General features: G+C 50.9%; 8 protein-coding genes and 2 long non-coding RNA genes across 18 annotated transcripts; 2 read left to right on the top strand and 8 right to left on the bottom strand.

Moving 5' to 3' along the window:
- Window positions 1-1,156: 1,156 nt before the first annotated feature.
- Window positions 1,157-4,374, bottom strand: HOXB2 (homeobox B2). The gene is made up of 2 exons (XM_051774216.1): window positions 3,539-4,374; window positions 1,157-2,327 (listed from the first exon to the last, which is right to left on the bottom strand). Exons 1-2 carry the CDS (start codon window positions 3,930-3,932, stop codon window positions 1,759-1,761), a joined length of 963 nt encoding a protein of 320 aa, XP_051630176.1. The 5' UTR covers window positions 3,933-4,374; the 3' UTR covers window positions 1,157-1,758.
- A 3,462-nt stretch (window positions 4,375-7,836) lies between these two features.
- HOXB3 (homeobox B3) lies at window positions 7,837-50,688 on the bottom strand. 4 transcript variants are annotated; one of them, XM_051774212.1, is made up of 6 exons: window positions 50,559-50,688; window positions 32,854-33,119; window positions 23,616-24,041; window positions 17,800-17,862; window positions 11,409-11,947; window positions 7,837-10,261 (listed from the first exon to the last, which is right to left on the bottom strand). In XM_051774212.1, exons 5-6 carry the CDS (start codon window positions 11,827-11,829, stop codon window positions 9,498-9,500), a joined length of 1,185 nt encoding a protein of 394 aa, XP_051630172.1. In that variant the 5' UTR covers window positions 11,830-11,947; window positions 17,800-17,862; window positions 23,616-24,041; window positions 32,854-33,119; window positions 50,559-50,688; the 3' UTR covers window positions 7,837-9,497. The 4 variants fall into 4 exon arrangements, with proteins under 4 accessions (XP_051630172.1, XP_051630173.1, XP_051630175.1 ...); XM_051774213.1 differs by lacking the exons at window positions 32,854-33,119; window positions 50,559-50,688 and having other exon boundaries at window positions 23,616-24,687; XM_051774215.1 differs by lacking the exons at window positions 17,800-17,862; window positions 23,616-24,041; window positions 32,854-33,119; window positions 50,559-50,688 and adding an exon at window positions 15,128-15,173.
- Window positions 34,031-67,445, bottom strand: HOXB4 (homeobox B4). Of its 3 annotated transcripts, none has more exons than XM_051774219.1 (3): window positions 66,791-67,445; window positions 37,116-37,542; window positions 34,031-36,290 (listed from the first exon to the last, which is right to left on the bottom strand). In XM_051774219.1, the coding sequence occupies exons 2-3, from the start codon at window positions 37,534-37,536 to the stop codon at window positions 35,971-35,973; spliced, it is 741 nt and encodes a 246-aa protein (XP_051630179.1). In that variant the 5' UTR covers window positions 37,537-37,542; window positions 66,791-67,445; the 3' UTR covers window positions 34,031-35,970. The 3 variants fall into 3 exon arrangements, with proteins under 3 accessions (XP_051630179.1, XP_051630178.1, XP_051630177.1); XM_051774218.1 differs by lacking the exon at window positions 66,791-67,445 and adding an exon at window positions 50,559-50,697; XM_051774217.1 differs by lacking the exon at window positions 66,791-67,445 and adding an exon at window positions 37,652-37,856.
- On the top strand, window positions 44,893-66,190 carry LOC127464109 (uncharacterized). Of its 2 annotated transcripts, none has more exons than XR_007901152.1 (3): window positions 44,893-47,739; window positions 61,706-62,008; window positions 66,048-66,190. It is a non-coding gene; the product is annotated as an uncharacterized LOC127464109 (long non-coding RNA). The 2 variants fall into 2 exon arrangements; XR_007901153.1 differs by lacking the exon at window positions 44,893-47,739 and adding an exon at window positions 50,946-51,074.
- Window positions 52,194-54,961, bottom strand: HOXB5 (homeobox B5). The gene is made up of 2 exons (XM_051774220.1): window positions 54,042-54,961; window positions 52,194-53,036 (listed from the first exon to the last, which is right to left on the bottom strand). Exons 1-2 carry the CDS (start codon window positions 54,589-54,591, stop codon window positions 52,789-52,791), a joined length of 798 nt encoding a protein of 265 aa, XP_051630180.1. The 5' UTR covers window positions 54,592-54,961; the 3' UTR covers window positions 52,194-52,788.
- On the bottom strand, window positions 56,952-60,124 carry HOXB6 (homeobox B6). The gene is made up of 2 exons (XM_051774225.1): window positions 59,393-60,124; window positions 56,952-58,098 (listed from the first exon to the last, which is right to left on the bottom strand). Exons 1-2 carry the CDS (start codon window positions 59,799-59,801, stop codon window positions 57,839-57,841), a joined length of 669 nt encoding a protein of 222 aa, XP_051630185.1. The 5' UTR covers window positions 59,802-60,124; the 3' UTR covers window positions 56,952-57,838.
- A 1,738-nt stretch (window positions 67,446-69,183) lies between the features above and the next one.
- Window positions 69,184-75,172, bottom strand: HOXB7 (homeobox B7). 2 transcript variants are annotated; one of them, XM_051774227.1, is made up of 3 exons: window positions 74,922-75,172; window positions 73,236-73,521; window positions 69,184-70,435 (listed from the first exon to the last, which is right to left on the bottom strand). In XM_051774227.1, the coding sequence occupies exons 2-3, from the start codon at window positions 73,474-73,476 to the stop codon at window positions 70,182-70,184; spliced, it is 495 nt and encodes a 164-aa protein (XP_051630187.1). In that variant the 5' UTR covers window positions 73,477-73,521; window positions 74,922-75,172; the 3' UTR covers window positions 69,184-70,181. The 2 variants fall into 2 exon arrangements, with proteins under 2 accessions (XP_051630187.1, XP_051630186.1); XM_051774226.1 differs by lacking the exon at window positions 74,922-75,172 and having other exon boundaries at window positions 69,187-70,435; window positions 73,236-74,206.
- LOC127464110 (uncharacterized) lies at window positions 70,424-73,415 on the top strand. Its single transcript, XR_007901154.1, has 3 exons — window positions 70,424-70,978; window positions 71,695-71,795; window positions 73,319-73,415. It is a non-coding gene; the product is annotated as an uncharacterized LOC127464110 (long non-coding RNA).
- Window positions 75,173-75,269: 97 nt separating the features above from the next.
- On the bottom strand, window positions 75,270-77,794 carry HOXB8 (homeobox B8). 2 transcript variants are annotated; one of them, XM_051774223.1, is made up of 2 exons: window positions 77,315-77,794; window positions 75,270-76,526 (listed from the first exon to the last, which is right to left on the bottom strand). In XM_051774223.1, the coding sequence occupies exons 1-2, from the start codon at window positions 77,733-77,735 to the stop codon at window positions 76,219-76,221; spliced, it is 729 nt and encodes a 242-aa protein (XP_051630183.1). In that variant the 5' UTR covers window positions 77,736-77,794; the 3' UTR covers window positions 75,270-76,218. The 2 variants fall into 2 exon arrangements, with proteins under 2 accessions (XP_051630183.1, XP_051630184.1); XM_051774224.1 differs by having other exon boundaries at window positions 75,270-76,523.
- A 6,151-nt stretch (window positions 77,795-83,945) lies between these two features.
- Window positions 83,946-92,311, bottom strand: HOXB9 (homeobox B9). Its single transcript, XM_051774221.1, has 2 exons — window positions 91,577-92,311; window positions 83,946-87,205 (listed from the first exon to the last, which is right to left on the bottom strand). The coding sequence occupies exons 1-2, from the start codon at window positions 92,082-92,084 to the stop codon at window positions 86,970-86,972; spliced, it is 744 nt and encodes a 247-aa protein (XP_051630181.1). The 5' UTR covers window positions 92,085-92,311; the 3' UTR covers window positions 83,946-86,969.
- Between the last annotated feature and the right edge of the window lie 9,717 nt (window positions 92,312-102,028).

The raw sequence follows: 102,028 nt of genomic DNA, 5'->3' as shown, positions 1-102,028 counted from the left end.
TCCGGCCTCCCGCGGCTCATTTTAAGGTGTTCCCCCCCCTCTCCCCTGCGCTCCCCTTTCCGCGCTGCTTTCTCACAAACCCCTCCCGAAGGCGTCCCAAATTTCGGCCGCGGCAGAGGAAACCCCGATGACTCGGCAGAGACGTAAATGTGATTTATTTTGGGTGTCGCCGCGTTTGATTCCCCCGCGCTGAACCCTTTTCATTCACGAGCCTCCCCATCCCCCTCCCCCCCCCCCCCCGCCCCCTCCCCGATGTACGAGGTTTGTATTTAAAATTATATGTCGAGAGAAGGGTTTTTGAGGGATCCACGAGCCGGGAGAGCAGCACGAGCGGCCCTGGAAGGAGATCCCGGATTTATAAAGACCGAGGGGGTTCTGGTTTCTGCCGCTGGAAAAGAGGGGAGGAAAAAAAAAAAAGAAAGGCCTCTTTCAGGCCCGTCTCTTTCCTCTCGTTCCTCTCTAACGTTTTATTTTTTGACTAAAATGCCGGTTCTCACCACCACCCCCTCCAGCGCGGATTTTTAGCGTTTACTCAAAATCCTCCTTTTCGCCTTATTTTTATTTTTTTGTTGTTGTTGTTTTGTAATCCAGGACGTTTCAAAGCCCAGAAATTGCGATGTGGCCCGGCTGGATTCTCTGCTGCGAGAGAAAGGGGGGAGGAGGAGGAGGAGGAGGAGGAGGAGGAGGAGCGGGATGAAGGCCGGGATGTGGGAGAAAGGGAATGGCCGCGGAATGTGCGTGGGCTCCGCGCCTCTCCCAGCGCTGCCTTTGTGTCGCTTCCCATCCCTTTATCCAGAGAGTTCCTTAGGGGAGGGGATTTTTTTGTATTTTTTTTTTTTTCGATCGCAAAAATAGAAACGCGAACGTTAAAATCGGGCAGAAACGTCCTGCTTCCATTCAGTAGAAATTAAAAAGGAGATAAATAATAAAAACCAAGCTGGAGGAAAAGGCGAACAGAGCCGAAGGCAGCGAATATTTCTGACTCCCGGAGCCTCTTGCAGTGTTAGTTGGGAGCAATTTCTTTTGTTTCCTCTCAGTGCACACGAGGAGATTGTTAGAACCTCATTACTGCGAAGCAGGAAAGAGGAAGGCGAATGATTTAGGGGGAAAAAATAGCACATTTTGAAACGAAATGGGTAGCAACACACGATTCTTGGTTTTATAAAGACATTTATTTACTCTATGAAAATAATATACAATAAATAATTTGCCCTTTGCTATTAAAGGATTTGAATAAATAGTCTACGTCTAAAACTTAAAAATAGGAAGGAAAATTCCCCTGATTTTTTTTTTCATTTAAATTTAGTTCCATTAAGAAATCTAAAAGTCTCGTTCTGATTCCTGAGAAAGTCGCTTGAAGGATTTACAAATATTTCTCTCTCGAGGGTTGACATCTCCGGCTGCTTTCCTTCGAATAAATAAAGCGAAAAATAAAACTATCCTTAAATACCTGCATTTAGCAAAACTCGGGCTGTTCTTTCACGTGAGCCTTCTAGAATAAATATCGGGGAGAGGGGGGGAGGCGATTTGGGTCTCACGGAAGTGAGGAGCTTTTAAAAAAGCGAGTGTTTGGGGGCCGGGAGGGGCCGATCGAATGAGAAATGGCTTGAGGTTTATTTTGGGGGTGCCCCCCTTCTCTCAGAGGCGAGGGGGGGGGTCTGGCAGTGGCTCGGTTTGGGGTTGGTGCCCCTGGAAGGGGGAGAAACGTCCAGAAACGAGGTGTGGGGGGGAGAGAGAGAGAGAGAGAGTGGGGGCCCGCTATTGGAAATTTAAATGTTGCAGATCTATGGTACAAAGTGCGCTGGTAAAAAAGTCCAGGTCTTCCTCGGAGAAGTGGACGGGGCTCTCCAGGGAGCCGTGGGGAGCCGGGGAAAGCCCCTGGGCGAGCTGCAGGCACGGCTCTGCCGAGAAGAGGCTCAGCTCGGGCAGCGCAGGCGACTCGCGGCTCCCGGGGCAGGCGCCGGGCTCGCCCGCGGCCACCGGCTCCGACCTGCCGGGGGGCCCCCGGGGCTCCGGGAGCGGCCCCAAGCCGGGGCTCCCCTCGGCCTCCTCGGCGGGGTCGCTGCCCTCGTCCAGGCCGGGGTAGGCGAGGTCCCCGTCGGGGGGTTCTTTGTGCCGGGTCTGCCTCTTGTGCTTCATGCGCCGGTTCTGGAACCAGACCTTCACCTGGCGCTCGGTGAGGTCGAGCAGCGCCGCGATCTCCACCCGCCGGGGCCTGCAGAGGTATTTGTTGAAGTGGAACTCCTTCTCCAGCTCCAGCAGCTGCGTGTTGGTGTAGGCGGTGCGGAGCCTCCGGGACCCGCCGCCGTCTCCGAGCCCCTGCGCGTCTTAAACACACACAAAAAGCGCCCGTGGCGAGGAGCTGGGGGGGCGAGCGAGGGGCTGGAGCCGTCCCCTCCCTGCCCGGCACTACCGAGCGCGGGGTGGGTGCGGGGGAAGCCGCTACGTGAGGAAATAAATGTTTAATTAAACTCTTCCCGCCGTGGGAGAGGATTGGAAATCACACCCACACCCCCCCCATCCGCTCTCTTCGCCTCAATGAGGAGAAGGGATTTTATTACCGGGCCTCTCCCTTCTGAGACCTTCCTCCCTCGCCGACAAGTGGAATTTCGAACCATTCCTTCCTTTTTTTTTAACCATTCCTTCCTTTTTTTTAACCATTCCTTCCTTTTTTTTAACCATTCCTTCCTTTTTTTTTTTTTTTTCTGTTCCCCCCCTTTCCCGGCAGTTCGGGACGGACGCTTTGATTTCATCATTCCTGTTTTATGCGGCCAATGAGCTCCGGTGTCCGCCCTTCTCCTGCCCGAGGTTTTACCTGCACGGGGCTGTTCAAATCCCGAACCGGTGGATTGTGTCTCAAACCCTTCATCCCGAGGGAAAGAGGGTCCCGGGCCGGGGTCCCCGAGCTCCCTGGCCGAGGAGCGCCGAGGGGAGAAGCTGCTCCTTTATTGGGGAGCTCGGGGAGAATTTGGGGCTGTATTTAATTATTTAATTTCGCAGTTAACCCTGAGAGCCCGTGCCTCGCTTTTTCCCCTCCCCATCGCGCCGGTAGCAACCCCCGCGTTACCCACCCGTCTTTCTTTCCCCCCCCCTTCGCACTTCTTTAAGGTTTTGTTTCTCTTCTTTTTCCTTTTTTTTTTCCCCTTTTTTTTCCCCGTAGGTTGTAAAAAACCCGCGGGGGCAGGAGAGAAAGCCAAGCAAAAAAGGAGCTGCGGTTGGGCTGCGAAATCCCCTCTGTGGAGCGCGGCTCCCCCGGGCCCCTCTCTGTCCCTCCTGGCTTGAAGTTCCAGCAATTTTTCCTTTTATTTGCGGGGAGGAGGAGGCAGGAGAACCCCCCCGGGTCCCCCCCTCGGTGGGTTTTATTCCGTGACACCGTTTCGGGGGAGGTGCGGGGCAAAGCCCCTTTGGGGAGGGGGTCGGGGTTTTTTTTTTTTTGAGGGGGAGGGAACGGGAGGGGAGGATTTTTTTTTTATTATTATTATTATTCGAATCCTCTCGGATTTCAGCAAATCCCCCCTGACCCCCTCGTTGTACGAACCTGCGGGAGATCCTGCGGCAGGCACCGGCAGCGAGGAAGATGACGGGGGGGAAGAAGAGGAAGAAGAGGACGGAGCCTGGGTGGTTTTCTTGGCCGATTTCTTCTCCTTCATCCAAGGGAATTCCGCTGCCAAGGGGCCGGGCTGTGCCGGAGCCGCGGGCTGGGGCTGCAGCAGGCCATGAGATGCTCTTTTTTGGCTCCTCGGTCTCGCCTGGCTGCTGGAACAAGGATTCAGGCTGAGGACGGCTTGCTCAAAAGGAGGAGGAATTAATGTCGAGTCCTTGATTGATGAAGTTTGAAATGTCTCCAGGACAGCGGGGAGAGACGTCAGGCACTCTGCGAGCGAAGGCTGGCTATTTATAAACCCGATCTCCCTCTCAAATTCAAAATTCATGGCTTTTCCAGGGCCCAGGGCTTCAAAAGCGGGAGGGGGGAGGAGAGGGAGGAGGAGGAGGGGGAGAGGGAGAGAAAACGGAGGGCCCGGGTTTTTTATGGCGGTGCCGATGGTGGTCCTCGGGCTTTTTATAATTGTTATATTGCTGATAATACGGGCGGAGGGGGAACCTTCTCTGCTAAACTCGAGACTGGGGCGAAAATTGCAGGCAATTCGTGGTCACGTGGCGAGCCCCGGCCAATGGCGGGCGGGGCCCGGTGGCAAACACAGAGCGTTATTTTCTTTAATTGATTTGAAATCGGGAGAAAAAAGGCCAGAGGAGAACCCCCCGGAAAGCCACGGCCGCGCATCAGCACCCCGGCGCTGCCAGGCTGCCTTGGGCGGCCGCTGCCTGCCCTGCCTGTGCTGCCTGCCCTGCCTGGGCTGCCTTCCCTGCCTGTGCTTCCTGCCCTGCCTGTGCTTCCTGCCCTGCCTGTCCTTCCTGCCCTGCCTGTGCTGCCTACCCTGCCTGTGCTTCCTGCCCTGCCTGTGCTTCCTGCCCTGCCTGTCCTGTGTGTGCTGCCCGTCCTGTCTTTCCTGCCCTGCTTGCCCTGCCTTCCCTGCCTGTGCTTCCCACCCTGCCTGTCTTGTCTGTCCTTCCTGTCCTGCCTTCCCTGCCTGTCCTTCCTGTCCTGCTTTCCCTGCCTGTTCTTCCTGTCCTGCCTTCCCTGCCTGTTCTTCCTGTCCTGCTTTCCCTGCCTGTCCTTCCTGTCCTGCCTTCTCTGCCTGTCCTTCCCACTCTACCTTCCCTTCCTGTCCTGCCTCTCCTGCCTGTCCTTCCCGCCCTCCATTCCCTGCCTGTCCTTCCTGCCCTGCCTGGTGCTGCCCTCTCCTCCTGCTCCTCCTGCCCTGCCCGCCGCAGGTCCCTCCAGCCTCGGAGTTGCCCGCAGTTCGCAGCCCCGGGGGGGTCCCAGGCCCTGGAAAAGGGGATTTTTCCCCCCGGGAAGCCCGGCTGGGTCTGGGCTCCGGCCGCCACTGCTGGGGGTGTTCCCAGCTCATCCCGATATTGTGAAACCCGGAAAACCGAAGCCACCGGGAGGGTTTGGGCCAGAGATTTGTGTCCGAGCCGGGATATGAGCACTCGGGAAATCAAGTGAGCTTTTGAGCTCAGGATATTTAGGCCAGCCCGATTTACCGGGTTAAATGACTTTTAAAGAACAGCATAATCCTTCTGCTGCCCAAGCCACTCTTAATGGACCTTTTGCACTTTCCTTAAAGGCCAAACGTGTTTTAAGGTCACAGATATCTCGGAAATCACATTTCTTCCCTCCCATCTATTTTCCCCCCTCCTTCCCACCTCCAATAAACAGTGCCACTTCCAGAGTTTACAAAATAAATAAATAAAATGAAAAGTCATTTCCCAGGAAGATTTCCCTCCCTCCTCCCCCCCTCTCCTCCCCTTCTTTAAAGTACCCGGGAACACAACCCGAAAATAAGAGAGGAACGATCAATCTTTTCCTCCAAAGACTTTTGACAGCTCGGCCTGACTCACTCAGCAAAGAAATTCGGCTTTTGCCGAGGAGTTGCTTAACCCAGGAGAGATTTATAAAGTTTAATCCAAAAGCAGAAAGTACAAATTTCGGGAGGGGGAGGGAGATGAAGCCGTTCTGGTGCCGGACGGGAGAGGGGCTGGTTTGGGATTTGTTTGTTCCAGCTCCATTTCTCCCGTTTTTGCAGCCGGGAGGGACCGGCTGCGTTCACAGAGGGCAGAAGCCTCCTGGAAACTTTTGTCCCTTCAAGCATCCGTGTGGGTGGTGAGGGTTTGGGAGACACACAGAATAAGTCTAAAGCTGCAGCTGGAGCCGGGGCCGAAGCACAGAGTTTAGCAAAGAGGTAAAGAAAATAATAATAATAATAATAATAATAATAATAATAATAATAATTTTAAAAATTACAAACCAGCTCGATTAAGGGGAGATTTTCCTGCGATGTTCTATATTGTCAATGCACTTATCAAAATCGCCACGAATCTACTCAATTTCGGCAGATCGATGGAAAAAGAACAGTTGGGTTTCCCATCTTTTTTTTTTTTTCTCGTTGGGAATCCAGCGGAAATTTGGGCGTCTCGGGCTTTGCCACGAGGCTGAAAGTCCTTCCTTTTCCAGGGGTCACTGAGGAGCCGGGATGAAGTGCAAGAGTTTGGGATGCAAAAGGAAAATCCTTCCAGCTGCTCCCAACAGTTGTCTCCGCTCTTTGCTCGCACCGAGTCGCGAGAGAAAAAAAATAAAAAGAGGAGTGAAAAAAAAAGAAAGGAGAGAGATTAAAAAAAAAAAAAAAAAGAAAAAAGAACCTCTTGGGGAAAAAGGGAATTTTTTTCCCACGCATCACAAGGGAAGGAAAAAAAAAATCTCCCTACTCCAGGGGAAAGGCGTCACATCCCAGGAATAAATTCGCGGGGTCAGTGAACGATGGAGAAACGCAAGAATCGTGAGACAAACCCGGCCCCGCGTCTTTAATGCTGCGGCACGAATGAAACCGGGGGGGTGAGGAGTTGTGGGGGACGGAACCCGCGGAGGTGCCGCGCCCGGAGCCCCGGAATTGGGGGGTTTTTTGGTGGGTTTTTTTGGTTTTTTTCCCTTTTTTCCCGGTTGTAACTATTTCCTGGGAATCCCCGCCACCGACCCAGCAACATGGCGACGGGAAAAATACATTGCAGGGGGGGCGGGAGGGGGGAAGGCGACGCCGGCCCCTTGTTCTTTGAGGCGATTCCCCATCAGAGCCTGCACGCTTTTCTGCTTTTAAATTATACTAACCCCGGCCGGGAAATTGGTCCCTGCATGGGCGGGCAGAACCCGGGCCCGGGGAGAAAAACAAGCCCTGTCTCTCGGCGCTCCCGTTATTTATTATCGCGGGGAGGTTATAATTATTAACCTGGAACTTCATTTGTTAGGGGGGAGCAGGGAGGAACGGCGTCGTTCCTTCAGCCCTCGTGGGATCCTCTCCCCGCTGCGCCTTTTTACCCCCGGGGGTTTATCCGGACACCTCTGGCTGGGCACGCAGGTGTCTAAAACACACTCAACACGCGTTGTTTCCACAGCCCACCCCTGATTTTTGGTGCCTTTCGCAGCCTTTTCGCCCCTTTTCTCCCGGTGGGGATCAAATCCCCCTCTCCTCTCCCCTCCTCCTCCTCGGCCCCAGGAACGGAGCGTTCCGAGCCCGACAAGCGCCTCGCCCCCCTTGCAGGACCATAAAACTTTTATTGCTCCTCGCTGCTTTAATATAAGTTTTCTTAGGGCTTTGGAGCATAAAAGGCAAATTATTCACGGTCTTAGCCCATCTGCTTTCGCTGCTGGCAGAGGGTTGCTCTCCCTTTTGCTCTCATGATAGTGTAACGTTCGGAGGCGGCTTTTCCCCCCCTTTTAATCACAATTTTGGGTGCGTGTGGGGTGTGTGGGGTGTGTGTGTCTGGGGGGGATGTGTTCGCCTGTGCGCGTGTGCTCGTGTGTTCACGCGTGTGCATCGCACCCCCTCGCTTCTTTATTAATAATTAAATAGCGTGTTAATTCATTAATTCATTAAGAGATTTAATTTCTCTTCGCTTCCGAGGTCCCGCGTGGAAAGTCTGGGCGCTTTTTTTTTTTTTAATTTCTCCCCTATTTTTCACCCTTTTTTTTTTTTCCCTCTTCTTTTTTTTTTTTTCTTTTTTTTTTTTTTTCCTTTTTTTGGGATTAATCCTTTTCCTTTGTTTTCCTTCGCGGCCCAATGGAAGCCCGGCCCCGGCGCCACGTGATTCCCTCTTTGTGGCCGCGGGCGCGGGTTGGGATGCGCGGAGGGGCCCCCAATTCCCAGGATTTCCCCCCAAACATGGATCGCCGAGCCCAGTCCTGGCACCTCCACTCCTCCGCCCCTTCCTCGCCTTCCCTTGGCTATTTTTTTACCTACAAACCACCTATTTTTTTTATTTATTTTTTTTTTACCTTTCAATCCGACCGATAGGACGAGATAAAAATTGATAACAGAAAGTTTATTCAAGAATTGTTCGACAGACAACCCTTTGAGCGAGAAAATAAAATAACTACTGTAAGAACAAAGAAAGATCTCCAAAGAGGAGGGGTGAGGTGGGAGGGAGGGATCAGCTATAGTTCTTCTAATTCAGGACTATACAATTACAGTCTGGTTCTGCTCTCATGCCTCCAGTAGAACTAATTACATTATTCATAAGTACGAAGGTAACATAAAACTACTGGTCTTTCTAAATTACAATAACTAAAATAAGCTCGTTGTACAATGACAAGGAAAACACAATGTCCTTTGTAACAAGTAAATACTAAAAAAGTACAATTTGATTCTTTTTTTTTTTTCTTTCTTTCTTTCCCTCATATAAATACGTAATATCGGGGATAAATAATACAAAAAAAGGGAAAATATTTTAAACTGGCTATAACCAATAAATATATATGAATGTTCACCAGAACACACACCTATTGAAGGGCCTCTCGACTGAGGTGCACGAGAGCCCTTCAAAGTTGTTTTAATACCCATTATATGTAAACTCTAAGTGCAACAAAGATGTCCAGACAAGAAAGCATCAGCAAATCCCAGTGATCCATTCACTTCTGCTTCGATTGGAGGACATTCCATGTGTTCAAATATACCCTGTTTTCACGTAAGGTCAAAGAGAGAAGAGGAGGAAAGAAGCGTAGGACCTCTAAGCCCTAAGATTGCTTTTCTGTCAACGAACCCCTAAGAAAAAAATACACCCCCCCCCAAAAAACTACAAACTTCACGTCGTCAGAGGCAAAGGTGGGAAAATATTCAGGCCTGTCAGCTCTTCCTTCCTCTCTTTGGGCTGCTCTCTCGTTGCTGGGAGGGGGTTTAGGCATCTCAAAAACTTGTTTCCCGAACCCTTTGTGATTCTTAGACCTCTTTTACTCTAATTTTTTTGTTTGTTTGTTTGCTTTTAGTGTTATTATTGTGGTTTTTGAGAGGGGAAGCGGGGACTGGAGGGGAATGAATCCCACGTGTTGGCAGGTGTGGATATTTGTGGGGGCCGGTGGGAAGTTACTGGGTGGAAAAAGGACTCCCTTCCTCTCTGGAGAGGAAAGCACAGGTTGGTGTCGAGGAGGAGCCAGAGGGTAATTCCCCTGTGGATCTCTTCTAATGGTGGGCACATTTCTGTGGGTGCAGAGACACTTGGCTGGTTGACTCTTCTCCTTTCCAGCTGTCCAAGGACCGTCGGTGGTGATCTGTGCTCGGGGTGGAGCTCAGGGGGGTCGCTGCTCCCAATCCCCCCCATTCCCACCAAACCACCCCAAGCCCGTTTCAGAAGCATTTGTGTTGAAACACAGGAGGTATATCCCTTCAGAGAGAGGGAGAGAGAGCTGCTTTAGGCAGCGAACACCCAAAGGGCGCCTAAGAAATCCCAGAAAGAACAACGGCGAGCGCGACAGGCCGGTGGAGACATCCCCGCCCGGGAAAGCAGGAAAGGAAAACAGCTCAACACAAATGTTCCTGAAGCTGAGCCTGCCCTCTCCCCCTCTCCCCTGCCCCACGGGGGGGTCCCAGCTGCTTCCCCCCGGCTCCCTATCACAGGTGGGTGAGCTTGGGCGCCTCTTGGATTCTGCCCTGAGAAGAAGCGTGGTGGCTGGAAAGGTCTGTGTAGGTGGGGTGGCCCTCGCAGGGGCCGTGGTGCTGGCCTGGGGGCATCTGGGGGGGCCCGTTGTAGTCCATGCTGGCAGCCTGGTGGTGTGGCAGGTGGTTGAGGCCGTACAGGGAGGGGCCGGAGGCGGGCATAGAATCCACATAGTTGCCCCCCACGTAGACGGGGCTGCCCTGCATGCTGGGGGTCCCGTAGGCCACCCCGTTGCCCGGTAAGACGTGCGGGTCGTACTCGGGGGCGGTGTTGGCGTATTTCTGTTGGGAGGGGCAGCCTTTGATGGGGTTTTGGTAGTTACTGGACATGGCATAGGCATTTTGGTGGGGTTTGTTGAAGGAGGGCGGCGAGGGGGCGTCGTAGCTGCCGCCCATGGGGTGCAAGGCGTTGATGAAGCCGGCGGAGGACTGCATGGGCTGGGGCGGGCTGCCCGTGGGGGAGGGCCCTCCCGAGGAGGAGCCCACGCCTTTGGACTTCTGGTCCTTCTTGTACTTCATCCTCCTGTTCTGGAACCAGATCTTGATCTGCCTCTCGCTGAGGTTCAGCAGGTTGGCCATCTCCACGCGCCGGGGCCGGCACAGGTAGCGGTTGAAGTGGAATTCCTTCTCCAGCTCCACCAGCTGGGCGCTGGTGTAGGCCGTGCGGGCCCTCTTGGAGGCCGAGGAGCCCGGAGGGCTTTTCTCGCCGCCGCAGGTTTCTGCCGGGGCCCCCGAAATGAAATAAAAGATAATTACTGACACGCAGAAATTGAATGCATCGCTTCTTAATAAATCCTGGAACGGGCGCGAGAGCTCGACCCCCCCTCCCCCTCCATCACCCCTTCGCATTAGCCTGCACTCCATAATCATGTCATTTATTAAGAGTTCTGTTCTCCAAAGCTGCCCCTGCTTTATGAAAATTTGATCATGTCATGTAGAAAAGGATTCCAGGGCCATTTATTTAGGAGTCGATTATTTCCAGCAGATAATTTCGAGAAAATAATATTTGGCAGAGGGGGGGGGGCAGGCGCTGCAAAGCCAATTAGTGCTAACACGGGGCAGGGCTGGGAGGTGTTTGGTTTGCTGAGGTGTGAATGCGCCCTCAGACACACTCAAACACGCACACACATCCTGTGTGGCTCTTGTTTGTGCAACAGAAATATTTGTGTGTCTGGTATTTGTGCAACACAAGTATTTGTGTGCACGTTGCCCAACACCAGGTCACGTTTGTACCCCCCTTTTTGTGAGAGAAACGTGAGGTAACAGCTAAATTACACTAATGTAGGGTGAAGTGTGTGCCACTAAGTTCACACCAATGTATTTGCCAGAACAGGGATATTCCCAACAGGATTTTTTATTTTTCTTTTGGACCCTGTCAGCCTTTGGTGTGTCCCTGTGCAAGGAGGTGCAGATGTTTGTGCATCTGCTCCCCGGGTGCCCACACACCCCATGTTCGCTGCCATGTCTGAGGGCAGGGAGCTGGGAGGAGAGCAAACAGCTTTAGCAGCCCCAGGCTGAGCAGGTGGGTGCCCATCTCCACGTTCCTGTGTCTGCAGGGCAGGACATCACCTGTGGGACATCACCTGTGGGACATCACCTGTGGGACATCACCTGTGAACAACCACCTGCCCACAGGGGTCGGGTCGTGTCGGACACAAACCGAGTGTGCGGGGCCAGAGCTGCAAGATGGGCTCGTGCCCAGTGCCAGGATCCTCTCTGCATCCTCTCTGCATCCTCTCTGCATCCCTTCTGCATCCTCTCTGTCCTCCCCTCCCTCCAAACAGGCCCCCCCTGACCGGTGGCTCCCCCACCTCGTGCGGGGCAAGCGGGAGAGGGACAGACGGCCCCGAGAGCACCCCCGGGTACCTGTGCTGGGGGAGCTGTTTTTCTGCTTGGAGTTCTGCCTCGACTCCTTCATCCAGGGGAAGATCTGCTTGGTGAGACTGGCGCTGGCCCCCAGGTTGGCTTTGCCGGGGGGGTTTTTGCCGGGCTGGTTATTGCTGGTGCCGCCGGCGCCGCCGGCGGGGTTGGGGGGCGGCGACACGGGCGGGGGCGGGTGGTGCTCCTGGGGCAAGCTGGGCCTCATGCAGCTCCCGTTGAGCTCTTTACTCTTGGTGGTGTTGCCAAGAGACTGGAGGGAGCAGGCAGACCTCTGGAAGTCGCCCTCCACGTGAGAGGCCGCCGGGAAGGGCTGCTGGGCACCCTCGTAGCCGAAGCCGTTGGCGCTCCCGTAGGAGTAGCCGCCCCCGAAGAGCGTGGAGCCGTCGTAGTACGTGGTCTTCTGCATCTCTGGGGCTCCCCAAAACGATTTTTCCGGCTACCAGGGTCTTGACACCCCTATGGCAGAACATTGGCACCCCGAGGCCACGTGACAGGCCGTTTCCAGCTGTCTGGTGGAAGCTGACCTGAAAGGTTAGGAGAAAACACACAATAATAGTCCCCGGCCTAGGAATCCATCTTGGGGCCTGAAAGGCCCATGACATGAATAGGGTCCCGCAGAACAGGAGGAACAGATGCTTGGAGCAGATTTCGTCCCGTGTGCAGCCCGAGGAGGCTCCAACAAACGTTACAGTGCAAAAGTTGAGCTGATTTTTTTTTTGGGGGGGGGACACACGACAGTTTTCCTGGTTGGTTTGGGTTGGCTGTTGGTTGCACCTTTTTTTTTTTTGTTTTTTCCCCCCTGCCAGGATGTACAAGGTGCTCCAAAAGCCCACGTGGTTTCGTCTGCACACATCTATTTCCTCCTGTATTCCTCTCTATGCTGCACAATTAAATATATCTGCACACACTCCCCATTAAACACGTGGGTGCATCCACGGGGATGTGTGTCACGTGCACACACCCACACCCACGTCCACAGAACACCAAAAACAACCCAGATATTGGGGTCCAGAAGGGAGAATTGCTGGCCACAAGCATGAAAGGAATGAAATCTTGCTTTCTCAGCCCTGACCTATTCAAACCAGCCCTTCACACACACAGCAACGTTGCACCTCCCGAAATGCAAAGTCTGGTGGGTTTGTTGCAGGGCCTCTGCCTGCTCTGTTTGTTTTGAAGCTGAAACCAGCAAACAGCAATATGTTTTCTCCAGGTAACTGTGTCCTGGCACAGTTGGCTCCCTCGGCTGTTTGCACAGGAACTCACAATGTCTCTGGAATTCAGAGCAAATATTTCTCAGCAGATTTAAGCAGGGGCACGAATTCAAGAATGTGCTGCCTTTGGCCTGCTCGTGAGTGTCTCTCTCTCTCTCTCTCCCTCTCCCCCTCTGGAAGTACAGGTTGTATTTAGAAAACAGCCCCCTTCCCTGCCTGCATGGCTTTGTACTCAGCCCTCCTGAATCCGGAGCTCCCCTTGGCAAGATGCTGATTCCAAAACCAGTCCAGTTGCTGTTGCTATTTCCCCCCCCCCTTTGGAAAACAAACACGTCACCAGGCCATTTGCTCTTAACTTTCTCCCCCTTTGATTTTTCATCCTTCCTCCCTCCCTCAACCCAAGCTCTAAAAAAGTCCATAAAAACCCCCCATTCCAAAGCCTAAAATTACAAAATGAAACCTTCCTTTTCCCCCCTTCTCTCTGACCTTTTTAATGGTTCTTTTATCTCTTTCCTTCTCTTTTTTTTCTTTCCTCAAAGCATAAACTTTTTCCACCATAAAGACAGAGCAGAAATACCCTCAAAACCGGTAAAACTGAAAATAATCTGATGGGTGAGGCTCGATCCAGCAGCACACGGGTTTAAAAAAGCCAGGGAGAGTTCTCTCTGCAGCCAAGAGTTTGCGAGGAGCCACTGTGCGTTTTGTTTGGCCAGTTGATACCCACTGTATATTTAATCGTATCTCTTGTATATTTAATTTTATCTGGGCTCTTTCATTCTGGACAATAAAATAAAATAAACTCGGCGGAGATAAAGCCTGATGCGATATTTCTGAGTGCCGGGGTTTAACAGAAGCCGCGGCTCGACAATAAATAACATCTCTTTTTTTTTTTTATCCCCCCCCTTCCCTGACTGCTGCGTTCTTATGTCACGTCACATGAAACCTCCGTTTGCTTCCACCACAGCGCGTCCACGAAGGGACCGCTCGGCTTTTTTCACACCGATTAAATCCTTGCTGCATTCCCAGGTCCGCCTTGTCTCTTCCACGGAGATGCCTCATTGTCTGCGGAGGGGACGAGCTCCTCGCGGGGAGTTGTTCTCCTTCGCTTTCCTCGCCATGATAAATATGTCTTATTAAAAAAAAAAAACCAAAAAAAAAACCAAAAAAAAAAAAAGTAGATCCCACTGCCCGAGCCGAGGAGCCGCGAATTAATTAACAAACGGCAGCGCCTTTATTATGGATAGGTTTGCTGAAAATATCTGCCAGGGCAGAGGTGGGAATTTCTCCAAGGCCTTCCTGGCTGGCGAAGGTTTCTTTAAAAAAAAAAAAAAACCACAAACCTCGCAAAACAAAACGACAAAACAAACCTAAATCAGGGCTGTGAGGCTCAGCTAAAAATAACAGCGGTGATTTTTGGGGGGTTTTGTTGTGTTGTTGTTGGTTTGTTTTTTTTTAAATGTCCATAAAATAAATTTACAACCCCCTTCGTCCAAAAGCTCCCTGGCTTGTGGCTTCCACGGCTTTGCTTTGTACCTCATCTCTCAGCGCCTCACAAATGCCGCTCATTTATCTTCGCCCAGGACGGCCGCAATCCTAATTATTTACTCCAAGGAATTGCTTTAAAAAAAAAAAAAAAAATCCCAGGCAGAATAATAAATATTCGATGATCTCCCGTTCCAATTAAAGCCGGGCAGGATCCGCTCTTTCCACCGCGCTCCAAGTTTCACTTTGCGAGCGGCAACATTTAACCACAAACTCTTCGCCCGCAACTTTGGAGGGCGAGGATTTAGAGGCATTTAAAAAGAAAAATACAAAAAAAAATAATAATAAAAAAATAAAAACCAAACAGGTATCGGGGGAAGGTGCGGGAGGGAAAGGGCCGCGGGGAGGAGGATGCTCGGGGGGAGAAAAAAAATCAGGCGGTCGGGGGAAAAAGATAAAAGGGAGCTAATGCAGAGGTATTCTGCCGGAAAGCCGTCCCCTCCATGTTGGAAATCCTAAATTCACAACCTGAGTGTGCTGGTGAAGAAGAGCAGCGTCTCTCCCCTCCCCCGCCCCCTCCTAAGGTACATTTCGCAGAGCCGGAGGAGCCAGGCATCGCCCCGGCTTTTAATTTAAATTATTATTAATAATAAATATTCCAAACGCGCCCCCGTAACAATAGGTCGGCCGCTCGCAAGGAGCTCGGCTGGCAGCGACCCGCCTGGCGCTGGGGACGCCTGAAAAATAAGAGAGACATTCCTAAAATTTCCCTCTTCCCTCCCCCCACCGGCGGAGCTTCCCCCCCAGCAGAACTGCCCGGTTGTAAAGCGGGGGGGCGGCCGAGGGGGGGGAAAGGGCCCTGGATGAGGGCTGCAAAAGCGGCTCTGCGTGGAAGGAAGCCTTAAAGCTTGTGAACTCTTCTTGAACCGAGATTGGAGTCATATGGTCATAAATCATTGGGACATATACTCCGCCATTCACAAAGTGATAGCCTATTTGAGTCCGGCTTACCTTAGTCTCTGACGAGCAAAGCCCAGGCAGACATAATATATTTTCACATCCAGCATCCACGCAATCAATAAGCAAGGAATGACACCCCCCCCTTTTTTTTTTCCTTTAAAAAAAAGCCTTAAAGGAATATACGAGGGAGAGAGAGAGAGGGGGGAAAAAAAAAATCCGGCATAGGCATGGATATATGTATTAAAAAAAAAAAAAAAAAAGCCAAAACAGAGGGGGAGGGGGCTCAGCCAGTGGAGCTTTCGGTTACGGCAGCTCAAATTGTCTCTCGGTCTCCGTTTGGGGGAGAGGAGGGGAAGGGAAAAAAAAAAAAAAAAAAAAGAAATCGAGATGCTTTCCAGCTTCCAAGATGTGCAGAAAAGCTGCGGGGCTTTGAATGGACAAACCCTGAGATTTCTGGTTGCCCTATGGACTGGTACGCGCTGCTCACTGATAACAATGGCCTCTGCTTTACCACAGCAAAGGGGAAGAAGGGAAAGGAGAAGGGAGAGGGAAAAAAAAAAAAAAAAAAAAAAAAAAGAAAGAAAGAAAAGCTGAACACAACACCCCCCCCACACCACCCCCCTTTTAACTGCGCGATGCTTGGCTGGGATTAAAATAATAACGAAAAGAATCCAGGCTACGGGGGAGTCGGGGGTGGGCGAGGAGGGGGGCGGGGGGGGGTGGAATAAAGCGGAGGGGGTATTTAAAAATAAAAGCTTTGGGTCGGCTTGCCGGGCCGAGCCAGAGGAGCCTCCCGACCGGCGTCACTCGCGAAAAATGATGCTAATTGCGGCCGGGGTGGACAGAGGCCTAGGCGGAAAGGCAGCGAAGCCGGGCTTTGATTCACGTGTTTAACAATTAGGTGCCAATTTATGCAAATGCGCCGTTTCCACCGGCCCGGGGCCCCCCCGCCCCTCCGAGAGCTGCCGCTCCCCCCCCCCCGGCCCTTCCCTGCCTCCCCCCCATCCTAAACCCCCGTTTTTGGGGTGCCGGGGGGGAGGGCAGGCACAGGAGCCGCCGGCCCGGGGGTTCGCGGAGGGGCAGGGGAGGAGGGGGAGGGCAGGGAGGGGGCGGCGCAACTCCCGCGCAACTTCGGCGCAAAGTTTGCGCGTCCCGGGGGCTCCTCTGGGAGGGGGGGGAGCGGCTGCGGGGTTTGGGGGGGGGGGGAGGCGAACGGGCCTCGGGGGAGGCCGAGGCGGTGCGGGCCAATAAAGCCGATTATTATTGCGGTTATTAATGAGGCGGGATGGCCGCGCGAGGCGCTGCCGCCGCCCCCCCGCAGATTTGCGCCTCTGCCCCCTTCCCACGCGGGCCCGGGAGCACCGAGACGCTGCTTTTGGGGGGGAAAGTCCGTGTTGTGACCAGGAGGGGCCGGCGAGTGGGAGGAAGGCAGGGTGAGGAATTTAGGTGTCTGCACTTCTTCTTCTTCTTCTTCTTTTTTTTTTTAAGTGCTACTTTTGTTTCGCGCCGCGATTTTCTCCCCTCCTTCCGTTCCTTAAAGTGCTGACGCGGGGGGGAATTTGCGTTTAGCAAAGCAAGAAAAAGAGGGACCACAAAGGCTCTTTGGACTTTTGCTGGGAAGGTTCGACCCGCCCAGGGGGTTCCAGCGCCTTTTTTTCCCCTTATTTTTTTTTTTTTTTATGTGTGTGTGTGTGTTCACCTTTAGGCCGAGGACTCTTCAGAGAAAAAAGAAGGATGTCCAAGCAAACATCTGACTTTTAAGAGGACTCACTCTGGGTTGGACAGCCAAGGTTTTCTAGGTGATGGATAAAGTCTTATCCCAAGGATTACGGTGTTTCCAGCTATTGTTCTGGCTGCAGCCTTCAGACCCCAGATGGGAGGGTTTCGACCAGGGAACACCATTATTGCGATTTTATTATTTTTCTTTCCCCCCCCCGTCCCTCATCTGGCTTTTTATGAACTGCTCCAACATAAATCTTCTGCTACAAGACAGCTCCTATTTTGGAACCCCGGCGTTGAAATCCCAGGGAAGGAAAGAGGAAAAACAGTAGTGGACTATTTAAAGACTTCTCCGTGGCTGAAGTGCTCTCTAGATTTCGGAATATGGATCTCCACTGACTTATTTAGAGCACTTGGGCAACCAGAAGTACCTCGGATTCTGCAAGGAACTCCTCTGAAGTGCAAAATTTTGTTTTAACCTTAACCAGCTGAAAAAAAAATCCCCGTTCAGGAGGTCGTTGCACGTTTATATGTTGAGCTCCTGTAAGTAGTTATTTTAGGCTCCCAGCGTATTGCCTTTTTTTTTTTTTTTTTTGCTTTGGTTGCAGCTTATTTTTCTTTAAACTGTAACTCCCTCGCACTCGTCACGAAATCAGCAGCAAATGTTGCAATCTGACTGGATTTCCCTTCAAAGGGAGTACAGGAAATATCTTCCATCTAAAACACTCCCTCAAAGTTTGCGGCCATAAATCACAGAGTTTAAAGACAAGCCGGTAGCAAAAGGAAAATACTCAGCTGAAATCCGGGGCAGCTTTTGCTTATCCCGGGGTTTGGTGGAGGGGAGGGAAAAGGAAAAAAAAAAGAAAAAAAAAGAAAAAATAAGGAAAAAAAAAGGGAAAAAAAGTCACGTTGTGGGAGTTTAGAGAAGAAAAGGTTTCCAAGGCTGGTGCGGGGGGAGAGACGGGCAGAGACAGGGACCAGGTGGGAGATTCAGCAAAACTCACCAGTCCTCGGGTGGCCGGTCCAGCAAACTCGAGGCAGCGGCGGATTTGGAGGAAGGAGAAGGACTGAGGGGGGGGAAAGGGGAAAACAAACAAACAAACAAAAAGAAACAACAAAAAAAAAGTATGAAACTTCGGTCAGAAAAGCGCGAACGAGGGGAGTCATCCTCGAGAGGGACCCTGGGCTGGAAGTGGGGACAAGACGGGCTCTCCCGAACAAAAGCCCCGGCATTTCCTCGGAGATTGTCGCCCACCCCAGCAAGCAGCGCATTCCCAGGGACTGGGGGGCTCTCCATCCCCCGATAGCATTCCCAGGGATTGGGGGGCATCTCCATCCCCCCATAACATTTCCAGGGATACCCGATAACATTTCCAGGGATTGGGGGACTCTCCATCCCCCGATAGCATTCCCAGGGGTTGGGGGGCATCTCCATCCCCCGAGAACATTTCCAGGGATTAGGGGGCTCTCCATCCCCCGATAGCATTCCCAGGGATCCCCGATAACATTTCCCGGGATTGGGGGGCTCTCCATCCCCGATAACATTTCCAGGGATCCCCGCTAGCATTTCCAGGGATTGGGGGGTTCTCCATCCCCGAGAACATTCCCAGGGATCCCCGATAACATTTCCCGGGATTGGGGGACCCTCCATCCCCGATAACCCACCGGACCCATCGCGCCCGGGGGGCACGGCGTTATTCCGGGAGATTTGGTGCCATCCCTCCCCCCCTCCGGTGTTTCCTTCCACCTTCCCTCCGTGGAACCCCCCCCGGGGACAGGGAAGCGCTTCCCCCGTCCTGGGGGTCGCGTTAGGGCTGCAAACACTTGTCCACTTTCTCCACGGCCGGAGGGGAACTCTGACCACGATTTAAAAAAACCACGAGCGTCCCGAAGGCTTTGGGTTAAATTCCGCCGGTCGTTTCGGAGTTAAAGGCGTTTAAGAGATTAAATACGCGCAGTTAATTAGTTTGAGGCTACCAACAATAAAACAGGAGGGAAAAATACGAGGCCGTTTTCCTGAAAGGCGGAAAATCCTCAAGGATTCGGAATATGTTTCTCTTTTTTTTTTTTTTTTTGAGTTTCCACAGCGCGCTCGGAGGATCTCCACGAAAGGGGGCGCGGGGGGAGGACGGGGATGCTTTATGGTGTTGGAGGACACCATCCACACAGCAGCGATTCGGCCCCACAATTAACGGGTTCGAGCCGTAAACATTTTTAAAGCCACGCCGAGATTTATCGCCGCGACTTTGGCACGGAGGAGCCGGGGAAGGGAGAAGGGGAGAGGAGGAAGAAAAAGCAATCTCATTTAAAAATATTTTCGTTCGGGGAAACATTCGGTCGCTTTAATAATCCTGTTTCCGTTCTGTATGTTGATGTTATTAATCTCAAATAAAAATGTTCCCCTCGCACCCCTGCTCCCGCTCGCGACAACATCCCCGAGTCCATAAATCACCCGCGGATGCTTCGTGACCTTCTCTAGTCGGCGGCCTGTAGCTGTATTTTTTTATTAGTATTATTATTACTCGCGCTTTAATACCCGGCTTTGGCAATATTCCACTCACGGCCCCGCCCGCCCCGCTCAGCTGGGGCTTCTCAGTCCCCTCTGCTGAGGTTTGTGAAGAGAAGGGGGGGCGAAAAAAAAGACTAAGGAAAGGAAAGAAAAGCGCCTTCTCTGCCCTGCGAGCTCAGCAAACCCAAAGCGAGCCTTGGCAAGTTCCTCCCACGCCGGGCCCGGCGAGGAAGAGGAGGAAAGTGGGCAAAGCCACGAGGAGGTGGAGAAAAGAGGGGGGAAAAGGCGTTTATTTGGAGCGGAGGAGGGGAAAAGAGAAACGAGCAAACAGCTAAAAGGAGCCGGGATAAATAACGGCTCCAGTAAAGGGGGGGGGGTTGTTTTTCTTTGTTTTTAATTTCTTCCCCCGCAGTACGGGCAGAAGGGGGATGGAGCGAGGTTTCCCCCACCCCCTCCCCGTGTTCTTTGTTTTGATTTGGGTTGGGGTTTTTTTTTCCCCTATTAATTTTTCTCTCGGGGGCGGTTCCGCTCCTCCCGTGGGTTGAAGCCCCCCCGGGCCAGGGAGCAGCACCCACCGCCCCCTCCCGCGGGGCCTCTCCCCCTCCCGCGGCCCTTTTTGCGGCTAAAGGGAAGGAGTTTGGGCTTTCCCGTTCCACAGGCACAGAGCACGAGGGAGGGGAGAGCTGCGAGGAGGAGGAGAGACTTATGGAGGGGCCGGGACCTCCTGAAACCCCAAACAGAAGCCGGCCGGGATAAGAAATCCAAATTAAACTGAGTGAGCGGTGGCTTTGCCTTGACAGATTAGACCTTTTTCTCCCCCTGACCTTTGCTTGGAAGAGCAATAACTCACCGGGTTAATGATCAATCAGCGGAAGCGCTTTGGAATTGTCTTTAAAAAAAGAAACCAAAACACCCCAAAATAAAAACAGGGGCGGAAACACCCCCTGACGCCCCCCAGGCTGGGTCCCACCGACCCCCCCTCCAGAACCCCTCTGCCGTGGGGCAGCCAAAAACCTCTCCCGGCCCCAGAGAGGGGTGAGCTGCGAATTTGGGGAGGGGGGGGACGATCGGAGGGGAGGGGGCGGCTCGGGGGCGGCAGATCGCGGGGTGAGGAGCTATTTTGGGAGCAGCTCGCGGAGAAGGGCCGGGAATCACCGTCCCCACTTCTCTTCTCCTCCCCACCCCCTCCACCCCCCCCTTCCTTCCAAACGCCAAAATAATCGCCTGAATGATGCGCTCACGTGACCGAGACACGTCAACCTTTCGCCCATTTTATAGAGAATTGGGAAATGAGCGGCTCCCCCCTCCAGTCCCACTAATTCCCCCATCAGCAAATTCCCCAAACTTCCCAGGGAGCCGGGCGGGCGGTTCCCTTCTCTCCCTCCCGCCGCAGCCCCGGCCTTTGGGACCTTCGGGGCTGCTTTATCCTTTCGTATTATTATTATTTTTCCTTCGAGTTTTCTTTTTTATCTTTTAACCCGAAGGAGACACCGAGGAGGAAAAGCGACTGCAGCGAGCGCCGCTCCCAAAGCCTCGGAGTCCGGCAAGGAGGCCGAGAAGACGGAAAACGAGGGGGAAATGAGGGGGTTTGGGGACAGGGAGAGCGGAGAGGGGCTGCTCTGCCTCCCCTGAAGACCCTGGGGACGGGCTCGGTTCCTGCGCTCACATCCAGGCTCCCGTTTCTTCCCGTTTGAACCCCCACCCTTCCTCCTCCTCCTCCTCCTCCTCCTCCAAATGAAAAAAAAAATTTAAAAAAAAAGAGAGAGAGAGAGGGAGAGAGGGAGGGAAAAAATGAGGATTCAAAGCTTTTCTCCCACCGCAATTCCTTGGCCCCCCCCGGGAGGACCAGGCACCCACGCCACCGCCGGGGCCGTTTCTGTGAGGAAAGGAAGGAATTCGGTTATTTATTTATTTTTTTTTGGTGATACTCGCCTGAATCCGGGAGCCGGCTGGCGCTGGAGAACGAGCTGGGCATGGGGGAGAAGGGACCTGGGAGAAGAAATGAGTTCCATTTTACCTGCCTCCTCCCCATAAGTCAGAAAGGCCAACAGTGTCAGGGCTGGGAGCCTCGGGAGGGGGAGAAAGGAGTGCCAAGGAACGGTATTTCTCTGCTTTGGGCTGTTTACACCGAATATTTCTCGCCTGCAGAGACCTGCGCGGACACCCCCGAGAGCTGCATCCTCCCTGCCCGGGGCATCGCTGCAAACAGCCCCCCAAAACACCCACGCGAGCCGCTGCCCTCGGCTGAAAACCCTCCCCGAGTCCGAGGGGGTTCGCTCGGACCCCCAATCACCACTTCAAAGCGCTCCCACCCACCCCGTTAATTTTTAATTAGGCGGGAAAGGTTGGGGATGGAGGCGGGAGGATTTCAATCCTATTTCTATTTTTAACACCAGGCCGTGGTCGCGTCGGGACACGCGTGGGTTTGACACAAACATCCCAAAAATACGCCCGCGGAACCCCTGGAGAGAGGGACAACCTACCTGGGGGAACAACCCGGAGAAACTCATCTATTCGGGGCTCATTTACCCCCCGTCCCCCCTGAAATAAGTCTCACTTATTGGAGACTTATTATATTGGAGCTGAGCTTTCAAATCCCCACCTCCACACTGGGAATCGGATTCCCCAGGCTGGAAATAAAAGTCGTTTTTTTTTTTTTAGGGAGGGTGGGAGAAACGCGAAGTGGAAGGGTGAAAAAAAAAACCCAAACCCACTAACTCCCCCCTTAAATTCTCCTGTCCCGAAAGAGCAGAAGCGGCAGCGCCGCCGCCACCACATAGATCTGCACGGTTAAAGATCAGAAAGTGTCCATTAATATCAATTTACTTCAATGAAAACTTTGGTTCTTCATGAAGTTGGTGATTTATGATAAAATCAATTAAATTACGGCCACTTAGGGCCTGCGGTTTCTTCTCGGGTTTCATTCGCCGACAGATCAAGCGCTTGGTTAAAAGAAAAAAAAAGAAAAAAAATCTCAACTTTAGCTGGAGGGGAGCGAAGATAATTCTAAAGCCGAGGAAATGTAATGCAAAGCAATTTTCGGACGAAAAAACCGAACACAAAGAAGGGAAAAAAAAAAAAAAAAAAAAAAAACCATATAAAAAGGAGAGAAAACCCAACCAGACGCTCGTGTATCCGAGCTCCTGCTCTCTCTGCCAAGGCACCGCTTGGCCTCGGGAAATATCAGACACTGAGTCCAAACTTTTCCACTTTCACAATGTCTGAGGACGTTTTTAGATCTGGCAGCTCGTCCCGGGGCCTGAGTTATTATCTCGCTCGAAAGGGAAAGGAGCCAGAGGAGAACAGAGAGCACGAATATACATATTTATATATGTGCGTAGAGAAACTTTCCCGGGTTAATTCGATTTTTCCGACCTCTCCACCCCCCTCCCTACAAAAGATTTTCCCGTCTCGCTTTTAAAACGCGCGTCGGGCCTTCACGGCGGAGGGCGGAGGGGGTTCGAGGGTTTTTTTTTCCCGGAGCCAGAAATTATTAACACAAATCCACAGAATAAAACGCATCCCATATTCCCACGCGAAATCGTTTCCGTCCCCGCGGCGGCGTTTGAGCGAAACGACCCATTTTCCAGGACATCCCCCTCCATCCAAAACAAACACTGAGCCCTTCGCAAAGCCGGATCTTTCCAGGCCGGGATTTCCCCCCGGCAGCCGCCGCTTTTACGGTGAATTTCGCAGCGCCTCGATCTTTCCCCGTTTCGGTCAAACGCTAAAAGGAAAAGCAGCTCGAGGAACCAGATGTTTGTGAATCACATCTGGCCACTGCACCCGGACCTGGGGAGGGAAAAACCCGCTCGGGACATACCCAGGGCTTGGGAAACCTCAACCTCTCCCTCTCCCTCTCCCTCTCTCTTTTTTTTGGAAGCCCTTGTAATTAGGGTCTGCTCCGAGTAAACAAAAAACTTGGTGGGGCCATAAATCACCCTCGCATACATTCTTCACTTTAACACCCCGCTTTTCCAACGGGCTTTTGTAGTTCCTTTTTCAAACGGGCCAGAGGTGCTAAACCTTTAACAAATGTGGCCCGGGCGAAGTTTGCTCGGGAAGAAGCCGTTCTGCGGCCGGTCTCGGTTATGGACCCCAGCGAGATCATTTTTTTGCTCCTCTTCAGCTTCCCCGAGGCATCACTCTTAATTTGCGAGCGGGAGAAAGTCAGCTCCGGCCCGCGGTGGCCGCTGAAGGCTGTCAAAGCTTTTCGGAGCAATTAATTACATCGCAGAGCCCCGGAGCTGCGAAGGTGGGAAAGGCAGAGCCGCGCCGTCCTTTTATTTATTTATTTTTCGAACTTCTTACCTGCGAAGTCTGTCCGACCCGGGACTTCAAGGAGAAGGAGCGAAGGCGGATCGGGGCGGTGCGACTTGGCAACTGGAGCAGGCAAATTAAGGAGAAGAAACTACTTTATTGCACCCCGCTGGATCTCGCCGGCAGCTTTCTCGGACGGTTTGGAATTTTTATTTTTTTTTTCCCCGAAAGATGTTTCTGTTCTTTTTCTTTTTTTCTTTTTTTTTCTTTTTTCTTTCTTTTTTTTTCTTTTTTTTTTTTTTTTTTTTGGACTCGTTCGATTCGAACGGAACTGAACCCGACGTGGAGAAAAACAGAAAGTCTTCCAAAAAGAGCTTATAAAGCACCGGCAAGGATGATGAGGAGCCCTTTGCGGAGAGACACCGAGCCGAGGGGGCTGAGATGGGGGTGTCGGGAGGGGGGGGCGCGCTCCTTCCCCTTTAAAAAAAAAAAAAAGAAAAAGAAAAAAAAAAAGGAAAAAGCCCCCGAAAAAACCTCCCCCACTGCCGAATCCTCGGTATCTATCCGGAAAGCTGTTTCTCTTTATAAAGACTTAAAAATGTTGCAAGAGGGTTATAATACTGAGTGACAAGGGGTGCTGGAGAGAAGGGAACCAAATGGATTCTGGTTTTTAGAGCCAGTAGGAATTGGCCAGCCTTCAATGTCAGGATTCAAAATTGATTCCATATGTCTCGGCCGGGGAAAGGCGAAAAAACGAAGGAAAGAAAGAAAGAAGGGAAGAAAGAGAGAGAAAGGGGGGCAATAAAAGTTGTGCAAAGCCCACCGGGTTTCTTACTTTCTTTCACCCCCCCCCCCCCCCTTCCCAGTAGCCCCGGGGAAGAGCCCTGCCGTTAAATCTCGCCCCTTTTTGGGGGAATATTTTGGATTCTGGCGTTGGAAGCACAGGGAGGGAGAGGTACCGGCAGGACAGAGCAGATCCCGGAGGTTATTTTTAGCCGGAGCTGAGCCGAGCTCAGCGCGGGCAGAGCGAACACCGAGATGGGGGCTGGGGCGCGGCCTCGGCTCCCCAAAACCTGCAGGGAAGGGGGGGAAAAACCCTCCCCATCCATAAAAAAACCCCACCCCGAGCTGGCCGGAGGCGGAGGCCGCAGCCCCGAGCCCGCAGGCAGGTGAGGGGCTCGCAGGCTCCGCTCCCGGGAGGAGGGCTCTGGGACGGGGGGGACACACGGCGGGTCCCTCTCCCCCCATCCCGGAGGTCGAGGATCGCCGTCCCCTATGGATTTCAGCGGGACACGCTCGGGGACAATCTGACCCGACGTTTTTCGGGCTTCTCCCCTGACCCCTCGATAGGGCTGCCAATAAAGCAGCGCCGATATATTTTCGCACTGAGTCGGACATCAAAAGGAGAGGAAAGAGCAACGAGTGGGGATTTCTCCTTAACCCCTCCCCTCGTATCTACGCTAAAAAACAAAGAAGAAGAAGAGAAAAAAAAAATAAAAAAAGGGGGAGTCAAATCTCCACCATCGCCTCTGATTTATAGCCCTCCTTTTCAGCTTGGGATGGTTACGCGCGGGGAAGTGTTGAAACGTGGTAGTTGCCTTTTATTTCTTTCGTGTCTCCCTCCTCTCCTCCTCCCCGCCAAAAAAAAAAAAAAAAAGAGAGAGAAAACACTTCAAAGCAACCCGTCCCTGCTTCCAAACTTCTGCCTATTTAACCGAAAAGCCACCGAGCCCTTCCCTTTTGTCTTCAGTGCCCGGGAGTTGTGTTCGCCTCCCTTTTTAAATATGAAAATGAAGCGGCAGCATCGCTGGCGTTGGCTCCGGGCCCTCCCCGGCGGCTCCTCGGCCTGCAGCGGGTGGGACAGCGGGGCTGTTCTGCCCCGAACCGCCTCGCTGGAGCCCGAGGGCGATGCTGGGGGTCGGGCAGGACCAACACCGCCTCAAACCCCTTTTTCCGGGGAAAAAAAAAAAAACACATTAAAAAAAAAAGGGTGAGAAACAGCCCTGCTCCGCTCCTCTCCGCTCCCGAGCCACAAGTTTTCCCGTTATCCCCCTTCCCTGCTCCTCTCCCTGCTCTCCACGCCCTCGGCGGTGCTTTGATCTTAAATAACTCTCTCCTACCGCCCGCAATAAATTCTGAATTAAGGTGCCGTTGACTCATATTTACAGCGTTAATCGCTTCCTCTTTGGGTAAAGGAATAGGGCGCGTCTGGTCGAGCGGGGAAGGGAGGGAGATTTCGGGGGGGACGCGATGTGATAAACACGGATTCGCAGCGTTGATGGACCGGGACCTTCTGACGAGGCGACGGGCAAGGAGAAAGGCCCCTTGCCCAGAAATCAATGAGATCCCTCTCTCTCGAGCCACTCGAAATGGCCAATTATCCCCTCCCGCCTCTCCACCCTTATTCCTGCCCTTCGTGGCCATAGGGCACAGTGGCCCGTTCTAGAAAAACCCGTTTTCCACGAGTTAATAAAGAAAGACAGCTTGAAATGGTAAGGAGCTCTCAGCTCGTGGTTTGTGGCGGGTCTGGGAAGGCGCCGGAGCTGCCGAGCTGGGAGAGGCGCTGCCGGGCTGCGCGGGAGATGCGCGGGAGATGCGCGGGAGATGCGCGGGGCAGGAGTTTCTGCTCCGGGCTTCTCTCCCCAGCTCTGAGCCAAAGCAAGTCCTTTCCCGCGGGTCCCCGCTGGTCCCAGAGGGTAGAAACTCGGGGGTTTTGGGAAGGCTGGAGCTGACGGGAGGAGGGAGAAGAGCGCCGAGGATCTGAGGGAGGGAGGAGGCGCTCGGGGGGTCGCGGGGCTCTCCCAGAGCAGGTCCTGCCCGGAGGGGTGTTTTGCACCATCCAAGCCCCCCTCTCTGCCCCCGTCCCCTCCCTCAGCCCCCGGCCGGGCACGAAGCAGGACAGGGAGAGCTCTGCCTTCCACCGCCCGGCCCGGAGCCCAGCCCGGGTTTGGGATCCCCCTCCCCGCTCTGATCTTATCCCGAGTGTGGAGTGCCCTCCCAAATCTGGGTCCTGGCATGGATTTGGGGTCCTGGTATGGATCTGGGGTCCTGTCATGGATCTGGAGTCCCGTCATGGATCTGGGGTCCCCTCCAAGGCTGGAGACTCTTCTCCCAGGTTTTGGGTTCCTATCCCTGTTCTGGGGTGCCCTCCTGGCTCTGTCTCTCCTCCTGGATGTGCTGAGCTGTTTTCCGGGAGCTGAGCTTCCATTCTGCCTCTGAGTCTCATAACGGGGGTCTGAGACTCGTCTCCAGGGTCATGTTTGGGGGCCGGAGCCCCCCCCGACTCCGGGCTCGGGGCAGCGTCCCCAGCACGAAGGTTCGGCCGGAGCGACCCGGCAGCCTCGGCCACCCCATCCCCTCCTGACAACTGATTATTAAAGGACGACACTCGCACAAAGGCGTCTGGAGCGGGGATAAATAAAGCCCCGGTATTGATTTAAAGGGGGCCGCCGCCCGGGGCGGGGGCTGCGGGGTGGATCCTCCGCACCGAGCCCGCAGCCGCCCCCCCGCCAAGGGCCGGTTTCTCACGCTCGACGTCCCAAACCGAGAGGGAAAAACAATAAATAATTAAAAAATCCGAAACAAAATAGAATCAGATACAACAGAAAAAAATAAAGAGGGGGGAGGGAGAGGGAAGGAGGTCTGCGTCCATTCGAAGTCGACAACTTAAATTAATACGGGGCTTGACAGAGAATGATGCCGTGTTTCTGGCTCAGTCACCGTCCCTGGATATCCCTTAATATTTAATGAAAGTCGCTGAGTTCTTCTAATTTTGCTACATAAAGGTTTACACTAGCAGACAGAGTTAAATATCCCCGCTCGGGCGGTGCGAGACTTGGCTGGCGAGCAGAGGGGAGGAAAGGGAAGGCGAGGGGGGAAAAGCGGTGAATTCTCACCCGAGAATCCGGCGCGAACATTTAATCTTTGCTCCTGTTGTCAGTTTTATTGACTCCTCGCATGTTTGGGGCTTGTAAAATATTTAAAAACGCCATCTCCCACTTCCTCCTTCCCTTTCAACACTCCCGCTCAGGACCAATTTGGTCCAGTTCGGAGGCGGGAGGGGAGGGCAGCGGCTGCCTCCCGAACTCCCGTTCCGCGGGGAGGATGCACTCCCCGCGCCGACAGCAGAGCAGGTAGCCGTGCCCCCCGTCTGGGACACAAAGCTCGCCCCCAAAGCTTCAGCCTCCCCGCCCCACCTCAGTGGCTTGGCAGAGAGTTCCCCGCTCCAGCTCAGCGATGTTTTCCAGAAGGTAACAGCTGCCCGCCAGGTTTTGTTACTATTTAAGCCTTTTTTTTTTTTTTTTTCAGTGCTATTTCTTCTCGGAGCTCTGTTTTTCGCGAGGTGAATAAAGGCCCGGGGTCCTACATAGAAAGGTGTCCCTTAGAGCACCTTCTCCAACTTTCCTCACGAGCATCATCCTCTACCTCTCCATCCACCCCCATCCCGCTCTCCTCGGGAACCGGGTGCTAAAAAGCCACTCAAAGTCATCCTCCTGCTGGAAAAGCTCAACGAACCCCCCGCAAGGAGTTTGTCCCCCTTTCCGTCGTTGCCGGCGGTTCTTGGGACAACCCGCCCGTGTTGGGGTCACTCGGCAGCGCCCCGGTCCCCGCAGACCCCCATTGTTCTGGCTCTGAGGGGCAAACGGCGCGTCCTGCCCGGGAGCAGCTCCCCGACTCTCGGAGGCAGAGTTACCTCCGAGCCCTCCCGCTGCAACCTCCAGTCTACTATTAATCCTTTTTTTTTTTTTTCCTATTTAAAGTCCGAAATCTGGTTTAAAACGAAGCACCTCCAGAAATTCGCTTTGCTAAAGCAACCTGTGCCTGCCCTCCAGCCAGGAGCGTCCCGGGGGCTGGGGAGAGGGAAGTGGGGAGAAAAGGAGTTCTCCTTGATAAAAGGATGCTCCAGCGCAGGACTCCGAGCTGTAATTTTTGTCTTAAGGTCGTGCTCTTTCCCTAGGTTTATATGCCAATGAGGCGTTCCCGGTTTACCAAATTTATACAAATCTCTCCTTAATTGGTAATCACAGATGCTGTAATTTAAGACCCCCAGCTACAGAGCTTTCATATTAGCTGCTGATCTATTACTGTAAATCGTCTGAAATAATCAACTCCAGGGAGCGGGGTAGAGAGAGATCCTCGCTCTAAAATATCATCGCTCGCACATCATTTTCACTCGAGAAATGATTTATCTTGGACAGCGCTATAAACAACACAACTCTCTCACAAACACACACACAATGGCAGCCGCACTGCTGCTGACATGTTTATTGTAATAAATCAAGAAAGGGGGAAGAGAGAAGGGGAAAAAAAAAAAAAAGGTTGCGAGGAGAGAGAGAGAGAGGGAGAGGGAGAGGAATATTCCTAAAAATATCAATGAAATGCCTCGATGGGTATAAACACACATACCACCATGTGAAGAGAAATGGGAGGAAATGAAGACGGCTATTTGTCACATTTTACGACAATAACATTAATAACAAACAATAAATTTACATGGACATATAGACACGCTAGGAATTGGGAAGCCCCTGCTACTTACAATAATCCAGCCCTCGGCGTGGCTTCGTGGTTCCTGAGAATTGTTTTATTGCGGGCTCCTCTCCCTCTCTCCTCCTCTCCCCCTCTTTCTCTCTCTCCCTCTCGCTCTTTCTCTCCTTTTTTTTTTTCCCCCCTCAGCTATAGGCTTGTTTTTTAAAGGACAGTTGAATTTCACGTCAGACACAAGGAGACCATGTCTGCGATTTTCCTGACGAATACATATCTATTCTGCAACCTCTGCATTAATTATTTAATGAATCACGTGATGGGGAAGGGGGAAGGGGGTCTCTCGGTTTCATACTCAAAGGACCACTGTGACCTTCCACCGGAACAGGGTTTTTTTAAAGAAGTTTCCAACTGAACGCAGCTTTTCTGGGCGGACAGAGACCCCCCTCCCCGGGGCGGCTCGCAGGGCCGTGCCAGCTGGGCAGGGCGAGGGGCACCCACTCCTCCATTGAAGAGCACGATTTTGGGTTTATTTCCCCACCCCGCGCGGAGTTCAGAGCGCTTAAACCCTTCTCTACACCTCTCCTGGAAGTTGGCTTTGTTGGACCTCGGTTCAGCAAAGCCTCATCACCATTTCTCCTTATTTTAGGGTTTTTTTTTTCTCTCCACACTCTTATGCTGAAAGGGCACAACAATCACAGAGCCTAAGCCAGCTAAGAATATTCACCCTCCCGGGTTTAAAAAGCTCAGCCTTCCTTTCACTTGCAGGCCTTTTCTCCCCGCCGCTGTTATTGTTTGGCCAGACTATTGCATTAGGGACAAGAAAAAAAAAATAAAAAATCAAATTTTGACTGCGAGGAAAAGCTGCCAAGTACAAGGAGGAGGGGAAAGAAAAAAAAAAAGAGGACAACAAAGGGAACCGCTGGGAAAGGCCGCGGAGCAGACGCGGAGCGGGGAGCCGGGCGTGCTGCCCTGGCACGGCACGGCCCTGGCACGGCACGGCCCTGGCACGGCCCTGCCCGCTCCCCACGCCCACGGGGGGCAAGTGTCACCCGAGAAAAGGCACCGAGCAGAGCCTGGAACCATCGGGATGGTTGCCCAGAGCCCGCGGGGGTCCCAGAGATAGCGGGAGGCAGGGACAGCCCAGCCAGGGGCATCTCCCACCCCCTCCCAGCTCCCCCCGGGAGCACAGAGCCCTCCCTGGAGGGGTAAAACCTGGAGGGAGCTTATATTAAAGGCAAAAATGAATGTAAAAAGCCTAAAAATGGGGGGTGTTCCCCTCTAAAGTCGAAGCCAAGGGGCTGGACGAGGTGGGCCGGGCCCCCCCCCGGCCGGGAAGGAGCGAGCGGGGGAAGCGCCTCGTTCTCCAAAGCCCTCGATTATTTCTGGATCGATTTTATCGAGTGCGAGGAGTTGTCGGAAGAAAGACGTTTGGTCAAGGTGTGGGAGGAAGCGAGGGGGAAAAAAAATTGCGATTAAAAGGAGTTCCCGTGGCCGGGGGGGGGGAATTTCCACGAGGGAGGAAACTTCGGGGAGGGAAGGGGGGGGATTTTATGAGGATTTCAGGTCAATTCGCTTCATAAAACAACTTCTTTTATTTTTCCCCCCTTTTTTTTTTTTTTCTGTCATAAAAAGTGCATCCCCGTGAACGGAACACGGTAAATAAATTTAAAAAAGAAGAGGGAGGAAAAAAAAAAGGACACGGGGGAAAAAAAAAAATGGAACAGAACCATCCCCAAGGCAGCAAACGGAGCAGATACTCCCCCTCCACCTCCGCTGGCATTTTGGGGTTTGTTTCATGCAAAAGAAGCACCATTTCGGGTTTGGCGATTTTCTCTCTTTTTTTTTTTTTAAAGCCCCCGGTTCAAAGGGTCGGAAACGCGGCCATAAACAGCGGCCTCGCCCTCCGAGGTGCCGTGATCAAAGCCGCTCTCTTTCTGAAGATAAAATGAACGTTTATATAGTGAGAAAGCGAGATTGATTTACAGATTTAAACACGCCGTTCTTATTGCGGATCATAAATCTGTCACCGGGGCTGAGAAACTCCCGAGCCGCTCCCAGAGCTGAGCGGCCTCTAAAGAGAGAGTCGGTGCCACACCGGGCCAGCGCCAATCCCACCCCCCCGCTTCTCCCAAGACCCCCCTTCCCAGGCAGAACCCCTCTCATATCCATGGATTCACGTATATAAATATATATATATTTATTTTTCCTTCCTCTCTACCCCCGCGGGGTTGGGCTACGCGGGTTTTCCTCACCTAAAAAATCAGATTTTAAATCAATTTTGGGGATCTGGAGGTAACAAAGGGCCCCGGCGGCTGTTTGAGGGGTTTGGGATGGGGGGGGTCGCGGCTCGGGGGGTGCCGGGAAGAGGCTTCCCGGGATTCCCCGGGCCCGGTGGGATCCTCCGCGCCCGCTCCGCGCCCTCTCCGCGCTGCTCCGCGGGCACAGAGGAGCTTTTGAGAGCGCCCTGGGCAGGGGAGAAGCGGGAGGAGGCGCGGGGGGGGACGCAGAGAAAGGCGGGGGGGGGGGGGTCGGAGAGGGGACTCTCGGAAACAAAGGAATTTCTGAAAATGAGAGGGGGGATGAGGCCACGGACGCGGCCGGGCCGCGGGTTCGCTCCTCCGCTCGCCACTCGGCCTTGGGTTTTGCTTTTTTCCCCCCGAATTATTTTTGGGAAGGCAAGAGCAGCCCGGGCTCTCCGCGAAGCGCCCACCGCCCTCTCTGCTGCCCCTTTTCCCTCTCCCAAAGCAGAGCCAGGCGCAAACACGGAGGGATTTTGCAGCCGGAGGAGAAGGGAAGCGGTTTGTGGGGCGCGGGCTCGGGTACAGGACAATGAAACAGCGAGAAAGCAGAAATAAACCCATTTCTAAGTCCTTTAGTCCCCCACGGTTTGTCTCCCGGGCCTGTTTCCCCCATTCCACGGCTCCAACCCTGGGTTTTTTTGGGGCCGGGACCCCGCACACGCAAAGTTTTGCTGGGCTGGGGGCTGAGCTGTCGCCCAGCACAATGTCCAGCCTCGGAGAGGTCAAGGGGTTTGCGAGGTCAGTCCCCGGCTATAATACCCAGCTAATCGCCTAGAAAACGTGTCCTCTGCGTGAACTCTCTCCCCCGAGCCGGGGTTTGCCAGCGCTGGGGTTTGTCTCCCCAATTTTCCCCCCTTCCCATCGTGTCCCCGCCGCGCTCCCGGGATTCGGGGCGGCCAAACCCCGGGAGCGGCAGCAGCGCTTCCAGGATATCCCGGGACAAAGGCACGGCCTTAACCCGGGATATTCGCGGCCTCTGGGGCGTCCTGAACCCGGGACACCCGCACCCCTCGGGGACGCTCTGCCCTAAACACCCCGGGCGAGATTTTCCTCGGGAAATAAAAAAAAAAAAGGAAAATAAAAGACTTAAAACAATGAACAAAGGAGAGAGAGAAACCCCCCCAAACCAACCCGCACCAGCCCGGCCCGGGGTCCCGCAGCAAAGCCCAGTAGGGCCGAGCCCCAAACGCTCCCAAACCCCAAATCCAGGAGGGGAAAGAACAAAACAACCCAAAAACTATCAGCACAAGTAACCCGCCTGCAAACTTCCCCTGCCCGCTCCCCCTCGCTCGCATCGGTCAAAATAAAACCAGGAGACAGAAGGAAAACCCCGCACGAGAATTCCCTTTTTTTTTCCTTTTTCTGCGCCCCCCTCCCCCCCTTATTTTTTTTTCTTTTTTAGCTCCTTTTTTTTTTTCCCCCTTTCTCTTTCTCCCCAGATTTCTGGTGAAAGGAGGCAATAAACCGATCCGAAATGCATGCCAAGAGAGCAGCTCCGTTACCTGGTTCGCTCCCACATCCTTTCTCCAACGCCCCAGAGACGGCCCTCATGGTTTGGGTGCTTTTCTTCCAAAAAGTGAGAGGTCTGGGGGGAGGGGGTGGCTCGTGGGGGGGGGACCCGTTTGATTTTTGGGTTTTTTTTTCTCCCCCAAAAATAAAGCTTTCACCTTTACGATCCAGATTTTATTATTAATATTATTATTTCCCCCTGAAGATTCTTGGAGGGCTCCGGGTGCTTTTTTCCCAACAGACGGTCTGCGGAGATTTGCTGTTGAATAACAATGGGAAAAGGATAAGTATTTAAAGAAAAGAAGTGATTAATGATTTTCTGTATAATTCTCGCATTTTTCTTGGCTTCTGTCTGCTTATAATGGCTGTGAACTTTTAGGTCCTATAGAAATCTTCTTTTCTCCCCCTTCTATTCTATTCATACTTTCCAGCTTTGATTTGCTTCTATAGACCCCGCATTCCTGGAAGCATATGCCTTTTTTTTTTTTTAAACAACCATTTTTTGCCATCCTTAGAAGGCCCATCCTGAAAATAACACCCCCTTTACAACCCCTCAGCAGATCAAAGAGAGAAACAGCAAAATAAAATGCAACAACAACAACAAAACGCCCCAACCTTCAGGCACCGCAATAAAATACAGCCCTCGCCGCCCTCCCCGGAAAAAGGAAAAAAAAAACAAAATAAATTAAAAAAAAAAAAGCAACTTTAAAGGTTTGCAGTCGCTGCCTCTGAAAACGCGAGAGTTCACAAAAATCCGGCCATAAATCCATTTTCTTTTATATCAGCGGGTGTCACGCGCGCCGCGCGATTGCATTAATATTATTTTTAAGCGCTAAAACGTCAACACAAAGGAAAATCCGGCGGGCCTTTGTTCGGAGGGGACTTTTGGGGACACTTTATTTGCGAGGTGACTCGGCTGCAGCCAGAGGGACAACACACGAACGCGCACTCTTAGCTTAAATATTCCAAGCCCTGCCTTTGTTTCCGAATAATGCGGGGGAATATTTCGGTCCTGATGGGGGGTCTCGGAGAATTCCTCCGACATTGAGCAAATAAGCAAAGCTCTTTTTTTTAATTATTTTCTTATTTTTTTAATAAGAGGCAAGTAGAAGAAAATGATTCTTTTCTTCAGCCGGTGCCGAGGCTTCCACCCCCCTGAGCACAACGGCCTTTTCTTTATATATATATATATATATATATATATATATTTCTAACTTAGCACTAGAACGTTATTCCGTCCCGAACAGCATTTTCGATACTTTTCTATGAGAAAGAAAATGAAAATTAATACAAGAGCTGCGGCTCACAAAAGAAGCCATTTGTCTTCTTGATTATCTATTTGCTTGTCAGGCCATGAGCTATCGCAGGAGCCAGCTCCTTTGTGATATAAAAACACACCGAAAACCTGCAAACACCCAGAAACATCTGGGCAAAAATTAGACTCATTAATGCATTAACTACCTTGGAGAAGGAGATTTTTTTTTTATTTTTTTTTTTTTTTGGTTTTGAGATGCAGAAGAGCTCTCTGGAGAAAAGCAACGCTCCCTCCGTTCCTCCCAGCAAAGCAAAGCGCTAATGACGCCTCGGTTTTTTTTTTTTTTTTTGTCTGAGCCCGGTTTGGGAAGAGCATATTAATACAGGCTTTGAACAAATAAATCATAATATGTGCGGCTTAGCAGTACTTAAAGCTGATATACCCTAGTCAAACATCTTTTGTTTTCATTAGGGACTCGAGGCTGTGCCACTGACAACAGAAACCCCTGTAAAAAAAAAGAAACGTGCTGTTTAATTAATCGCCTTAAAATATGTATTTTTATTTTTTTTTTCCCCCCTCAGCGGAACAAAAAGACAAAAAACCCCCCACACACATCCCCTCCCCCTCTCCGGACCAAAAAAAACCCCAAAAATAACCAAAAACCACACGGGGGCAGGTTCAACAATGAGAAAATTTATTTTGAATCGCGCTTTTTGTTGTCGTTGGTGGTGGTGGTGGTGTTGCTGTTCCTTTTCTCTGCTATTTACAGGTAATCCCGGACAGCCCGAAGGACAAAGGGAGGGATGGAGGCGGCCGGGGGGGGTCGAGCCGAGCCCCCGCTCACCCCGGGAGGGGCAAACCCTCGCCCCTCCGCCCCTATAATTCACATTTTCGGTCCAAACCCGGGCGAGGTAGCGGGAGAGGAGCTTTTCCCCCTCCTCTGCCCCGGGGGGTGACTCCAGGTGCCACAGTTCATCCCCCAGTTTCTAACCTGAACCCCCCCCGCTTCCCCCCCTCCCACCTCCCTTTCCCGGACTCACAATAAACCCGCCGGACTCAAAAAAAACCCCCCAAAAAAACAACCAACAAAGGAAAAAACCCCAAAGGAGCGGGGTTTAGATCGCTCTCCATCCTCTTCCTTTCTTTCTCCACCACCTACTTGACCCAATTTCGCTCTTTTTTTTTGTCCCACGTCCGAGAGCTCCGCGCTCCCCACGCCCGGAGGGGATTTGGGGTCGGATTTGTTGCTTTGGGGTCGGGTTTGTTGCTTTGGGGTTGGATTTGTTGCTTTGGGGTGGGTTCGCTGCTTTGGGGTGGGTTTTTTTTGTCTCTCCGCTGCTGTGGTAGAACCGCCCGGTCTTTTGGGGTGGCCGGGCCAGAGAAACTTCCCGTTTGTGGCTCGGAGGCGAGAAAAGAAAGGGATGGGGGGGGTCGGGGAGGGGGAAGAGGGGGTGTAGAAAATCCAGTTCGTCTTGAAGAAACTGAGCCTCATTTATTAAAGCGAGCGCTGGTTGTCGAGGTAATAGCAGACATAAGGTCCATCCTTTGTACGGGAGAGTAAACATGACAAATGGGGCCGAGCTTGGCGTGATTAAAGATGAAACAAGGATCCATCTTAGCCAAATCTGAAAACTACTATCTACAGCCTCCTTTTAATGGAAGAGAGGCGCAGCAGCGCGGCTCTGCTTTGTTGCAGCTGAGTCTCCCTCTGTTCCCCCTATAAATAAAGAGCACCCTCCTTCCTTCGCTTCTCGGAGCGTTCAAAAACGAACAAAAAAAGGAATATTCTCCTGTGTTCCCTACACGCACACGGCCTCGCACCCACAAACACGCACTCCAGACATCCCGGGAATAGTTATAGGCTGCTGGCTGGTCCATGGGATCGGGTTTGAGACCCTCCTTGTGGGATCTGCAGGCTGGCGGAGGAGGAGCTGGAAGGGTTGGACCTGATCTTGGTGTTTGGTAACTTGTGGTCTTTTTTCCATTTCATCCTCCTGTTCTGGAACCAGATTTTGATCTGGCGCTCGGAGAGGCACAGGGAGTGGGCGATCTCGACCCTGCGCCTCCGGGTGAGATAACGGTTATAGTGGAATTCCTTCTCCAGCTCCAGGACTTGCTGCCTGGTGTAGGCTGTGCGGGAGCGTTTCGGTTCCCCTCCTGAGTAATTGGGGTTTACTGAACAAACACAAAGGAGGAAGAAAAAAAAAAACAGAAAAAGGGGGAAAAAAAAAAAAGGAGGGGAAAAAAAAAAAAAAGAGCAGAAGAATTACCGAGCTGTTCCTTTAACGGGTCCTTTCCCCCCTCAAAAAAAGCAAAAAAAAAAAAAGGTAAAAAAAAAAAAAGCATCACACATTCTTTCGGTGGGGGGATAAAAAAAAATACACGGCAAACCTTCTAAAAATATCCCCACAACCTATCTGCAAATCTCCACCTCCATCCTCGTTGCTTGACGTGTATTCCTGTCTAAACGTTTTTATAAGGTCCCCCGGACACATTTTCCGTGCCCTCTACGTGTGTATTTACTCGTATATACACACACCTCTACCAGAGCACCGCTCGGTTATCCCCAAATCCTTTAAAGTTGCCCCTACACGCGTGCAAACAGGCGAACACAGGCACTCCTATTTATTAAATATCACCCTAAAAAAAAAAAAAAAAAAAAAAAAAAAAAGGGGAGGGGAGGGGAAAGGAAAATAGTAAAAGTTTACTCAACCCGCCACTTAAATACAAATTACAAAAACATAAAACTTAACTTATGAAGATTCAACAGCCATAAAAAAAAAGTAGCCTGCAAGAAATTGGAGGAGGATGGTAACAGAGACTTCAAAGGCACATGGCCAAGCAGAGCAATAAAAATTTATGGAGGATGTAATTATACCGCTCTGCAAACAGGCGATCGTAAATCTCCGCGAATGGTTATTTTACAACTGGTGCAATAAGATTTCTACAAGACTTTGAGGTGCTACTTACTATAAAGCAAAGCCACTTTAGTTCACTTACCCGTGCTTACATGGACTTTTTTCATCCAGGGGTAAACTACCGGCTCTTTGCAGGAGGGATTGGAAGGGCTTTGGTTCAGAGAGTTTTGGCTGCAGGAGGGTGGCGGGCTGGGGGTGACCGGCTCGCAGGGCTGGTTCGGCTCCGAGAGGTGGCTCTGCAATCCGGCCGGAGGATGGACATGACCCCGGGGGGATAACACCGCTGCTGGGGGGCCGGAGCTCTGACAGGACGAGTAGAGCTGCTCCTTGCAGGCTGACCGCGGCTGGTACATCGCTTCATGTTGGAAAGTGCTCTCTCGCCTCTGGCTGCCGTAATATTCCGGCGAGTGATTGGGAAGGTAATCGCTGTGGGAATACTCTTCACAGGGTGGGAACTTGGGGTCCACATAGTTGGAGTTGATCAAAAACGAGCTCATGGCCATTAATTTCTTAGAATTGCACACACGAAAAAAAAATATATATCTCTCTCTCTCCTAAAATTTATTCCTGTCCCCCCCCTTTCCTCGTTTTCCTGTTTCGTGGAACCCTCCTACTTACTGTCAAGTGAACAAAGTTGAGTCCATGTGACAGCGCGGGCCAATGGCGAGGGGCACGGCGAGCCCCGGATAAGGAAACCTGCCCAGCCCGGGCTCTCCCGGGGCCCCCCAGCATCCCCGGGGAGGCGGCCCGGGGGCTCCCGCTCCCCTCCGGCCTCCCCCGGCCCCGCCGGCCCCGGGCTCCGGCAGCGCCCCGTGGGCGAGCCCGACACCCCCCCTGGGCCCACACCCCTCGGGGGTGTGTCCTGGCTCGGGGAGCCGAAGGGAAGGGGAGGGTGGGAAAATAAAAATCCTTTTCCCTTCCCCCCCCCCCCGCCAAAAAAAAAAAAAAAAATAATTAGAATATAAGGTAAAAATGATTTTTCGGGGGGGTCGGGGCCGCTCCCCAGCGCTGCCCCGGCACATGATCCATGGAGCCCCCCCGGGCGGGGGCTGCATCTCATTCCCCGCTAAGGTGATACGGGAAGGGCCACTGCGCCCCGAGCCTGGCAGAGATGAATAGGGCTGCTTTGGGATCGATAAGAAATTCATCAGCTAATTCGGGGTACCCGGGCTCCTAAATCACATTTAGCCGGGCGCCGAGATTGACTGTTTTCCCACGCACCGATGGAAAAAAGGAGCCCGTCCTCCGAGCGAGAAATCAGGGACTTGATGAACAATTACAAAAGCGAATTAGCCCAAGTCCTAATGCATCTTCTCGTAATAAAGACGCTTTAAAAGCCGGAGCGAACCAGCAGCCTTTCAAAAGCCACCCCCAATTCCTCAAATTCGCCTTTAGACCCGAAACGCGCGATGAGCTCCTCGCAAGCGGCAGCGAAGAAAGCCATAATATATACATATACATTTTAGTTTCTCGGTGTCGGTGCTGAGATGACACAAATTAAAGCGATGGGGGGATCCCGGCTTTCAAATCGCAGCAATAACGCCCGCGCTCACCCCCCCCCCCCTCCCCCATCCCCTCCGCGGCTCAGATTTTATCTCCAAGCGATGATAAAGTTTATCGCGGGAGCGCCGGAGTTGAGCTAAGGTCAAATCCAAAGTATTTCTTTTTAGTTACAAATCGGTTTTCTGGTTAAGACCTTGTTTTCACCCCCCGTATTTCGGGTTCTGGGGATGTGGGTGGCTTTTTTTTTGGGGGGGTGGTGGGGGGATAATTCCTTCTGGGTTTGTGACCTGTAGTGTTTGTGTCAACTACATATTCCCCTAGATACGAATTTGTGACCCAACTTCCTCTACACAAATTCGGATCTACAGGGTACATATAGAAGACAGATGCGTCCTCCTCGGTCAGAGATCTTCTCCTACCGCCATAATTCTCTTCTGGGGCAGGGAGGGGGGAAAGTTTTGTGGCTCGAGAGCTCGAGAATTAATCTATAGGTGAAGCCGGTTAAAATATTCGCTCTTGAGAGGAAAGGCGATTAATTAAAGCACCCACTCAGCACGCGAATAGCCGATGCCAGGAGAGAAAAACTGGGAGTTTTCCACCCTCTCCTCCGTATCTTGTACGTTAATTTGTCTCTGATCTTAAAAAATCAGCTTCTGGACTGAATATTTGGGTGTAGACGCACAACGAGACTCGAATCCAAATGACGGCCTTTTAAAAGTAAAATGTCACAGCTCTGTCCCCACCTCACCCTGAAACCCTCGCGATTATTTTCTGATGCGCAGCGCAAAGATTTAATCCATTTTTCGTTCTTAGAGGTCAACCAAGGTTTGGGTTTCTGGGCGCGAGTGCAGATAAATCGTATTTAAAAAAAAAAGGGGGGGGGAGAAAAAAAAAAAGAAATAAACAGATGAAAAGAAATACAGAATGTAAAGGCAGATGGGACGACAGGTTTTTTTTTTAATGACAGGCAATTCTTTTTACAACCCGAGAAAAAGATCAAAGGCGTTTCATTTCCGAAAAAGGGATATAAAGCAATAAAATATTCATACTGTCTAGGTAATGAACCTTCATTCGGAACTAATGAGGGTAGCATCATGTTGAGATTTCGTTTAAAATTACAGTTGCCCAAGAGATTAAAAGTACAGCACCCCCCTTTTCTCTTCCTTTTTTTTTTTTTTTCCCTTCCCTTTGTATTTCAAAAGGCAGAACATTTTTTTGGTCAAAGCATCTCCCGAATTAATTGCATTTAAATGCCGCAGCGGAGAGACTGTATCAGAGAAAACCTGCCTTTCCCCTGCGCCAAAATTCCTGTGAATATCTTCCGTAGATTCCAGGAACTCCTCCATTTTTTCCCAACAAAAGACAGTTATGGCCAGGAATGAAACCCCCGCCGCTCTCCCCGCTCGTGATGACGCGGAATTTTTCAGGTACTTTAAGGTGAACAGTCGGATTTGCTGCTAAAACGTGGAATTCCCACAGAAACAGGAAAACCTAAGCAGTGCTTTAAGAAACGCGTCCAAACGCAACACGGACACCCCCAAAATCATTTTATGCGCGTAAATAACCCCCGAATTTGCAGCCAGAGCAGCGAAGCGGAGGCTCTTTTCGCTCAGGGAGGAGTTTCCCACCTCCCAAAGCTGCTCCTCCGCCGTGCCGGGAGCCGACAGCAACCGTCAAATTTACCTTCCCCTCTAAAACCCGCCATAAAAGTGAGAAGCCAAATCTAATCTGCCTGTACAACGTGGAGAGGGATGCCATAAAATAACGCTACAGAACCAATCCCATTAGAGCTCCTTTTATTTATTTTTTTTTCCCCTCTCCTCTTGGATTTTATTCCTCCTTTCCAATCGCCTCGCTGATTTATTTTATTGTATTTTCTCGCAGCCGGCACCGTAACTATCTCCTACCCGAGGAGACGAGCCTGAGCAGAAATAACTAGGCCTATTCTGCCTTTTTACCCCCCTCCCACATCCCTTTAAAAAAAAAAAAAAAAGGGTTTTAATTTCCCTTCCCGCTGACACGGGGCCGGCGTTTGCGAACCAGCACCCCTAGCGTCTACCAGAATCCTTTCCCCCCCGCGCACCTCCAAGAAATCTCCCCCTCGGCCGCCTCAGATCCCGAATTAAAGGCGCACCCCCCCCGCTCCGCGCACCTTTCTGGCCGGGAACCCGCGCATGTTTCTCTCCCGGAGAGTTTTTCCCCCCCCCCGGGTTCTTCTCCAGTTTGAAGCGGCCTCGGCCGGGAGGGGATGGCGGGGGGGGGTTCCCCTGGACCCCCCGGCCTGTTCTACCCTGCGGAGCCCCCCCGGCCCTGCCCAAAATCCGGGCCGAGGCACCTGCCGGGGCAGGGGGGGACCCCCCGCTCCTGCTCTGAGGTCCCCCCAAAAGAAGGGGCACCAAGCGGGGGGTGCCCTCCCCCCCGGCCCAGGTGTGACCCCCCCGGGGGTACCTACCTTGGCAAACCGCGGCTCCTCTCCTCGGAGTGATCCCCGAGGGGGTTTGGGGCGCTCCCTCAAAACTTGGGAAGGCTCTGCAGGCGGAATCCCACAGGAACCCCCCAAAGCCCCCCTGCCGCCCCCTCCCCGCTCCAGCCCGGCTTGTCCCGCTCTCTGTCTCTCCGTGTTGCCTTTTCAGTGGCATTAATTCTCCATAAGAGCGCTAATTTCTCTCTCTGCTTCTCCCGTTCTATTTTCCTGGGGCCGTGTCCCTGTTTTGGTGGGCTCCGCCGGTGCCCCCTCCCCTCGCCGCCCCACCAGAACCCGACTATTGTCCTCCGAGGCGAGCGGAACTGCCGCTGGCAGCGCCAGGAGGCCCTCTGAGCATTTTGGGGTGGGAAACCCGCAAGTTTTGGTATTAATCTCATAGTTTGTCAGTCTTTGTTAAACAGCGAGGCGTGTCCGCAGCGCGGCGGCCGCCGAGAGCCGCTCTGACCCGCGGTTCACCCCGCGCCGCGCTCCCTCCGCGCCGCTCCGCAACTTTTAGGGCTCTTTTCTCTTTTTTTTTCCTCCCTCCTCATCCCCCCGGGTTTATTCCCCCCTCCCAGAGCTCTCCCTCTCCAATCTGGCAGCGACGAGGATGGAGATTTATTTTTTTAATTTAATTTTTTTTTTTCCCCTTCCCCCCCTTTCCCTTTCGGGAGCACGAAACCTTTCGGGTTTGGGGGAATTAAACTGGGATTTCCCCCTCGCCAAGCGAACGGGGAGCGCGGGAGGTCTGAGGTGTTTCCTTAGGGCAGAACTTTTAATAAAAGAGCAACCGGCGCCTCGCCGGCGTTTGGAGATGTAATAAATGCGGGGAGGGAAGGTGGAAATCAGACCACACCTGTTTTGCAACAGGGAAACCAAGATTTAAGTCTTACGTGGTTTCCCAGCCAGCCTCGTGCGTCCTTTTAATTTATAATAACGATCAAAAATGGAATATTTCCCTCGGAGCTCGGGGAGCCCCGGCAGGGTCGGGGTGCCCAGGGAGAGGAACATCCCCGCGGGAATTCCGCGTTCACACCGCCGGCTCCAACACCGCCAGAGAGAGGTTATTTGGGGAGGAAATCGGGGTTAAAAAGTGTGTTCAATAGATTGTTCGGTTGGGAAAAAAAAAAAGGAATAACAGAAAGAAGCGCAGCCTGAGACGCGATTGCAGCGCCTGCCCCGGACTCAGAGACCCCCGGGCCGAGCCGGGGAGATAAATTAGAAATACCCTTGAAAATGATACCTTTAATTTCCTCCCTCTCCCCTCCCTTCCCTCCCTCCCTCCCTCCTTCCTCCCGTCTCTCCAAACGAACCCACTTCAAATGGACGCGCCCCTAAATTGAAAGTTAAACGCCGTGATGGAGGAGGGAAAATTACGGGGGAAAGTTGGGAGGTGGGTGTTGGATTTTTTTTTAATTCTTTCTTCTTTTTTTTTTTTTTTATTGCCGTGAAATTATACCTGCTTGTTTTAATCCCCCGAAAACAAATGGCCTTTATTATCCATTACCTGTTCTATAAACCTGGAGTAGAAATGACTGTTCTAGAGAGATAAGTGTAGTAATTACAAGGGCGAGGAGATGGATCACCCGAGTTACAGCTAAACGGTAGCCCTTATATAGTGATATTTTATAAATACCAAGCAAATTCATGGCAATTAATTAAAGCCGAGCCTTATCAGGCGAAACAAAACGCTTTACGTTCTCTTGAATTTCACCTACTCCATGAATATATCCGCATCGGGAAAGCAAATGGATTTTCCAGAGTGCCTTTCCCAGGGCTCTAATATTCGCTCCCTTTCTCCTCCAAGAAAAATGACCCTTGTTATAAGTATTTAGCCGCTGAAAATATTTAAAAGCCGGGGGAGGGAGGCAAATTTGCAAGGGTTTTTTTGGTTTTTTTTTTTTTACCCTCCTTTTTCCGGGAGAGTTTGCCTCGCTCCCACTGTTTGCTTAAGGAGCGATTGAAAAGATCTTCCCCGGTCCCAGTGCAAATAATATTTAGAGTTTGGAGGCTTCGAAGTCTGGCGGCGCAGAAATAACTTCGAAAGGCCAAGGGAAATATTTATTATATCAGTTCATTAAACTGCTGCGGTGACCAGAGTGGAGTCACATTTCAGGCAAGAAATAGAAAATATTTCATTCGAATTCCGACGGAAACCGTGCTGCAAAATAAAAATCGGCCACTTCAACCGGGCCGAGCGAAACGGGCACTTAAAGAGGCCTTTAAATACATATATTGAAATTTCTAAAGCCATCGGCCCACTGATTTTGCCTATATATCATTATTCCAGATTTCCCACCATTAAGGTAGAAAGGCAAATAAATCGCCGGCGTTATTTCGTGTAATCCTTTTATTTTTGGGGGGGGTTTGGATTTGCACTCACACGGCGGACTTATTAAAAACGGAGGCTCCGGCACCTCTCCAGGGGCTTTGGAAGCGTTTCCAAGTAAAGATGTTAGAGCAGATTTTCACCAACCGTGTCAGACCTCTTTTTTTTTTTTTTTTCGGTATAATTTAAACCCTCTCCAAACAAAATCCACGCCGGAATGAAAATTATTTTTTAACTGCTCGCGTTAATATCCTAGAGGGACCTCGGCGTAATTGGATTTAATAAATGCATTTCCCCTCATATTCTGTTAATTCGACTCCAAATAGCGTTTCAGGGCTTATCTTAAACAAAAAAAAAATATACTAAGAAGTTGCTCGGCGTTTCCTCGCGGGAGACCCAAATCAATCCGCCTTATTTTCTACCCACATCCCACCCGAAATCCTGAAGCCCCTTTTTTTACTATTATTATTATAATTATTTTATTTTTTTTCATTCCTGCCTCTCCTCTGGCGGCCGAAAGTCGCTCCCACCTCGCCCTCATCTTCTCCCATCTCTGCCCAGACTCTTCCTCCCACCTCGCCCCCCTCCCCTCTTTCTTTTGCTCTCCCTCTTTTTTTTTTTTCACACTGCCATGGGTCTATCAGGGTTATACACAAGACTGAGTCACGCACGGCGTAAACTTTTGACCCTCAACTTTTTGACCCCTCGAGCTATAACGCTGTACTAACAAGCCCCCCAAGACCACAGTTACCGTCTACGGCTCCAGAAACCAACGCGGCGCTGACTCTCCTATTTTACTTATTTTAATTTAAAAAGAACGGGGGGGGGGGTGGGGGGGGAGGAAAAAAAATGGACGTTTCTCGGTGATTTTTTACCCCGAGGGAGAACAGCAAAACTCGGAGTTTTGCAGACGTTCGATGTTTATCTCCGCATCACCCACCGCTCTCTTAGACCCATGCATTATTTTTTTCCCTTCTTTTGCTCCCCATCGCTTTTATATTTTTAAAGATCGAGAGGAAAAAAAAAAAAACAACAAACATTTCCTCGAAGCGCGGTTGAACGGCGTCATTTCTCTTTTATTCGAGATTTTATCAGCCCGCTCTGATATTTTTATGGGGGTTATTTTTGGAGGGGGGATAAGGAGGCATGGCGGGGTTTGGAGGGGTTTGGCAGGACCGGAGGGCTCGGCGAGGCCATCCTGGGGGGACCCGGAGCTTCCACTCGGGGGGATTCGGAGCTTCCACCCGGGGGGACTCGGAGCTTCAAGCCGGGGGGATTTGGAGCTTCCACCCGGGGGATTTGGAGCTTCCACCCGGGGGATTCAGAGCTTCCACCCGGGGGGATTCAGAGCTTCCACCCGGGGGGACCCGGAGCCTCCAACCGGGGGGATTCAGAACCTCCACCCGGGAGGACCTGGAGTTTCCACCCGGGGGGATCCGGAGCCTCCACCCGGGGGGATTCGCAGTTTCCACTCGGGGGGATTCAGAGCTCCCACCCGGGGGGATTCGCAGTTTCCACTCGGGGGGATTCAGAGCTCCCACCCGGGGGGACCCGGAGCTCCCCCCGGGGGTCTCGGGGGCTGCGTGGCGAGCGGTCCCGCTCCATGCCCAGCCCGGCCCGGCCCGGCCCGGCCCTGCTGGCAGTGAACTTGGTCTGAAGCGAGCTCTGCTGGCTGCTCGGGGACGTTACAAGCGCCGCGCCGGCCCCGAGAACCCCCTGCCCGAGGTCGCTCCAGCCCCCAAACCCCTCCAGCAACGCTCCCGCCCCGCTTTCGCCAAATCCCCCTGCATAAACAACCCCGGGTCGCCACCAAACAAACGTCCTTTGCACAAAATCCCGGCGCTGTAATTTGTTTTGACTTGAAGGGTGTGTATATATGCGTGTGTATATATCCGCGGACATACATACACATGTTAAAAAGAGATAAATCAAAAGGGAGGGGAAAAAAAAAAAAACCCTCGCGCTAGTCCTGTTCTTTCAACGCTCGCTGTCAAAATAGTTTCTTTTCAAAGCTATTTAGGGTAACAGAACACGGGAAAACTGCGCCGGGTGGACACCTCTCGAGTTAAGTTATCAACCTCCCTCCAAATATAATTTATTTAACGTTAGGAGAGGAAAGAATGGGGGGGAAATCAGCTCAGACACCGAAATAGCCACGCTCTGAAAGAAAATTTCGCTCTTAAATCCATTCTAGGATTGGAAAGAGACCCCAGAGGAGGAGCCAAACCCCATAAAAGTCCCTCCTCGGGTTCCCTAATTGAGAGACCTTTATCAAGAGGATTTTAAATAATCCCGTCAGCTCGCTCCCTTCAGGTCGGACGTGTAATAATAAAAAAAAAAGAAAGGCCGAGGTTGGGGCTGGGGGAAGGAAAGGGCGATTTCTCAGCCTGAAATTCAGCTGTGGGGGAGGGCAGAGCGGTGCGGGGAGCGGAGCTGGAGGGAAGGGGCCGGTTCCTTTGGAAAGCTCTCCCTGCTCGGGGAGGTCACGGCGGGGGTGTGCGGGCCGGACTAATTTACGGCGCTATTGCAAATAAATAGGGGAATAATCGCGGTTTTCCTCCAAATAGAACGAAACACGAGCCCGAGCAGCGCAAATCCTCGTCCCTGCCTCCAGCCCATCCCTTCCGAGGCAGAGGAGGACCCGCAGCCTCCCGACCTTCTTTTTCTTTTTTTTTTTGTGTGGTCAGGAAGAAAAAAAAAAAAAAAAGAGGAGGGGGGGTGTGGAAATGGAGATGGAGATGGAGATCCCTTTGGCTTCTCCAAAGCATAATTACCACATTGTTGGTGTGTGTCTGTACCGGAGCAATATGAACCACGTCCAGCCCCTTCTCCAGCCCTCCCCCCTCCCTCGCTGCCAAGACGGGACTTGGGAAATTAAAATAAATAAATAAATAAATAAAAAAGGGGGAAAAGAAAGAAAGAAAGAAAGAAAAAAAAAACCAACAACACCAAAAAAAACCCCCAACAAAACCCTGGATGTTTTCCTTAAAAAGGTGACCCGGCAGCCCCGGGGTCCGTGTCGTGTTGTGATCCGCTGCTCACCCTTCTCCTCCGAGAGAGGAGCCGGGGCTGTCCAAGTCTGCTGACCTCGCAATGATCCCTCTTGCCTATGAATTATTGATGAGATATGAGCTCTGATTTCTCTTTTCAGTATGCAAACCCCATTATACTGTTAAAATGGCGATTTAATCGTTTAGAATAGCTCCGCTTTTTTTTTTTTTTCCAACTCATTTGTGCCCCTTCCTTTTCATTTAATTCTCTTAATTAAATCCTTTAACAGATTTTAATCACTTTTTGTTGAATAAAATAAGACATCACGCGCATCTGTAACTAGGTTACCTTGGCGAAGTTTGTTTTTGGTGGGGGTTTCTTTGTTTTGGGGTGGTTTTTAGCTCGGCCTCTGCCTTTCTCGGTTGGGTTTTTGGGTGGGAGGGCGTTTGAATTTTGTCTCGACGCTGCACCCAGCGAGCAGGGAAGGTGTAAAAGGCGCAAACGTTAAGAAAAAAAAAACACCTCTAAAATAAAAATAAATAAAGGCACGACATTCGAAATGGCCTGAGAACGGCACTGCAGCGTCCAGCTGCCTCTTGCAGCTCCCCAAACCTCCCTGTACCGCTCCCAAACAGATTCTTCCCTCCAGCCACCCCCCGAATCGTTCAGTGCTGAACGAACCTGGAGCCAAAGGGGGGTTTTAGGGGCGAAATTCCGCCTTTTGTCACCCTCCAGCAGCAGCCTGGCCAGGAGGGTCCCTTCCTGCCCTGCCCCGGGGCGATGCCCCCCCAAAAGGGGTTGGAATTAATAAAGATGCTCAGCTCGGCTTTGGCGGGCTGGGGAACCTGAACTGGGTTCTTGGGGGAGGAAGAACCGCTCTGGGGGTGGTTTTGTTCCCCCTTCAGAGCACCGGCGAGGTTTATACACCGCTTACTGAACAAAAAAACCCTCAGGGGAGGGGAGAGGTTAAAGACAGAGGACGGGGGGGGGTAAAAAAAGGGGGAAATTGGGGATAGTGGCACCTATTTCTGAAGGAGAGACACCCCGAGCCAGGTGAACGCACGGGGAGGGGCCTCATTTCGCGTTTTTGGGGCAAACAACCCCCACCTACCCAGGCCATCCCCGTTCCTAGGTCTGAGAGCCCTTAAATCAGAGGTTTTCTCACCTAACCCCAAAGGCACTGCAGAAATATCTGCACAACCACACGGGTAAAACAAGAAATATTTCCCCCCCCCCCTTCCCCAGCAGGAATCGCGTCCCAGAGATTCTCCATATTCTCAGGCTCGGTATTAAAGCGCTTTGTGTTTATTCTGTGTCTTCTACAGCTCCAGAAGAACTAATTGTCCCGCGTCTGATGCGTGGCATTAAAGTGAGAGGAGCGATGAAAAATGCCAAGGAAAATCCCCGCCTACCTGCACGGTCAGAGCTTCGCTTTCCTGTTTACTCTCCTTATACTTCCTTTTTCACCAGAAACAGGCAGTTTTTTTTTTTTTTTTTGCTTTTTGCTTTAGAGGATGGAGGGGGGGGGGAAGCCTGTGCTAAGCCCGTGACCCTTTCCAGGCTGTAAAACGCCAGACAATGATACCTCACAGGAAGCTCGAGGTTTCACCACGTAGGGGGGGAAAAAAAAAAGAAAAAAAAGCCCAAGTAAAGAAAAAAAAAATCCAGTTTGTTAAAACAAAACCAGATTAAAAAAAAACCCCAACCAACCCCCAAAAATGCTGAAGGTAGAAATCAGATCTGATGGCCAGAGAGGACAGGGTTTCTCGTGATCGATTGGAAGGAGGATGTTATTATGGCAGTAACAAAACCCAGCCCTTGTTCCCGGTGCCCGGGATGCTCCAGACGAGGGGGCGGCCCAGGGTCGGTACCTGTTGTCCCCCCTACAGGCGTCTGAACTGCATCGCAAACCCCCCTGGCTCTGGGGGTCTGCATCTGCTTTTTTTTTTCTCCTTTTAAATAACGCGTTTTCTGCACCGACCGGTTAGAAATGATGGTATTTGAAAGAAAAAAAAAAAGAAAAACCACAAAAACCTGTGATCTGTGATCAGAGTGGGGTTGGGAGGGAAGTTTGCCCGGGGCTGTATAAAAACTGAACGCCTCGGGGTGGGGATGGGACAGCGATGCAGATGATGGGGAGGGAGCGGGTGGATGAAGGGATAATCCGGGGACACATGGGTGGGTGGATGGATGCAGTTTGGAAACACGGTGTTTGGGGTACACAAATCCATGGTTATATCCCAAATATACATTAAAGGGAGGGGAAGTCACTTTTCTCGCCTAAATATTCGACTCAGGAGAGATAATTTGAAGTCACCAGCGCGGTCGAGAAGGGCGAAGGACGAGCAGGCCCCCCCTTGGGCTGACCCCAAACCATCACCCCCCTCTCCCCGCACCCCTCTCCTCCAAACCTCTCCAAACCTCCCGCAGCCCCTCACGTTCCTGCTGCCAACCCCCCCCCTAAAGGCCGAGTCCTCCAACATCCCATAAAATATCTTTATTATCCACTGAAAAGCGGGGATTAGGAGAGGCTGCTGAGCACAGCCCCGATGTGCTGGGTGGGAAGGGCTGCCCGCAGGTCCCTTCCCTCCCTCGGCTTCCCAGCTTTGGCATCTGCCTTTCCGGGGGGGTTCAGGGGTGCAGGGGCCACCCCCCGACCGGCCCAGGGAGGGAGAAGCCAGAAGTTCAGCTGATGATGGCAAAGATAGGAGGAGACACATGGAGCAGGGCAGGAAAAACAGCCCGAGGAAGGAAAAGCAATCTCCAAAGTGTGCGAAAGGGGGACATTCTGCTTTGTGTGAGGGAGACGGACATGTGTCCACCAAATGTTGTCTCACCGGAAAAAAAAAGAGAGAGAGAGAAAGAAAGAGGGGGGGGGAAAGGCAAAAAGAAGCTCGTGGTTGCTCTAAATTCTAGAAAATCTCCATTCTCCCCCAGCACCTTCGCTTTGAACTGTTTCTTTTTAAAGATTATTTTATTTTTTAAGGAGAGAGGAGGAGGAGGGGGGTTGGTTCAGGTGTGGACGGAGTGTCCCCCCCCATGCAGATGTGACGACTGGGTTTTCAAAAGAGAAAAAAAAATAATAAGGAACCTCTCCAGGATTGGCTTGGAGGGCCGAGTTTGGGTTTTTTTCCCCCTCTATTTTGCTCTAAGTGTCTTATTTTGCGAGGACCAGAGGCTGGAACCCCTGGCCGGGACCACCTGCCCGCCCCAGCCCCTCGCCCCCGACCCACGGCCGGCTCTGCTCTCCGGCCCTTCCCCGCTCACTTGTTTATTTTCCCAGAGAAAAGCGCTGCTGCTGCCTGCCTTTCCCAGAAAGTTGTCACCCTCAGAGGGGAGAGAAGGGAATCTGGGAGGTACCGGTGGGTTCAACAAGGTTTGGAGGGTCCGTGGGCAAAGTGCAGCTTCTCTGATTATTTTTCTGTAGCACTTGGAGACAGGCTGGAGACACAGCAGTGGTCATCCAGTGTCTCCGTAGGGTAGGAACGAACTACACAAACACGAGGACACTCGTTCGTATTATTAGGGGAAAAAAAAACAACAAACAAACAAACCGAAACCCAAGAGGAAAAAAAATAAAATAAAATAAAAATTTAAAAAAGCCCTGGGTCGAAAAAAACCAACCAAACAACCAACAACAAACCCAAAACCAATCCCTCAAACAAACCAACCAACCAACCAACCCCGGTCTCTGCACAGGCCGAAAGGGGAAAAAAAACAAAACCAACTGCACACATTTCTTTGGCAAAAGCAGGTGGAAAAGGAGTAAAATGCGAAGGTGGGAACAACCTGAGGAGCACGGACAGAGCAGAGCTGGCCGAGATGCAGAGGGTGGGCCGGGTTTGGGGCCGCCCGAGAGCAGCACAAACCACCCCGAAGCACCTCCAGCAAACGAACCAGAAGAACCTTTTCCCCCCAAACTTTGGCTGAAGCGCCCGCGGCCCCCGGCGAAGGCAGGATGGAGTTTGCTTTGGCGACGATAATGAATCTTTACAGATTTATTTTTCTCTCTCTCTCTCTATTTCTCCCGCTCGCCCAAAGTTTTGCTGGCGGGCCTGGGAGCCGGGATGGGAACAACGCGATTGCGGCTCGCGGGAGGACGAGAATTCGGACCTTGTGAAAAGCGAGAAATAAAGCTCCGACAGAGAGCCAGCCCCTCTTTCCTCCCCGCTCAGCCTCCAGCCACATCCAAACCCTTTTAAAACAGTTTAAGTAGATAATATTTCAGAAGGACTTACTTTCAGGACTCCAGTCTATTGGCTCCCTGGACTGAAAACTGGACCCGCAAAACATGTTCCCTGCAATTGCAACGTTTATCTCATCTGGAAAAGTGCTCACCCATTGCTGCCCCTTACAAGCCAAACCAAGCAGTTAAAGTGTCACTTAACATTCTAGAGAATGTGAAATATATTGTACATTGTCAACTCCCCAAAACCATAAAACTAACTTTATGGACCTCACGTGACTTTTGAGAGCCAGTGAGGGGTATCTGTCTGAGGTCTGGGCGATTTTTACGATCTAACTTCTAGATAAAACCCTATCCATTTGACATCTAAATGTCATACCCACTTTTGGTATAGTTTGCTATTGGTAAAAAAAAAAAAAAAAAAAAAAAAAAAAGGAGAGAGAGAGGAAAGAAAGGAAAAAAAAAAATACCAAAGGAAGGCGAGCAAATGGTTTGGGATCTGACAGTCCACTTCACATCCCTCTCAAAATCACTTAAGAAGTACCTAAACAGTGGGAGATTAAGTTTGGTAAGTTTTAAGCTCCAACTTTACTTGCTACGAACAGAGAAAGCCTGAGCCGTGTGGTAGAGATGTCAGTGGCGCTTTGCCAAACCGAGCGACTTTAAAGCGAAGTATCTCGCGCCTTGTTGGATTCCCTGGGTAGCGAAACGGCAACATTTGCCGTCTCTGCTGATGTTAAATTGTCTGCAGCCGAAGTGCCTCGTTGTAGCGCCAGGAGTTACAGAGCTGAGAGCTCTTCTTTGCGCGTTAAGCCAGAGCCTAGAGAGGTAAAAGCCCAATAAAGCGAGGACGAGGAGCAGCGGAGAGCTGAGCTCAGCCCCGAGATGTGCGATTGCCGGGCGCGTTCCGTGTCTCGAACCCCGCTCTCCCCTCCGCGGTTCTCTCGAGCGCAGTTTGGCGTGGCCGTGGCTGTGTCTGTGGTGCCTGTTTTCTGTCCGACAGTTCCTCGGGACGCGCGGAAATCGGCCGGGGAAGGGTTTGAGCGCGACTCGAAGGACTCGAGAGCGGTTCTGGCGGTGCGGGGTGTCGGGGAGGGGGTGAGGGGGACGCCTGTGTTGGTTTGGGGCAGCGCGAAGCCTCGTGTTTTATCCCCGCGCGCGGTGCCAGAAAGGTGGTTTGGCCGCGGATATTCGGGGGGTTCGGAGCTGCCAGGGGTGCCCAGGAGAGGCTGCAGCTCCGCCGAGCGCTCCCAGCCCCGTGCCAGGCGTCTCCCCGGCTTTAATCCCCGGGCTTGGGGGATAAAGTGCGAGCGGGAGCCTTTGTGAGTAGGAGAAACGTTTATTTGACTTCGAGTAAAGCTACAAACAAATACAAAAAGCTTATTGGCAAAGTACTAACAGGCAGCTAGACATGACAGATGCCATTTTTACACATAACATTGCATTCACTCTGCCCACTACAACCCGGCTATTAGTCACATCAGAAATATTTCTAGTATTTACAAACATCAGAACACTCCATTGTTGGTCCGATTTTATACATTTTTTGTTTTTCTCCTTTTAATAGTGAAGTTTAGCCACGTCTAAGAGTACGTCTCGGAATCAGCCTGGGATTAGAAATCCTGGCCTGAAGTTTGGACTAAAACACAGACTGGACAATTTTAAGACAGAAAGATACAAGAGTTGCTTCTTTTTTTTTTTTTTTTCTTTTTTTACCCCCATTTTTTACATTTTTGTTTGGTTTTTTTAGACTTTTTTTTTTTTTTCTGCGACTGTAGTGCAGGAACCCCCGATTTTAGCTTAGGCAGAGAAGAACTCACCCAAAAGCAGTAAACTCAGAAAAGAGGGGGGAAAAAAAAATCCCAACAAATAAACAAACAACCGTATCTGTTCTCAATTTATAAATAAGTTATAACATTTAAAGGGCTCACAGAACACATGCTGGCTTTCCAGAAAGCATCAAGAGAGCACGGACACATAACATTTATAAGAACAACAAGAGCATGAGGAGCATCTGGAAATAAAATTTAATTAAGGAAAAAAAAAAAAAAAAGATTTTTTTTTTAAAAAAACAAAACCCCCAAAAACGGAACAAGACATGAACTCAGTCCTGGGACAACGGTACCATACGAGTCGTTTTAGAATATCAACAACATGCCGAAAAGAAGGTGCCTCACTGTACAGTACTCGGGAACTAAGATCTGCGGCGCTTTATTTATTTATTTTCGTGATTTCTTTTCTCGCCTCCTCTTCTTTCTCCTCGAGAATTCCTCCTCGAGAATTTATGGCTGAAAGGCGCTGCCCGCCGAGGCCAAGCTCATGCTTTTCAGTTTATTATCCTTCTTCCATTTCATCCTCCTGTTCTGGAACCAGATTTTGATCTGGCGCTCGGAGAGGCAGAGAGCGTGAGCGATCTCTATTCTCCTCCTGCGGGTGAGATATCTATTGAAGTGGAATTCCTTTTCCAACTCCAGGGTCTGGTAGCGAGTGTACGCTGTCCTCGCCCTCTTCCCGTCTGGTCCAGTCATGTCTGAATAACACGGACAACAGCGGGGTTTGGGTTTTTGGCTTTCTGCTAGAATTTTATTTTATTTTTTTTAAAGGCTATTTTTCTTTTTTTCTTTTTTTTTTTTTATAACCGAGGTAAAATATTCGCCTTGCTCCTGCAGCTTGGAAAGCTGCTTATTCCCCAAATAACAGGGCCCCCCCCCTCGCCTCCTCTTTCTCCCACACCCCCAGACACGTGTAAAACCCCCCCACCCTTGGCCCCTCCAGAACCCACATTCCCGACTCAATATTCATAATTTAACCGGAGGAGCGAGAGCCTGAAATCTCCCTTTTTCGCCTCTGCCTGGGGGTTTGTGGGTCTGTTTGCAGGGAACGTCAGGTTTGGTGCTGCTTTCTTGTCTCCAGGAGAAAAACCGGGAAGGGAAGGGAAGGGGAAGGGAAGGGAAAGGGGGGGGGGGTCGCTATTCCCCGTGTATCCCCTCGCAATTTGGGTTTTGTCAAGAGCAGATTGTCAAGAATCCACCCGGCAAAATAAGAGTAGGAAAGGGCCGAGAGACCCATCTGTGCATATAATGCCATTTTAATGGTCAATTCTTTCCTTCCCCCCCCACCCCCGAGGAACACCCCCTCGCCTCAATTTTTAAATTGCCTTCTCCCACCATCCCCACAGTGCTACGAGCTCAAAATAAGCGCCCCTTTCTAGGCGAGAATAACGAAACTAAAATAAAATCCAGGGCCCCCCCCAGCCCCCCCTTCCAGGCGCCAGAGGCAGCTTTAAAGCAGCGATCAGAGCAAGAAATACAAAAGCAATAAATAGCTGCGTTTCTCATCAAAGCGCCTCCACCGAATAAAAGGAAGGAGAGGAAAAAAAGGGAGCCGGGTGGGGGGGGGTGGGGAGGGAAAAAAAAAAAGGGGGGGAAAGGGAAAGGAAAAAAAAAACCCACCAAGAAACACGAGAGAAAAAGAGAGGGGGGTGTGCGAAAATAAACAACGACAAGGACAACGACGGAAAAAGAAGTAGCTGTACCATGGCTAATGTGAAGTTTCCTCATCCAAGGGAATATCTGAGGTGCCTGCCCTTCTGTCGCTGCCGTGGAGGTCGCGATGGGCTCTGCCTGCGCTCGGGGGATGCTGCTGCTTATTGGAGTGCCCTCGTCGGCTCCCGAGGACGCGCTGGTCTCGTCTAGTTCTGTGAAATTTGTGTTGGTGGTGCTGGCAGAAGTAGCTTGGTCGGAGGGGGACGGGGCGGGTTTGCCTCCATGGCTCTCGCTGTTGGAGCAGGGAAGGGAGTCGGGAGAAGATAAGGAGCAGCTTGACGCCTGCCTAAACCTGCTCTCCTGAGCTGGAGAAGGGAAACCGCGGGAGCTCTCCCCCACAGCCCCAAAGTGACTAGAGGAGGCTGAGCGGTTGATGCTAAGGTCCATCCCATTGTAGTTGTAGCCATAAGAGCTGGAATGCATGGTGCTTGAATCTCTGTAAGAACCGTTCATGGAACTGCCGGTCCCATAATTTAGTAACTGATAGTCGGGGCCATTTGGGTAGCGCCCTGAGAACGAGTTTACAAAGTAAGAGCTCATTTGGGTTATTTTGGAGGGCTTGATTTGTGGCTCGTGGTCGTTATAACCCTGTGCTTGACGATTTATGATGTATTAATGAATTATAGCGATGCACTGTACTTCGTTTTTGCTATGTATGCGGCCAAATATGGGGGGAGGGTGGGGGGTGCGTTTGGGAATCACGTGCTTTTGTTGACCAGTCGTAAATTCTCACTGATGACCTCAAGAGGTAATTCATGCTCTATGGTTACAAATAATGACGAGCGCGGAGCCGTTTAGGCCCGAAGTCGGTGCGCGGGCGCCCCAAATCCCCGGGCGCGCCATCGCCCCCCACCTTGGCGGACCGCGCCACCTGCCGGCAACCGGGGGGACCTGCACCCCCTCCGGGGGGGCCCCCCGAGACCCCCCAAACCTCCCCCGGCCTTCCCTCTTTTCCCCCCCCTCCGCCCCCTCTTTTTTTTTTTTTTTTTTATTTTTTTTTTTCCCCTTAAAAAAAAAAAAATTAAAAAAAAAAAATCGGCACAAAAATCGGCGTGTGGTGGTGGCGGCGGTGAAGGAGGTCGGGGTGGTGTTCTGGTCGCTGCGTGGGTCTTCTGGGCTTTTTTTTTTTTTATTAAACTCTTTGATTTCTTCCTTTTTGTATTAAAAAAAAAAAGCGGAGGGGAAGTTTGGGATGAGGCGTCTTCTCCTCCCGTGGTGCTGGAGTAGGGGGGCAACGAGGAGCTGCTTGTCGAGGGAGTGTGGGGGTGCTTTGGGGGTCGTTTCGCGTGGCTGCGGCCGGAAAAAAGTCGAGGTTTCTCTCGCGCTGAGAGTGGGAGCAGCGATGAGGTGGCACCTTAATTCTGGAGGGGGAAAACAAAAATTAAAAAAAAAAAAAAAAAAAAATAAAAAGAGGGGGGAACGTGGGGGGGGGGGGAGAGAAAGGAAAAGGAGGGAAAATCCGGCCGGTGGAACTGGTCGACAACGTTGCTTTTAGGATATTCTTGTTCCTGAGCGTTTCGCCTCCTCTTCGGGCACAGCACTGTGGTTTTTTGCTTTCCATTTGTTTAACCTGCAAGGAATATCGGGGAGCAAAAGCACCCTGAAATTGGTGAAAACGTTGGGAAAGAGCTGCGCTTTGTTAAGCATTACTTCCTTTTTTTTTCCCCCTTCTTCTTCCTTTTTTCTCTCTTCTTCTTTTCTTTCTTTCTTTCTTTTTTTTTTTGTTCCGAGGCAGTTTAGGAATTTCGCGTGCTCGTCTGCAACTCATTGGAAATTATGCGCCATATTGAAAGTGACATATAATTATAATAATTACGGGCAATGAAAAGCGTGGCAATAATAGTAAATGTCCTACAGCTGTGAAGCTTCTGCATGAATTGATTTTAAAAGTGACTGACATTAAAGCAGCTTGTGGCACGGGGGAATGCATTCATACATAGGTATTTCTGCTGGGGAGCGGGGGGGGGAAAAAGGGGATGGCAGGCAGGAGATGCTCTTTCGTCGCGTTTTCCCCCCGCGAAGCTGCAGAAAACGGGATCCGAAATGGGCCGGGCTGCTCGCTGGGTCGCGGTCCTCAATCCCCGAGTGGGAAAAGCGGGTCCTTTCGTTTCATTCCCAAAAAAAAAACCCCAAAAAACCGGGAAAAGTTTGGCTGTTCCTCCTCGGCGCGGAGCAGGGACGGTGCCCGTCCCGGTCCCTGGGAATCCCGGCTCTCCCGAGGAGCCGCTGGAAACGCTTCCAAGGGAAAAGAAAAATCCACTCTTTCCAAAGAGCTCGTTGGATTTAGTTTAGATTTTTGTTTTTTCCTTTTTTTTCACACCCCACCACCGCCAGCACCTCAGATGGACGCCGGAATTCCCGGAGCTGAGAAGCTCCTCGTTTCTCGGGGCGAATTCCCTGGAAATCTGGACTTTTTTTTTTTTTTTTTTTTTTTTTTTCTTTTTGCGATACAGTTCGCTTTGATTTGGGGCTATGAAGTGAGGGACCAGATGTTTGAAAGATGCTAGGCAAATGTTAGGTATCTTTGGGAGATAAATGAGAGCATATTTTTGCCCGTTTCCTTGATTTATTATGTATATGGAGAGCGTTTCGTCATAACTCTTTGTACTGTATCGAGAAAAAAGAGCGCTACTAAAGCAGAATGTCAGCGAGGAAATACTATTGGTGAAAGGTCTTCCATTTGAGATTAGACAAAAAGAGGGAAAACCAGATTTATCTCTCCACTGTAACTTCCGTGGGCTCGGAGTTGCTTGTCCTTGCAGATTAGGAGACATTGTCATACAGAGGGGAAAAAAAAGGCTTTCTTTACAACCCTCTGCTCCTTAAGAATGGCAAGTTCCCCTGGAAAAGGGAAAGACAACAACAATAAAAGCGATAATAATGACAGGGGGGGTTGTGCGTGAGATCGAAGACTTCGCTTTTATTAGAGAATTCCATGTTCATACCTAAGACAAACTTCAAACACAACACGTACAAAAAAATTAATAAAATAGAACTTTCTGTTGTTGCTTTTGCATCCTTTTAGGTAGTACTCGTTCTTTCAGTAGATTTTTCCTTTTTTTTAAAAAAAAAAAAAAAATAGAGGCAAAAAAACCACCCCAAAACTAATTACAAAGACCCCAGGGCTTGATTAATTTACCAAAGGAGAAAAAAAATATAAAGGAAAAAAAAAAAAAACTATGTCAACCGTGCATGAAACATTTTTACAAAATTAGGACAATAAACACCCCAAATGACATATATTGCAGCACTTCCATTAAATACAAGAGTTAGCAGATTACTAACAGTGACACCAAGGGTAGAAACACGGCTAGGAGTCCTTGTTTTTTTTTTTTCTTTTTTTTTTTTGTGTCTTTTCTCTTTCCCTTTCTTTCCCTCCTTCTCTCACTCTCTCTTCGCTTTTTAATTATTATTATTATTATTTCATTTCGAGGGGGAGGAGGGGGGCGGAGTGGGAGGGAAGGGAGGTCTAGGAAGGGAAAAAAAAAATTCCAAACGCAACTAGAAGCCTGATTTCTTTTTTTTTTTTTGCTGGACACGACAGATCACCGGGAATACGAGTCCATGGCATTGGTGGCCCAAACTTTCTGGCTGTTGCCGCTGCTGCCGAGGGCTTGTCCCACCAACGTGCAGGTTTTCCCTGTCCCCGCAGCCAGCCCACACCCCCCTCATCCTCTCGGCTCTCACACTCACTCACTCACTCCCTAATTTCTCCTTCTTTTTGTTTTTTTTTTTCGTTGTTTTGTTGTTTTTTTTTTCCTGCGTGCGTTTTTTTAAATAATACTTTTCACTCCGCCGTTTTCTCCTCCTCCTCCTCGGCGCTGAGCTGCGAGGAGTTGAGCAGTTTGTTCTCTTTTTTCCACTTCATGCGGCGGTTCTGGAACCAGATTTTGATCTGCCGCTCGGTCAGGCAGAGGGAATGGGCGATCTCGATCCGCCGGCGCCGGGTCAGGTAGCGGTTGAAGTGGAATTCCTTCTCCAGCTCCAGCGTCTGGTAGCGGGTGTAGGTCTGGCGGCCTCGACGGCCGCTGGGCCCGAAGGAAGAACCTGTGACACCCGCGGGGAAAAAAAAATAGCAGACAAATAGGAGACACGTAGGAGAAAAATAGAGGGAAAAACAGGGGGAAACAGGGAGGGAAGGGGGGGGGGAGAAGGGGAATGAAGGAGAGCAAAGAGAAGGGGGAGCCCCGAGGTTTGGGGGGCCGCGGGGAGGGCGGGCGGGGGTGTGGGGCCGCTCCCCTGCCCTCCGAAGGTTTTGGCCGGCTCCGAATGGAGCCCTGCGAGGGTCCCCCGGCCGGGCCGCGGCCGCGGAGGAGCCGCGCAGGGAGGGGGGTTCGGGCTGCGCTGGCCGGGCTGGGCAGACAGGGCGAGATCTATCTTATCCCGGCATGAAAAATCGCAAGGTGTTCTCGGCATCCCCCCCCTCGCCCGCCCTCGCTATTTTCCACCCTACCGGCAACTGTAATAGAGCTGAGCATTTAAGCAATAATGAAGTGAATCGATCTGCCCAAACTCCGCATTAAAGAGGACACAACACTTTATGTCCCTGCGCTAATGGACATCAATTTGGAGCTTAAAAGGCAACAAATGCATCTAAACATGGGAAGGAGGGCAGTGAGCCTCTATTATTTTTTTCTCCCCCCCCTTCCCCAGTTGTTTTGGTTGTTGTTGTTTGGTGTTGTTTTGTTTTTTTTTAAATTCTGATTGAGGAAACAGCACTTAAAGAAGTCATATATCACCAGGGGGGGAAAAAAATAATCCTCCCCAGGCAGACTTTTCATTACGTGCGAATTTCATTAAAAATGTAACCGTCTCCCTTCACGTATTTAAACACTTTTTATATTATTGAACTCCGGGTCGGGTAGCCAGCGAGAGAGGGAGCTGCGTGGGGGCGTGGGTCCGTGTGTGTGTGTGTGTAAAGTCATCCAGATCTGATTTAGAAAAGATATCTCCCTGTGCGTGTGGGGGAAAGACAGAGACAAATCGTTGTAGCTGAGTGACACGCAAACTGGAATGTGGAAAAGAGAGGAAAAAAAAAGGGAGGGGGGGGAAAAGAAATACTGTATTGGGATTTAAATACGGGGCAAAGTTTTTAGCTCCGGGGGGGGGGGGGGGGTGTCGCTGGGAGAAAATACTTCGGCGGTGGGAAGTTTTGGTGCGTGTCAGGAGCAAGTTGGAGCCTCTCGTGTCTCCCAAGTTCCCCGCTGGAAGTTTGGGCTCTAAAGTGAACCTTATTCCTGCTTCCCTCGCTCGCTCGCTCTCTCTCTCTCTCTGGCGGTTAACAAATAAGAAAGGGGGGGAGGAGATTGATGTATTTATTTCTGTAAAAGAGTAAACTCACTATTGCAAGAGTTCATCCGCTGCATCCAGGGGTAAACCGGGGCGGAACACTTTTGCTCCTCGCTCTCTCCGAACACAGTTTTGCTCTGCGCGCAGTCCGACTTGCGCGGCTCGGGGGCGAAGGGCACCTCGTCCAGGCTGGGGGGCGCGCACGGAGGGTCCTTCTCCCTGAAAAAGCCGCCGGCCCCATAGTCACAGGCGGAGCCGCGGCTGTAGGCTCCGTTGCTCTGCTGGTAGTAAGGAGAGGAGGTGTAGCCCTTCTCCTGGACGCCCGTGGCTCCATAGGTGCTGGGGTAGTGCCTCAAAGGATCCGCATAGCCCGAGGGATAGAGCGGGATCTGTCCCAGGAAGGGCTCCTGCCCCGCCGCCAGACTCACCGGGAAGGTCGAGTTGACAAAATAAGAACTCATTGGAAGGAGCCTCGCCGTCCTTTCCCGGCTTTATGATTTGTTGTGTTTTATAGTCCAAGTGGTTTAGCTATTAGTAGTATATCGGAGATTGGGTTTTAGCTGAAGGGAGATGGCGTGGTGCCAGCGAGGGACACAAGGAAATACAACCATCTGATCATGGGCTGACCAATAGCAGGCGCCTGAGGTTGCAAAATAGCACCCATGAGGAGCTGAGATTGCACCAGGGACCCTAAGAACAAACCATCCACCCCCTTTTCCCTCCCTTTTAAACAACAGAAATGCACCCCCTTAACCAAATATATAATATCTGCCGAAAGAAACATTCCCGGCGCGCTCGGAGCTTCATAAATAAATAAACGCGTGTTTTCCACCCCCTCCCTTCCCCTCCCTCCCTCCCTCCCTCCCCCGGAGCTCGGCGTGGGGGTGTGCGAGCGCCCGTCTGCGCGGCCGGCGATGTGCGCGCCTGTATATATATATATTTACACGGATAGAACGCGGACAAACACCCGCTGCAAGGGGGGGCAACGGGGGGGAGGTTAATTATTTGCATTCGGAAAACTTCAGCCCCTCGTGCTCGCAGACCGTCCTAAAATGTCCGGGTGCTTCGCCGGAGTCAAATAAAACGGGAGATGGGGGGCGGGGGGGAAGGAAAACACGAAATAAAAAGTTTTTTGTGCGAACTTTGCGAGGAGGGGATCCCGCCGGGCCGATCGAGTTAGGTTTGCTGTACGGGAAGAAATCGGTTTTGACAACTTATTTCGGTTCGTGCTTGTCTAATTACCATAGATTAGCGCTCCCTGCTCAGGAAAGCTGCACTCGATTGAACCCAACCTTCCCTCTGCATCCATCGCATCTTTCCCCGCTCTTGTTTCTGCCAAAGCTCCGGACTCGGAAGATAAATGGAAAATCGAAGTATTTCCTTTATCCTTTGCTAAATCCCGCTCTCCTCCGGTGTCCGGCACCGCATTGTGCCCTCTTGCGTTTTTTTGCTAATACCAAATCTATGCCCCGACCTTTCATGGCTAAAAAAGAGCCTTGGTTTGCGGTCCAAAGCTGAGTTTATTGATTGTTACCGATCGAGATGTCGCTGGAGGTTTTTTACCGAGGGGAAAGCTGCGCCGTGCCGGTGCCTCGGAGGTGCGCGGGGTTTGCATCCCCCCCTTCCGAGCCCGCCCGCCCCACAAAACACCTATTTTTGCAAAGTTCAAAGGCTGGAAAGGACAGCAGCGAAAGTCTCGAGCGGTTCCCGGCCACCCACCCCCCGAAAAGCTCCACTTTGCTCCGGGTTTTGCCGGGTTCGCTGGCCGGAGATGGGCTTTGCTCTACCTGCGCATCCCCCCCTCCAGCTCCTCGTTTGCCCAAGGTGGAGCCGGAGCTCTGCTCGCCGCCTGCTTTACATTTTCCAGGGGGAAAATCAAAAGTCGTCGCGCGGGAGAACAAAACCGAACCAAAAAAATCCACCCAAATTGACCCCCGGACCGTCCCCCGCGCGTTGGCGTTTTCTCGAGGGTTTGTTTCCTGTCCGAATTTGTGGCCGTCTGTCCGTCGGGTCTGACACGCGGGGAAATGACGCCTTAGAACACACATTCCCCACTGCTCGGATCTGTGACCGTGTGCGCTCCAAATCTAGAATTACACATCTTCCATGGTGGCTGCAGAGCTGCCAGTGCGGCTCCCTCTGACCGAGCTTTAAGTGTCTACGAAACCGGGATCTTATTACGAGCTAATTTATTTTAAACATCGTGTTTACAGCAGCAAAGCCAAGATTGTTTCATGCCACGGCTGCAATGAACATTTCGACTGAAACGTAATCCTTATAATTCAAGGAAATAACATGCAGAGGAAGTAGTTTTCCACCCTCCACCCCCCTCTCTGACTGATATCTTTTATACTTGTTCTTGCAGAGTTTCCCTTTGTGCATGGAACGGACCCAAACTTACGTAGATCTGCTTTATTGGCATGCGAGGAAAAAAAAAAAAGTGAGATTGAAAGGGAACGATGACTAGAGAAGAAGGAAAAAAAAAAAAAAGAGAAAAGCTCGGATGAGAGCCCGAAGTTTCCTGCTTTGCAGGAGCCGAACAGCTCCCACATCTGATTAGAGAGTTACGCAATATTTGTAGCCCTGCAAACCCAGCGATTATCTGGCAGGAGCAGCCCCGCATGCAAATTTTTGGGCAAAGAAATGGGATGTCCCGATAACTCGACGCGTGAGTACATCCGCTGAAAATGTTCGCTCTCGTATTTTCTCCCACTTCTCGTGGTTGCTCTGCAAATACACCCCTCCGAATAGTTTGGGGGAGGGGAGGGGGGAGTCTCGTACCCCCCGACCCCAAAACTGCTCATTGCGGTAATTTGTGGTCGAAAGAGGCGCTTCACGTGGTTCGACGGTCAGTGTTTTAAAAGAAAATAAAAACGCTCTAATCGAAGGTGGCCGCTTTGCTAATCGCTTATTGCTGACATCTCAGATGCGCTATAGAAAAAAAAAAACTATTCCTCTTAGAAGGACGCCCCTGTAAGTGGTTATTTGGGGGAGTTTAAAAAGAAAACTTGGTTCCCAAGGTGGGAAAAAAAAACCCCAAAACAACCAAACAACAAACCCAAAGCCTGTCACAGTTTTCATCTTCCGGAGGGTCAGGCCCGCGGTCTAATTGATTTGCCACCTATGATACATGTAAATACGAGCAGAGGTCTTAAACCGCACTAAATCTCCGAGAATTGAATGTTTGAGCGGTTTCCACTCCCGGCTCGGCAGCTTTTAAAAGCGAAATTTCAGATCTAACCCCCCCGGGTTGTCGGCGTGGCTGTTTAACAGGCGCCCTCCCGCCCGAGGTCCGAAGTGAATCCCAGCCCGATTTTGCGAGTGTATTTTCTTTGGACGCCTCTCAGGCCGGCTCAGCCGGGAGGGAGACAGACAGGAGCAGGAACGGCTGCGGCCAGCTCACACAGTAGCCCTTAAGTTCCACTGCCCTTTGAGGGCACCGACGGGCGCATCTTTCCTCGGTTTTTGGCCTCGTCTCCCCAAAAAAACAGGCGCGAGGTTTGCTAAGGAGGAGCCATAAAGTGGGGAGCCCAGAAGGTGGGCTAACACAGCGAACGGCACTGGGAAAGGCGGCTTTCCCCTCCTGACAGACATCACTCAGCTGCCAGGGTGTAAATAAAGATAAAGAGAAGTATTTACGATATGTGCAGCCCCAGTTCTCCCCTCGGGAAGGTCCCACTTTTTGTCGCCTGGCTTTTCTGGCAGGCGGAGATCGAGCCCACCGAGCAGAGCCAGGCAGATAGATGAGGGGATTAAAACAACACCCAAATATTTCGAAATGCAAACAGAACAGAGCGCTGCTTGTCTGGGAGCTAAAGCCGCTGAGAACTTGGTAAAAAGTTCAGTGCAGTTGGTTCCAATAAAAAATGAAACTCTCCTTTTTTTCATGGGGAGCTGGAATTCCCGATCCTTCTGAAGTGAGAACACAGCGGGGGTTTCCCTACCGAGGGACTTATTGCAGCCATAAAGTCAAGCCAACACCACGAAAACACTTGAAAAAACCCCTTGTTCTTGGAACTCAGACACAGAGAGACATTGGCAGCAGTGAAGCCTCCCCTGTAATGCTCATGCACGCCCAAAATCACATCGGAAAATAAACCCGACGGAGCCGTGAGCTGCAGGGCTGGAGTATTTAAAACAATGACCCCCGAAGGTGTAAAAAAATCCGCGCGAAACCCCCTGAAACTTAATTTCCAGCAATGCAAGTTTAATTTACCTGACTTCCCGTGCAGCGCATAATAACCTTGTTAATGGGATCTTTGAAAAGAAGCAATAATAATCTACCATTGTTCCATTAAAGAGTGCGGCTAATTATTAACAAAAAGGGGAAAAAAAGGGGGGAGGAGGTGGAGGAGAGGAGGGGGAGGCCAGAGGGACACTGAGGGAGTCAAAATGCGCCCAGACCCAAATATTTCCGCCAAAGCAGCTCCCGGGAAGGGGAAAGGGGGGCTGCTGGTCAAATAATGTGGGGAAAGCAGGGGGAAGGAGAGGAAAAGGCGAGACGGATCATGTAATGCTGGAAGCGAGTGCTGGGGGGTGTTGGGAATTACAGCATGGAACAAGTTAATCATGGCTGTTGCTGGTCAAAAGAGAGAAACTTTTTTTCTTTTTCCTTTTTTTTTTTCACATAGTCCCTGGACATCTCACTTTCTTCGAGAAAATGTCTCTAGTCTAGACGTAAACAGTTGCCAGGAAACTGTGTGGCAGAAGGAGAAAACGAGATGGGAGAAAAGCGAGAGGGAGGGAGAGGGAGAGGGAGAGAAACCTTTTAAAATAACAGACGCGCATTGTCCCTTCAAAGCCTACAGTAACTTAAAAGTGATCCGTCGTCTGCCTCTGCTCGCAGCGCCTTCCCCGGCAACCACCCCAACCCCGCGGACATATCTTTTCCAGACCCCGGCGAAGTGACCACCGCGAGCAATAAAGAAATAAAAGCTCCTCTGCCTTTTCTGAGGAGCCGCGAATCGCCCCCGCCACCTCCGCACGCACCGACAAAAATCCCCCCCCCGAGCCTCGCGCGTCACGATCGCAGCGCCTTTTCCAACAACCCCGCTGGGGCTGGCGCCCAACAGCCCCCGAGAGGGCACCTTTCATCTCCCGGGGTGGGTGGGAGGGTGGAGGGAAGGGTGGAGGGAAGGGTGGATGGAAGGATGGAGGGATGGGAGGCGATGGATAGATTTGGGACAGCTCGGGGGGGGGGTGTGGAGATGCATCAGACGCCCCCATCTCAGCGCATCCTCTGGATGTATTTCCAGGCACTTTTAGTCTGTGGATAACGTCCGTCCATCTATCCATCCGTCTATCCATCCATCCACCCATCCCTCCATCCCTCCATCCATCCCTCCATCCCTCCATCCATCCCCGCATTTCCCGGCCTAAAATAAAGCTCCTCCACCGCCGGGGGGGGGCCGAGCTGCGGGGAGAGGGGAGGCCCTGCGGGGCAGGGACCCCCTTGGCGGGGCAGGGCCCCCCCCCCGGCGGGGCAGGGGCTGCGGGGGAGCCCCCCGGGACCCGCGTCCCGCCGACGGTAGATGGCAGCAGACGGCGGGGAATGGGCGATCCCGCAGCGCGGCGGCGGCGGCGGCACCGGGGGGGAGGCGGCACCGGGGGGGGGGCCCTGCCCGCCCTTTATGCCCTTCTTATTCCCCTCTCCTGAACAAACCAGCGGCAATGCCGGCAGGGGAGAGCGGCCAGGGGCAGTTCAGACCCCCCCGGTCACCATCGGCCCCCCCCCATCCAGCACACGCGGAGGTTTCTCGCGTGTGGTTCCTCTCCCGTCCCGCCCGCACCGAGGTGCGCGGTTTCCACAAGTGGTTGCCCGGCATAAAAACCACCATAAAAGCGTTTCGGAGCGAGGTTTACAAATTAAATTATTGATTTCTAACCCCCCCCCTCACGAATAGGAAAGAGAAAAACCCGAGCGAGGAGAGATCGGGGGGGAAAAGGGAGAACAGGAGGTTGAACCCGCGTTCATTTCTTTTTTTTTTTTTCCCGCCCCGTGATTGATGAAAAATGTAACAGGTTCGGGAAGAAATGGCTTTTAAAAATGTCTTTCTGTTTATTACTTCCACGGCTCGCGATCATTTACTCTTGTCCGCACAATATTCAGGCGCAGTCAGTTTAGATGAGATAAATCGTCACGTCATAAAATGGTTTATGCTTAAGTAATGAATCTCCTCTTGCTCAATCTCGCTATACATGCACAGGCTCTCGCATTATCTTATTTAAAAATCACCTCGTAACGGTAGCAATTAGTTCTACATTTCAAAATAAATTGAAATATTGCGAAAGGAAAAAAAAAAAAAAGACATTTAAAATGACGGGCATCTCCGGAATAATATTTTCCTAGAGGAAGGCAAACGTTAAGGTATCGGACAGGAAAGGAGAGGGAGATTTGCACATAATCCGGTGTGGAAAAGCCCCGACACACCGCGGGGCTGAAACCCAAGCCGGTATTCCGGTCGGGAGAGCCGTAAAGCCCCTTAACACTGCAGAACGCAATTAAATACGAGGAGGTTTTATTGCATCGCAACGTCAGCTTCATTTGGGAGTTAAAAAAAGAAATTACAATGAGAGCGCTGCGCTCTGGGTTGGCTTCATTCTTCTTATTATTTTTCTTTTTTTTTTTTAATTCCCTCTTTTCTTTTTTTTTCTTTTTTTTTCTTTAATTTTTTTTCTTTTTTTTTTTTCCACCAACTAATTTCCAGAACCTTAATTCCGAGGACTGCCGCGAACTGCCCTCGCCGAAGAAACCACCCACATAATAATGACCCTGGAGAGCAACGCAAAACCCAACTGGCTTCCACACAAACTTCGCCAAATTACTGGACTCGCCTCAAGACAGGCAAACTGGCAGGAGATTCTGCGAGGGGGAACAAAATAAAACGCGACAACTGCCCACAAAGGGGTTGGTATTTTTTTAAAGGCGCTCTCTCAAAGCCTCCGTCACCGAGCTACTGCAAACCCCTTCATTCCAAGTCTACTGTCTCCAGGTGACCTTACAGGCTTCATTTTTATCCTCCCCACACCGTTATTTCATTCTTCTTTCTCTTTCTTATTTCCCTTCTTATATTTTCCCCCTCTGCTTCCGTTTCTTTTCCTTTCTTTCTCGTATTTTCCCATTTTCTTTCGCTGTTTCTTTCTCTCCTTCTCTCCGTTTCTTTCTCTCCCCTTTCTTCCACCCTCCTTTCTCTCTCCCTTCCCTCTTTCCCTCACCTTTGCGTTACACATTTGCGGGGGGAAACAGCACTGAAAGCGATTTCCACCAGCCCAAATTTCTTCCAGTGCCTCCCTTCTTCACCACCCCACCCTTTTCTTTCTCTCCCCCCCCTCCCTCCCCGGGCAGAAGGAGATGGGGAAGGAACCAGAAAAGGCATCTTGACAAACGCGTTTTCTCGGAGGAAAAAGGAAAAAAAAAAATTAAACGAAGAGAAACGTGCGGTTCCCTTACCTTTTGACGTCCATTTCTGTGGCATAAGGTAAAATATTTAGGGAGGGAGAGACAGCGTTTGCTTATCTGTTAGCTGACAAATATTGTCCCAACCTGAGAGCCGTCGATCGCCTCTCTGACTTGTGAGAGCTTCTTGCATTTCTGTCATTTGCATAGAAAATGGAGTAACTTCCCTCTGTGAAAAATGATCGCCTCCACTCCGTCCAGAATCTCCTCTGCCCTTCCATTATTACTGAGATTCCAAAGCAGCGGGCCAATTAACGGAGGAAAATTTTTTTTTTTCCTCTTTAAAAAAAATTAACGATAATAATAATAATAATAATAATAATAATAATAATAAAAAAAAAATCCTATGTAACTGTTCAGCTGCGCGTGTGTGTGCGCGGAGGGTGGGTGCCTCGGCGTGCGTGTGGATGTGTGTTCAGGCGGCCCCCCCCTCCCCTCTCTCCCCTGTTTTAGCCCTATCGAGCTTATACACAAAAGTAAAAAAATGTAAAGAGGCGAGAGCCCTATAGAGGACACTGATCCGACCCAAGGTGCAGCGGACAGAAGAATGGTGCAATATAACCACATGGGAAATAATAAAAAGTTCATGTTCACGGTTAGCAGTCCACATGACCGGCTCTGGCCAATCCCAGAACCCAGCCACTCATAAAGTTCTATCACAAAGTTGTAAATTTTCATAAAACAACAAGGAATTTATTGCATTTCTTCATGACCGGTTTAACAGCAGTCTTTTTCTTAGCCGCCATCTTCTTTTTTTTTTTTTTTTTTTTGAAACACAAAAATAAAGGAATAGGAAAAGGGGTTCGGGGATTTTTTTTTACACCCCCCCCCCCCCATTCCTTGGTTGGATGCGGGGTCGGGGGGGGGAGGAAGGAGAAATAATCGAATATCTCCTGGCGCTATGAACAATAAGAGCCCCCCCAGAATAAAGAGCTCGAGGTCTGGGTTGGCTTTTGCGCGGGGAAAGGCACCGTAAAACAGTGGGGTTCGGCCCGATTTTGGATGGCTCTCCCCCCTTTTTTTTTCTTTCCACGCCGTTGGGATCCTTTCTGTCGAAAGGGGCAATCGGGAGGTTTTGGGGAGGGGGAATAAAGGCAATAAGAGCGTGGTTGGGGTGCCCGTGCCCCGGGCAGAGCGGGGCCGGAGGGGTTCGTCCCTGCGGGGCTCCCCACGGCCAAAAACCCCCCCGGGACCCCGCCCGGGCCCCCCAGGACAGCTCGGGGTGGGGTGCGGGGGGTGCCCCGCCAGGGTGGGTCACCCCACCCCTGCACCCCTGCCCTGCCCTTATCCCATCCCAGTGCCGGCACCACCCGCCTCCCCTTTTTTCCTTGGAATTGTCCCCCGATTCCTGCTCGCCCCCCGACCGCGGAGCTCCAGGAGCGGGAGGGGGGGCGGGAAATTTCTGGAATCGCTTCTATCCCCCCCCTTCCTCCTCCTCCTCCTCCTCCTCCTCCTCGCCGCGCACCCAGCGCTCCCTCCAAGTGCCTGCGCCAAGGGGGAAGAAAAAAAAAAAAGGAATATTTCCCTCATTTTCCCTTCCAGCGGGAATTTCGGGGCGCCAAAAAAAAAAGCCCCTAGAGCGGCTGCTCCTGAATAACGGGGCTTCCCATCGCTGGGATCTGCGGCACGCGCGGGGCTTTGACGTGGCACCTTCATTTTGGGGAAAAAACCTGCCCGGGGACGCGCCTTCGCTCGGGGCGTGAAGTCACCGGGGCTGGTGGGAGGCGAAAAAGCAGAGAGGGAAGGAGGGAAGGAGGGAAGGAGGGAAGGAGGGAAGGAGGGAAGGGGGAAGGTGGGGAGTTGCCACCGCCAACTCCTTCCAGAACCGGCCGCTTTTTTTTTTTTATCCCCCCCGCCTTCCCCGGGCATCTTTTTTTTACGGAGTGAATTCCGTGGAGCCTCCGCGGGAGGATCCGCGTCTTTACTGCGCTGTAAATAAACAGCGCTGGGAGGGGGGGCGAAGGAGGCGGATGATGCTTAAATTTACTCGCCTTTTGTTTGGCGTTGTTGATTTTTTTTTTTTTTTTTTTTTTTTTTTTTTTACGCCCCCCCCTTCTTCCCCGCGTTTAATTGCTTTAATTTATTTTATGCGCGCTTTGATGCTAAACGTTATTTGGCGCTAATGAAAAGAGTGGCGGTCCGCAGTAAAGCCGCTGAAGGGAGGAGGGAGAATCTTAAAAAAAAAAAAAAAAGAAAATAAAAAGAAAATTACCGAAGGCGCGGTAAAACAGGTTTTCTGTAAATTAGTTACGAGAAGAAGAGAATTAAAATAAGGAGCGGAAAGGCTATTTGGGCTGATTCTGGGCTCTTTACGTTCCTCCTTTTCGCTCTTACCTTTCTCGGTAGCAGCACCAGCGCAATCACAGAGGGAGGGACAGAAAAGGGACCGGCCCGCATTTGGAGAGCCCCGAATATCCGTTATTTCTCGGTATATTCGCCAAATCTACGGGGAAAAACTCCAATATTTTGAACGGGTTGTCCGTCTCAAAGAAAAGGATTGAAATTTAGGGGCTAGATGGGGGTAAAAGGATGTTTTATCTCATTTATTTTCCACGGGAAAAAAAAGGTACTTCAACCCCCCGTGTGTTGTCTTTAATAAGAAAAGGGGAACGCACCCAACGCCTTGGTGGATTACTGGAGATTTCCCTTTTATTTCGAAGAATGATAATCACAGACAAGGAAAATAATAATAATAATAATAATAATAATAAAAAAGCAACGCGTCGCCATTAAATAATTTGCTACTTTGATATACAACATTTTACGTAGCACGATATTAATTCCTCTTCTTTTCCCTTTTCTTATCTTTCTTTTTTTTTATTTTCCTCCCCCCCCCCTTAGAGACTTGAACAACGAAGGAACCCAGGTAAAAATATACACAGACAAAAGAGCATAGCAAGGAGAAAAGAACCACAGAGGTTACAGGGAGAAGGGATAGTAATAATCCATATTCTGTACAGGACTCTATAGGCTAAGTGTGATTTGCATTCAGGCTTTCGGGTCACATTTTCTAAATTAAAAAGGTGCTAAAACACGACCACGTTACTTCTTTACCAAAAAAAAAAAGTACACAGCGAAGTACAAACGGAGATTTACAAATTACCGGTACTAGGGGAAGGCTCACATAGAAAAATGTGTCTATTCTGACTCTAAAGCCACATTTAATAGGTAGATATTCTATTGTACAAAAAAAAAAAAAAAGGACTTTAATATAGGTAGTATTTTTTTTTCAGTGTCAGGAAACACGACGTATCACTCCTAGGGTTCTGAATTCTTTATGCACTTCTCATTTCTCTATTTTTATACATAGTCTTTTTTTTTTTTTCCCCGTGCGTTTCGCCCTCTCTTCCCTCCACGTTTCCTGCATCCACCTCTCTCGCCCCTCTCATTCCTCCTCGTCGTCCTCCGCGTCTGGTTTTTCCTGGCCGCCGGAGCCGGAGCAGGCGCTTTTATTCTCTTTTTTCCACTTCATGCGGCGGTTCTGGAACCAGATTTTGATCTGCCTCTCGGTGAGACACAGCGCGTGGGCGATCTCGATGCGTCTCCTCCTGGTCAGGTAGCGGTTGTAGTGGAACTCCTTCTCCAGCTCCAGGGTCTGGTACCTGGTGTAGGTCTGGCGGCCGCGTTTTCTGTCCGTGCCTGGGAAATAAAGGCAGGTTCGGGTCAGCCGGGGGGTTGGGGGGATGTTTTTGGGGCTGCCGGTTCCCTCTGCTCTCTCGCTTTCCTCTTTGGGTGCAGCCTGGCACCGACCCAGCCCCTGCAGTGCCACGGGGGGCAAAACCCTCGGAGGAGCTGCACGACCTGGGCCAGCCCTTCCTTTTTATTTGAAATATCAGCTCCTGCTGCTCGAGGCTTTCCCAGCTCACCTTCCGTGTCCTCGGCCCCCCAAACCACCCCAGCTTTAACTTCCTTTCATCCCGTGAAAGCGTGCAGTGCTTTTTTTACACGTGTGCCCGTGAGTGTCTCCGAGCGAACAACAAAGTTCAGAAAGTTTCCTGCCCTCCTATCCCCGGTCAGACTCTGAGTTCCTGCTTTGATTTCAGTTTAGACACCAGAAAATCGGGATGCTTGGTGAATAAATAGAGAAATACAGCGGAGCAGAGCGACAGAGACATCTGCTACCTACAGCAATCCAACTATTTGTCCTCTCTTAAAGCTGTCATCGGGATGCCTGCTTGGAAGGTGTGTGATGGTCTTAATCATTTCAGGGGATGTTTTGGGCCCAGGGGTGACTTCTGGGGCTCTCAGAGAGGCTTCTCCCGCCCAGGCTGCTCTTTTTGGGGGGCGTGCAGACGAGAAGTGACCCAACACTCACCCCAGGCCCCCCAGCACCCTCCAGCCGCCCGCGAGCGGGGTTTGGAAAGGGCCCAGCTCCTGATTCTCCCCTCCACCCGACATTTCCTGGACTCTGATTGGAAATTATTCTACAATATGGTGTTTGTGATCCTGGCTCTGTGTCCCGTGTAAGTGTTGTGTGTGTCTGCAGCAGAACATGTTCTTTCCCAGGGCGGTGGGGATGGCGAGCAACCCTCGGCCTCTCCTCCACACATTCCACCGGACTCCTCTTCTTCTTCTCCCCTCTTTCCCCCCCACCCCAGCCCTCTTTCTTTTTAAAAGAAGAAAAGATCCAGTCATTAAAAGGAGAGGGGAAAAAAAAAAAAGGCAAAATAGCCAGGCTAGCTGTAAAGTAAAACTGTGCAGGTCGTGGAATGCGGGTTGTAAAATCCGCTGAGGGAAGAGCCATAAACTGCTGCTGAATAGGGATGACAACTCTATCTCTGCTCGCTGATGAAATTCCACAAGCGGGATCGCACAGTGGGCGCGGAGGAGCCCTGGGAAAGGGGGATGGGAGGGGGGACCCCGCTTTTACGACCCAGGTCGGGTTTTTCTGGTTTCAGGCTCAGCAGATCCCGGAGCATCCAGGGCTTTTCCGAGCATTCGCCCCCTTTCCAAACCATCTCCAGGGCTGATCCTCGCAGCGTCACGGGCTAAAAGAGGGGTGAGCAAGGGGGGGGGTTCTTAAATCTAAAGTCAGATAAAAGCAGAGGTGAAGTGTTTACGACCAGAAATATTTGGTCTTTGATAAATCAACTGTAAAAGAGGATGAATTATGGAGCAGGTAATGGAAAGAACTGACCACCAAATAAGTGTGAGGGTAACTCCTGCCTTTAGAAGCAGCTCCACATTGGCTGCTCGGCTGTTTTCTTTCGCCTCTGCCTCGCAGGGAGGTTGGCCCGCACCCCTAAGAAGGCCTTTCCCGAATTTTTTTTGGCTGTGGAGAGCGTCTCGCTCGCAGGGGATGATGCTCTCAAGTCGCAATCCTGCGGCTGGAAAATGAGCTGACGCCTTCTCCCCCTCTCCCAACCGGGGCAGCATCGCCTTTCTCCCCCCCCTTCCGAGGATCGCAGGGGTGTAAACAGCACCACGCGTGTGCTGGGACACGGCCCGGGCTCTTCCAGGGGGACAAACGTGTCCCGGAGCTCCGGCCCGGCCCCGGAGCGCCCAGGGCAGGAGGGCCCGAGGGGAACCGGGACGCCCCGGGCCCGTTCCCGGCCAGGGAAATGGATATTTATTGATTGTTAATTGACATTAATACCCTCAGACGGAGCGCGCCGGTGACTGAAGGCGGAGGGTTTGAGACCCGTGTGCGGGGGCAGCGTGACCCGGAGTGGGCCGGCCCCGGGACCCTCCAACCCCCCCAGCAGGGCCACGCCGAGCACCCCAAGGTCCCCAAATTGCCCTCCGCAACGTGTGATGTTTTGGGGACACAGCTAAACGTGCTCCCCCTCCCCTTATCCATCCCTCCATCCCTCCCTCCATCCCTCCGGATTCCGGCCGGAGCGTCACCGATCCGGGAGCGGAGCTTTGGGCTGAGGAGGGGCCGATGTGCTGCCGGTTCTGAGGGGCTGCGCTCAGTGCCCGTGTTTGGGACGCTGCGAGGGGCCGGCAGGCGAAGGTTTCGCCATCTAACAGAAAACAAACCGAGCCTGCAAGCGCTTCCCACCAACAGTTCCCCTCAGAAGCCAGGTCTCTACCTACGCGGGGGCAGCCCAACCTCCAGCCTGTAAATACGGAGGAGAAGGGGCTGGCCATCATTTCTGCCGCTCCGTCTGTCCCCTCCGAGACAAACTGCCTTTTGCACGGCACACACACGGCCCCGGCAGCACCAATAAATATTTAAAGCTAAAAGGATGGCTTTCTGGAGGGGGGGGGGTGGCGGTGGAGGGGGAGGTTGGTGTGGTCGCTTCTCTGCCTCTCTCTCTTTTGAAGATGCGTTTTCAGTGAAACGTCATGAAAGGAGTTGGGGACAATTCCCCCCTCCCCCTCCGCCCCCCCCATCCCCCCCGCGCACGCCATGGAATAATTTACACTCCCCCCACCCCCTCCCCCCCCCTCCCCCGACCCCGCGCTCCTCTCCTGTCGGGAGGCCGGGGCTTACCTGTGCTCCTCATCCAGGGGTAGATGCGGAAGTTGCCGCCGTCGCCCTGCAAATCTGAGTCCCTCTGGTCCGTTTTGCTGCAGTTCTGCTTGGAGGCGTCTCCGGGGCACATCACCGAGAGGCTTTGCTCGAAGGGGGCACAGTGCATGTTGAAGGAGCCGGGCTCCAGGCCGTACCCCGAGGAGTACATGCCGGGGGGCTGGGGGTGCACGGCGCTGCCGCTGGAGTAGAGCCCGGGCATGGAGGCGGCGAAGGGAGGCGTGGATCCGGCCCCATACCCCGCTCGCTGCGTGTTGGAGGCGAAAGCGCAAGAAGTTTGCTCGGGAAACACTCCGGACGGGAAAACCGAACTTGCGGCTTGATATTTAGAAAATAAAGCATTCGCATAATACAATGAACTCATAATTTGGCCGGGTGATTTGTAGGTCGGGACGTTTTAGTGTCGGTTTTACGAGGTACCGTGATATATTACGGAATTAGAGTCCAGATTTACACCAAAAAGGAGCCTTTTTCCTCCCGGCCCTTGTGACGCGCGGGCACGTGGCTGCTGCGGCGCCAATCGCCGCCCGCCCCCTCCTCGGGGGCACGAGACTGTGCGGCTGGATTTATAAAATATGATAAATAATTGATGCGATATAAAACCCTCCAAGATCTATGCTGGAAGGGGTGAAATTGTGCTGGAGTCGATAAGCAACCTGTAATCAGTTTTCAGCTCAGGCCGAGGGGAGAAAGAGAGAGGGGAAAAAAAAAAAAAGGGGGAGGGGGGTTAAAAAAAGCACGTTGCTGATAAAACAGCGACTCCCTCTCGGTCTCTCTCTGCTGGAGGAAAAGGAAGGGAGCTCTATTTATCCCTTTATTGATCCCGTCTAAAATTCCCTCCTTCGCACCATTTCCTCGGCTCCGAGCTACTTTTTCACGAGACTGTACATAATTCCCTCCTCTCCCCCCTTGACCCTCGCTCCCCCCCCCCCCAAAAAAAAAAAAAAGACAAATGTCTCATTGATACCTAATAGTTTCGGGCTTCTGTTCCCCCCTCCCCGAATGCCATTCAGCTCTATATCTAATTTATTCCAGTGCCACAGGCTTTGAGCTCCGTATTGAGCTGGCATTTGCTTTTCTTGTGGCGAAAAATAAAGAGCGCCCAGCTCCCTTGTTTGGCGTGTCAGCGGTTCTGCGGGGCTCAATTACAGGCAGAAGTCAAACCTTCCCAGCTGGCTGATTTGCTTTCTGCTGGAGAAGCAGAGAGACCTTCCAGAATGGGATCTGCCTCGGGTTTGTTGTGGTGTGTTGTTTTTTGTTTTTTTTTAAAGGGGAGGGGGATGCGCAGAAAGAAAAGGTTTGCAGGCAGGAAAAGCAGACAATGGTGGATGTGCATCTGGGGGTCGCGCCGGCTCTCCTCTCCCAAGGTTATGTGCATCCCCGCGCTCCTCTCCGGCCGAGGGCGAAGGAGCAGAGAACGGCTCAGCTGCGCCACTGACGATGTGGGGTTGTTTTTACGGCGAGATGAGTGGGAGGAAAGGAAAGGAAAGGAAAGGAAAGGAAAGGAGAGGAAAGGAAAGGGGAGCCAGAGCTGGGCTGCGTCTGGCGGGGGCAGCGAGGAGGGCCCGGAGAGAGGGGGAAAGGAGGGAAGGGAAAGGGGAAAAGAAGATAAAACCAAAAACCACAAAGCAAACCGAGCCACGTTACCTCTGGAGGAAGGATTTCCACCCAGCCTGCCGAGCTGTCAGCAGCCGGGAGCCGCTGGGAAGAACGAGAGGAGCAGGAGCCATGGCAGTTGCCCCGGCCCCCTCCTCCCTCGCCCGCGGCTCGCAGGCAGCAGCTCCCCGGGCCCAGCAGCTCCCCGGGCCCAGCAGCTCCCCGGGCCCAGCCCCGGCCCCGGCCGGGCCCGCAGCCCCCCGGCCCGCCGGCAGCTCCCCGGGCAAAGGAGGTCTTTGATGGCCACGGCTGCGGCTGCGACACAATTGACTTTTATTTCCTTTCTATCGAAGTGGTCCTGGAGGAAGCGGAGCGGGGTAAAAGAATGATGTCACGGAATTCTCGCTTGTAAACTTTATTGTAACTTTCTTCCGCCGCTTCCAGGTTTAGACAATAGAACAAAGTGATGAAAGAACAACAAAATATATCATTAGTTCCCCCAATAAAGTAATTCACGTATACAGTATACATTCTTTTTCACAGTTAACCTAAAGATCACTTTACAACTTGCTTCACTGTGCGCATGCTAACTAAAGGAGAGAAAAACGCTTTTTTTTTTTTTTCTGGTATTTTTTTTTCTTTTTTTTCCCTTTTTTGGAAGAGACATTTAAAAATTGGGGAAAAAAGAAAAAAAAGAAAAAAAAAGGAAAAAAAAAAAAAGACCGAACCAAGGAAAAGAACAGCAGGGAAAGCAAAGAGAGGAAGAGAGAGAGAAAGAGAGAGATAACTAGAGCATAAATAGGCAGTTTCATGTTGTTGGGATGTTTGTTTCAGTAGCTACCTCCGGCACATACAGATAAACCACAACCAAAAAGGTGGAAAAGGAAAAGAAAAATCAAATTTCAAAAAAAAAAAAAAAAAGAAAAAAGTGCACGAACGTAATTTCACGTAACTCCTCTAGCATTGAAAGCTACGTTAACCAACCCACCCCCCAGGAAAGAAGAGAGAGAGACAGAGAGAAAGACAGAGAGAGAGAGAGAGAAGATTTCACAGTCATGTTTTACATAAGCTATTGCGTTACACTACCACTAGTTAATAACTGGCAAAAGGCAGGAGAGAGCTCCCGATCACTTTTGCATACTGTTCATTGTATCAAAGGATAATCAGGAAAGTGGTGCTTACAGCTATATTGTTTTACAGCAATAAAAGGGTTTTTTTTTTCCTTTCTCTTTTCTATGCATTGTTGTTTTTTTTTCCCCACCCCTCCCTTACATTAACTGCCATTAACGTGGGGCTCGGGGGCTCTGCCACCCCAGCAGCGCTTGCCTTTCAGTCCTTAAAAATCCTTTTATTTCTTGTCCGCCTTCTGTGCTTCCCCTTCCTCGTCCACCTCCTGGGCTCTTTCCATTTTCTGTTTTTCCAGTTCTTCCTGCTCGCATTTGCTGCTGGGAAACTTGTCTTTGTTGTTTTCCTTTTTCCATTTCATCCTCCTGTTCTGGAACCAGATTTTGACCTGCCTTTCTGTCAATCCCAGGGCATGCGAGACCTCGATCCTCCGTTTGCGGGTCAGGTAGGGATTAAATAGAAATTCCTTCTCCAGTTCCAGCGTCTGGTAGCGGCTGTAGGTTTGCCTCCCCCTCCTCCGTCCAGCGGCTGCTGGGGGATGGCAAAGGTTGGGTGGGAGAGGGGAAGGAGAGAGAAGGAGGTTGAGAGATACATAAACCAGGCTCGGGAAAAGGCGCACTCGGGCTCCCACCCGCTCCCACACACTCGCACACGCGGGCGGGGAGGGGGAAGGAAGAAAGGACTGGCAGGAGCAAAGGCAGGAAGCAAAGAGGGCGAGGGAAAGGCTCCTGGAGGATATTTTCAAAGGGAAGATGGTTATAAAGGAAAGGGGCGATGGTGGCGGAGAAAGGGAGGGGAGGGGGGGGTCACCCACCAGCCCACCCCGAGCAGGCTGCACTTGCACACTGATTATTACCCCGAGCAGCAGCACCACCACAACACACTCCGGCACCTCGGGACCTCCGCGAAAGAGAGGAAAAAAAACCCCAACAGACCCCGAATAAAATAAAAATAAATAAATAGCCGCGGCCCCGGGAGAACCGGCAGCACCGGCGAGATCCCAAATCAAACGCAAAACAAAAATGAAGGGGCTTTTTAAGGCTATAAAAGTGCCATAAACTTTAAGGACGCTTCCTTCCACAGAAAGCCCGGCTCGCTCAGCCCCCAGAAGAAAAGGTCTCCTTCAGGGTAATTAAACTATAAAGCAATTTACAAGTGCAAAAGTTTACCCCCATAAAGCAGTAAAATACAGTCAGCGGGGAGAGAAAAAGGCAGCGAAAGAAAAGCGAGCGGCCGAGAGGGGCAAGGAAGAAAAGCGAGAGGGCGACTTGGCGGGCTCGGGAAATGCCTCCTCGCCGTCCTTTTCCATCTCGCCTCACCTTGCGGTCGCATCCAAGGGAAGAGCTGGGTCGGAGAAGGGCTTTGCTCGGAGCTCTCCGCCTCCTCCCCGAGGCCGCTGGCGGCGAGCTTGCAGTCCGTGTACTGCACCAGGTCCGACTCCTGGGCGCTGAAGAGGCTCTGCCTTTGCAAGGGGTCGTAGCCATAGAAGTTGCCGGGGTCCCCATGGCACGCCACGGCGCAGGGATTCTGTTGGTAAGGGGAGCTGGAGAGCGAGGACGCGCCGTGGTAGAACTCCTGGATTTGGGTGGGGTGCTGGAAGGTGCCCCCCGTGCCGGGGCCGTACACCACGGTGGGTCTGCCCCCGAGGTCCTGGGCGAACCCACAGTCATAGTAGTTGGGGCGCAGGGAGTCCCCGGTTTTGTACTTGGAGAAGAGTGAGTTGACGAAATAAGAGCTCATTTTAATTTAAATAAGAGACGGTCGGGTTTGGAGGAGGAAGGAAGAAAAAAATGTTTATATAAAAAAAAAAAAAAAAAAAGGAAAAAAAAAAAAAGGGAAAAAAAAAAAAAAAAACAAACAACCCAGAACAACAAAAAGAGAAGCCAACCAAAAGCAGACCACGGGAATCTATTAGCAAAAAAAGAAAGCGCTAAGATGCTAAGCAACGACAGTTTGTGATTTCTAGGAATATAAAAGGAGGATATAATCAAAACTCTAAGCCTGCATGATATTGAATTCTTTCCTCCCCCCCACCCCTAAAAAAAAAAAAAAAAAAAAAATCGCCACTTAAAGAGTTCTCGCTTTACATTTCCAAGAAGAGATGCCAGTTCATAAACAGTTTTCAGTGATTTACTTCAGCGCAAATGAGTTGTTTCATATTTTGCAGTGTCTTTTCATGATCATTTGCATCTATTACCAAAACCTCATCCTATTGGCTTCTCCTTACTCCACACGGACTCTGCACCGCATGATTGTGAAAGGAAGAGTGTGAGAGAATAAAGAAGGAAAAGCAAGCGAGGGGGAGCGAGAGAGGGAGAGGGAGCGAGAGAGAGAGAGAGAGAGAGAGAGAGAGAGAGAGAGAGAGAGAGAGAGAGGGAGTGAGAGGGGAAGGGAGAAGGAGGTGGGGTGAATATACGGATTAAATATGTTTAACTACCTACATTAATGAGATATCGCTCGCCTCACAACAAATCACGTACCTAGACCACCCAAAAGATTGATTTTTGGGGAGTGTTGGAAAATTAAAGAGAAGCGCTCGCAGTCGTTAATTTCGAAATTTTAACGAGGCAGTTTTAGCCTTTTTAAATGTCAGGGTCGCTTTGGAAAACTGTAAAAGAACACGATTTAATTGCTACCAGTTTTAAAAGGTCCTATAAATGTAATTGGTATTTTAATACAAGTTATCAAATCATACAGCTTCTTACCCTAAACATATTTTAAAACAAACGAGGTAGTCATATTTAACATTTTAATGATCAATTTCCTTATTATTGATAAAGGTTTAACTATCACATGAAGGGAATTGCATTTGTAATAGCCCCAAAAAAGGCTGTAAACTGTTTAACAAACTATAAAACGCCATAAAGCCGGGGATGTTGTTGTTGTTTATACCGCACTACATAAAAGCCGTTAGGATTTTACGAGTTCGTTCCTCCACCGCCATAAAGCAGAGGTTTCGATTGGACCCGTCCGCGTTACGGCGAGATGTCGGGGTGTCAATATTGAATTAAAATGATTATAGTTTTTCATATATAACATTGACTTTTCGTGGCTCTTCCCGCAGCCCCCTTTCCCTGCCTTCCTCCTCCTCCTCCTCCTCCTCCTCCTCCTCCTCCTCCCCCGCCGAGGACTCGCTCAAGATGCGGTTGGGGACGATCGGGAACTAAAAGTCTGGTGTCGCTTATCACCTCCCGACCAGAACCTCGCCCGATGGTCGCTCCCCGCTCCCCCCTCCCCGAGAACTTCCAGTTCTTTCTTTATTTCGCCCCCTCCTTGCCGGTGAAAACCGGGGGGAAGGGGGGATGGGGGAGAGAGAGAGGAGAGAGAGAGAGAGGAGAGAGAGAGGAGAGAGAGGAGAGAGGGGAGAGAAGGCTTTCTGTTTTATTGGCATTTGGTAACAACGGTGCGAACTTACCCCGAAGATGCCAACGCTGCAATTTTCCACCGCCTAAACACACAGGGGGTAGATTTTCAAATTCATTTATGGCAGTCAGCAAATATTACCGAGGCGTATTTCAGTTAATAACGACTCCGAGCCCTCCCCAGCCCGGCGCTGCCCCAGCCTCTCAGCCCCCAGGACGCCCCTCCAAGCCCCTGTTCTCCAACCCTTCCACCTCCAAGACGAGTTAAAGACACTCTTTTAAACCTCTATTTTCAATTTCCCCCCCCCCTTTTCCACCCTTTTGCCCTGGGTAGGTTTCTGCTGCTTTCCCATCGCATCCCTCTGCGCGGGTTTTGCCCGGAGAAATGTGAATTAAAGGGGGTTCTGCTCCTCCCTGCCTTCAGCTGAGGGACAATTTTTGACCTCCACGACATGGAAAAAGAGGAAAAAAAGTTGGGATGTTTCGGTTAGTCTGTCTTGCCAAGGCTTTGGGGGAGAAAAAATAAAAATCCACTAAAATCAAGAGTGGGAATAGGCAGGGAATGAAGAAAGGCAGGAAGAAAGAGAAGGAAAGAAAACAAAGATAGTAACGGAATAAAACTTTAAAACCATCCTTAGAGAAATAATTTAAGTAAATACGTTTCCTTTATTTTGTGTAGGGATAATTTCAGCCGAGTCTAAGAGCCTTTTCAAGTAATTATTGTTGTTGGAGCACTTGCAGTGGTATAATTAAGGCTTTCTCCCCCCTAAAAGACAAGTTAACATTTTATTTTTCCCAACACTTTTATTGTCGATTGAGCAGATTTGGGTTTCATCTCTGCACATAAAAAGCCCCGAAATGGTGCACAGAAGTAAATAGAGCTCTGCAGCTCCGGCGTGGGGATGCGGGATGCTGGAATATTCAAGGGGAAAAAAAAAACAAAACAACACAACAACCCAACCAAAAACCAACAACTGAATCGACCAAAGTAATTTTAGGGAAGAAGTTTCTCCTTCCGCGGGTATTTACAGCCGCGAGCTCATCCACTGAAGTTTGTAAAGCGAAAAATGGCAGGAATTGCGGTTCCTGCAGGAGCCGGGAGGGCGGGCAGCGAAGTTGGGCTGGGAAGTTCCCGTTTTTATCGGGCGCGGCGGAATTTGATGGTGGCGGTGCGATGGGAACTCAGCGATGCCCCAGAAATCAGTGGCTGATCTTAAATCATCCCCCGCACCGGGCTCGGGGTCCCGATGAAAGGAAAATGTTTCTATTCCGAGGAAAAAGCCGAGCGGGGCTGGGTGTGAGCGCGGGGTGCGTGTCCGCCAGAGATAATTTATAAATACCCAGTGGAGCAGAGATTTATTAGGAATTCATAGGATTAAAAAAAATAAAAAAATAAAATAATAAAAATAATAATAATAATAAAAAAGAACCCCAAATCCTTTCCTGGGCAAACCTGAAGTTTTCACTGCTCTGCCTTTTGCTGAATGCACGAGGGCGAGATTTTCCTTAATTTCCCTTTCTCTTTACCTTCCGTATTTCATTTTATAGCGTTCAAACAGAGTCTGGAGATGCCGAAACTTTGCCTCTCGCACCAACCTCTCGCCTCCCGGTTCGTTTGCACCGGTTTAAATTGTCCCGTTCTCCCCCCAGAACGCGGTTTATGGAGGAACGGGAGGGTTTTTCTGATGGAACTTCGGAGAAACATCGAGTCAGAAAACACCCTCTCGCCACAATCGGAGAAAAAAACCCCCGTTGAAATTATTCCCACCGTTCCTTCCGACCTCATTTGTGGCCGAAGGATTAGACCGCCTGAATAATTATATATTTTTTTCCCCTGCAATTTCGAAGAAAAAAAAAAAGGCCGAAATAAAAGTGAAGTAAATGGAGTTAAAAGTTGCCATTATTGCTGCTGCCTCAGTGATGTATTTGTGTGCATCCCAAACCGTGCTGGTTAAAAGCGTTTTGGGTTAATTTACTGGTTTGTAGCCTTCAAAAATATTTCTAAACCTATTAAGTGAAGGTCTCGAGCAAAGAGCAGCAGCGTCGCCCAAAGAAGGAGCAAAATGCACCAAAAATGGCCCGTTTAACTCCGAAAAAGGGGCTGCTCTGCTTTTGTTGGGTGGGGGTTGTTTTTTCGGTCGTTATATGGGATTATATCTATGGGATTATAAAACATATAAAGCACAGAGCCCGGAAGGCAGAGATCATCCTGACGGCAAAGGGGAAGAGTCGGGAGGGGAAAAAAACCCCCCTGATTCTGTGAGTCCCTTTCTCACCCAAATCTTTGAGCCACCCTCTTTTTCGACAGCACCAACGTAAATCTTGGGGGGTTTGGGATAATTAACCCGCCCTCCCACCGCCACAAAAGACAAAAAAAAACCGATTTTTTTTTTATCCCCCTGTCTAAACGAATATTCCAAACAGTCCCACCTCTCGCCGCCTCCCAGGCAGTATTTCTAATTTTTTTTAATTATTATTATATATATTTTTTTAAACCTGTGATAACTGAACCGGGCGGAGGCAAAGGGATGTCGTGTATAAAAGGGGCTGTAATTAACGGCGTGTTTTAGGGCGGGAGGGGGGGACGGGGGTGTTTTATCCACGGAATCAAGGTGTTTTCCGGAGGAGCGCGGGGGGGACGCGCCGTCTAACGTGGAGCAAGGCCGCCACCTCGCGTCCTCCACCGGGATTGCAGGGAATCCTTGGAAAATCCAAGGAAAAAAAACCGGGAGGGGGTGATGGGGGAGGTGGGGGGGGCGTCCCACTCAGACTCGGGGAGGTAAAGACAAAAAAAACACAAAAAAAAAAAAAAAGAGGGATAAAAACCGCTAAAAAAAAAAAATAGAGTTTTTTATCCTCGCAGCGCTGGATTTTTTTTTTTTTTTAATTTTATTATTTTTTTGTGTGTGTGTGTGATTTTTTTTTTTTAAAGCTTCACCATCGCGGCAATAAAAAAAAAAAAAAAAAGAGGCGAAGCGGGTTCGCTTTTGAAAACCGCTATTGTTTCAAATTCCGAGACTAAACAATTGGTCATTCTGCTGCCGGAGGAGGGAGGGAGAAGGGCCGGGGCTGTAAACTCATAAAAACCTTCCCCAGCCCAGACGTCTCGCCAGAACCTCGAAGGGTGTGAGTGGGTGAGGGGGGTGCCCGTGGGGGGGGTGCGGGTGTTGTTGTGCGTGGCTTGGAATTCTGGCGGCCTGGAATTGCTTTAAAGGAAAAAAAATTAAGAAGAAAAAAGGGGGAAAAAAAGGAAAAAAAAAGAATAATAATAATAAGGAGGAATAATAATAATAATAATAAAGAACAAAGGGAATCATCCCGAGCGCTGGATTTTCACGGCATCTGCAAGAGAAGAATAAATTAACAAAAGTCCCTCCCCACCTTTTCTCTCCCCCCCCCTTATTTTTTAACTACCCCCTCCCTTAGTGGGGAAAAAACCCCAAGAATAAAAGAAGAAGAGGAGAACCTTGTGAGCGAAGCAGAAGCAAAAGTATTTACACGTTGGGTTTCCCCACATTCCCAAGTCGTTGGAGTAATTTAGGAGTTCCTGAAAGTTTTCTTGCACTGTTTCCTTTACAGCCGTTTAGTTCCTTAACCTTCAGAAATTTATACCCTATAAAGTTTTATAGCGGTCATATTCTTTTATTGCAGCACACTGCACTGAATTTTCCTTTTTTTATGACAAGTTACTTCCCTTTCTCTCCCTTCCCTCTGTAAGCTCCAAATATCTCTCTTCTTCTCCTCCTTTTGTTTTCTTTTCAGGGCTGCCCCAAAAGAAAGGATTTTTTTTTAAAGGGAAAAAAAAAAAGTGAAATATTGCCCTTTAGAGCGCCCATTATGTTAAAAATTAGTGGGAAGGGATCCTCGGTTATATTTCTCACTACCTGCTTCCTGCAGGGCTCGGGCTTGGGTTTTGGTGTTGTTTTTTTTTTTTTTAAATATAGAGATAGAAGCACTTTCCAAGCGTTTCTTCCCGAGCAATAAAACGTCAAACGAATTCAGGGAGGGAATTCCAGGACCCGCTGGTTGAGCCCCCTCGGAAAAAGGCCCCGCGTGTCGGAGCCGAGGGGATGCCAAGGAGGGAGAGCGGGCTGGGGGTTCCCCACTCTTTGTTTCGGATTTTTCTCCAGGAAAGTTTTTCCTTCGGGAGAAAAGGGGAATAAAAGCAAAGGAAAAAAATCCGCTTTGTCCCCTCCCCGTCCCCAAAGGCCGGTGTGGGACCGAGAGGATTAAACAAAACAGATAAACAAACAAACAGATAAACAAAAAGTTTGTTCAAAAGCAAACAGACAAACAAGCAAACAAACGAGCGACCCCCGAGAAATGGGAGCGGAGATTCCCAATCTCCCATGGAACAATAAAATAATAACCAGAATAAAAAGAACTGGGAAAGCAGCGAGTCTGTGCGGGACCAAGGAAACACTTGCTGCTCCAGAGGGGAATTATTTCCATTTCCTCCGGACTTTTTTTTTTCTTAAACATAAGCAAAAAAAAGAATCCTCGGAACACAGTTAACGAGCGGGAAAACACAACGCAAATATTTCTGAGGTTTTAGATGAAGCAGTAGAACACAATGACATATAGGAACTGTTGTTCTAAAATCGATTTTTATTCTGGAGCATTAAACATCTCTGGAAAATACATCCGGGCTGATGCTACAGAAGACAATTTTTTTTTCCCAACATTTTTTTTTTTTTAAAGTAAGCATATTTCCTAATAAAATGAGCTAACATTTTAAATTCTATTTTAAAAGAACCTTATATCGTCATCTTAAAAATATCCGCTCTTTACCACAATTCTAAGGAAAAGGGAAAAAAACCGTTTCTAAGTCCTGGTGGCCGATGGGTTGCAAAACATCAATTAACTCACGGAAAAGCTTCTGAAAAATATAGTAAGGAGGGTTTAGGCAAGTCCACACTCAGCTCGAGATACGAGGAACAAACCAACCGAGATCTGAAATTCATCCATCCCTGGGAAGAATCAAACAAAACTGGATTTTTTTTGCCCAGCTTAAACGCAGCTGAAACGTGTTTTTTTCGACCCACTATCTCTTTCTCTTCTCTTTCTTTCCTTCTTTCTTTTAATAACTCCCCATTTAGGGGAACCATCCCGCTGCCACCAACTTCCGCGGCTCAAAATGTCTCCGGAACAGCTTTTCTTAATTTAGTTTCGAGCCGCGGAGCGAAGTTTGGTTACGCTGAAGTCCCTCCGGCAAGAGAACAGTTAAATTTTGAAGCCCCCAAGGAGCCACTTCACCACGGAAAGTTTTCCACCAGAAAGTCTAGGCATTAAAAAAAAAACACACTAAAACCCAAACAACTTTCTGAGGGATGGTCTTAAACACTTAAGCTCTGGTTTCTTGTCGAGGGGAAGGTTTTGTTGGGGTGTTTTGGTTTTTTTTTTTACCCCCTTAAGAGGATTTGAAGCGGTGGAAATTTCAGAGGCGCAGCCACTCGAGTCTTATCTCCGGATCGCGGAGGGAGGGGGGGAGAAAAAAAAAAAAAAAAAAAAGCAGGAACACTTTCCAAAAACACACCAATCTGCCTATCGCTCCTTCCCAGAGCAGCCGCTACCCAGCAGATAAAAGCGGTCTCGCCAAACCTGACTCTGAGGACACACGAGTCACTTCTGCAAACGGATTTGCGCTGGGTCCTTCAGATACACGCCTGAAAAAATGTCCTTTTTTCTCTCTATTTTTTTCTCCCCCCCTCGCCCCATCAAAACAAGCCACCTCACACTCGCCTTGTTCCTAGAAAGCCTCCCGGCAGCTAAATATACAGAAGTTGCACACGAAGGAAACGACAGAGGTTTATTTCGATATTTGTTCCGTCCACTATCGACTGCAGAACTCTTCGCACACTTCAAAAGCCACAGCAGAGACAGAAAACGAGCTCCAACACTCACAGAAACACGAGCACGAACACGGTTTACAACACCCACCATATCAGCGACTGGAACTAACCCCCCCGAACCCGGCCCTCCCTCCCCCCCCCCCCCCTTCCCAAAACAAAGTTCAGTCTTACAGAGATAAAGGGGACCCAAGTCCCGCCCGGGGGGGCCGGAGGGACCCGCAGAGCTCCGGCAGGCGGGAAATCGGCTCCGGCCGCGGGCCACGAGCCCGCCGAGGGCCGGGTTTGATCCTCTCGGGGCTCAGGGCGAGGATTAGGGAGGGGGGGAGGCAGCGGAGGAGCCGCCGCATCCCCCGGTGCCACCCGGGGGACGAGGTTCCTTCCTCGGGGAGGCCCCGGGAGTGGCACCGGGGCCCGGAGGGGAACGGGGGGCGTCAGGGGGGTAGCGGGAAAACGCGCCGGGAGCTCCAAAAAACCCCAAGCCCAGCAAAAACCCAGCGACATTCAAGTATTAAAAGCGACTCAGCGAACGGGAGGGGGAAGGAATAACGCACAGGCTGGGGTTGGCACTTTATCTCTGCAACAGCCCTACTGCTTTAGGAAAAGTCAATTCACAATAAATTATAAATATCTAGCGCTAAGAACACAACCTTCCCCTCCCTGATAGCTCTACTAAGGTAGTTTTTTTTTTTAAACTAGAAAAAATCCCATTCTTCCTCTTCTTTAAAAGTTAGGGATAAGTTGGCAGGGGTTCTTCCGCCCCTTTTTCTCCTAAATAATTTACAATGCGGCTCTGAGAGTGCCCCCCGCACACTCTCGCTCGCTTCCCTCCCCGTCTTTTCTCTTCTTCCAAGTGCCCCAGTATAAAACTACCAGATGAGGAGGGTTCGCCTGCAAAGATCCCACTAAACTTCCAGGTCAAAGTCACATTTCTGCCACAGCACGACTGGAACAAAAATCCCGCAGAATCAAACGAGCTAAAAAGTAAAAAATAACGGGGAGGGGAGAGAGGGGGGGAGGGCGGAGGAGGGGAAAGGGGGGAAACCCCAGTTGGGAGTTGGGGCTGTCATTAACCGGCTACCCCGGGATAAAGTTGGCGAATTGCAAATGATTTGTTGGGTGCAATTAAAGGCGAGTCTTACGAATGTGTCTGTCCTGCGAGTGGTTTAATTAAATCGTCTGCTTGCTCGGCCAGCTCGTGTGAGTGGGGTGGTTGCCCCTGAGTGCGCGTGAGCGCCTGTTTTCCAGGGAATCCTTGGCCTCGCGTGCAGAAAGAAAGACAACGAGTTTTGCTGGGGGTTTGGGCCGGTGTGGGGTTGTATTTTTTTGGTGGCCGGTTGTGTTTTCCATGGAGAAAAGGCGAGCAGGGAAAGCTGCTGCTCCAACAGGAGCCTGTGCTGTGTTAGCACCGCGGGGAGAGGAAAAGAGAGGAGGTGGGGGAAAGGAAAAAGAAAAAAAAAAAAGAGAAAAAGAAAACAAGAAAAGAGAAACAAAACCCAGCGTGTGTCCCCAAAAAGGAGCTGAGTTGCCTCCTAAGTGGCAGCACTAAGAAGATTCAAAAATAAAAAAAAAAAATAAGAAAGAAAGAATAATAAGCAACGTCTCGCATGCAAAGGTGGAGATGGGAAACGGGGGAGGGGGGTGTTCTCCCCCGTTTCGGGGGGCTTGGGCAGCGCTTCAGGGGGGTTGAGCTGCCGCCGAGCCTGGGACAGGGGGAAAGGGGCTGGGGGGGGGGGTTGGGGGTGCTGCTTTTCTACTTTTTTTCATTCCTTGCCCTGCTCCTTGTTCATTTTCTTCATTTTCATCCTTCGGTTCTGAAACCAGATTTTGACTTGTCTCTCACTCAGGTTGAGGAGTCTGGCCACTTCGTGTCTACGGTCCCTCGTCAGGTACATATTGAATAAAAACTCCTTCTCTAGTTCCAGGGTCTGGTATTTGGTGTAAGGGCATCGTTTTTTCCGGGAGGAGCGGGCGTGCAGCCAGCTGGCAGCTGGGTTGGCTGAAAGAAAAGCAGCAGCAAGATCAATACCACGCGGCCCCCGAGAGTTTCTCAGAAGGTTTTTAATCACGCCGTCAAATATTAAGATTATACACACGCGCATATGCGCGGCTCGGGAGGGGGGAGAGGCCGCAGGAAAATCATTTGGGATCCACAGATGGTGGGGGGCCCGATCCCTGAGTTCTGCAGGCACCCCAGCCCTCCCGGGTTTGGGGGGCACTCGGGGGCGCGTTGTGTGAGCTCAGGGCGGTGTCTGTGCCCACCCTGCCTGTGCCCACCCTACCTGTACCCACCCTGCCCGTGCCCACCCGTGCCCGGGTTCACAGGGATATTTGGACTCACACGGATATTTGGGCTCACAGGGATATTTGGGCTCACACGGATATTTGGACTCACACGGATATTTGGGCTCACAGGGATATTTGGGCTCACAGGGATATTTGGGCTCACACTGATGTTTGGGCTCACAGGGATGTTTGGGCTCACACGGATATTTGGGCTCACAGGGATATTTGGGCTCACAGGGATATTTGGGCTCACACGGATATTTGGGCTCACAGGGATGTTTGGGCTCACACGGATATTTGGGCTCACACGGATATTTGGGCTCACACGGATATTTGGGCTCACAGGAATATTTGGGCTCACAGGGATGTTTGGGCTCACAGGAATATTTGGGCTCACAGGGATGTTTGGGCTCACAGGGATGTTTGGGTTCACACGGATGTTTGGGCTCACACGGATATTTGGGCTCACAGGGATATTTGGGCTCACAGGGATGTTTGGGCTCACACGGATATTTGGGCTCACAGGGATATTTGGGCTCACAGGGATATTTGGGCTCACACGGATATTTGGGCTCACAGGGATGTTTGGGCTCACAGGGATGTTTGGGCTCACACGGATATTTGGGCTCACAGGGATATTTGGGCTCACAGGGATATTTGGGCTCACACGGATATTTGGGCTCACAGGGATGTTTGGGCTCACACGGATATTTGGGCTCACAGGGATATTTGGGCTCACACGGATATTTGGGCTCACAGGAATATTTGGGCTCACAGGGATGTTTGGGCTCACAGGAATATTTGGGCTCACAGGGATGTTTGGGCTCACAGGGATGTTTGGGTTCACACGGATGTTTGGGCTCACACGGATATTTGGGCTCACAGGGATATTTGGGCTCACAGGGATGTTTGGGCTCACACGGATATTTGGGCTCACAGGGATATTTGGGCTCACAGGGATATTTGGGCTCACACGGATATTTGGGCTCACAGGGATATTTGGGCTCACACGGATATTTGGGCTCACACGGATATTTGGGCTCACAGGGATATTTGGGCTCACACGTGCCAGAGTTTTTCCCCCCCCGCGCTTCCCCGCAGGTCCCTCCGTGCCAGGTGAACACCCACATCCCCTCCCAGGCTGTCAGAGCGCCCCATCTGCGCCTCGGCTACAAAGAAACCCAGGCGAAAATTACATATATCTCTGGTTTGGTTTTGTTGTTTGTTTGTTTTGTTTTTTTTTCCCCACGTGTCCATAGATTTACTCATAGATTTACTTCTACGGACGGAAAAGGGCAGAGAGAGAGAGCGAGAGAGGAGGGCTGGAGGAACCTTTCATAAATCCTATAAATCCTGCCTTTTTTTTTTTTTTCTTCTGCTTTGTGGCCAAAAAAAAAAAAAAAACGGGTCTCGATCCAATAAACATCCTCTGAGGGTGCGGGGACGCTGCTGCCGGAGATCTGGACAGTGTCACCCCGAGCCACGGGCATTTGCAGGGCTGGAAAGGCAGCCAGAAAATAAATAAAGGGCCGCCCGTCACGCTCGCGGGTGGGAGAAGTGCCGTGGGAATCTCGCAGAAAGGACATTCCAGGGATTAGTCCTGGAAAAAAACAACATTTTGGGGCCAAAGCCACCCCCCCAGACAGCAGAGTGGCGAAGGTCGCACCCAGAGGTGAAGTGGGTTTAGGGTAAATAATGGAACGTTCACTAATCACATGCAAATATCGGCTGCCCGTTGGGTGACTGAGAGGCGGGAAAGGGTAAAACGAAGGGTTATGGACACACCGCGTATTTCTATTTTATTTCCTTTGCCTCCTCCGAAATTATGACTGAAACCATAAACCTTTACACCAATTAAATGGACCATTATAAATACACACACACACGCACACACGCCATTGCAACGTTTCCTCCACGTAAAATGAAATATATTGAATATTTTTTTAAAAAAATAATCCGGTTAATCTTGCCCTGTAAGTACTGCCTCTTACAAATTTGCACGGCTATTTCCTTAATGTAATTGACTTGATCTAATATGCAGAATTAAATATTAAAGAGGAAGAAAGCTGTTAATAATTGATACTGTTAATCCTGCTACCCATCCTTTAATGGCGATGGAGGGCCGTGCTTCATAACAGGTTTTTATTCGGTTTGGGTTTATTTTTTTTTGGTCATGTTTTGGATCGTTAAAATACATTTTAAATGCCAGCGTTGCTTTATCTACTCACTAGACACAAATCCCTAAACAGGAAAGCGAATGGGAAGCGGTTCTGGCACGTCTTTTCCTTAAAATCCAGCGAATAATTTAAGAGATTCCTGCGCCATACACAGGGCAGAGATCCATTATGAAGAAATACTTTCAAAACCGGCAAGAGTCAGGGAAATCGGAGGGAGGACTTTCTGCAAAACAGCTTCGTCTTCCAGCCCTGGCAGGCTCTCCCCATCAGCCCAAATTAAACTATTATTTAAAACAAAATATGCGCCGTAACCGCACGCCCTGGAAACCACACAGCATCCTCCTCGCGCGGGTCCCTGCACTCACTTATAACTTAATAACATCTTCTTGGACAAGATTTTTCTATATTCAATTTCAGGGACATTGAGCACAGGACCTGGAGATTTAATTCCCTCCAATCATTCACCTCACGGTTGCAGTTTGTTCTGGATCTCTGCCCAGCACAATAGAACAGGACTTTCTTTTTGTGTGAGTGTGTGAGTGTGTGTGAGTGTGTCTGGGTGCGAGTTAAACGAGAGGAAAGAGAAAAAATGTCACCGTAACATCCTGCACAAGGAGGGGAGGAAATCACGGGGGCCAGAATATTCAGTGTTTTTAATCCTGTGGCTGCCACGGCAAAAACTCCGTGGCTGTTCCACGCCGAGAGAAAAGAAAACAGAGGTTGATTCAAAGGGCAGGAGGATGTCAGGGCGTCCCGTGCTCCGAGCGGTTCCACCCTCGGCGGGGGCTCCTGCTCTGCCACTCGGGAAAAGTTCGGCTTTCCCGGAGAAATATTTTTTACTGGGAGGGCGAAGCCAAGTTTTCCTCTCTCCTCCTGCCCGGGCTTCACCTCCCAGCTGCAAACCAGGTACCAGCCGGGCAGGCACGAGGTGCAGATACCGATTCTTCCTCACTCGAACGCATTGTTATCATTAGCAACGCTGGTATTATCATTAGTATTAATAATAGCGCGATTAATCGCGTTGCTGACGGTATTATTAAATATTTTCAAGGCCAACGAGTCTTTTCCTGTATTTCAACGGGCAAAAGACGAGCCAGCTCGCCGAAAAAGCGAGTGCTGAAGTTTAAGCGTTTCCCCGATCTGGCTACATCGCAAATAAAAGCTGATATAAAAGCTAATTAAGTTGGAAGCGCCCCCCCTTCTTTTTTTTTTTTTTTTTTTTTTAAACTAGGAAGGAGCGCGGCTTTGAAATATTCATACCCGGAACACCGTCGCGTTTAATAAAGGAACGATTAAACCCACAAACGAACGAGCCAACGCGAGGAACGAACGGCGGGCAGGGGCAGCAGAGCCCGGCAGGAGCCGCGGAGGGAGCGCGGTGGCCCCGCGCCTGCCGGGAGGATGCGGCAAAGCCCCCGCCGCCCTTCGCTTCCCCCCCAACACAGGAACTTTTCCGCGGCGATTTCGCCTCTTTTCCCCCCTTTCTCCTCCTTCTCCCCCTCTCCCTTCTCCCCAGCATCCCCCGGCTCCCCCCGTCCCTTCCCTTCCCGTCCCTTCCCTTCCCGTCCCTTCCCTCCCCAGCTCCCGCACCCGCCTTTCCTCCTGCTTACTAAAGCGTCTCTGCTGCCGGAGCCAGCGCTCTGGAGGAAAGAGGGTGACTCGCTCCAGCTTTTGTCCGCTCTGGACTCCGTTTAAGCCCAGAGACGACGCTCATTTTTATTTTTATTTTTATTTCCCGGCAGAGACAATGCCACCCCTCTCCCCTCCCCACCTCTCCCCTTAGGTTGGCATCAGCAAAGCCGAGACTTTTCTTTAAGCCCCGATTTTAAACTTTACGCAGCATTGTCCCCTTTTATTGCACCTCCTCCAGCTTTTATGCTGTTTACTTCCTCACTTTTATAACTTACTTTGATCTGTCCTGTCTTTGTCTTCGCTTCCTTCACAAACTTTATTGTCCTCGAAGCTGGGCCTTTGATTGGAAACGATCCCTTCCCTTGCAGCAGAAGTTTCTAAATTGTACTCCTGTGTTCCCTGTTTATGGACATCCCCGGGACGGCCCAGCAGCGGCTCTGCCTTAACAGATCCCTGCCCGGGGAGGTTCTCTGCCCGGGGTACTGGATCCAGCCAGCTCCGGAGGTACCTGCTCTCAGATGGGACGCTTTGATGTTGAATATATGGATGGTAGACGGCAGGAAGGGTACCAGAAGAATGTGGATTCAAAGGAGTCCAGGAGGCGCTGAAAACTGGAGGTTTTGGCTGAAAACTACAGGAGGGGAATTCTAGATGCTCATTGTGCCCAGATTGCCTGGAACTCGAATATTGCCCAGACGAAAATTTAGCTGAAGGCGAGTCTTCGCTCTCATGACTTATAATGGAGTCGACATAATAATTGCTGAGAGTCCCAGAAATGGACATTCTCAGACATCATACAAAGCACGGTTCAGTGAAGGGAAAAAAAAAAAAAACAACATATATAGGACAGATCTAGATTTGTACTCTACCCCCTTCTCCAACTTCCCAGCCAACAAAGTACAGTTGGGCTGCTGTGTTGTGAGCTCCCAGCGAAATGATTGGTCAAACTTTTTTCGTGTGCCTGATAAAGCGTCAGTCTCGGCGTAAATCAATCGAAGCCGAGGGGGCTGCGCTGCGCTGTCATCCGCCCTTGCATTCCATATCAAGGATGGATTGTTTTATGTTTATGCAATGTTGCAAAACGTCAGGAGTTTTCGAAAAAAAAAAAAAAAGCCACCGAATGGCCAAAGCCGGGGCTGATATTCCTAAATATCTCCCTTCCTAGCTTTGCTCCTGGAATATTATGGGCTGGGGTCCAAAACGGGGGGGGAGGACGGGGGGGGTGTCTTTTTTTTTTTCTTTTAAAGAAAGATGCTGATGGGCTCGCTTCGCCTTTAATAACGACCGTGGGGGAATAGAGATTAAAGCTGTTCTTTGCCACTCGGGCTCCGGAGCTCGATAGGGAAAAACAGAGAATAAGTCCAAAGCACCCCCCACCCCCCCTCCTGGCGTGATTTCGTGTACATTCATTACAGTCACACGCGAGCATAAATACACTCATATACGCGTTTTTTTTGCAAAGCAGAAAGATGGCTCTAGGTAGCGGGAGTGCTGGGGAGGGCGTTATAAATAATTAACCATCTGGGATGGGGGAAAATGGATCGTTAACACGGTAAAATAATGTGGGTAAATATGAAATTCAAAACGCCACTGGCGTGGAGGTGCCGCTGCAACTTTGTCCGGGGAGCTGCCGGGCTGCGAGCCCTGCGTGCATCCAAAGCCTGCCCTCGAGTTCGTGCTTACAGATGTGTATATATATATATAAATATATTAAAAATATCCCTGCCTATGAACATATGTTCGCATGTTTGGCGGCATCGTCGGGGTCGCTTTGCTGGAGCTGCGATAGTTGCCCACACCGCTGAAATCAGAAGCCTTCATTTCACTTTACAAGGCCAGTAAAAACCAGCGCGCCGCTGATCCGGCTTTGTCACAGAACGCCTCAAACTCGCGATGCTTAAATAGTTTAATAAAACTTACATTAGCTTTCTTTGATTTTTATAGCCTTGAATTTATCGCCTGTGGAAAAGAAAGGGGGCGAAGAAGGGATCCCTCGCGTTCGCGGCGCCCGTGCCCCCCTCGCACCTCACCCCCGGGTGCGCGTCCGACACCCCCCCCGCCTCGCGCGCCTTTTCCGCCTCTTTCCCAAAACCTGCCGATTTTGGGGGTTTTCCCCTCGCACCGGCTCGAGTGGTGGACGCGGGGCTTCGAGCTCGGGGCGGCCCCAGCCCCAGCCACGCGGGGAAACGGGCTCGGTTCTCCCAGGTTCTGGTGATAAATCCCTTTATTGCGAGACGCTCCGATGGCGCCGTAAATGTTGGTTAAGGGAAAGGTGCTCCCCGTGAGCGCGGCAAAAGTGTTTCTCTGGACTTCGGCCGTAACAGTCTGGATCAATTTGCCTCTTTTAATCTAGTGCCCCTCCGTCCCGCTCCCTCTCACCCCCCAGCACTGAGGGATATTTGAAGCGAAGGGCAAAGAGATTTCTAGGAATGATAAATCATCGCGAATCCTTCCTGAGGTGTGCAGAGGTGGGAAATCTGTATTAACAGGCTAATAATAACAGTGAGGGGGTGCCAATAACCGCCTGGGATGAAGGAAAACCCCATTTCGCGTTTCCCCGTGTCCGTGTGAGTGTCTGTGCCCGCACAGAGCGGAGGTGGGAAATCGCTGCCAGAGGTGTTTCACTGGTGCTGGAGGATGATGAAGGCGATTAAAAACCTCCATCCAAAGCCCGAGATTTCCCTTTATTCCTAAAAACGGGGCTTTTCCAGGAGCGTCTGCCCTGCAGCCTGACGGAGGGACGCGTTTCCCCCACGTCCGGGACCGGGGCTCCTCTAAATGAGGCGCAATTAGGAAGCTGTCCATTTTCATTTTAAAACAAACAAAAAAATAAATCCAGAGGGTCGGGATGGTGGGCAAGGAGAGTCGGAGCTTAATGCCGGAGGTCAGATTTAATTCGAATTTTTGCAGCTGTCTGGACACCGAGAGCCCCCCCAGGCAGCTCCAACCCCTCCCTGTGCTGGACGAGGAGGTTCCGTCCGGGCTCCAGCCAAGGTGAGGGTTGGGGAGGGTTTGGGGACCCCTCTCCAGCCTCGGGGTTGAGATCCTGCCAAGCCACCCGTGGGGAGATGTCACCAGGTGAGTCCTGTGAGCACTTCCCGCTGCCCTGCGGACTCTGCTCCCCTTTCCGGGGGGTTTTCACCCAAAATGACTCCCCTACACCCCCGGAACTGGAACGGGCAGAGGGATCCCCCAGCAGCGAGGGCAGGAGCGCTGCTCCCTCCGGTGCCTCTCACCCAACCGGGGCTCGTGTGAAACCAGGGGGGAATTCCTCATTTTTCCAACTTTCCACATTTCTACCTGTTTTTTTTTTTTTTTTTCCCCCGCTCCCTTCTTTAAACTTCCCCGAGAGTTGGTGAGGTTCGGAAAGGCAGAGCCCCTGTGTCACCAGGCGTGAAATACGAGCCGGGAGCTCGCGCTGTCATATTTCTCGCCTTTATTGCCTTTCAGAAATGATTTTTTAAAAATCAGGCCGGTCCACAGGAGATTCAGAGGGACTCCGCAAATGTTATGAGAGCTGGGGAAAGGGAAGGGCTGATTTAAGTGTGTTGTGGAGACGAAACTCGCCTGGCGCATGGAAATGTGTTTATACAAGTGATGGATAAACAGCCGTGTTGGTAGCAGGGCTTTGAATAAGGAGAGATGAAATTATTGAACGTTAATTGAAGCAAAACACCTGTTCTCTGTTCGCCAGATAGATTGGCCGTGTCTTACCTGTAATAAATATATTCCTGGGAAAAAAAAAATATCCTGGTGCGCCTCCTATAAATAATGATGAACTATGTCAGCATGTGAGTATATAATTTTCTGTAGTATATAAATTTAAACCGAGAAGACTCTCAGGAGCGTGGCTGTGAGGCAGAAACCGAGGGGTCTCAGATCCCTGGTGAATGGAAACCTCACAAGAAGATCTGCAAAACCCATTTGCTTTCGCTCCTCTGGAGGTTTCCGTTTGTTCAAGAGTTTATTTTTTATGCATCTCCCCATCGCTCATCTCTTTGCGGCCTTTTCTGAGAGGGGCTTAAGGCAAATTACAGCTTCATCCCAGGTCTGCTCGCTTGGAGACCACGTCGTGCAGCGCTGCCCGCTCCGGGTGACATTCCAGAGGCGTTTGGGTTTTAAATCCTTAATTAAAGCCCACCAGAAATTAAATAAAAAACTCTTCCATCTGTAAAAACAAACAAACAAAAAAACACAACTCGGAGAAGGAAAACTCAAGGAGCAGAGTCCAAAAGTCTGAATCCTTGGAAGAGAGGAGGCAGGATATGCGAGTTTTGCTGGGTTTGAGAACGAGATTAATCGTAGATATGGGGTTGTTGTGGCGTGTAAGGGGAAGAGGAAGTGGAAAGAGTTATTCAAAATAAAATTCGAAGTGAAAACTTTTTCCTGCTTGCAGAATCAGCGCCAAGTGTGTCTGGCTGTGAGGAAGAACTCAGAGCATTGTCAGCCTGCAGTGGAGAACCAGAAGCTTCTGAGCTCGGGTAGTGTTTATAAATAATCTTTATTGTCTGTGGAGAGGAGGAATATTTTCCGAGTAGTGTTTTGAAACGCACAACTGCCAAAATCCATCTTTGCAAGTCGCTCCTCGGGTCGGCGTTTCTGAGCTGAAAGCAACCAAACACACAATATTTTTGAAATATGCAGATTTTAAGTCCGTGCAATCGTCGCTTTTTACTGATTTATAAGTTTGGGGCTTCAGAGAGAAAAAGACCGGATGGTCCATTTCTTACCGGAAACACATTTAACCACTTTTTCCAGGCTTTTTGTTAGAATTTATTAGAACTGGTGACTTCTTCCAGCCGCTTTCGCCTCTTTGTCACTGAGATAGAGAAGGTGGAGGAGGTTTGGGGGTGCGGGGCTTTCCCCCAGACGGGGCAGGACTGGGGGGATTCCAGCAGGATCTTCACCCCCAGAGGCCGACACGGGGTCAGGGTGGAACCTGCACGACTTCAGGGATGTTTTAGGGATATTTCCTTCCCCAGTTTAGGTTTGGAAGCCGATAAGGATAAGCTAAGGCAGGATAAAAGCTGGGAGTGAACTTCACTGCTATGGAGAGTCTGGAGACCAGATTCTGATAACTCAGCCTTCAAAGGGCTGAGCGTTTATTTTCGGTGATAGAAAACATTCCAATATAATAATAATAATAATAATAATAATAATAATAATAATAATAATAATAATAATCACAACAAGGGAATGTTTTTTGTTTTTTGTTTTTTTTTAAGGAGCAAAATCTCAAAACGTAATTTATGAACGATACATTTTAGGGCAGGTCTGAGAGGTTATGAAAGAAACTTCAGTCATGGAAACCCCTCAGAACGCACTAAAGGGCAACAAAAATTCCCTCCTGAAGAGTGAAACCTACAGGAAAAAAAAAAAAAAAGAAAAAAAAAAGAAAAAAAAAGAAAAAAAAAAAGGAAAAAAAAGTGAAATAAGTTTCTGGAGCCTAAAAGCCGAAGGATCTACCTTTGCCATTTCCTGTGCTGGCTCTCGGTTTGAATGCTGCCGTCTGTTAAAAATCCGTAAGTGGGGAGGGAGGGAGGAGGAGGAGGGGGGGAATTCCTTGTCTGAGGAGAAGCAAAAACAAGTTACACATGTGGGCAATTTTCCAAGGACCGAAAGTGTACTCTGGCTAAAAAAAAAAAAAAGCCCAATTCCAAATGAGGTTTGTAATCTCAGCAGTTAATAAAACGTTTGGGTCCCCCTGTAAAGCAGAAGCGTATGTGCATTTGAAAAGGGAAGCTGGAAGGAGAGAAAGTTGAAATAAAGTTGGGTTGTTGTTCGGGAACCCACATTCTGGCTACTGGACTGATCTCCCCCTCCTCTCGCCTCCCTCCCTGAAATTATATTCAACTTCCATGGACTAGTTGGGCTCCGGCTGCTGCCGATTTTACACCCCGGGTGGATTCCACTGGCCCTGCTTTGGGCTCACCGCGATATAACCGGGATAGCCCCCCAAAAAACCCAACCAAACTCAAAAAAACCACCCCCAAAGCATCGTCCAAGTCGCGTTTAGTCTGGGAGGAAGGGAAGTAACAGCCCGCGGTGGTGAGAAATCTGTCGCTCCCACTCAAGGCAGGGGAAGAGGGTGGGCAAACACAGGCACAGGTACAAGGGTGAAGTTGCAGTGGGATTGTTTCCATAAAACCGGGAGCGCGAGCCCCAGCGAAATAAAAGGGGGAGTTTCTGGCCGAGAGGCTCCTCCATCAACACTTTTGCCCGTAATTAAAACTCGTCCCGGGTGGGGGGAATGTGGGACAGGTTGGACTTTGGCAGGGCAGCGACTGGGGTGGGGGGGATGCGGCGCGTTAAAAGCGCGGTTGCTCCTCGTGTGTTGGCTCAGAAATGCGCAGCGTGTCCCAAACCGGGCGATTCCTCGGCCGAGGAGAACCCTTTTATCCATCCCACGCAGCTGCTTCTCCAGGTAAGGTCCTCTCATCTTTTTTCTTTTTTTTTTTAATTCGCAAAAGGAGGCGAACGAGGCGCTCCCGGGGCACAGGCGGGACCCCCTGCCCACCTCTCCCCGACCCCTACCCACCGACCCCCTGCCCACCTCTCCCCGCTGCTTCCCTGGATAAACGAGCCCCAATTCCCGTCTCCAGGCAGCCGCACAACCCCCCCGGGCCTGATCCCGACCCTTCCCCAGCTCCGTGTCCCCCGCTCTCCTCCCCGGCCCTTGTTTCCTGCATTCAGGCGGGGAGGAGGCAGATGAAAATCAGAAGCCCAGACATTTACAAGGCAGGTTAGTGGGGTTGCCTTTGGGGCCATTATTACCGAGCGGTTTATGATTAACTTTCCCAGATTGTCCTTTTCCGTTTAAGGGCTTTGAGTGAGGGCACAAGCGGCGCGTTGTTTCTAAGGAAGGAGTCACGGGGCTCGCGGAGCGGGGCAGAAAACTCCGAGTTATTTTCCGCTGTTTGACTTTCCCTCTCCTCCCCTCGAGCGGATGTTTGTTTATAGGTGAGGTGGGCACAGCGCCTACAAGAATCACCAGTTTCGGGAATAAAGCACGCACCGGTTTAAAACCCAGACAAGTTGGCTGTTTGTTTGTTTTCGTTTTCTTTAAACACTCAGAGCGGAGGGGGGGGGGGAAAAAAAAAAGCGAAACACCGACGACAAAAAAATCCCTACCCAAGGCCACAAAAAGTAGCAGCAGATGGTGGGTTGGACCTGGATATGGTATCAAAGTTTAATTCTTTAAAGCGCGAAGGCAGATCAAGTCCCAGGCTTATTTAGCCGTGGCCTGGACCATGTGAAATTTGGTTTTATGCGAGTTTGGAACAGCAGTGCGGGGAAAATCGCTTCCATGAGCCGATTCCTTACACGCACACACACACAGAACTCTGCGGGCTTCCAGTTTGCAGAAAGTGGAATGGGTGGACTTCGTCCAAACACACACTTTGGCACGCAGAACTCTCCGCACTCCCTCTCTCTCACAGAGATTTTTACGGTTTTAAGTTATTTTAATTATTTTTTTTTAATCAATATGTGCCCAAGCGCAACATGTTGAGACCCGGAGGGAGGATGTGGTGAAACTATTGTGGGCATTTCCGAGACCACCTATAAACCCACTTATTTAGTGAAATTCGCAGCCGTGGTCTGAAAAATGTCATATCTGCGAACTTAAAATGACGTTTTCTGTGATGAACTTACAGGTCAGTGCCCAGCCACGAGATCAGCCGGGCGTTTTTTTGAGGGGTACAGACCCCAGCTTGGCATTTATCAGTCCCTAAAGACGTGGGCATGTTTACTGCGAGATACAGGAGCTCCTCGGGGACTGAATATTCCTTATCCGATGGCAAAACGTGGCATTTTCCATAGGAAAAGACACAGGACCCACTCCCCACCCCGGTCCCTAAAAGCGTTGCCAGCGGTACCTTTAATAAACTTATTTTATCCATTGGAACAGTTAAACCCGGGAGCTCTTTTGTGTTCCCTAAACCCACGCGTTACCCTTTACACCGAGCTGGAGATCACAGCTCCTAAAATAAGAGCCGCTTAAATTCCTTTACGGCTTTGTGTATATTTATAGGGATATTATATTTTTACGCCAGACACAAAGTTTATTGCGCACAAGGAGGGCTTTGCTGACCCGGGGGGAGGGGGGATTTGCTGGGGAGGGGGATTTTAGCCTCTGAGAGGCGCCGCAGCCTAATTAGACCGTTAATAAGCTCTTGATGATTCGGGGCGTGACTGCCTTGTCTCGCAAAGAGGTCCCTGAAACGGGGATTTAAACAAAGAAACCATCACCCCTGGCCCGGCCCGGCCCAGTCCTGGGGGGCGGGGGGCACAGGGGGCACGGAACGGGGGTGGGGGACAAGGACCGGGGTGGGGGACATGGAACGGGGGTGGGGGACACGGAGCCGGGTGGGGGACACGGAGCCGGGTGGGGGACATGGAACGGGGGCGGGGGACACGGAGCCGGGTGGGGGACATGGATCTGTCTGGGGGGACATGGACCCGGGTGGGGGACACGGACCCGGCGGCTCCGCTGCGGGGATGGAGAGGAGGAGGAAAACCCGCCGCCAGCCCTTTCCCGTCCTTCCCGGGACAAGTGTCCGCGGCCGGGAAGGGGGACGCAGGGCGGGGGTGAAGGGGAGTCACGGTCCCGGGTGGGGGACACGGGCACGGCTGTTCCATGGGGATGGAGAGGAGGGGGAAAACTGGGCAGCCGCCCCTTTGCCGTCCTTCCCAGGGCAAGGGCTGGTGCCCGGGAAGCGGGATCCGGGCCGGGAGTGGAGGGGAGTCACTCCCGGGGGAGGGGACACGGAGCCGGAATGGGGGGCACAGAGCCGGGATGAGGGACACGGAGCCGGGATGGGGGACACGGAGCCGGGATGAGGGACACGGAGCCGGGATGGGGGGCACGGAGCCGGGATGAGGGACACGGAGCCGGGATGGGGGACACGGAGCCGGGATGAGGGACATGGAGCCGGGATGAGGGACGCGGAGCCGGTGGTTCCATGGGGATGGAGAGGAGGGAGAAAAACCGGTCTGCCGGCCCTTTCCCATCCTTCCCGGGGCATGTGCCCGCGCCCAGGAAGGGGAATTGGGTTCGGGGGTGGAGGGGAATCACAGTCCCGGGCTGGGGGACAAGGACCTGGGCTGAGGGACACGGACCCGGCTCCTCCGCGCCTGGTGCCAGTGCGGTCCAGGGGGTGGAAAAGACGGGGAAAACTGGGCTGGCAGCCCTTTGCCATCCTTCCTGGGGCAAGTGTAGCGCCCGGGAAGGGGAATTCGGACCGGGGGTGGAGGGGAATCACGGGCCCAGGGGAGGGGACACGGACCCGGTCTGGGGGACACGGACCTGGGAGGGGGGACACGGATCCGGTTTGGGGGACACGGGCCCGGTCTGGGGGACACAGACCTGGGATGGGGGACACGGACCTGGGATGGGGGACATGGACCCGGTCTGGGGGACACCGACCCGGCGTCTCCACGCCCGGTGTGGTCCGGGGGCCGGAGGGGCTGGAGGGGCTGGAGGGGATGGAGGGGATGGAGGTGAGGGGGATCCAGGGCTGCCACCCCTTCCCCATCCTCCCAGGGGCAAGTGCCCTCGGCAAGCAAGAGCGAGGAGCGTTAACTGGAGTAAATCAGGTAGTTCGATGTCCTTGTGTTTAAAATTAAAAGCCCCAACAACATGAAACTACCTAATTCACAGAGCAGTTCTAGTTCAGCCTTGGGTCAAAGGCTAAAACTCCCAAGAAAGGCGCCCGGGCAGCCATTTTGTTTGACATCATCTGCAATCTGAACTTTTATAATAGAAAACAGTTGCTAGGAAACAAAAGCAACAAAAGGATCTTTTCAGGGACGAAATAAAAACCCCTCGGATTGCCCGAAACAACTATTCAGATGATTTCCTATGTACAGTGTCTGGAGCGGATCCCTCCTGCAGGACTTTACAAATAGTTTACAAATAGACCAGAGGAAACAGTAAAATGCTATTGACTTTGAGAAACAAGCGATTATCGCAGCTATAAAAAAGAGCAAAAATCCCCAAAGTTCTTCCCCCACCTCCTCTGGAAAGCCAATTTAAAGGATCGTTTCCTATATGAAGCTTATTTATCAAGACTTCGTATTAAAACACTATTACCAGATTTATTTATTTTTTTTAATCTAAACCTGCGCGTGGTTGGAGAACTTTCCGCAGAGAATAGAGCTAAAGCAGAGAGTTCCGGGGGGAAAAAAGGCGATTAATTCATATTCTCCTCCCCCGAAAGGAAGTATAAGGGGATTCATTTAAAGGAAAAAAAGAAGAAGAAGAAGTCAAAAACATATAAATCAATTAAAGCAAGAGGGGGAGAAAAGCGACATCGGGGCTGTTTTTTAGGTGTAAATAGCAACAGAGAGAAACTTATTGTGTCATTTTCTCCCTCCAACGCGCTGGAAAAGCGTGTTATAAAATAATGACTCGGCGGGGATAAAAGGGGGAATTAAAGCCGGGGGAGGTGGCGAGGCCCCGGGGGCTTTGCTGAGCTCCGAGCAACTTCCGCGGGGGAAGTCTGGCAGGAAAAAAAAGGCCAAATAATTCCCGTTTAGGGGAAGAAAAATATTATATATTTTTAAAAAGGACAATATAACCCGCGGCCCATCGGGTCAGGCAGAAACCACTTCTCTATGTGTATAGTGATTATATATTTAATATAAAGGCAGTGTCTTACCTGGAAACCTGGGGGTTTGTCCTCAAGTGTAATAAATAACTAACCGGGCCGAGAGAAAGGAATTAT

This window comes from Manacus candei, unplaced genomic scaffold (genome assembly GCF_025592945.1).
Source record: "Manacus candei isolate 608988 ecotype Guabito, Panama unplaced genomic scaffold, ASM2559294v1 h1tg000192l, whole genome shotgun sequence".
Classification (NCBI taxonomy): Eukaryota; Metazoa; Chordata; class Aves; order Passeriformes; family Pipridae; genus Manacus; species Manacus candei.
Note: the sequence above shows the minus strand (reverse complement) of the source record. Positions and strands in the feature narration are given on the sequence as shown.

What these genes read in the sequence shown, in the direction of transcription:
- HOXB8 (XM_051774223.1), bottom strand. Translation starts at nt 77,735, where the DNA reads ATGAGCTCTTATTTCGTCAACTCACTCTTCTCCAAGTACAAAACCGGG. An exon ending in CCCTTGGATGCGACCGCAAG is followed by an intron (nt 76,527 to 77,314) that starts GTGAGGCGAGAT and finishes GCCATCCCCCAG; the next exon opens with CAGCCGCTGGACGGAGGAGG.
- HOXB9 (XM_051774221.1), bottom strand. Translation starts at nt 92,084, where the DNA reads ATGTCCATTTCTGGGACTCTCAGCAATTATTATGTCGACTCCATTATA. An exon ending in CAAAGACAGGACAGATCAAA is followed by an intron (nt 87,206 to 91,576) that starts GTAAGTTATAAA and finishes CTTTTCTTTCAG; the next exon opens with CCAACCCAGCTGCCAGCTGG.
- HOXB6 (XM_051774225.1), bottom strand. Translation starts at nt 59,801, where the DNA reads ATGAGTTCTTATTTTGTCAACTCGACCTTCCCGGTGAGTCTGGCGGCG. An exon ending in GCGGATGAACTCTTGCAATA is followed by an intron (nt 58,099 to 59,392) that starts GTGAGTTTACTC and finishes CGGGTGTCACAG; the next exon opens with GTTCTTCCTTCGGGCCCAGC.
- HOXB5 (XM_051774220.1), bottom strand. Translation starts at nt 54,591, where the DNA reads ATGAGCTCTTACTTTGTAAACTCGTTCTCAGGGCGCTACCCAAATGGC. An exon ending in GAAACTTCACATTAGCCATG is followed by an intron (nt 53,037 to 54,041) that starts GTACAGCTACTT and finishes CGTGTTATTCAG; the next exon opens with ACATGACTGGACCAGACGGG.
- HOXB2 (XM_051774216.1), bottom strand. Translation starts at nt 3,932, where the DNA reads ATGAATTTTGAATTTGAGAGGGAGATCGGGTTTATAAATAGCCAGCCT. An exon ending in TGCCGCAGGATCTCCCGCAG is followed by an intron (nt 2,328 to 3,538) that starts GTTCGTACAACG and finishes TGTGTGTTTAAG; the next exon opens with ACGCGCAGGGGCTCGGAGAC.
- HOXB4 (XM_051774217.1), bottom strand. Translation starts at nt 37,765, where the DNA reads ATGCTGGGGGGCCCCGGGAGAGCCCGGGCTGGGCAGGTTTCCTTATCC. An exon ending in TCAACTTTGTTCACTTGACA is followed by an intron (nt 37,543 to 37,651) that starts GTAAGTAGGAGG and finishes TGCAATTCTAAG; the next exon opens with AAATTAATGGCCATGAGCTC. An exon ending in AAAAGTCCATGTAAGCACGG is followed by an intron (nt 36,291 to 37,115) that starts GTAAGTGAACTA and finishes GTGTTTGTTCAG; the next exon opens with TAAACCCCAATTACTCAGGA.
- HOXB7 (XM_051774226.1), bottom strand. Translation starts at nt 73,638, where the DNA reads ATGAGTTCATTGTATTATGCGAATGCTTTATTTTCTAAATATCAAGCC. An exon ending in CCCCTGGATGAGGAGCACAG is followed by an intron (nt 70,436 to 73,235) that starts GTAAGCCCCGGC and finishes TTTATTTCCCAG; the next exon opens with GCACGGACAGAAAACGCGGC.
- HOXB3 (XM_051774212.1), bottom strand. Translation starts at nt 11,829, where the DNA reads ATGCAGAAGACCACGTACTACGACGGCTCCACGCTCTTCGGGGGCGGC. An exon ending in AAACAGCTCCCCCAGCACAG is followed by an intron (nt 10,262 to 11,408) that starts GTACCCGGGGGT and finishes GGGCCCCGGCAG; the next exon opens with AAACCTGCGGCGGCGAGAAA.